Source organism: Accipiter gentilis, chromosome 25, assembly GCF_929443795.1.
Source record: "Accipiter gentilis chromosome 25, bAccGen1.1, whole genome shotgun sequence".
NCBI classification, from domain to species: Eukaryota; Metazoa; Chordata; class Aves; order Accipitriformes; family Accipitridae; genus Astur; species Astur gentilis.
Window position 1 is genome coordinate 11,886,443 of NC_064904.1, and position 142,983 is coordinate 12,029,425.

The following is a 142,983-nucleotide window of genomic DNA, read 5'->3' on the forward strand; positions in this document are numbered from 1 at the left end:
TTCTCCGTGCTGGCCAGCGTGTCAGCTCCGTGCTGCCTTTACAGCTGATTGCACAAACTTCCCTTGGACTTCAGCATCCAGGAGTTTTGCAGTCCCTGTTGAACTCAGCTTTGCAGGCTGCAGTCCCATGGAGAGACACCTTGCCCCCCCAATTCCGCAGCCTCACCACCTCCGGCAGCAAAGCAAAGGGGGTTCCTCTCCCACGCGCAGCTCCGTGCCCCTGGAGCAGGTCCTTTGTGCGGGGGCCTCTGGAAAGGCAGAGTGCAGTCCGGTAATTAAAGCCTGGATCCTAATGTGCGAGTACAGAGAGGCCACATGCCGGCTGATTTACTTTGTAGCTTGAATAACATTTCTTTAATGTAGGTGGGTTGGGTTTTTTTGGTTGGGGGTTTTTTCATGCATGCAAGAAACATAAATAGGACTTCATCTTTTATGCATTTTCTTGTGCCTTCCAGACCCAGAACTCCTTTCCATCATTTGACATTGTTCCCTGTTTTGAAAGACGCAGTTACTAGAAAAAGATATAAGGGTGTTTTCATTGCAGTACATCATATTCACATACATAAAATATTAAAAGCAATACAGCTGAACCCAAAACCAATGCGGTACTTTAGAAAATAGTATTAGTCTTTTCCCTAGGTGTTAGAGAACGTGATAAATCCTACTCTCTTATACATTACAGCCTCCATGGATTCCCAAGGGGAGCATGTGTCACACTTACAGATACCGGGAGGTTCTGTTATGAAGGGAGCAGAAGGTGGTTTCCTGTTATATGTATGCACACACAGGGATATAAATATGTGTATGCGTGTGTATGGATGCTTACATAGCATTTGTCAGCGCTGCTGAGGTGCATTGGCTGTGTCTGCCCCACACCGTTATCTGCTGAGAACAGGGTGCATTTCCCAAGTCCTCTCCCAGTCTGTGCTGAGTCTTCCCAGAGAAGCCCTGAGAGAGATCCTGAAGACCAAGGGCACAATGCCATGGAGGGGGCTGTGGGACGTGGCAGCGGATGGCAAACACAGAGCAAACGTAGCCCTGTGGAAACAACACGTTTTCCTCTAACGGGCAGCCCTGTTAAAGGAGCCCTTTAATGTCCTCCAGACATCCCTGCTTGACTCATTGCAGTCAGACCTCGGTCCCAGGTGAGCCCGGGCTTGGTCTCGGGTGGCTGCAGGTGATGCCTCAGACCTTCAGCAATGTCCCCTGGGGATAAGTGCCCTAGCAGGTCGTCTGCCTCATGTAAGGAGGCAGAATGATTTTCCTCCTCTTAAAGGGTGTCCTAGAGGCTCATCCCCACAATAACCACTGCAATATTCACTGAAGCCAGATAATATTAGGAAACAAGAACTCAAACCATCCAGAATCTCAGTCAGCGTGGGACCTAATGCGGCCTCTCAGTTCACTCGTCCTTATGAGAGGAGTGCATTTAAAAGGAAAATTCTCCTGGGGTTAGTGCCTGCCTGGTTTTCCAGCCGCTAGCTCTTTCCCCATCCCTCAGATCCGTATGCTTTTCCAGTCTGTCAGATCTTCCTTCGTGTCCCACATGTGTGTTCCCTTCCTCCTCTCCCCGCAGAAGCCTCCCACAGCCCACCCAGCCCTGGCCCCTCCGACGCCGTCCTTCCTTTCCCCTCCCAGGGCAAGGCAGCAGGAATGAGCCCTGCTCCCATCTCCCTGCTTACTGGGGTTGAAGTCATTTCATCTGCTAACGTAGATGCACAAAGTGCTTTCAGCAAGTGCTCTTTGAAAAACAGGACCAAGCATTTACTGAATCTTTACAAATCTGCAAAGTCCTCTCCATTCTGCTGGCTTTCAGAGGGAGGAATCTTTCCTTTGTTCAACAAGCCTTAGAAAAGTTTTATATTAAAAATTATTGGTGGCTCTTTTTCATGGGTGTTTTGGTTCTCTCTTCCTTTTTGCCATCTTTCTACTGAAAAAAAGGGTAAATATAAAAGGTTCCTAAAGCATTCAAAGTCATACCCCTACATTTCTTTCCAATATTATCCTCCTTTTCAAAATCAGATTGAAAAATCTGTAATTATTGTGAAAGTTTTAACAACAAATTTACAAGGGCTGACTCTTCAAAGTTCAAGTGGCTAAGCTTCAGTAGCCACAAAAGATAGTAAAAGCAGAACCAACAGAAAATACAAAAAAATCCTTTTATGGGCAGAAAATGTTAATGGGAGAAACATTAAAGGTGTTAATAGTACCAATGCCATATTCAGCATCTCCTATAAATGGGCAAGGGAATGTTACTGTTGGCAACTTCAGGCCATGACGGGAAGTATTTATTAGCTCCACGGGATCCTATATTTGCAAGGGTAAATCCTGCCAGCAACACTTATTGCTCCATTGCCAGACTAGCAAAGAGGCCAGGGAGAAGGTAGGTGGCAAACTGGGCATTCAATGAGGGCAGGGGAGGGTGCAGAGCCCCCCAAAAGCAGCACTCCCCAGGCAAGAGGGTTCCTAGGCCTCCCCGCCTGCCCTGCTCCCAGTAGCTCGTGACTGTAGCCACTCCAACAGTATTTTTAGGAATGGTGAAATGAGACTTTGGTCCAACAAGTCCCAGGAGAAGTACCAGGCTAAAAAAAGGGAAGGGCAAAAGAGAAGAAAAGCGATGAATGTTAATTAATGTAATACAGTTGTAGTTCGATATTTGCCTGTAAATCATGTGATGCTGTATAACATGTGAAAAGAAAATTATTCAAAGGTAAACTCCATGACATACAGAGAAAACTTTTCAGCTGTACACCACAGGCTGAATTTTCTCCACAGAGAATACCTGCAGCATACACGGACTTCACTGCCAAAAGGAACTATTAATTTATTAGGTTTATATAACGCCGGGCACTTCAAGCAAGTCATACAGAGCTATGTGATTCATACAGACCGCAGACCTAATCCCAAAACATTTATTGTCATCAGTGGAAAAAAGGCTAAACTGTGACTGGCACTCTTGGCCAGGAAGAAGCAGAGCCGGTGCCCTGACTATTTTGGGATGAAGATGTCCTGTTCCTCCAAAGCCTGAGCTGGGAGCACGTCTTCCCTGCCGGGGAGCACCGGCCAGGCTCGCTGCAGGGGCAGCCGGGGGGAACCTGGTCTCCACCAGCAACTTCAGATACCTGTTCAGATAAATATAGATGCAGATGAATACAGGACTTGAGTTTATTATTTGCGTGTGTTTGAAATGATGATAGTCCTAATTGCTGTTTTTTATTTTTATAATATTAAAACATTCCTTCTAATTTATTTTGTTCTTCTATGCATCTTGAAAACCGTTCTGTGCTTAGATGATAAAACATTGTCTCTCTCTCCAAGTGTTTTTATGTTGTGTGATGTGAATTCTAATCAGGATTGGGGCAACAGCATTAATGTGGTATTTTTCCAATTCAGTTTGAAGCTGTTGACCTTCTAGCAGATATTTTCAAATCAGCAGCTCGTATTTTCCTATGAAACAAGCCCCAATATGTTATGTATTTGTCATCTCCTTGATGTTCTGAAACAAAACAAAGAAGTGATGATGTTACTACACATCTACAGTAACAGCAGTAAGTATGGGTCTGTTTCTTCATCTCCTGGGTTCCTGTCGTTGTTTGAGGAGAATGGAAGGTAAAGCGTGGTTTAGGACTAGAAGAGCAAAGGTGCGGTGAAACACCATGCTGGGGACCATACACAAAACCCATCTGTGCCATGCATCCCTCTAGCTGGTCTTCTATAAATCCCTTTTTTAAATCATCCATGCATTTTAAAAAGACCCTTTGTAGCCATAGTACTAGGTTGTGACATAGAAACTCAAGATAAACAAGCAAATGAAATATTTCTTCCTATGCTTTTGGAAAGGTTGCTTATGGTCGTTGGAGTTAGTTCATTGTTCAAAACCCCCTTGTTTCAGTAGAATATATAACGTGGCTGGCTTTGTCAGGGGGATTATCAAGGATGTCTTCAACACATAAGCACAGCACTACAGCTGTGTGTGAAGTCCAGTAACTTTCTGCACAGTGGGGAAGCTCCAAAGGAAAGCAGATGTTGGGAAAGTTTTTGGAAAAGGTAGAGAGAAAGATCTAAGTATTTATAGGCCTGCCTCCTGACACGAGTCCCAGCAGTATAATGGAATGACTCATATGGATCTAGATTAACAAAGAATTAAAGGAGGGAAATATAATTAATGCCAATCAACAGGAGTTTATGGGAAGAGACCCTTTCAAACTGACTTGTTATCTTTCACCAAGGAGATTGCAAGATTGAGTGATAAATGTAACGAAGCTGATGTAAAACACCTGGACTTCTTTAAGGCCTTCAACTTGTTGCAGCAGGACACGTTGATTAAGAAACCGGAACAATACAAACCCAACGTGACACATATAAAATGGTTGTCTAACTAATCATCCCTTAAACACCACTGAGGTGTTCCTGGAAAGGTGCTCTGGGCACCTCAGGCACTGCTCCTGGGTGCAACCCTGGGATGTTGTGCTCAGCGTTCCCCTCCAACCATTTATCAAGCCCTCAGCCCTTGCACCCTTCCCTTTGCTTGCTGGCAGACCCTGGTAATCAGCTGTTTTTTCTCCAAGTTGTTTATTTTCCTTTGAGCCCTTTCCCACCCTGGGACGGCTTGTGCATTGAGTGAGTTTTCAAGGTGGCAACTACTTATCAATGATTTTTTTTTAATGGCAGAAGAACACAATATGGTCCTGTAACCCTGCACAATCAGCTCTTCATCTGCACCAATTGATATGTTATGAGGACTGTAAAGAAACAGAAGGATTACTGCTCGGCTTTGCAAATGACACCAAGAGAGAGAAGAGGTAGAAATTAAAGTATGTGTCACTGGTGTGGAGCAAAGCAGTTTGCAAAATTGCGTTCAGGTGAATGATATGCATTTGAGTACAACCACAGTTAAAAACCATACTTGTAGGAACAATAAAGCACGGTTTCAAGACAGGCGTGTGGAGGGGAAGGGTCAGAGATACTGAAAAGGGCATGTGAGTCACAGCTGAACATGAGTTACCAGAGTTCAATTACAGTATCTGAGAGCGCTAAACAGGTTCTTTGGCTGTGGCATCAGCAAAATAAGCTGTATCACATCTTTATTTGGGTTTCATGTTATTACAGCTGGAATACCATGTTCACGTCTGGTATCCGTAGCAGAAACCAACAGATATGGTGGAGACAAATCAGAGAAAGCATGCACACTAGTGCTTATGAATTGGAATAGGATGTCTTTTGGTGACAGACCCCAAGATTTCAATCTCTTCAGTCTCCTAAAGGGAGGCTGTGGGCTGAGCCGAGTCCTGGTTGGCAGTACAAGTTTGATCATCCACGAGACAAAAGCAGGAGAGATCCCACAGCTGGAAGCTGTCATTAGTAGCCATATCCAGAGCACAAACAAAGGTTTTAAACCGTGAGGGGGAACAATCACATGGACAGTTTTTCTGGATTGCTCACGGATTCCTTGCCTCTGGCGATATTTAAATGAAAGCTACAATCTAAATCAAACACAAGCTACTTCAGAGAAATCCACGCAGAGGGACTTCAGGCCTTGGTTCTGCCAAAGCTTTGGAGAGCATATGAGCAAGAACCTGGGCCTTCACCTGAGGTGCCTTCAGAGACTACTGAGGCTCAGCCCAAGCTTGGACCTGAACACACACTCTCATATAAAGAAGGTGGACTTACACATGAGTTTGGGTGTACACTGAGCTGTCTGTGTAGACACGCTTGGAGGTCTCTGGAGAATAAAGGCTTCTTCTCAGAGAAGCGTGGGGAAGGGTATAACCAACAGGCACGGTGGCTGAGAGGCTACGCTGACCACTGAAGGTGCAAATGGTTATTACAGGTGGGAGCTGCAGGTTGGATGCCAGATGCTCCAGGGCTGGAGATGGAGAAGGAAGCTCTGTCTAACAACTCCTTGGCAAATCTCTCCAAGCAAAACCCAGCTCCTGGGGCTTATCATGGGCCCTGGGAATTTCAGCTGAGCTGTGTACTTTCCATTAGCCTGTCGACAATTTTAGATGTTCCTTTTCGAACAAGTGTTTTTTAGACACATTTTTAGACAACCTGTGCCCAAAAACCCTGGAATTTATCTCACCATTACGAAACAATTACTTCCCACTAAAGCTCAGGCACACCAGTTATTAACTTGTGCTTGAAAATATTACGTGTGCTAGAGTCATCTATTCTTTTCCCATCATTGTGAATGGAGTCTTTGCTTCAGCATCAACCACACAGGAAACAGCGCAGGAGGAACAGCAAGTAACATGCCTGACTCAGATGGCAAAGCATCCAAAAGGATTTAAGACACAGCTCTGTTGGGGTCATGCACCAGTAGGAATAGAAGGGGCTTGTTATAAAAGACCTATTTTAGCTTCAAACATACGGAGTCAAATTCAGAGTTAGCATCACCACCAACTGGCTACTTGTCCTTTGCATTTCCTTTGTAACCCAAAAGGCGTCAGGTTTATGGAAAGCTAAGGAGATATTTTCAGTTCTCTCACTTTTCTAAACGCTGACCTTGTCCCAACCCATGAGAGCAATGCTCTCACCTGGCTCTCCAGAGCAGTGTGATTCTGTCCCAGAGCCTATGATCTGTACAGGGATTTGTGTCAAATGGTGGTAGAATTAGTGCAGTTCAGGCACTTCATAATGATCCCATCACAAGGGTTCACATCTCATGCATCATGCCATATGGCTCTGCAGGCAAAGCACAGCGTGCTTGGCCTTACAGGTAAGGAATCAAATAAGGCTTGCAGTCCAGGAACCACCGCTGTTTGCTCTTGTTTTCTGGGTCGCAGCCCAGTGCCTGAACCTCTCTGATACCTGAGGAATGCAGAGCAATTGCACTGCCACGGCCACTCTGATGTCCCCAGGGACTTGCTCTTCTTCTGTACGGAAAGGCAAGTTCAGACGTTAAATGGGCACAGATCAAAGGAAGAAATCAACACACAAAATCTTCTCCCACGTTTCAGATCCCGTTCTCTGCTGGAGAAGAAGTCGAGGAGGAAGATTTTTCTCTTTCCATTGTTTCCTCTGCCATCAAAAACACATTTCGCCCTGGCCTTGCAGTGGGTTGCACTTGGGCCTGATTATAATTGAGCATGGATGGACAATTGATTCAGGTTGCAGTGATCAGTCCACTTCTATCAATAGATTTGTCATCGCCATTTTCAAAATCACACACTTCTTTCTACTATACTGTTAAGATTATGTATTCTGTGGAATTTAAAATTTTAAAAACAAATACAAATAATGATTTCAAACACTAGTAATGACTTTCGTTTTAGAGGCAACACTGATGATGAAAGAGTCCTGGAAATCTCCCACTGCATGGGATTATCCTAGAATTTCTACCAGAAAAAAACCCAAGGCATCGGAATAAGAATGAATAATACTGGTTACATCCCTGTGAATGTAACACATTCTAAAATGGGGTTTGTAAAGGCTTAAAGAAACCCCAGAAAGTCACATCAGGCCTAAAAATTATCAGTCTAAACTAATATTTTTGTATAAACTAAAATAATTTAATATTTGGGCAGATTCCCAGCTGGTGTATACTGTCATAGCTGCAGTGCACAAAGAGGCAGCTATAACAATTACATTAGCTGATTCTCTACTTGCCTCTACCAACCGATGTCTTTCAGTCCCCAGTCTTTAAAGTGAGGTGATGGAAACAGAAATTCCTCAGTCAGTTCTGCATTTGCAATCCTTTTTCCAGAATTAAGACTCAAACCACATGCATTTGATTGCATTAAAATCAATCCTTATGTTTTGTCCAGCAATTGTAATCAATTCCAACATTTTTTGCTCTGATTGCAAATACTGTTAAAGTTAGGGTCTACTCCGTCTGTGCAGTGCAGTGTTAAGAGATCCTTAGTGTGACTTTTAATGTCCAGAAGATAAAAAACCTAAACTCTTCGCCACCATCATGTTGTTTTGTATCATACTGTTTTCTTTTGTTTTCTGTGTGTGGTCGCGGCCAAAAGAGTGACATAAAAATGGCACCTTAACTAGCAGATCTGCTTCCTGTGTGTCTTTGAGTCATATTCTCCAACTCTACTGGCAAAAACAAGTTTTTACAACTGTTAGCACTGTAGCCAGTACAGCTCAAAGCGCAAGTTGCAGCCTACTCTGGATAACATACAAACATTGTCATCTAAGTCCCGCTTACAAAATCACTGTCACTATCGCTAGCGATAGTACAAGAACCAGATAGCACAACTGGATTATCAGGCTGCTTTCTAAGTTTTCAGAGCCTTTAGATAGGAAAAAAAATCACCTGATTTGTGAATGAGCCTTAAGTAGTACCTGATAATATGCAGAATATTTATGGACAACAAAGAAACAGAAAACCCATGCAATCAGTTTTTTTACTATGGCCCAATTTCTAAGAAGAAAATGAATACACTTTGAAATGAACTCATTTGTTTAAATGGGAGAAACAGAATATAGCAACAACAAAATATAAAAGAGAGTAGCTGCTATGCAATTTGTCATTCCCTGTGCAAGTTTTGCTACATGGAAAAAACAGCACTAATTAATGTTGCCGTTCATTGGCAATAAAACAGCAAAATCAGCTGCTGTTAGTTTTGTGGTCTCAAGCATTTCTTCAAAAGTTTATTTCAAAATCACTTCGCCAATCAGAAACACAACTCTGAAAGACAAAAACAGTCCTTCCCCACAACTCCCATTTCCCCTGCACCCTTTCCCCAGCCCTGTTTAATTTGGACTGCGAGTATTAAACGTGGGCTTTATTGAGGGCGATAGCGGAACTCCTATTGTATCAACAGGCCCAGGATTTTCACCTAACTATCCACCATTGTATAGCTCAGATTTTATCTGTGTGACTACTGCTTCCATAGAACGGCAACGCAATACTTAGCTTACTTTAATACCTCTTCAAGCCCGTGCACAGAACTGCCACAGATCTCACTTTTGTCAAGGCTCAGGACAGGCAAACCCGTAGGTGCAAACAGCATTACTGAGCTCAGTGTGCTGCTCACACTCTGCAAATCTCTCCCCTGCTCCAATGCCTGCAGTTCAGCATTCTCATGCTGGCTGGAGTGCCCATGAGCGCAGGGTGAGAACATTAGTCTGGTTAACAACCCAAATAAACCTCTGTCTATTTTTTACCCTTTTTCTGACTCTGTCCTAAGTCAATTACAATTTTTTACAAACACATTGTAAAGAACATATCCTACTGGCTATCAAAAAGAAAAAGATGAAGCAGCAGCCCTGTGGCAAAAGCAGAGAGTCAGGAGACCTGTATACTTTTCTTGGCTTTGCTTCAGACTTTGTGACTGACCTTGGCAAGCCAGAGAGAGGCAAATCCCACTCCCTTCACCATGCAAAGGGTCCTGCCTGCTACCCAGAGAGAGCAGCTCCGCTACAACTGCGTATTGTCTGAGCATTATGCACACAGACGTATATGTTACGCACAGAAATATGGATCATTTGCACAAGAGACGAGTATTCAAATCCCAAATTCCTGTCATTGTCACAGAGCAAGGTGTTAGCTTAACTTGAGAGTGAGGAAGGAAGATAAGACGCCATGCAAGTCTACTGGGTTTCTCCTTCTGCAGGTCAGGTGTTGTAGATCATTTTGTAGTCCTGATGATGAAGTAACAGACAAGAAACTTATTTATTGCATAGTGTTCAAAGGCTATTTTTCCTTGCTGGTGTCTCTAAAAGCGAGGAAAATATTACCTACATCGTAGGAAGGATTTCAAGGCCAAGCTGGTAAATATTTATAAGAGACATAAAGTTTGTCAGATAAAATACGCCTTAGAAAGACAAAATGTTATTGCTAGGCTGCCAGATCCCCAGAGATGCCAAGTTTCTACAAACCCTACCAGATCTAGCGCTTTCTTCTAGAGGTCTGTATTTTCTCTGTAAAAACAGGAATAGATTTGTTTCTAAACAGACAAGTTACTTCTCTTTCTCATTTTTAATTCATAATTAGATCCACTCATGACTATGCTGAGGTCTTCCTTGTGCGCTTAAAAATGACTGAGCAGAGGAAACTACTGGATACACGAAGCATGTGTTGATAGCCCAAGCTTCCACCCTCCTCCACCAGACGAACCAAGCATCAAGCTGCCATGAAAACGCCCGGCTCTAACACCGCCTGGGCGCCTGGCTGCACCGGGCGAGACCCCCTAACACCAGCCCCAGCCCCCCCCCACACGTGTCAGCTCCCTTCTTCAGCACACACCACCTTCTGGGCTGGCCAAGTCCAAGAAAAGGGAGGACGTGCTTTGGCAGAAGACGACCTGAGGACCGAACCCTGAACACCGCCGCACGGCAGACACGTTTCTGGACTGCACACACCGGTGTCCCCGCTGCCGGCTGTGAGCGGGCAGCAGGGTCTGTCCCCGCGTCCCTTCTCCGGCTGAGACGGGCTCCCCGAGGAGGAGACGCTGCCATTTCTCCAGCCACCCTCCGCCGCTTCATCCCCTCTGCCCCACGGTGCCCCCCGACACCTGAGCTCCCTGCCCCGGCTCGCACCGTTGCTCCTCTCACGCCCGGCCCGGCCGCCCCGGGGCTCCCGCAGCCCCCCGAGGGCCCGTTTAGGACACACCCCACCACCCCCCGCTCCTCCAGGCCGCTGCCCCCCCGGGGCAGCTCCGGGGGCCGAAGGGCGGCCGAGCCCTGCCTGCGCGGCGCCAGGCCGGGCCCCGGGGACGGGCAGGGCTCCCGCTGACCGATCCCCGGAGGACGGGGCGGGGAGTCGGGGGAGGGCCGCCACACGAGGAAGGGCCGCTGCCGTCCCGTCCGTCCCCCCCCTCCTGCCGCCGCGGCCGGCGCCCCCGCCCCGCCCCGGCCCGGCCCCTAGCAACAAGCCGCCGGCGCCGGCCTCCCCGGCGCGGCCGGGCGGGGGGGGGGCGGGCCCTTCCGGTTCATGTCGGAGCTGGGCTCGGCGCGGAGGAAGCCGGGCGGCCATCTTGGCTCGTCCGGGAGCGGCGGAGGGGCGGGGGGCAGGCAGGCGAGCAGTCGGGCGGGCACCCAGCTTCCCCAGCCCGGCCGCGGCTCCGCGGGGTTGCCGGCCTTCTCGGAGCCTGGGGCGGGCGGGTAGAGGCGCGCCGGGATGCGAGCGGCGGCCCGGTGAAGGGGGGCCGCGGCGGGGGAAGGAGAGGGGAGCCCCCTCGGCGGCGGGCCTGCGCTAGCCGTCGTGCCCTGGCTGCAGGGGAGAGGGGCCGGCGAGAGGAGCCGGGCTGCGCGGCGCCCCGCTGCCTCCTCCTCCTGCCCGCCCGCCCGCCCGCCCGGCGTTTCCCCCTGCCGGAGCCGCTCCCTCGCCGCCTCCCTCCTCCCCGCTCCATCCCTCCCCGCTTGATGAGGCGGCCCCCTCCCCGCTGCTGACCCCCGCGGACCCCGGCCTGGCTGTAGGATGAGCCCGGAGGACTCGGAGGGGGCGAGGCCGCTCCGCTCCCTGAGGGGGATCTAGCTCGGGCGTGGGGCGCCGCCGGAGGGTGGGGGGCACCGACGCGACGCCGCCCCCCCGCCAGCCACCTCGTCCTTCATGGTGGCTCCCTGCGACCACCATCTCCGAGCAGACGCGCAGCCCGGCCCGGGGGCCCGTGTGTGTGTGTGCGCGCCGCCGTCGCGGGCAGCGCGGCCGCCCGAGTGAAGTAAAATGTCCACTCGGACTCCATTGCCCACGGTGAACGAGCGCGACACCGAGAACGTGAGTACCGCCGGCCGCGGGGGGACCGGCCCGCGCACCCTCCCCCGGCGCCGCTGGCTCTGGGGACGCCGGGCCGCGGCCAGCCGGGGGGGGGCATCGCCCTGCGGAGGGCTGTCATTAACCTCTTGCCGCTTGTACTGCTCCCAAATTACCGATTTACTTCAATTATTTTTTTAACTCCCCCACAGCACGGTTCGCCTGTTTAGTAGCGTTTGCGGGCATCCCTCCCCCAAGCGCGGTGTCCCCTCTCTAACGCTTTATTCGAGTATCTCTCGGTGGCGAGGACCGGGTTTGTTATGTTGGTAACGGGGAAGAGAAGATCCGCGGTGGGGAGGGGGGGTCCTGGTGGCTTGCTGTCTTCTCCTAGTATGCAAACTTACTGGTAAAAGCAGCCGAATAAACCTCTGGTAAACAGATAAGACTAATTCAGCTTTGGTAGTGGTGGGCTAGGTGACCTAGATAATAGGCCTCTTCCCTGCTTAATTTGCAGGGTTCTCGATGATAATGACGCTGTTACACTAGTCACCTGTTCAGATGACATTAAAAGGGTTTCTTTATTGGAATTATCTTCCAGATAAAGGAGCCTGTTCCCTCCTTCCTCCCTCTCCTTTTTTTTTTTTTTTCTCCTCCTTCTTCTTAACAAAGCCAGGGTTTAGGAATTGACATTTTATTTACAGGATTGAGTCAAACGCTGTATTAACAGTTGCACAGGTCGCATGCTAAAGGAAGAAAGAAAGAAAAAAAAATAGTAGTCCTACCACATGAGCAGATAGCCACAAACGAAGCTTAGCAGGAGACTCCCTTTCTGCAGATAGCAACTGTATTTAACTTAAAACTTGATCGCAGTGTATCCTGTCTAACCATTTTTCTGCATAGGCTCTGACATGTCCCCAAATGATAAACAGAAGGGAGTTGTCACTCACTGTAGTCTAAAATGAGTTGATCAGCAAACTTTGTATTCAGCTTTCTGTGAAGGCTATCTGATATTCTTTAGAAGACAGATGCTAAGCTTGACAAAGGAGGCTTTTTTTTTTTTTTTGCGAGGACTGCTTATGTTTTGGACTGGCAAAAAAAGTGGAAACTTTGGTTAAAGATCAGGAAAAACTGTTGGATTGTTCCAGACCATAAATAGTCCAAGAAAAGTGATGGTAGCCCCATTGTTTAAAACAAGACCAGACAAAGCATTAGAAAACATGCTGCATGGAACAATTACTGAATTACTGGGGATTTAGATTTTATTGACATAATAGGCACTTCTAACTTCTGTGATCTTTATTTGTTTTAGCACTAGATGCAACCTGCAGGCTAAGGGCTGTATTGAGCAAAAAGCCAACTAAGCATATTTGGTTGTAAAATCTCAATGAGCTTCCTGCCTTGTGGAAGAAAATAATTAAAATATTATGCGGCTCTTCCTATGCCATGGGGAGAGTTGAAGTTGTAGCATACTCTACAAAATACTATACAAAGTTTATTTGGATAATTGTTTTAGTCTATAAGCAAACCTGTCTGAGGTTTCCAAGCTCCATGTATGTGTGTGCAGGCCACCCAGTAAATAATTTTAGAAAGTGTTCTCTAATGTAATCAGGTGTTCTAATGTAATTAATTCAAACTCTACTATGGATAACTTAACGGTGGAAGAACTTGGTATGTGCTCGAGGAAATACATTATTCACAAGCTGTGTGTTCTAGCACTTGGATTTTTACATGTCTTCCACTTAACGCACCTTATTTTCACTTTAAAATATTGGTCTAAGACTTCTCTTTAGTAATCTTCATAATTAACATAGATGAATTGTCTTGCTTGCACATGAATTGCCTTGGGTTTAGATTAAGGCATATTTTTCAACTGCTGTAATCTGGTCTGGTGACCACAGAAATACCTGTAGGTAGTGATATTGACAGGGAATGATTAACCCGAGTACTTGCCAAATCCATTGAACCAACCTCCCAGTACAATACTGTATCCCTCAAGAAGCTGTCTCTGATATTCTCACTATCAGCTATCTAGAAATTCACCAAAATACATTCTGTTTAGCCTTGCTTAAAACTAAATTTAAATCTGACATTTAGTCTGTCTGACTTAGCCCTACAGCTGTGAATGCCAGGTCTCTTTGTTTTAATACCAAATGTGACGATTTTAATACTTCAACTGACTTTTCTTCCACCGCAAAGCTGGATGTATTGTGTTGGCAGGTAAATTGAGCCCTTGATTCTCCTTCACATAAAAGAAGTCTAATTAGTTAATATTCATAGGACTCTTTGAAGCTCAGGTGGGAAGAGGATTAAGAGGTGCCAAGGTACTCAGCTAGCCTTTGGGCCATGGTTGTGGACCCCCTTAATGACTTCTGTCTGCTTGGAAAGTTACCACTGCTGACAAAGGCTTGGCTGGTGTTGAATCTGGTTGAAGCGTGCTGATCATAGCTTATCCATGCCTATACTTGCAGTTTGAAAATGAAGTTAGCCTCCAGAATGACGGTGAACGTAAATTATTATTGTCTGTGCTTGCAGTTAACCATGTTCGGCGGTTGGCAACTCCTGTTGAATAGACAGGGTCTAATTGTCAGGACTTGATTTTTATTTTTTTTTTAAGGCAGTGTATACCACTTCTTATCAAGACATGTACTGCTGAAGTGGAAATACTGTCACAGTGACTTTCCCCAAAAGCCACTCACAGCTATCAAGCCTTTAGTGCCTTTGAGAGTAAAGAATTTGGCTCCGAGTCACCTGGTTTTGAGAAGAAAGGCATCCCAGATGATCTGTGATCACAGGAACTTCACACTTGGACAGTTGGAAGCTGGCTGTTGGCCTGCGATGAGCTGGCTTATCGCAAAGGTAGAGCAGCTCCTCTCTGGCCATGTCTTGTGCAGCAATGGCTGCCAGCTGCTTAGGGGACAGAATTGAATGAGAAGATCAGATCTTTTCTGTTTTCCTCAGAATTATGTCTTGCATGTGGGAGAAAAAGCAACAGAGTCAGCAGAGAACACTTTCATCCAAAACTGGGAGACAAGGTAGACACAGAAGAAGGACCTTTAGGTGACAGAAGAATGAGTAAACCTGTTTTACTAGTGATGAGGAGGAAGGGAGAGAAGGTGGAGGAGGAAAGAGTGTGGAAATACAATAGGAAAGGTAGATGGTGGAAAACAAAAGATAAGAGGTGGCACAGAGGAATGTGCATATGGCAGGATGGAGGACAACCAGCAACAAAGAAATAGGAGCAGAAGGAACAGGATTGTGTGGAGTAGGACAAATGTTCATTAAAAAAAAATCCCAAAGAGTGGGAAGATGATAGCAAATTGTAGATAGAAACAAGGAAATACAGGTGGTATGGAGGTTGGTAGATTTTTTTTTTATAAGAGCATGAAATAGAAAAGAAAAATCTAGACTAAACAGTTTAATTTGAACCTCTGTTCATTGCACAGCTGTGGGGTTTTGGGGAAAAAAAGGTAACTTTTGAATGTGTTGGGACTGCAGGCCAATCTGAATTAAAAATTTAAGTAATTTGAGGAAAAGCGAGACTAAAATATACTCTTTATCTCCATGACTGTGCCTAATGTGAAAAATTTGCTATTGAAAAATACCAGTGTGATGGCAACTGTGCTTGTACAAGCCTATACAAAAGGATTCTGTGCAGCAAAAGTATCTCATTTAATTTTTTTTTAATTTAAAAAGGTTTAGTAAAGGCAGGGTTACGTTCAAAAATTTACTTCTAAGGTACTGTGAAGGTTAGTGCAGTACATCTTGGTTTATTACCAATTAGCTATGAAATGCATTAGAGCATTTGCAGACAGTATGCAAGCTTGCATTATTCTATATATTATTTATCAGTCTTCTCCTATTACAAATAGATCTGTAATCAGAATGCTTTCTTCCATAGCGTGAAATCCTGTGGTGGTTTCTTTTGGAGGGGAGGGAGCAGTGTTTTTTCTTTTAAAGAAGGGGCTGAGGAGGAAAGTATGCCTGTGGCCAAGAGTTCTGGTATATTTTTTTTTCTACAGGGACCATATATGTTTTTCCATATTTTTCACCAGTTGTCATAAATGTTCTGGTTTGAATTAGGTGAAGGTGGCAAAATAACTAGAAATAAAATATGTTTTAGGAATTCATCTGGGATGTATTTTTTAATTCCAAACTTTCACAGAGCAGGAAAATGCTTTTTGTGTGTTTCTCACTGCCTGGGATGCCTGATAGGTCTGGTACTGTGTTTGTACTCAAAAAATACCTGATTAGGTTGTGCGACATTGCGAGTGACCGACTGCTAGTATTTTCACATTTTGAAGTGAGAAGTTTCATTCTTCAGCTCTGCTAAACCGCCTGTGCCGTATGTTTAATCATTTGGTTTCACTGTCAGCTTGAACTGATAGGAGGCTGCTGGGGGTGTCAGCCTTGACTGCATCTTCCCACCTGTGGTTTATGCTGGCACTAATTACTGCAGGGCTGTATGACAAGTCTGGTCGGCTCTCTGATCTGACTAAAATGAAGCCTTAAGAAAAGTGGGTTTATCCCCGTTCTGTGTGGCTGCAAATACTGACACAGAGGAGAGGATGGGAATGTCCAGTTCAGGTGGGGAAGGCTAGAAATGCTTCTTACTGTTTTAGTTTTGGTTTGATTTAAGCCAGTCATAGCACAGCACCCTAGGGCTGAGATAACGTGAGTTGTGCCACAAGTATGAACAGAGATACACAACTGCAGTGGTGTACCTTTCCAAATCATGTTGTTTTGCTCCTGGAAACGAACTTCCATTTTTTTTTCCCCCCCTTTTTATATTATTTCAGTAACTCGGAAAAACTAAGCTATAGGACCTTACTCTAGAAGTTGTTAAAAAAAATCAGACTTGGTTCATGTATTTTATTAGCACCAGTGCATGTGACTTAAATTGTGGCCTTGGAAGTAGCGGTCTGAAAACCAGAACACAGCTACAGAAATTATTGAAAGAAAATAAACAAGAGGAAATATGGGGTTTAGTACACTAAACTTCGTAGACTTCTTCCTAGGCTTTCTTACCCACTTGCCTAATATCCTTACCTGCTCGGTTCTCCATTTTGATTCTAGTCAAAAGATGCACTCGTGTTGATGTAAGTGGACAATTCCTGTTGACTACATGTCTCAGGTGACTCAAGTCAAAGGAATTCTAAGAGTGGAGGCATTTGTCTCTCCAGATCTCCATTTCATATGATATATAAGTAGCATGTGTCTGCAACTTCTTCCTCTTCACAGTCAAGTAATGCTGCCTCATGGATGTCAGCCAGATCAAAAATGGAGGTCACTTTTTTTTTTTAGGCTCATGGCGTATCAAGGTTGGCTCTGCTTAGTGTGGAGATCATCTGCCACTAAAAATCATTAGAACGTATGACAAATAGATGCTTAGTCCTCTTAAAACATAAACCTGAAAGGTACTCAGTACGCCTGCGATAACGCTCCAGTCAGTCTTCTGGATGAAATCCTTGGGTTAAGAAGAATTCTTGGCCTGTAAAGCAGCAACTTGTTGAACTCCGTGTGTGTATATATATAAACAAAAATTAACTTTCAAATAAAATTTGTTCCTGCAGGGTTAAAGCCTAAACAAAGTTTTCTATCTGCAAGCTCAATGTGGTCTTTGAAAACCAACTGTGAGGGTGGGGTTTTTTTTGGTGTGGGGTTTTTTTGGTTTTTTTTTTTTGTTGTTGTTGTTTAGCATGTAATTACTGGCAGTGATGATTCTGGAAGCAACTTAGTTGGCTGTATTGTTGATGAAGAATAGAATATGGTTGGCTCTTCAGCTATTATTCCCCAGGCTGATGTCAATAAATATCCATTTTAATCAGCAGTAAAGAAACTTTGGCTGGAAAGATATGATGAATGTCAGATCTTGATAATGTGAAGCAACAAAAGAGCTTTTAAAAAGCTTTTCTAACCGGCACCAGACTTATCTTTTTGATTATATAAGCAGGATTTCTTCAGTGTTGTGTTGTTCAGTGCTAATCATGGAATTACAGATTCACTCTCTTTCATATGCTGTATAGAGTATGAACCAAATGAAGTCAAATACATCGTCAGAGGCTGTAGTGGTTATACATGGAAAGGACTCCTGAGCCAGACCCTGTATGTCTATGAAGAGGAGCCTCTTCCCTTTGCTGAAGGCTGTTAGTGCTTTGCTCTTGGCACTCTCCCACTCTGATGTCTGCCTCCATCAGGCTGCCCAGTATAGGGAGTTGCATTGCTCTGCTTGGTTTGAGCTGTAGCTGCCTTGTCCTGACTGTTACTCCTGTTTTTTTCCTTTATTTCGCCCTCCCCGCTGAGGTTAGGGAGAACTAGGAATGTGTGTCAAGAGGTATAGCCTGTGTGTGCTAAAGATGGTATTTACCCTTCAGGTTCTCCCTTTAAACTGGTTGTTTGACAAATATGACCTAATTAAACTAGCCACTCATTTTCATGAAGTGGCATACCAGTTAAGTGAATGAGTACTATGGTAGGCTGAGAATTGCGCAGTGAATTCTTCAGCTTTTGACAATGGCAGCATCCACATTAGTGTGTTCTCTCCTTTACCAGCTATAATGTATTTCTAGAAGGTCTGTTTGTCTCCCTTGCTGAGTTCTGACCCTCACAGTTGTTCCACTTGATTGCAGCATTCATAATGGTAGAGCTGTAGCACACTTCAGTGAGTAAGTCTGCCTTCATGGATTGATAACTTTAATACCACATTGGATAGCATTTTCCTTTGTAGGATGGTGTTTAAAATTTCATGAGGTGGAAGCCGTGACTGTTCACCCTTAAGATTGATTATGTAGCAAGCTAGTCTAAAAACTGCCTTTTAATTATATGTGCTAGAACCAACGAATTGGTTACGCAAACATCGTCACAGGCATACTGGGTCTGACAAAATCTGCCTTGCTCCATGTCCTGATTTATGCCCTGGGCAGTGGTAGGATGGAAGTAAAATCAGGACAAGTACAAGACATCTTCACCTGGTGTTGTCTGTTTTATAGTATAGGAAAATAATGTAATGTTTCTATAATATATGATGACTCGGGGATTCCCAGAGCAGTAACTGGTATATAGACAATTCTGGTTGAGTGTTTGCTGTGACACCTCTTGGTGGTTGCCAGAAATGTAAGTCTGTGTTTTGACTTTCCAGTAGAATTCCTTCGTCAGCAGTTGCAGGATGCCCTGCTGTGCTGTTTCACGGATATATCTGTGCAATAAGATGCTATGTCTGTGAATATCCGTAGGGCTAACCTTTTTTATCTTACCCTGAGTAGTACTCAGCAGTCTGTATGTTCTTAAAGATGTTAACAATAAATGGGAAATAAAATACAACACATTGTTAGGAAGGGCTGCAGTGAAACTTGTCTTCACATGTTTCATTTAAAATATTTTTGTGTTTTAAAACCTATGTTTCCTGTTAAGTTTTTCTATAAATAAGAGCGCTGGTGGGGAGTGTGCAGCCAGAAATTACCATGTATTTATATGTTGTGTGCCCAAGTTTGGGTGATGAAGCAATTTAGTGTCTCAAGTGTTCATGATGTCCTGGAATGTTTACATTATTAACATTGTAAGGGACTTTTTTATTACAATTAAAAATGCTGAATTGAATGAGGCTATCATGACTGTTACTGGTCTGACAGCTTTCCAAGAAATTCTATAGTATCACTTTGTACTATTTCATGCAAAGATGAGGTAACAGCTAAGGTAATAAACATTCCTAGAGACTTTTGTAAGATTACATTTTATTAGTTCATTTGGCTGATGAAAAGGTAGTTTTCACTATTGTATAAAATAAATGCTTTAAAAAAAAATATGTTCATACCGTTTGTCCTCCCTGTTTTAGAAAGAAAGCTTCCTACTTACTGTAAATGAACATGGATTTTTGCAGGTCTTGGGCATTCTAATCTCTTAATGTTTTTCAGCTCTTCGAATGGATATCAGATTCTGTCTCTTCCAGGTTTTTCTCAGCTGTTGGCACCTTCTTAAGCAGTATAAGAACTTTGATACTAGCCATCCTCTGCCCTGTGTATTTCTAATGCTCTGAATGTTAAGATGTCTCTAATCATACAGATACTGGATAAAGCTAACATCTACCAAAAAGATTTCAGTTATTGGCACCTTCATACTTCATTTGCTTTTTACTTTCTTTTCTTTTCTTTTTCTTTCTCTTCATGCTAATCATTATCTGGCTATGAAAGGATGTCGGCTCATCATTGGGGGAAGGCTTTTGCGAAAAGGTGGGTTTTGCATTGTGTTCCAAATATAGTTGGTCTTAGGCTCAGTCCCTCACAGTGAGGTCTCTCACAAATGGAGATGTTTTAGTCCATTCCCTTCTGGGTTGATTAATAGCAGGGTGGGGCTGGGGGGAGGAATGCTTTTTTTTGAGAGAGAGAGAGGTTGTCATGTTGACTTGAAAATGGATATTTTTGGGGGGAAGCCTCCTACTATGTGCAAAAAAAAACCACCTTTTAAACTATTCAAAAGATTTTGAAATTGAACCTGATGCATGCCTAGATATGGAAGAAAGTGCTTTCTTGTCTTGAGTGGATTTCAGGAGACTTTTCTTTTAAAAGATCGTGACTGGCTAGCCTGAAGCTGCACGAAGTAGCCAGTCTCTTTGCTTCACCCCATCTGCAGTATAATGGTCTTTCTTTGCATGAAGACATGTATTTTGGGAATCCCTCAGCTATGGTGAGTGTCATGAACAAGTGTTACCCTTACACACAACATGTGGCCAGGAGATACAACTCACCTACCACAATGTATGGAAACTTACTACAAATAAACACATGCTTATTTTAAATCTGATGTTTCTAAGACAAACCCCTATTCTTGCTGAATCCATATAAATGTGGACCTGGGAAAGAAGCCTGTAATTGAACAGAGTCTTTGGGGGCCAGGAGGTGAGGGAGGCAAAATCTGCAGAGTTGAGGGTCTGCTTGGGAAAGGACAAATGACCTGCATCTCAATTTAGAGAGCAGAGGATGCTATTACTGTTTTTCTGGGTTGAGATTGGAGCTGTTATTCTGTTTGCTGAGGAAGCTACCTTGGGAAGTAGATGAGTACAGCCAAATGCTATACAAGCCAAAGCGTGACTTGAACTTTTCTTGGACCATCTATATTTTTGCTTTTTGCCTACACCATTTAGCTTTCCATCTACCTATCATGGCTTCTTGAAAATTATTTGGGTGGGAGAAACACTTTTACTCAGTTTTGAGTTTATGCTTTTTAGTACTGTATGCTACCAAGCGCTCTTCCTTCATTTCCATGAGCAAAAGAAAATCCATGTTGAAACTGGGAAGCCGTTTTCTGCAGTTTTTAGAAAGCTTGTGTTCTGTTCAATGCAATAATCTTGTATTTGACAGAGGAAGGACCTGCTGATATACTTACGTGAAGTGAAATAAAGTCCAAATGAGATATGGTTGCAAATGGACAGATTGCTACAGAGCAAAACACGGCTGTGAGCAAGTCAGTTGGAGAGAAATGAACTGCTTAGGAACACACAGTTTGATACTCAAAAAACACAGCTGAAAAAGGCCATATTCTTGAAAAGAAGTAATCTGGGTTAGGGTAGAAGTGCAAACCTCCGTACAAGGAGATTGTGTTAAATTTATCAATGCTAGTCCAAATAAATTCACAGCTGTTAATTCCTGCCTTTAAGTGCAAAGCTAGAAAGCATGAAAAAAATTAGAGGACACAAGAAGTCATTCCTCAACAGAGGACAGCAAAGCTTTCAAGGTATTTTAACTGGGGTGATTTACTATGTGGAATAGAATTCGTTAGTGTAACAGAGTCTTTCTTTTACCTAATATTGTTTATCTAAGTAGGATGTGAGTAAGATCAGTTCTGAATAACCTGTACACAGGTTCTTTTGTTTGGGAATACATGGTACCTGATGCCCACATCTCAACTGGCTCATAAGCTAGCTCAGGTCTAACACAGTTTATTAGTTCAAGCACAAGACAGCACTGATGCAGATACTCTGTTTTTTGGGGTCAGCTGTGTGGTTAAAAAGCGACCCACTTGTTGAATCTGTCTGCTGGAGAGCCTAAGCAAATAAGCCCTGCTTGGAGGCAGGCTGGCTCTTGCTGAAGCCAGCTTGTGTGCCTGTGCCACATGCCCAGGTGTGAAAGAGCTATAGCCTAAATAGTCCTGATATGCTTATTTTTCCAAGTTAGGTTATCAACTTGGTGTAGTGCAGCTGTATTCCTGCAGTGCTGTACTTGAACTAAAAGTGAACCTTCCTCTAATGTATCCAAGAAATATCCTCTTGGTCCTGTACAGAACATCCTGGTCTCTGATCACTGGGGGGTAGCAATGTAGGAAGATGTTAGCATCTAGCATCAGCAGTTGCTGCTTTTTTCTAGTTGGTCTGAATAATTTGACACTAGAAGGTACCAAAGGAGCTGACAGAGAAGTTCTCTGCATTGTGTGCTGCAAGGTTTGTTAGAAGTCAAAGTTAAGGGAAGCGTAGAGGTATTGCTGTACCAGTACATACAGGGGTAAATAAGATGGCCTGAACAACAAGCACCAGGCTGGCGTTAAGGGCATGCAAAATAGTGAAGCTGTTGATAGAGGATTTCACTGGCTTTAGTAGTTCTTTCAGCTGGGTTACTGCTCCTGACCTTCCTCTTGAGAATTATTGATTGATAAACATTTATCCAGTTGTTACAGTCTTGAGATATTACTGAGAACAATGAATTGTTATCAAGCATTGACTTTTTACTCGATCTTGTTACGGGTGTGCTTCTTGTTCCTGTGCTGGTTATTAGTGGTTTGGAAGAAGTGTCTACTACTGCTCCTGAAAACTAGGATAAAGATTAAATAGGGCAGGATGGGCCAATCATGGGGAACACGTAACCTGCATGTAAGGAAACTCTGCATTTCACTTCAGCCAAATGTGAGATCATGTGTGTAAGGAACCAGGAATGAAAGTCATTATGTGTGGTAAGGGAATGGGAAGCAATAATTCTTAAAGAGTTAGGGCCAGTGTTGGGTGGTCAGATACAGATGGCCTTCTGCCAAGAAGGCTACTTCTGTCCATGTAAAATCAGTGGAGTGTTGAACAGAAGATGCAGTCTCTGTGTTTAGTCCTACTGCACCTGCTGTGGGTATGGCATGGCCAGTTCTAGCATAAGCCCTACAAAAAGATGTTGGAAAAATAGGAGAGGGTTCTGAAAAGAACTATAAGAAATGTTTCCTTGTCTTTAATCATTCTTACAGCAGCCTGTTTAGGGAGCGCTCTCTCTCTCTCTCTCTCTCTCTCTCTCTCTCTCTCTCTCTCTCTCTCTCTCTCCCCTTATTAAAGGGGTAATGTGATCATAGTAATTAAGTACCTATATGGGAAGTACAAATCTGGTGACAATGCAGTAGCCAGGCAGTAAGGAGAAGCTAAAGCCAGATTGATACTAAAACGTTATATGCACCACAATGTGTGTGTGTGTGTTAGGGCTTAGATAGTAACTGTTGAAATAATTTTCTGAGAGTTGCCATAGACTTCTATCAGTATTATTTCTTAAATGAAATGAATGTGTTTTTAAAAATAATTTCATCACAGCTGTTGCACTTAAATTAACAAACCAAGGAACTTAAGATGCCAGAGTATATGGTCACAAGGTTACATCAGGTTATTAAATAGAGTGTGAAACTTGCCAAGTGTCATGCAAGCATGGATTTGTTCATTTGTGCCTGTACCATGGTTGTTAGCTCTTGAGTTATGATCTCACATCCTTATGCTACAGGGATTTTCAGACTGAGTGTTGCTGTATGCCAGATTTTTGGTTGTCCCTGCTGGGTTTCAGGAAGCGTAGTAGTAGAAGAGCAAGATCAGGGATTTCTGGGATGACCCTGAATTTAGTGTGTCATCTTCTGCGTAGCCAGACATTTGCTCCACATTTGCAGACTACTGAGCTTTTCTAACTAATACTTTAATTAGTGAAGTTGGTGTATAGACCTCAACCATGAGTTGAGAACGTGAAGGGACCTGCTCTTTCATAAACAGGCTGTCAGGAAATGAAAGAATACTTTACTGTTATCTTAACCATGTGATCTAACAAATAAAGACTATTATAGGTATGATATATATACACACACACCCATTCATTTTTACAATTAATAGCTGTTCAGAGAAACTGAGTGAAAGGAACTTAACAGATTGCAGACAGTATCTCAGATCTCTGTAACTGGTGCTCAGCCTATTAATATCTGAGGTTTCTGTACATTAGGTAAGATTTCTTCCCTTGTTCTCCATGCTGTCCTGGGTGTTTTGAGTCATGAGGTTTTGTAGGAATAGGAGTCTAGTGTAAGAGAAAAAACCCCTTTTATTATTTTATCAGTAGTATTAAACTGTCAAATATGGGTGAACATTTTACTGTGTGTACTTTGGAAAAGCTTTGTTCGTGTCTCCTTTCCAAAGTCTTTCCTGGTCTAGTTAGTCACAGTAATGCAAATGGGAAATAATATCAAACACCTCCATGTTTCATAACTGATTTGGCAGTCCATGTAAGTTACTTGAAACTGCTCAACTATTGCTGCAGTTCAGGTTGTGTTTCGCTTGGTCTTTACCAGGTGATTAAATGGATATTGTGTTATGAACTGGGAACGTCTTTATTGCCCCCATCAGAGCAAAGTTCACTGTGAATCTGAAGTTTGAGTTGGATCCTTTGAAGAAACCTTCAAAGGAGTTGCTGATGTTTTTGAATGTTGTGTGCTTATCATTGATGTGTTTTGTCTTTATTTTTTAGACTTACCTGTGTATGTTTTTATTGCAGCACACGTCCCATGGAGAAGGACGGCAGGAAGTTTCCTCTCGAACTGGGCGCTCTGGAGCTCGCTGTAGGAACTCTATAGCTTCCTGCGCAGATGAGCAGCCACATATTGGAAACTACAGACTCCTTAAAACGATTGGAAAGGGGAATTTTGCAAAAGTAAAACTGGCAAGGCACATCCTAACTGGCAGAGAGGTAAAGTGGTATAGGTGTAAACAGTAGTGAATTGCAGTAGGTGTGAAGGTTCTTTTAGAATAACATCATCTAAGTCTGTGAACATCTAGCACATTTTACTCAAGGTACTGCCACTGATGTAGAAAAAAAATATAAATGGAAAAGTATCTTTTTTTTTAGCAATGATTACAAAACAATTTCTCTTGAAAATGGTCTCTTAAATTTGTATTTTTGACAAGTCCCTGTCCAACTACATTGTGTTCAAGTTTGCTACTAGAATTCTCTGCTAAATCCTCCATTCCCAGAAAAGGGCTCAATATATAGCAATTAAATAAGCTTGCTGGGAAGACTGCCTCTTGGTGTCTCTATACTGCACAGTGTAGGGCTGTATTTGAGGGGAAGTTAGGAATGAGAACTAATACATCTTCTTGATTATGGTCTGAATAGCCCAAACTCAGTATTTTCTTGCCAAAGCAATGTATCTCCCAGGAGATCTGCTAGTGTCTGCAGTGCTGGGCAGCCTTGGGAAGACTCTCCAGTTTGTTCAGACCTGGTTTGTGTGTCTTGCTCAGTGTTGTATGGTGTAGACAAGCTTTCTCTTGTATCTGTTCATAGTGTCTTACTTAGTTCCATAATTAGTTTCTGCATGCCATTGCAATGTAATTAATAACTTGCATTTAATGATGGTTCTGCTTTGGTGAGCTATAGTCCTGTTTGCTTGTTACAAGAAGGTGTTACTTGGTACTGTTTTATTAATAGCAGCTCTAGGTACTGAAAGAGGGAGAAACACCTTGTGGACCTTTTCTTGCCAAACCTGTCTAATGAAGTAAATGTTTGCTGATACAAGCAAGAACTTTTAAAGAAAGCTATGTGGCTGACTGCAGTGCTTTAAGGGAATATCTTTTTTCTAAGCTAATAGGGAGTTCAGTAGCATTAGGAGGAACAGAGAGGATGACATTTTGCAAGAGTTGTTGGGAGGGTTTGGGGTTGTTTTTTTAAGCTGACAGTTCCCGTGGTCAGCAGTTGTCTTCTGGTGTTAAAGTAAGTGCGCGTTTGTAGACAAAAGATTTTGGTTAATTGCTTTCCACTCTTAAGTTCCCTCTGCTTACTAATACTTAATATAGGAAATCCAAGTACCTGATTAGTATTTCTTTGCTATTATTACAGGAGTTGGAGATAGGTATCATGTGTCACACATTGCTTTGGAAAAATAAGTATGTTTTCTTTTACTTATAACTGTGTGTTGACCTCTGGTTCATTATCTTTGAAATTTCAACAAATAAACTGACAGTGTAAAATCTTTGGCCAAATTTAGAAAGATTTAAGTACTAAGTTTCTTTAACTCGCATGGAATAGGTGTCATTCAATTGATTCAGAGCATAAATCCTTTCCAGGATGTGGCCACTGGTTCTGCTTACCTAGAATGAGTGGCCTTCCTTTGAAGGGAACAATTAAGCTGGTTTTATAGGAATATCTTGAAGGCATTTTAAACTTTTTTGTTTTCTTTGTAAGAGGGATGGGTAAAAGTTTCTCTTCTTGCTAGGTGAACTGTACAGCACTGATAATAATTACATTTTAGATGTGCATGACCAGAATTGTTCACAATATTCTGGATAATAATTTCCCCAGTGTCATTAATTTACCCTTACAGAAGTATTTATCTGATTGATCTTTAGATTGTGCTAACCTTTTTCATGGCTGTCACATTGACGTTTTTTGGTTTTGATCAGCAACAGCACCTTGTACTTTGTTGAATTTCGCTTTCTTTGCTAACTCATCTTCAAGGTTGTTTATATCAGTTTTCCATTATATTTGATGGTGCCTCTTAACTCCTTCAACAGACTTAATCATTATGGTTTGACTTCCTGTGCCAAGGCCACTGATACAGATATTAAACAAGATTGGTCCCAAGTCTTGTCCTTGAAAAACTCTCACTCATTTATTTCCAACCTGTTATCTCTTTAGCCATTTTTTTAATTAAAAAAAGCTCTGTGCACATTTCAGCTTATCTAGTTCAATAATTTCCATGCATCCTCCTAGCTGAGGCTTTACAATAGTCCAGATAGTCGTATCTTGTGTGTTTCCATAGGACACAATTAACTGTAGGAAAATATGTTGCATTTAACCCTTCTGTCTGTTTCCCTATTTTTTTCCCTGCAAGTTTTGAGCTTAAGAATTTTGTGGTAAATGGCTCTACTAGGAGAAAAAAGTCTGATAATTTCTAAACCTGTGCTGCCATTTTTTTCTTGATGGATGTTAGAAATCTGTGCTACAAGAATGCTTGGGGGTTTTTTCTTTTTTTTTTTTTTCTTTAAACCTGCCACTCTTAAGAATTCTGGGATAATGTTCTCGGTCTGCCCTCAGCCAGATGGCACTCTGTCTTCCTGAATTTCTGATTTCCTGCTTTACACACTCATTCCTGCTGGCTGTCCTGTCTTTGTTCCTATTCTTTTTTCCATCTTACGTATCAAAACCTAAAATAAAATGCTTAGTTTCGGGAGTCATGCTTAAATGAGTTTTCATCTCTACTGTATCCTTGCTGTATTTGAACCCTGCTTACCTTCTCCTTGTTATCTATGTAGCTAGTCTTAATGTTCTTTTAAGTGTCTGGTTCAGCTGCACTTTATCGCAATTCCTTCTTTATATATCTCCACTGATTAACTTCTAAATCATGCAGCAGATCAGCACTTTTATGTCACTTCTTGGGAGGAGGGTGTGTTTGTTCAAGCATTATTCTAGGGTGGTTGCTCATCTGCTTACATCTGGAGTCCTTCCCTATGAATTTTCATGTTACTTGAGATACAGCTTTCGTGCTTCCAACTGGAGTTAAGTTCCAGGACCCTCTTTCATTTCCATCTTTAGTGTATCTGCAGGATGTATGATGAGAGCCCAGCCTCAAATTACAGAAAGGGAGAAATGTTAAGCCCTTGGGGGGGGGGGGGGGGCGGGGTGGCTGTGATCAGAACATCAGCCTAACTTGAGGGGCTTGAATTGTCCTGCCAAGGAGCGTGTGGCCGCCTGCTCACTGCAGAGGTATGGAGGGAGGGTTAGCTTCGCTGCACTAGAGCTGATGTTTGGAAACACACTCCTTTGAGATCCTCTGTCTAGGAGAGTTATTATTTGTAGTCTGCCTGCCCTTTCGAAAGCAAGAGTCTTCATTGTAAATCATGCTTTTGTTAATACTTTGATTTTTCCAACAGAAAATACATAGCTTAATTTCTCAAAGGTTATTTCCTCTGACAAGTTTTCCATACTTGCCAAAACTAAACTAAAAGGTGAAACTACCTTTTGCTGTTACTGAGGTGGTCTGAATCGCATCCAAAAAATATATGGATCCTTCTGTTCATTAAAGGCATGTGTTTAGTTAATAGCCAGGAAGTTGAATTTTCCTAATGAGACAGGATTCTTTCAGGATCCAAGTCTGACTCCAAGGAATCTATTGTCATCTTCTTTCTGTGCTTCCCTTGGAAAAAAATAAATTGAAGAGGAAGGAAACATTCTGAACGGTATCAGTTTGGCCAATTTGCTCAGTGTCTCAACTGCTGATTGCTTTCACTCCCTCATTCAAGTCATGTAGGAGGAGTGTTTTAAGACATGTTATTGTGATTGGTGAAAGCAAAGTTAATTTTAATTCTACTAATGAATTCACATAGAATATCATGGCTGATGCAGTGGTGTAACAGTGTAGGTGGTCTTGCATTCCTCCAACATTGGCCATAGCACACATTACTTGAAAGCGTTCCAGATTCCCTTGTGTAAAAGAGAACAAAGTTTTGCTTTGGAAGGCAATTTGATGCTTTATTAACTATGCTTAGTAAAACGGAGGATTTTCTTTCTCAGGCTCATCAGAACTATTCTTGAGGGCAGGATCCCTTTGCCTGTGATTTGGAGACCTTATCAAGGCACTTGAAGCTGGTCCCTGTTCTGATGATGGGTTCAAGCTCTCAAAGTCAGTGTTAACACATTGTACTCTCAGTGTTCACGTGGATAGGAATTCTCTAAATTCATCCTGCCTTTAAGGCTATAATTAGTGCACTGAATGGGCCTATGAGTCTGCTTTTCAGAAAACTGAGGTGTGTGCCTTCCCTGTATCTCCAGGTCTGAATTTGTTTGCCAGTGTGAGAGACCTCTGTGTTCATCCAGCACCAATGCACAGTGTGAGAGGTGAGCTGTGTTTTGCTGAAACCCAATACCTTAAGACTTTGTGGGTTGAAACAAGTTTACGTCTTTCAAAGATTGACCAGAATGCTACAGCTCAGAACAAAAATGCAACTTTTTCTGAGTGGAATGCACTTACCAAGCAAACAGGGGTCTTTTGTGGCATGGGTAGTCTTGGGACACCAGGTGACTTTGTCAACAGCAGATAATGTTATATGAAAGGCAGTGGTCACTCTACATCCAGCATGGATTTATAAGAGATTGCAGGAAGTGAGTAACTTTGTTACCTTTGTGACAATAGTTCAATAGGTGTAAAGGTAGAGATAAAAATCTTTCTTGGTTTCATACACAGCTGCTAATATAAAAATACCTATTGCTTAATGTCTTTCTCTTGTTAGTATTTTTGAAGTGATTTCTCAAGGTTTTGCAATGGAATTTTGCCTCAGGAAATAGAGATCTTTAATTTCAGTAGCATACTTTAGAAGGAAATACTCCCCAAAGCAAAAATATTCTTAGATGGCTTCTACGTCTCATCGTATCTTGCATCTAGAAGGGCTTAAAATAATCTTGAATCTCAGTTTCAGAAAACACCATACCCATCATACAATTCTATGATGCACACAAGCGTTGAACACTGTGTTCCCCTTTTACCTCTCCATCATGATGATGATCCATCCATGTGTATAAATTTACTTTGATGTAAGATATTCTTTATTCCATATGTTGTCAACCCCAAGTTAATGACATGACAAAGATAGCACAAAGTGATGCAGGGAAGTGGGAGCTGTGGCATGGGAAGGAGCAGTATCTACTGTTTGAGCCAAAAATTCAAGGGGAATTGAAAGCCCTTGCTTTGCACCAGTGAGGTATTATAATCAGCTGAGTTGCAGCATATTGACTCTTTGAGAGGCACCATCTTCTTGGCTTCTGTAGAGTTTCTTCTGGTATGTTTAGTCTCTAATTTAGAAAGGAAAAATACCAATTGGCATGTAATTCTAGAAGGATTCCTGTTTCCTGTTCTAACTCATCCTGTATCTAAATGGCATTGCACTGAAGCTTGTCTCTGTTGCCTATTGATTGCCTCAAATCTTCAGGTTATGGCTAGTTACCATGGTACTGAATTTCTCTTTTGATTAATTTGTGAAATTTTTATTCTTTAATATTTCTGTGCGGTATTTACTAAAAAGTTAACTAGTAAAGGAATGAGCTTGCCCGAATTGTTGTACTATAGCCAATATAGTTGGTACACAAGTTATACTTATTTTCATATCCATCATGGAGCAAGTTGATACAAATATTCAGTGAATTTCCAAAGATTAACTTGGTTCTTGCAAAATCTGTGTGGAATTGCTTTCAGTTTGCTCTGAAATCTCTGTTTTTAGAAGCATCTTCACAAACTGCCAATGCCCAGTCAGTACTGTGTAATCTGTTGTGTTATTATACTGTGTAAATATTATCTGTAGATTTACACTGCTCTCTATTAGGGCACTGTCTGGTGTTGGAGTTCCCGCTGTTATAAGTGTGGTGGTCTTAATGTCAAACAAAAGACTGAGTGAGCTTCTCGTCTTAATACATTTAAAATACTAGGGTTTTTCCCACCCTGCTCTTTAGTTTGTTGCAGCAGAAGTAAATTACACTTTAGCCGTTATTTCCAATTGTTTTTAGTTTAAATACAAGTACATAATTTACTGAAGAAACTTGAATGATTTTTGTGTAATTTTCATGTTTTCCATTTCTGTTACTGGATTTGACCGTCTTGTAATAACGCTGTGTTATTCATACGGAAAATACTGATTATGAACTCTTCCTTTAGGTTGCCATAAAAATAATTGACAAAACACAGCTGAACCCAACTAGTCTACAAAAGGTAGGTTTTTACATTTAATCTTTCAACAGTATTGTAACTTGTTTTATTTCACCACCTTCCATTAACCCCGAATGCCTGTGCTGGAGAATCTGAAGAATTACATACCTTGCACACATCTGACTACTGTATTTAATAACTAGTTTTGTAACAGATACTTTTGACAACCCTGCAGTTGTTCAAGATGAACTCGTACAGAGATGTAAACTGAGAAAATGGTGGTATTAGCCACTTCCTTGTCACCAAAGCATAGCTAACTCTGTAGAGAGGATGTTCATGGTTTGGTGTCGTACACCCATGTCACATTCATGCTGGTCACTTTGTTAAACTTACAAATACAAAGCTTATGTTCTCTTAATCTGGCCTTGAAAATACTGCCTCTTGACTGAAGGCCAAGCAATATCTATGCTTTCCATGTAGTTTGCAGCAGGAAAGGTGATGCAGTTTTGTGGAACAAACTGGGGCATGGCTATTCTGGTTTCTTCCCTCTAGCCTCAAATGTTTAATGTGCTGTTACAGTTGTATTGCCTTATCTATTTTAGTAAGTAGTGATAAATCCTACTCTTTCATCAAGCAAGCCAGTCTGCTCTGGAGTGCCTGCAGGAAGTACATTTAAATGTCACTTTTACCTAGGACTCTTCTAACTCTGTCCTTTTAAGTGCTGCAGTCAAAGGCTTTTTATTTACTTTTGAGTACTTTGATAAAAAAGCCCCTTGCAGTGTTTCTGTTTGAACGAGAGAATACCCAGAACTTACCTGCAAACAAAACGAAATAGCATAACCACAGTAAACTGGAGAATATACACATTTAGATTTTATGCAAATATTGAAAAGATCGTGTTACAAGATGTTTTTATCAAAATTAATAGTGCAAAAGTAAATTGGAAAAAACGCCCAAGTTCTTACATTGCACGGTTTGGTTGAGAGGCGAAGAATAACCTATAGAAGAAAGGCTCCTTCATTGGAGCGGGTAGCAACTTCCTGCTGACTCTGTAGACTGGGTAAAAGTAGATAATGTGGTTCTAGCTTTGAGAATTTTTTTCAGCTTAATCCCTGAGGTTATTGGTAATTTCTGTGCAAGCAGGGAGGAAATGAATTGCAAATTAGGTAATAAGATGGATTAGATAAAGTTGATTTTGTGTGGCAGATCTGTGCAACTTGGAATACCTGAAAAAATTATTAAATGCTTGAAGCACTTGGAAGAGAAACAAAAGCTGTGTGATATGAAAGGGAGGGGTCAGGGCATGGGAAGAATGGTGAGAGAAAAGTAGAGACGCTGTGTTTTCAGACAAAAACGTAAAAAATCTTAATCCTTCGAATGGTGTTATCTTGAGATTGGGCTGTAATGCTAGCTTGAGCTCATATTAAGGTACAAAGCAAACCTTTTATAAGTCAGGGGTGTTCAGTTGGCAAGGCCACAAGGTGGAAGTGCACTTGTTGGCCCTTTGGCTCCTGAGTTTCAGCCTGCTCAGTGTCCACTGGTGTCTCAGTCTCTGTTGTAATTTCATTTTTGTTTACATTTTATAAATTAGATCATAAAGTGTGATTTGTAAATTGGTCTTGTCTACCACTGGGTTTCTTAAATGGCAGTCTGGAAGAATAGTACAAAATAGGGTAGAAAGCAGATCAATTTTGGGGAGTGAGATTGCTAATGTGCTCTCCTCTAAGCTCACTTATTATATGAGCACAGAAAAACTTTAGCAAGATGTGTCAGTGTTCTCAATTCAAAAAAGGAAAGTAACTTTCTTAAAATTAAATGCCTCCTTGTCATAGTAAGCAGAGTAACGCACAGCACGTTAATTACCAATTTTGCTTGATCGAGGCTTTTTTGCAAACCCTTGCCCCTTTTCTCCCAGCGCTGTCAGCAGTACTGTAGCCTTGGTGCATTTGAAGCCACTGTGCACGCAACCTGTAGATGCAGGAGAAGCTAAGATCAAGTGCTTCTGATCTTGTACTTCTGGAGAGAGTGATAAAATATTTGAGGTATGGTGGGGAGGGAAGGGCTGTGCCAAGGAGAGGGTGTGGTATATAGTGTCTCAGCTGCGGTGTAGCTGCATACCCTAGTCATCCTTAGGTGGGGAAACAAATGGTGATTAAGACTGCCGGTTCCTATTTCTTTGTATTACGTCTTCCACACCAATAATACAGATACTGCTGCCAGAAAGAAGTTAACCTTGTTAAGGACTTGCTTTGCTTTTTGGAGCAGTAATTCTTGGTATGCCCTTGCAGTAAGCTACGGGCGGCTGCGGTCTTGACAGCTCAATATTCAGCAGTGCAGCTCTTCAGGAGAGTTGAGTTTCTTGTCTGCTGCTGAGGAAGTCTGTGGTAGCCACATGCAGCTACTCTTAACTGTTGTTTTAGGACCTAATTACTACTCTGCTGCTTTTGCTTAGTGAAGAGGAAACTGTAACTAGTACTTCCCTGGTTTGAAAGAAGAGGGAATTCTTAGAGCTTTTTTTTCCCCATGCTGGTGTTGTTAGTCATAGTCAGTGTTCTCCACAAATGTACTTCTGTACCCAGTTCCAGTGAATATTGGTCTCACTGGAAACAAGTGCTGGTGCTACAGTAGTTCACTTCCTCCTAGCCCCCACCTCCAAATTGTCTGGGGTTTTTTTTCCTTTTGAATTAGCAATGCCATTATATACAAGTTTTTTTACCAAGCCCATGTAATAAATAGCACTAAATCACTTCTCATTTTCCTTTTTTAGAACTTGGCTCCTCAGCCAAGTATTTTTGTTCATTATGTGCAGATGTTTTGCCACTTGTTTGGGCCATTTTTTGTTAAAGCTTTTTAGAGCTCTTAAATATCAATTTTAACAGGGACCATGTCCTTTCCAACCGTGGATCAATAAGTATTTTAAAAAAGGCGAGAAAAGGATGAGAATTTAAAATGCCCAGCCCTTTCAGTTTATAACAAGTATTTTTTCTGTTTTCAAGTTGTGGTTTGTTTGAGGCAAACTTGTGTTGTGTAAAGGTTTCCTGCTTGAGGCTCCTAAATATATGTAGGGCATATTTCCTTGAGCAGTTATGAGGAGGAGCCTAATACAGAGGTCAAGCCTGAGCTGGCTTGGGACACCTCATGAAACACACATACCCCCGTCCCCCACACCCCCCTTTGAGGGGAAGGAGGACAGGATATGTTGGTGCTCTGCATCTGACAAATGTACTGTCTTGCTTTTTAGCAAACTTTTTCTGGTATTTTTGAAATAATTTGTTACTGAAACTCTTGCAATAGCTAATGTAGGAACAATTCTGATCTCTCACTGTGTTCAAAGAGAGTTGGCTTAAAAGACTGGTCTTCTTTCCCCTCACTCCCTGTTGTTTCGGATGTGTCAGCATAACAAAGTTGAAGTAAAATTGATTCAAGTTCATTACTCAGTATGTGTCTCTGCTTCCATTGCTGATTTGTTGGGGTTTTTTTACTCAGTTTGTTGGCTAGCAGCATTAATTAAATGTAATTCTTTCCCTGTATCTAGCATGGGTTACAGTCAAAGGACCAGACCACAACAAAGCTGAAAGCCATTTGTTTGGCAGACTAAGGATGTTTGTCTTTGTCTTTGCCTAGAAGCATTTGTAGAGCTCCTGTTGACGGAAAATGAGCTGTTCGACAACTTGGGAGTAGTTTTTAATCTCAGCATTAGAAATTAAACTGATGAGCACTGTTTTCAGTTGATTATCTGCCTTTATGGTCTCATTATAACAAGTAAGTTCTTAAAACTAAGAAAATCTTCTGTATTGAGACCCTTCACATTACATCTTCTGGTGTTACACTTCTTACGTACCTGTGGCAGAGAACCTCAGATGTGTGGGCTTTTACTGTACCTGGCTGTTTGCAATGAATTTTACTGCATGATGAGAATTGCTACTTCATTTGCTAGAAGTTGATGCATATAATATTTGGGGGGAATGAAATCTGGGAAACCTTTTTTCAGCATGCTGTGTGAAAGTTATATGATGTTTTACATTGTATTATAGTCTATTTTTGATAGAGGAATACAATGTCAAGCATTCGCAGATATCCCTGTGGAAGTTGCTATCTGTGTCAAAATACCACACATAACATTTAAACTGACTAGGGGAGCACAATCTCAAGTGCATTTATCTAACTAAAATTATAATAAAGAATTTGGTGGTGGTTGTATCCTATCCTCAAGTATTTTTACTTTTTATTTCCTCTGAGACAAAAATAGTCTTTTTTTAAAAAGCTTGTTTCTAGTCCGCTTCAACAAATGGCTCATGTGTAGAAGCTACTTTTTGACATGCTTCATTTGGGTTAGTAATGCAGAGTAGTTGTCCTGTGGACCAATGTTATATTTAGAGCAGGCCAAAATGCATTATGAGCCTGACTTTATTACGTTAGACCATCAAAGTGTACAGTGTACAGTGGAGGAAGTAGCTAGCTCCAGCCAAGTCAGCGTACTTCATTAAAAAAAAATTTAAAAATTAGAGTGAATATATTCATTTACATAATGGTATTGTGAATTCTAGCCTCATTTTTACTGTCTCATTCTGTATTGCCCTTGGTTGACTGTTGTTTGGTGGCACCAATTATTATTGCCTATATTCCCATACTTAATCCTATGAAAGGATTTTTTTATTTTTTTTTTTAGGTGGGTGAGGTGATGATAAATAGGCTAATGGCTGAAGAACAGCCAAGGTCTTAATCTGTGCAGCAGTGGAGTTGCCCTTGATAAGAGTCTGACCCAGCAGGCTTTATCTGAGTATTGGGGGTGGAAGATACCAACAATCAGTTGAGAGTGAATTAAGCAAACTGTCTTCAAAGCTTTAAAAGCTGACCAGAGGCATTCAGTTATATAAGCTGTGATTAAAAGTATTAATGGAGTATTCAGAATATTTTATACACCAGTTCAGCTGAACTGAATGAAAAATAAGAAAAAATAGCCATAGATGCTATTGCTTTTAAATTTCTGAACTGAATGAAAAATAAGAAAAAATAGCCATAGATGCTATTGCTTTTAAATTTCTGACGATCAGAGAAAGATGGTGAAGTAGTCTACCTTGTCTAATTATATATGAAAAAGCTCTAGAAATAACACAGTTTTAAAAAAAAGGCAATTTACTTAACTGTCTGGGGGAAAAAGAAAAGATGCATGCATAGTTTTTGACACACTATTTTGCATGGCCAAAAATTTACTTGATCAATCAATCCTGATTGCATTTAAGCAGCTTGTCATCTAGTGAAGTGTCAGGCATAGACCTGGATAATAATAAGATAATTAAAAGCATTTGGAAAACTGTTTGCGTTTACTCTTGTGTTCAGATAGTGTGCTATTCACAGCTGTGGCTGTAGCATGGGGGAGAACATCGGTTGGGCAGTGTGATGAGGATGACTCCCCAAATGTTAGCCTTTACAGAAATGTCAGAAAACAGAGAATGGTTAGAACAACTCATCTCCAAATTGTGATTTCCACTACCCTTCACTAATTTATTTATTTATTTTTTAATCCTACCCCCACATTTTTCTTTTATTAAAAGACACAAAGGCACATGGATTTTGTTTTGCTGACTCTTTGGTGGTTTTCTGTTTGTTTCCTATGTTTCACTTTTTTTTTTTCACTTCTATTAAGTACACCTACAGATTTTTGAGTTGTTAGTAGTACATGTAGACATATTAAATGCCTTCGCTTTATCTGAAATCTGACTTGAGGCAAATGTTGCAGCAGCACTTTTTGCTTCTTTACTGTTAATAACAATGCTGTTATCTCTTATTTACAAAACTTTCTTTTCTCCCATGTCTGCGTTCCTGTGGAGCTGTGGACTTTCATTCTGCTTTAGTCAATGTTAAGTTTAATGTGATTTGTTACATTACTGGTGTGCCTGCAGAAGTTGGTGTTGGGTTATAATAAAACCTCTTAATTACTCCTTCTTTTTGAAGCATCCTGCTAGAAAATAAGCGAGGCTTAAGAACATCAACCCTCTGGAGTCTTGGGCTGGCATGGGAGGAGCTGCAGAGGAAGAACAGCTATGCACTTGACAGCCATATAGCGTACTGCCTAAAAAGAGAATTCATTGGGTTTTCCAAATACAATAGTATTTGTACTTCACGTTTTTTGTAATAGTTTTTTATTTTGGGTCTTTTCTGGGAGAAGTAGGACTATTTTTACTTTATCTGCTATTAACCAACTTCATTAAAAGCAGTGTTTTATATTGCATTAACAACACCCGTGGCATTTTTAGTATTACACTTACAGATTTATGTGCATCTTATAATTGTCTTTTGCAGAAGAGTTTTCAGAGGTGAAGATAATTAACAGCTGATCAGTAATAGACTTTTCTTTAATTTGTGGTTCATTAAATGTCATTCCCATATTACCGTCCAGTTGCAGGAGGACAGAGTTTTCTCTGTGTGACAGGCAAAGTTGAACTCTTTAGAAATAGGTATTCAAGCAAAACCCTCTTCACATGGCTATTAGTGTTGGGGTGGGAGGGGGAACAAGATCCTTACAATCAGTATGTGATCTCTGGATGCAGCACCATTGATGTAATGTCATGCTGCGGCTTGGAATGGGTGGTTGTAGTCCCTCACCCCCTATCTTTCCAAAATAGATGTGCTGGGCTGGGCAAGGGAGATGCAACAGAAAACTTGGAGGTGGAATGTTTTTATTTGGGGGAGTTGTGTGTTTTGTGAGATTTTTCTGTTGAATTCATTCCTGGACCTTGTGTGTCAGTCTGAGTTAACACCAATGCTTGCATAAAGGGAAGAGGTATGATCCTGTTGCATGGGAAGGTGAAGAGGGTGGGAGCAAGCTGATCCCTTTGAGACTGTGCTCCTGAAGTAATGGTGTTTCTTCTGTCTGCTGGGGTTAGGAGAATGCTGTTCGTGTTCTGCCCTATTAATTTTGGCAAGTACGTTCAGCGTGTTGTACTGGCTGAGCAGGCTTGGAGGCTGGATGTCTGGCAGTGAGTCAGTGGAGCTGCAGTGACAAACTCGGGACTAGATGCTGCAGTGCCTCAGTTGCCTTTCAGGAACACTTGTGCTCTACAAGCAGCTGATTTTTCACCCGTGAGTGCCTGCGGTAGCACAGCAATACCATGGTTTTAACAAAGTACTGAAGAGTGATGAATTCATACCAGTAACATACTGCAGTGGTCTTCAAAAGGTGCTCTCGTGGGGGTTCACGAAACTTTGGAAGCAGTATTTTCTGTGAAGGGGGTGAAAAATGGTGTGAGATGTACTAGCCAGCAATGAGCTGTGTGATCTCATAATGGTCTTCTGGCCCCAAAAGTCTGTGAACCACAGAGCTAAGATCACTTCTCCCCTGAGCTATCTGTAGTGCTTTGTGGGTCTTTTCAGGTTTTTGAGGGTTGATTTGTTTGGGGAGGTGTGTTAAAAGAAGCAGGCCCATAACTCTTTCTTCCAGTAAGTGCTTATTTTCGGAACTTCATTGAAATGCTGATAGTAATGTTTGTTGTTTGTGTTTAAGTATATCAAAATGATCAGGCTGTAGGAAGAATGGGTGTTACCTATTTCATTAACTTATTTAATGTTTTATGTTTGTTTCAGCTCTTTAGAGAAGTAAGAATAATGAAGATCTTAAATCATCCAAATATAGGTACATTGTTTCTTTCACATAATTTTCAACTCTGGAGAAATTTTAGCTTTTTCACTGTTAAAATTGCTGTGGTATGATTTTAAAAGATGATTCTGCACTAGGGTGTCAATTTACTGTAAAGTAGCAGTAATAAATACTTTTCAGAGCTGTGTGGTTTTGGTGGCTTTTTTTTTAAAGAAAAAAAAAGCCCAAACCCAACATTTTGGTCCCTTTGCACAAAACACTTATTCATAGCTAACTGATAATTTTGCTCCTTTGGAGTGTAATACTGATTTTGACTGAATTCAGGCTCTCGTTAAAAACAACTATATACCAAAAATAAGCGGTCAAGAAATTAATCAGGATTGTACATTTAGATGATTTAGTCTTGTTATGGGACTGTCAGCAAACTGACTGATAACTCATTTGTCACCATGTATGCCAGTTCAGTGCATAAAAATGACTATTGCTGATGCTCAAATCTGTGGAGGTTCTGCTTGATTTAGTTGCTTTTCTCATGTAACAGAAGCAAAGTATTGTTTCTTGAGAAAATGTTGTTCTGTATGGCTTGACCAAATATGCTACAGTATTTTCCATTTAGGAACGTTAGACAGAAAAAGTTTCTTTAGAGTGATAGTCTGATATTGTCAAGCAGCAAGCAAATCGTTTTGTGTTGGGTTTTTTGTTTTCTCTGACAGCATTCTCTGTGGGGTTAACAATACTTCTGCAACTAGTTAACTGATTAATAAATGGCTTTCTTTTCTAGTGAAGCTATTTGAAGTCATTGAAACTGAAAAAACCCTCTATTTAATAATGGAATATGCAAGTGGGGGTAAGTATCTCTCTGCTGTGATGACATAAGTAAACAAATTGCCAAGTGGGAGAAAGCATTTGTTTTCTTTAAAGTTATGCTTTCTTTTTCAGCAAATATTAATGTCATGGTAATGTGAAATATTAAGCAAAATCCTAAATATTCTCTGGGACTTCTTCGGGCAACATAATTATAACTTGTAAAACCAGCTTCTGAACTTACTGCAACTTAAATCACTTTTGTTTTGTTTTCACAACTCAAATTTAATGGGAATCTTTATTTGGCCATCAATTGTTCCTGTCCATAACAAATGCCAAACTTCTCACTTTATTGTATTCAGCTCCCTATCTCTGGTGCCCGATTTTGTATAAGGTATTCAGTAAAAACATGGTCAGATGAAACATTTCTGTTTCTTTAACTGTTGCTTTCAAAAGCATGAGTACTGCAACCTTTGTGTTTTAGATGTTGACATTTGACATATCTTAATCGCAGACCTTCTACTGTCAAGAATTGTTGGGCTTAGCCTTATGCCATTTTAGGAGGAACTTAAACATTTATTCCTGATTGCAGGGTGGGAAGGGGGAAAAGCGTGCATCACTCAATGTCAGATATTTTCACCAGAGTTAGAATTAAGGTATTCGGGCTTAAGTTACTCCTTGCTGACTAAAACCTAATAGCACTCAGTTTGTTAATGTGACCCTTTAGCATCCACAGCTGGGGATCTCAAATAGTTGAGGCTTTGCTTTAGTTTCGGGAGGGAGATACAGACACTTCTTTTCAGAGAAAAGCAGCATTGAATTCTGACGTTGACATTATGTTATGTGAAGTTTAACGAACTACTATAAATCAAGTAATGATTCTCTACCTGCCTGTGTTTTCTTCTAGCAGCTCCCTAAATGCTCAGCCAAGATATATGTAAACAGAAACAAAGTTGGTAAAATACCATTAAAATAATGGCTACTACAGGTGTTTGTGTAGGCATGCTGTTTGATGGTACTAGACTTAAAAGTGAAGTCCTATTGCCATCTAGTGATTAGCTTCTAGGAGGTGGAAGGGCCAGCAGTTCTCTAAAGCAGTGAGGATCTTTCTTAGGGTAATGGAGAGATACATACTGTACTGGTCTAAAAGGCTGTGAGCAGTACCCTTTGCACATGCCATGTTGTGCAAGACAGGAATGGCTCTTCATCTCAGTGGCAGGCATCAATTTCCTGTATTTCCTCTTTATCAAGATACTGGTCGCACATGATGTATATGAACTCTGTGGCTGCAGGATGAAACTATTGCTACAACTGCAACACTTTGCATAAATTGGGGATAATTCTTTCTCTGGTGTAATTTTCTCTGAATTATGAAGCAGTGTTCAGGTTTGTTTCTTCAAGGTTTTTGAAGAAGCAGCTGTGAAATACAGGCAAGAGAGTCACCTGAGTTGAGTATTAAAATAATACACTACAGAGGGAAATAAGGCTATTTTGTAGACATTCCCTCAGAATGTTAAGTTGTTGCTTTGCCCACTGTATGACTCTCAGGTTTTTTATTCCAGTTTGGTGGAGTTGTTTCTGTTCAAAAATAAATGTGAAGTTACTTAGCTCTTCTGTTGTGAGGTGGCCATCTACAAAAAAATGATTTCTTGCTCAGTAGAGAATAGACATTTGATCCACTTCTAAAGTTTTTATTAATTTTGCATATTGGTGAAGAATTTTTAAAACTGTGTAGTAGTCTGTGTTTGTAGGAGTTCTTATGTACATGACTGGTTTTTAGTAAAGAAAATCTCCCATGCACTTGCAAACATGGTCCAGTTGGCAGCATCTAAAGCTCAAATGTTGTAGTCTGTATTGATGTGCTATAAAATGACTGGATTGGTTAAAAGGAAGAAAAACCCCCAAACACAACAGATCTTTACTACTGCTTTAGTAGTCCACAGCCATACAACGTTGGGCTTGTTCAGGAGTAACCCTTCTCAGTGTATCTTACAGATCTGATGGTTGCATGATGGATTATGTCAATGTGTCCTGCTGTGCTCATTATTGTGACCTTCCTTGTGGGTACCTCTTCCAAGCCTAGGTTAAAGCTAAGATTTCTGATTTTGGTTAGAACAATTTTATACATGTGCACAAAGAAAAATTCTAGTGCTGGTACGACAATATTTACAAATACCATCAGATGTTCTCATATATGAAGCTTTTTTTTTGTGGGGCAAAAGAAACCCCTGTGCGAAAGTCTGTGAAGGGGTACAGGTCATCTTTTTTTACAAAACAGAACTATGCTGCTCAATTGGAAGGAAATGTTGGTTGGTTTTTTTCCTATATCCAGTCATTCATTAAGTCTTACTATTTTCTTGTATAAGAGATGATGTAGTAAATTGCACAGCAGTTATGCCTTGTTCTCTTGAGCTAACCTGTAATCATAAACTTGAAATACAGTCATTCTAGTGAAGCTGTGTGGGCTACTGCTAGAGTGGAATCTCTAGATTGTGAAATTGGCGTTAATGAATCTTGTTATTGAATTGTAGGGGAAGTGTTTGACTATCTGGTTGCACATGGAAGAATGAAGGAAAAGGAGGCTAGAGCTAAATTTAGACAGGTATGTATAACATTCCTATACATGAGCTTTCACCCCTTCCCTGGTTTTAATGCTGAAATGAGTAGAACGGCTGTCCTTTGTGTTTGACTTGTTGCAGTGTTCAGCATGTTGTGGACTTGTAGCCCCAAGTGAGAAAAAGCTTGGGTTATGGTTGTGCTTCAAAGGGGTTAGTAGTCCATTCAGTAGTGCTAGTTTCCTTAGGGCTGTGTTCCAGGGTGTCCAGGAGTGCCAGAACACAGTGACTGCTTGATCCAGAAGTGTATTCCATTCCAAAATGCATTTCCTCTAGGCTGATTTCATACATCCTTAGTTCAGCTGGTCTGTAGCATTTTGGAAGTTGCTCAAATGTAACGGGCTACAAACAGGCCAGTTTCAAAATGCAGGCAGTGCATGTAACAGGGATCTGTTCACCTCTGTCTGCTTACGTGAAAGTACGCAGTTTTAATAGTTGTTCTAAAAAGTCACGGAAAAGTAGTTTCTAGGCTTGTTAGTTAGCTTTCTGTATGATGGATAAACTAGCCTTGCAAAGTTATTGGATTTTCATTGATCTGTAAAAAGCCTTTCCATTCTACAGTAAAGCAGTATTGAACATAACAAAATATTTTTGCGTAACTAATTTAAATCCATATCTCTGCTCTTGTAGCACCTAGAGTTTCATTTGTGGATCTGACTGGTCTGATATACTTTGTTTTCCTCTCTTGTGCTGAAATGCGTAATTGCCCATGTTATTTCCATGCCTTTGGTCACTTGGATAACCTAGGTAATGTTGTGAAAAGTAATAAATATCAAAATTATGCTCCTGCTTAATGACACTTTAAAATAATGAATAGGGAAAAAAGTGTTTTATTGAATGATATGTAGGGGTTTTAAACTGGTAATTTGTGGCAATGACGTGACAGTCGCTTTCACTCTTGGAAGGGGAGGCTCCAATAGCTTCACTTCTTAAGCGTAGCCATACAAAAGTAGAAAAAAATTGATATGATATACAAGAATTCCAGGAAATACATTAATGACTTTCACAAAATGTCTTGTAAAGAAAACTTTCACACTTCTCTAGTGTGGGTAGTGTGACTGAAAGGAACAATTTGGGAACTAGGAAACTGTGCCACAACTGTTTTGCTCCCTCTGTCTCATATAGTAAGAATTGTGTGAAAGCAATATAAGGAATAAGCTCAAAGGTAGCAATGAAAGTAAGAAAAAATAGAAATGTATTTAAGCCAACATAAGGAGGCAACAAAAGCATTTCTGTGAAATCCCTGTTCCTTTGTTTTCTCTCATCTCTTTAAATCTTGTATTTACCCTCTTTAATCTTTTGGGAAAAAAAAACCAAACACCAAAACCCAAACAAAACAACCCAAAAAAAAGCAGCTGCAAACTTCATATCCCCAGAAGTGACTTGTGCTTACTGGAGTTATACAGCTTGATAGTAAGGAAGATTTTTCTTCCTCTTAAACAAAATCTTACATGTCTATTTAAAGCTGCTTCCTTCCCTTTCATATTCCAGCAGGTAGAGAACTTTCCTTTGTGATTGAGAGTTTCTGGTATGTGTTTCTGTGCTGTGTTGGAGTAGATATGATGGGTTGTGGAGCAGTCGTTCCCACTTAAGCCGTCTTCTAAATCCCAGACTGTTGCCTTGCTCTTCATAATGTCACTTGAAGAGCTTCAGAGTAGTTTGAGAGGATTTGCTGTTGTCTTTCAGATGTGAATGTTGAAAACTTCCACTGGTATTGTTTTCTGCTCTTTGTCCTCAGTTTCTTTTATCAGGAGCTGTGTGGAAAAAGATCTTTCAGTAATTCCATTGACATTGCACGTTTGTTCAGCAATTACCTATTTTTTTTCTAGTAATTTGACTCCCCTTTAAGTGAAAACTTGTGGAAACAGGTCAAACATGTTTTACAGGTATGCTTAGTGCTTAATTTTATGGGATAATTTGGGTAGTACAGGATATACATAACTTCATTTTTCAAAAACAAATGTAAAGGGAAAGAATTTAGAAGGTAGTTACCTGCTGAGCTGAGTATTTGACCCATCAAGAGCTGATTTTATGTACTTCAGGTTCTCAGGGTTTTGTTTGTTTTGGTTTTTTTTGTATTTCAGTAGACTAAATGCTGCTTATAAAGATACATAGGTGGCCTCACTTGAATCCACTGAAATACACAGAAGTGTTTTCAGTGTTGTCTTGTAAGGCTTGTCTCATGACACAGGCAGCTGTGGTCTGTCCTCCCTCAACAGCTGACTTCCCAGCTACTGAGGTCAACCAATTTTAGAGGACCTTGATTTTAAAGATGGGAGGTTCTTGAGAGCTTCAAAAGCATGAGCACCTGGAAAAAAAGAGAGAACCTAGTAATAACCCAAGGAGAGAAACTATATGATAAGCTTATTGCGCTTTGCTAGAGTGAAGAGGATGCACACAGGACAGAGGTCAGGCAACTTTGATCAGAGCTTGGCATTTATTAGACACTAAGGCTCTGCCTGTGGGACAGTGTCAAAGGAAACTAGATCTTACTGGGTTTGCAGGTCATAAAACTATTCATTTCACCTTACTGTAGTCCCAGAATAGCTTCATACAGCTTTTAGCCATTGTTGGAGGGAGAATTCTCTCTGTAGAACTTTTATCTGATTCAGTGCAGCTGTTCTTAAGTTAGATAGAGACTTATGACATAATGGGGGGGGGGGGGTGTATTTGCTAACTGGTTTAACAGACGGTGGCTGTCTTTAAACTGAAGAAACAGTTGTGCCGTGGTATTGAGCTTAGTTCTTACAATAGGTTGTATTATATCTTATTTTCGGATCTTGTTTCTTCTTTCAGTAGATGTGATTTCTGGATCAAACACTCATGTTTTATCTGAGGAGGCTCTTCCTCTCTAGCAGGCAAAGAGCAGAATTTGGCAGTTCTCCCCTCTGCTTGTTTAAAAATAAATTTTTTTGGTCCATTTTGTTACGCATACTTAAGGTTTTTAGCAGGAAAACATAACATAAAAGACAGCAATTGTGTTATTCTAGTCACGCTTGACAAGGAACACAGGAGAGGGTACAAACACTAAAAATAAAGCCATGCTCTGCAGTTCTCCATTTCAAACTCCTTTTGTGCAGCCATGTGTAAGAAATTCAAATCCAGAACATTTTGCATTCTTAACATCGCCTCATTTTTCTTGCCCTGTTACAGGTTTCCAAGCAGTTCTGGTTTGATCTTACTATCCTTTTTCCATAGAATAATCTGCCTATCTGGATAAGAATTAATGCAAAAGTGGGAAGCCAAGACTCAGGGCAGAGGGTCTCCTGAAATTGATGTGTATTAATTCCCTCCCTTTACTGTGGCCAGTTAGATCTGGCCTGCTTCAGTTTTCTCACTGTTGCCCTGCAGAAGTATTTTAGAATTTTTAATATGCTGGTAGATGTTAGGACAGATCTTTGAAAATTAAAAAAAAAATCCGCAAAATACATCTTACTTGTTTCTGGTTAAGAAACAAAATATTCGTGGCGATGTGGAAGGGACGTTGAGAGGTCATTTATCTATCCTTCTGTCATTTAATCCTTATGAAGAATGGTTTCTCTGCCCAGAGATAACTTGTTCTAACTTGTTCTTTAAAACCTGTGATTATACAGATTTTTGAAATCACTCCCAAGAAACTTATTTCAATGCTCCAATTGTTATCTCTAGCAAAAAGGTCTGCTGTTTCTTCCCCTCTTCTCCCCACCTGTCAAGCATCAGCAAATTTCTCAAATAGGTTGGGGGTGAGGGGGCTGTCAATGGAAACAGTGATGGAAATTGGAAGACAAGGGAGTCAATGCAGTGCAGCCATGCTTTGTGCTATTTTTCATTGTTATGACTGCTGTTGTTCAATTATTAACGTCATACACATTGCATTATTTCTCTTCCATTTAGATTGGACTCACTTCTGCAGTCTCTGTGCTATCCTGTTGCAATGCAGAGTAGTTCAAAAGCATCTGCAAAGGAAGCTACTCATTGATCATCTGCTAGACCTTCCACTCTTACGTAGTCAGAGTAAAAGCAGTTTAGGAACAAGTGGTGCAGTTTTGTGTCTGCAGTCCTGAATAAAGCTTGAGGTGTTTGTCATGCTGTCAGCCTTGGAAACCCTTGCAGAGTGAGCTTGTGACTGGCAATAAAGTAATGGTAGCAGAGATGAAAGGAAGGAAAACCAAAAGATGGTACACGTGGTGGCGTGGGAGCACTTTGGCAGTTTCAGTAACTGTAAAAAGCTGAACTTGGGGTCTGAAAGAGGGAGCCAGTACGTAAAGGAACAAGCAAAACCAGAATGAAAGTGTAGGGAATGGAAATACTTCAACTTCTCATAGACTGCTTGGCTTCTAAGGTCGCATTTTGCACACACGTGATTAAATAATACAGGAGTACAAAGATCAAAACGCTGGTGCTTAGGTTTCAAATGCAAAATTGACTGGTAGGTCAGTTCTTTGACCTACCAAGAACCTTACTTTCACCTACTGTAAATGCTGGGAGAGAGAACCATTGCTCCTTACCAGTACAGGAGGATCCTTATGCTAAGCTGGGCAGTCTGATGACAAGTTATTTTTTGTAACAGTAATGATACCTTGTCTTCCTGTGTTGAAAATCTTAATCTTGAACAAAGAATGGAAATACATTTATTTAAGCATAGTTATTACAATGAATTATTTTTATGTGCAGTTCCACTTCTTTTAAGCAATCATAACATCTGCCTCAATTCTGACCACGTATCCATGACAATAAAATGTGTTTGACTGCATTTGTGATCATGTAACAAGACTTTATCCAGCTTTTCCATACATGTAGAGTTCTGCAGCAATGCTTATGATTCTAAAGCAATGTACTAGGACATTGTACTGTGTAAATAGCTTATATAGTTCGCTATATAAAGCAGGAAAAACTAAGTGATATTTGGAAACTATGATGGAAGAAATTATTCCATTACACTTGAGAGACACAGTTTTTTTCCATTCAGCTTGCTACTCTTGTACAGTATACAACATACAATAAACCATATGCACTTGGCAGACCTCTGTCAGATGCACAGTTGCTTCTTACTGCGGAAGTTTCGACAAACAAGCTGTTTCCTGGTAGTTTCTCTAGTAGCTAAAGCTTGTTTCTTACCCTTTTCTCTCCATGCTGCAGCGTGAAAACTCCCCTTTGGAGAGGGTCTGAACACTTCAGTCTAGAGGGAAAGCTTTTATTGCTCTATACAGTATTGGAATGGAAATACTTCAGTAACCTTTCTGAAAGTCATTGCTTCTACTGGTCTATAATTAGGCACACAGGAAAAACAAACTCCTCTTTCAAGTATAGTAGAAACCAAATAGATCAAATAACAGACACCTAAGTTATTTAGCAGCTTTTCCTCAAACACGCTGGTCAGTATAGTAGTTGGTTACATTGCTCTTGAGTGGATAAGTACATGTCAACTTCAGTAGTAAGTGTTGAACTTTTTGATTAAAACACCTGTTTCTTTGAGATGTCACTTACATAATTGGGCTTGTTTTCTATCCAGATAGTATCTGCAGTGCAGTATTGCCACCAAAAGCATATTGTTCATAGAGATCTCAAGGTGAGTAGGAAAAAGTGCGTGAAGTGTGTCAGTCTGTGTCAGCTTCTATACTTGTGAGTGTGATTTTTATTGTGCCGATAAAATTTAGTGTGTATTAAGCTTTCTGGTTAGTTTATTTTTTTTCTGTGTGTTATAGCAAATTTTCAGGAATGTTTACAGTATAGAACCATTTCAAATAAAAGGAAGAGGATTTGTAAGGCTTTTAAATACAGAAATGTAATGGCTGCTGAAAGATAGCCTCTCACCCTGTAGTCAAATTCAAATCTGATGCAGATCACTGTTAGCTGAGATTTTTTTTCTTTCTTTTTTTTTTTTTTTTTTTTTTTTTTTTGGAAAGGGTGGTTTGATAGAGGTATGACAAGTTTTGGTCTTGAACAGAATGAATTACCAGTTGTGATCATGCAACTGAAGTATGGTGCTTTGTAGCTTGGCATGAAATGGTATATCCCTTCTTTAAATTGTGCCTATTGTATTAATAGTGTCACCACATAACTTGTTCAACATATCATAGTTTTGTAACTTAAAAAAAAAAACACAACCAAAAACAAATACAAAAAACACCAAAAAAACAATAACAAACAAAACACTATCACCAAAAAAAACCCAACAAACCTCTTGAAAAGAGTTTAAAGTTTATGTATATTATCAAACTTTTGCAAGAATACCACATAAAGTATGGATAGTGAAACTATATCTTGTTTTCATCTTAATAGATCAAAATGTAAATTGCAATAGCTCAGGATGCACTTGTGTGGAGAAAACAGATGGTAATAACACGGTTTTCAGGTAGTATAACAGCTCGCATAGTCTGAAGCCATTGTACAGAGATTTTTAAAACAGGAGATATGCGAATGATAGAGTAAAGCATACCTAAAGACATTTCAAGGAAGTGAATGTTAACAGATATTTCAGCTTTCTGTCTTTTAAGAATGAGTAAAAATGGGCAATAGCATTCTAAATCAAGTGTTTTAAGTTCATCTTACAAACCATTCTTTCTATTCCAGGCTGAAAATCTATTGCTAGATGCAGATATGAACATTAAAATAGCTGACTTTGGTTTTAGCAATGAGTTTACAGTTGGAAATAAACTGGACACCTTTTGTGGCAGCCCACCATACGCTGCTCCAGAGCTTTTTCAAGGGAAAAAATATGATGGACCTGAAGTAGATGTTTGGAGTTTAGGTGTTATTCTTTATACCCTTGTGAGTGGATCTCTTCCTTTCGATGGACAGAACTTAAAGGTGCGTTTTTGTAGAACATGTTGGACATGTTTATCTAATGTTTTAAGTGATTTGCTGCTTACAACTTACTGTCTGTTCTTCTTCTGTTACCAAGGAACTTAGAGAAAGAGTGCTAAGGGGAAAATACAGGATTCCTTTCTACATGTCCACAGACTGTGAAAACCTCCTCAAACGTTTCCTGGTGCTAAACCCCACAAAAAGAGGCACTCTAGAGGTAATGGCACAAATAAGGTGCATCAGAAAGCTAGGCGCTATATTTTTCAAACTGTATTTTTAATTTGTGACTGATTATTGTCATACTGTTCCTGTATAGTATATTTGGAGTGGGGTGGGGGATTGTTGAGTAAAGCATGTGACTTTTTTTTAAGATTTTGTTTACTGGGGTTACAAGAAAGCTGACTCCACAGTTACTTTCAAAATGAATGTGAGACTACACTGCGTATGTCATATAACTTTTCCTTGATGGTTACCTTGTGGATTCCTGCATTAATGGGTGATCCATCAGGAAGTTTTCCACATTTTCAGATATGTACTGGAAGTGTTGACTGCTAGTTTATGATGGGGTTGCCTTTTGCCTGCATTTTGTTCCATCATGGAGGAGAAAGGCTAAAACAATACTGGCTTCCATGGACTTCCATAGTCAAGCCTGGACTTACTAGACTTGTCAGAGTTGTCACGCTGCTGCTGGTCTGTGTTACAGACTTTTGGCTTTCAGCTATGTGCTAGAATACAGCTGATTGGGAAGCAGCCTGGCTTGATGTGCATAGTTGCTCTCCTCACTGGAGCAAAACAAAACCGAGTAGGTGTTGGCACCTGTTCTGGAAAAGAAAAATTAGAAGAGGCCTTGGTGTTTGGTAGATAGGGGAGTTGTTTTTTCAACAGCTCATTTTCTTTTCTGGTAAGTGTATTGTACTAACAAACCCCTTTCTTTTTAGCAAATTATGAAGGACAGGTGGATCAATGCAGGGCATGAGGAGGACGAACTTAAACCTTTTGTTGAACCAGAATTAGACATCTCGGACCAGAAAAGAATAGGTAACTGAGTATTTTTCAGCATACTGTTTGCATGATGTGGGAGTGGTTTTTTTCCTCCACCACTCTGTATTTGTTTGCCATTTGAAAAAATAACTAATTTTTAAATAACGATATTTCATCAGGCTTATGTTCTCACACTTAATCGTTTTGTTTAATTCTTTAAAATGTTCCATTCTTTCTCTTGAACTTAAATACTCAGCCAGGCTAAACATCAGAGTGTTTCTGTTACTTACAGAATGTGTGTTTGTTTTTAGATATTATGGTAGGAATGGGATATTCTCAAGAAGAAATTCAAGAATCCCTTAGTAAAATGAAGTATGATGAAATCACAGCTACATACTTACTGCTAGGAAGGAAGTCATCAGAGGTAAGTACCATTCTTAAAAATGCAAAGAAACAAAGGAATCCGAAAGTGTCCATAGCAAAGTTAGAAGCAAAAATTAAGTCAGTAACTATAGGCATTGCATTCCTGCACAAAAGTCCATTATGCTTAAAAGCACATTATGCTAATCATTAGTGTCAACTGTCCAAATGATGCTGTGTTTGTTCTCACCTTGATCTGAGTCAGTAAACTCTTGCCTTTAGGCTCCCCAAAACTACCCTGCTTGCTCAGCAGTTACTCCTCTGAAGGACTTTGTATGCCAGTTACTGTCCTGTCTAGTCGAGGAGCTCAAGTGTGAATATGCCAGCTGTAGATGTTTTAAAAGAACCAAGGAGCAGGACCGATCAACCTAAAAACATTCCCACGTTGTAGATTACTTTTCCATATGATGCTGAGAGGGCTCAGCAATGGATGTAAGCTGCTCTTGGTTCCTCTGCTGTAGGAGTTGGTGTGGTGGCTTCCACAAAATGTATTCTCTCTTCCTGTTAAAATCTTAAGAGAACCCTGAGGAGACACTATTGAAAGGAGATGGGTTTTCTTTATCTGATTGTCCTTTGAGGAGCTGCAAATTCCACTTGAGTTTTACCTAAGACAGTTGCATAAGAATCTAGGAGAAGGGACCTCTAAGCAACTTCCTTGCTGACTCAAAATTTCCTATGTACCAGAGCCATCTTCCTTCTGTCTCCCTGTTACTGCTCCCCTAATATGGTGGATGTTGAATTTGTTTTGTCTGAACTCCTTGTTCTAATATTCTCATTTGTATTGTAGTTGGATGCAAGTGATTCAAGCTCCAGCAGCAATCTTTCACTTGCCAAAGTTAGGCCAAGTAGTGATCTTAATAATAGCACTGGACAATCTCCTCATCACAAAGTTCAGAGAAGCATATCTTCTAGCCAGAAACAGCGGCGGTACAGTGATCACGGTGAGCAATTCTCATTTTCAGTGTTGCAGAATATAGTGACTTCCAGTTCTGTTTGGTTTCTGAATTTGTCTCCATCCCCTAAAGGTAAGGAGGACAACAGTAGTGTAACTCACAGCATGGTGGTTAAATAATTCACTGAATAACCAATTTTTTCTAAAATGGTTTTGTTATAAAGCCTTCAAAAACAACATTCTAGAGGAATGCTGAATACACCAACTTAATTCTCTTATTCTGCCTTGTCTTTTCCCTTGCATTCCTGACTGTGCTGGGAAAGTCTTGTTACACAAATTGAAGAGAGTGTTGCAACCCCCTTTTTCATAAAACGCACAGCAGTCCTCCCCCATGCTCTTGTATGTCTGTTCAGCTTTTGTTTTCTTTTGGCACTAGTAGGTCAGCTTGTGTCTAAAACGAAGAAATGTCAGTTTGCCAATATTTCTTGTTTCCTGTTTCCTGAGGGTAGTGTCACTTGATTGTCCTGCAGGAATTAAATTTCTAAAGAACAGTGACTCAGACAGACTTAGAACTCTACTGCTTAATGAGTGTGCAAGGTAGTAGCTTAGGGTTTTCTAAATATCTTAACCATCTTCCTGCTCAGACACTAACTCATAAAAGGAGTCTGTGTTTAGGTCTGCTTTTAAATACCTCGGGTGCATTCAGAGGTTGCTTTCCTTGGGGAGTCTCCTGGGATGACAGTTACTGTGTTTTCTGATGCTTTTTAATATATATTCTATATATATTTATAAATATATATATATTATATATATTCATCTATTTTTATATGTTTGTGTGTATACATACACTTTTTGATTGTTATTAAAACACTAACTACAAAATTGATGTATCCTCTTCTGAGAAGGTGTAATTGAGACACCAGAAAACACAATCCTGACATACTTGCATGCTTTTCCCAGTGTGCAGGAACCTATTAAAGCAAGAGGGATCTTGCAACTGTTGAATGGGCTGCCTCATTCTCAGGTGTGCTGGAGCAGTTTTCTGTTCTTGGCACACCCGGGGAGGCTAGTGGCAAACCGCTGCTGCTTCTGAGCTGTTCCAGGAGTGCAGTCCACTGGCTGTTAGTGGTGCTGGTGGTCCAGGGTTCTGTCACCAGGTACCTGTTTCAGAAGCTGGCTTGAACAGCATGTGCCAGCTTTGTGCTAATGAAGGATCATCTGGTTTGCATGAGTCAGTTACTTGTTAAGTGTCTTTAAGGGGACTCTAAAGGGGTTTTTGTAGCAAGCCAAACCAGTGCCAATGCTCAAACACCAGAAGCTTCCGTGAAATTCATAATTTTTTCATGGAAATCAAGTAGTATCTTCACCTGGAAAGGTTTTTGTTTTTCACAATATTTTGCTGTCTTCTGAAATATGTGTACTTTGATAATTTAAATAATTACCTTTTTGCAACTCTGATTCCCAGTGTTAATTATTTTGATTCTCATGTGTGAATACGTTTCCATTGTAGTGAAAAATAGCTACTGAACTTCTGAGAAGAAAAATCCTTTTCCTGTTTCTTTTGTTTCTTTTTTAAGCCGGACCATCCATCCCCTCAGTAGTGGCATATCCCAAAAGAAGCCAGACTAGTACTACAGACAGTGACCTCAAAGAGGAAGGAATTCAGTCAAGAAAATCCAGCAGTAGTGCTGTTGCAGGAAGAGGAATTGCACCAGCTAGTCCAATGCTTGGAAATGCCAGCAATCCCAATAAGGCTGATATTCCTGAACGTAAGAAAAGTTCGGCTGTTCCTAGTGTAAGTAGAAATGCTTATTTATCAAAACCACGAAGTGTTTTTGAGGGGTGAAAAAGTGTTAAGCCTGTGATATATCAGTGGTTCTGATTTTACTTTTCATCACTTTTCAAAGGTGTATTCCAACCTGTATTTAAAAGCAGTGTGCCTGGCTTTTGTCCTTGTGGGCTTCCACCACCTGCCCCTAAACCTCAACAACAAAAAAAAGCCAAATGCACTAAGGTGCATAACTAGTGAGTTCACAGGGTTCAGCAGTAGGCAGTATGCCAAAATAAACTCTTCAGTTCAGTTTGGCTTTAACTTGTATACTCTGTGGTGCCTCCCTCTGAGGCAAACTTGGAGATCTGTTTTCACATAAGTCTTGAGTCTTGTAAGATTTAATTACTGAAACTTTGGGGGTTTGTATTGAAAAACTTCCTTTTCAGAAGAAATAACTTCCCAGTCCTTTATTCTTCTTGGAATGATTTTTTTTTTCTCAACTTATCCCACTAAGCTGTCATATTTGGTCATATGCTCAGCACCATTACTTACAAAAATGAGAACAGAACTTCCTGAGCTCACAGCTCTTTGACAGTCTGAAGCAAAAGAAGTAAAATAAGATTTGTTTCACTTTATTGGCTCTGTATTGTCAGTTCGCTCAGTGGCTGATAGTGACTTAGTTGGAGGATTTCAGCCAAAGAGATGGCCTTGGAAAGACATGTCTTCTACTGTAGCAGCTGTCATTCATAAATCTGAACAAGAGCTCATGATTTTGGGCAACCTTCTGATTTTTGTGGTCCCCTGCTCTTTCCCTTGTTTTTTGATCAGTCCAGAAACCATTCAGATTTTGTTTCTCCTTACATGACAGTTCTTGGCTACTGAGCCTCAAAATGGTAGGATAATCAAATCAGTTTTGTCCTACATTGGACTTCCCTCGGTGTTGTGTAGTGCCTTATTCAAGAGCTTTGCATCACAGTTACAACATATGTTGTATTTAGTATCTTTAGGATTTTGATCTGCTATTCTACACCACTCCCAAATCCTGGGGATTTATTCTAGTAGTCTTATTTCAAATTTCATACTACTGTAGCTGAAGTAAAATCTGAGCTCATAACCATAGGATCTTTCTCTCTCCTGATTCAGTGTGCAACTGATCCAACTGATGTTTTACAAGCAGTGGTACAAGGTGGTGAACATAGAATCAGACTTGTGATGCCACTCAATTAATTAGGGTTTAAAATTGTCTCTGTTTATAGGTTGCAATGTCAAACAGTGCAAACTCTCTCTTTTTTTCTTCTCCTCTGGCTAGAGATTATTCTTTTGCTTTCTGGCTGTTGGGGATAGAGGGAAGCACTGACTTTTTTCACAATTCCTGGAACTGATTAGGGAGTTTTATTTCTTACAGTATTAGCATGCATCTAGAAGGAAAAAAAGAATGTTGGAGTTTGCCATGTTGTCCTGAAGTTGAAAAAAGTTTGAGGTGGAGAGAGTTTGTGTTCTCACTGAGCACTTAAGACCTAAAATTGGTAATACGGTGAGAAAATCACTGAAGAGACAGAAAAATATTGTTTAAAAACAATTATTACTTTGACAGATACAGTGGAAGTAGTAGAACTGGTCCTCGCTGGAGACCCTTAGCCAGTTGTGTGCTGCTCTTATTAAACAACAGAGCTTACAAGCATGCACTTAAGGATAAGAGTTGTGCTTGTAGAGCTGATAGCTAAGTCTGGGGTTGAAGTAAGGGGCTCCAAGCTGTACCTCTGAAGTTGACAGAGCGTTTAAGCTCTTGCAAACAAAATAGTTCTGCAAGCTGAACAAGTCCACATCAAAAATATTCAAGTTCATTGGGCAAATACCAAATCAATAATGAAAACCTGCTACAGGGTGTTGCATAGGTAGCAGCAACTAGTAACAACTTGTTTATTACTCACAGCTTTGGATATTTCCTCAATGCTTGTAATAAGGCTGCCCCAGAGCACTTAGTATAGCTTCAAGAAAATTGGAAGAGGAGGATAGATGGTATGTTTGGAAAATCATTTAGGACCAAAAAACATACTAGCGCTCTTAAGTAAATAGATTGGTTCATTATTGTAAGTCAGAAGCTAATTTTTTGAAAGTTTTTCATCAGTCCTCGCCTTGGTGTCTCAATGTGAAAATAGCCTGCCTAAGCAGCGGACACAAGACTCCCTAGGAAAAGAGGAGGACTCTGTACCACAAATATGTTCTTTGTACTGTGATTGGACCTTGTGTGTACGCTCAGAAGTCTTAACATGCTTTCGCATTGTCAACACCTTCTGCAAAGAAGGCAGACAGCACCACAAGGATGAACTTATGCAGCTAACCCTGACCCTAGGGGTTGTCATTCCGTCAGGGAGTAGTGTGGTGCTGTTGACACCAGTTTCAGGCTTCCTGTGCTGTGCATCTATGCAATTTAGTCATGCAGTAGATTGGCTGAACAAAAAAGTCATAGCTGAAGAACTTCCTTGATGAATTGTGAAAGCTTGTATGCTAAAAAGTGTAAAGGCCCCAATACCAAGACTGTATTCTTGCTAAAACTGACATTTGAAAGCTTGAAATGCTCAAATCTCTTCTCATGACCTCTGAAATCTGAGCCAAACAGAAAAAAATGTATACTGATCCTTCTGTCTTTGCATTCCAGAAAGAGCTGGGAAAGTGCGTCTTCAGAATCTTCTGATTTCAGATATGAATAAAAAAACTTGTCCACTCCCAAACCTGAAAATGCATAGTCCTTAAAGTTTGATCCAGCACAGAGATTGCTGTCTTGTCTTTCTAGATGTGCAACACCACAGTACATTTTAATGTTATGTGGTGTCTTCTCAAGGGAAACAAATATTTAATGTTCTAAGGGAGCAGGTAGAAAGAAGGAAGCCACCCACTTTTGTGTGTATTTCCCACCAGAAAAACAGTCAGATATTCTAGGTGCTTCATTCTCTAGTATGTTCAGGAACACAGACCAAAATGATAAGCAAATATTAATAGGCAATACTTCAATGTACCATTGGTGTGTGAGGGCTCCGCAAAGTGTCTTGCACAGTGTGACCTCTCAAGAACATACAAACAAAACTTCACCTTAGGTGCACAGCCTTCATTGCTGTCAAGTTTAGTAAAGAGAGGGGAGTTTGCCTAATGACAAATGTCAGAGAAAAGTAGAAGAATCAATGTGACTTTTTATTTTAAATAAACAGATTCAAAGACAAAGGATGTGTAAGGAATAAAGTACAAGGAAAGGGCCAGGAGGACTTCTGCTGATGCTTGGCACATGCCTATGCCTAGGGAATATCCAGTGAAAAATTCTTGACAACCCTTGAGACAACTACATCCATGTTACGTTTTAATTAATAGTTCTGCTAATCTAAAATACTGTTGATACTCTTTGTACTTTTTAACACCAGGAGGTTGCGCAGTTCACTTGATTTCAGTTTTGTTTGCACATTCACATAAAGATGTATAACAGGTCAGCAGTCTTTTAAAGAGACAAGATGGCTTCATTAAATCTGCTGCTCAGGGCTTGCATTGCTTGAGACTCCCTGTATAGCAAATATTTTGCCTTAAGGCACTGGAGCTTTTGCTGGTTATTGAGAATATTCCACTTTAACAGTTTTATTTCAGGTTTGGGAACAAAAAAGGTTTGTCTACTCTCCTTTTGTGCTTGAACTAGTTTTTCCTTTCTTTTTTTTTATCCTTCTTCCCATGATTCTCTACTGTGACCATTTATGTAAAACCTTTTCTTAATGCTATTTTAAAAATCCGCTGAATTTCCCTTGTCTGTCATAGCAGTAATTCTTCAAAGAACTCCAAAAGGTTAGTTGAGCATGAAGTCCCCTGCCTGATTCTTAGTGGCCATCCTTACTCAACATGTGCTTATCCAGGTGCTGACCAGTCATTCCCTTAAGCTAGCCTCCTCCAAGACTTTCCCCAGCAGTGATGTTTAAAGTTAATAGCCTATTTTGCTTCCTGCTTTGCCCCGTGATCCTTTTCTTTAAAGAAAAATTTTAAAGGTTTTTTCCACTTTCCAACCATATGCAGTTTCCTGTGTTATGTTCTTGGGGTGGGGAGAAAAAAATATAAGGCTTGCCGGCTTTCACTTCCTCTACAACCTGGGTGTGCATGTTTATCTGGACCACCATGCTTTTCCTACAGTAATTGCATCTAACTTTTTATAATTCTGTTATCTGTGAATTACCTAGCTTCTCAGTCGTTCCTGGAAAATTGACCGCCAACTTGGGCATATCTCCACCCTCTTTCTCTGTAAAGACAGAGGCAAAGTAATTCTATTTCTTTTCTCCCTCTAAAGTAAGGTCTGTAGTTTAAGTTCCCCTGGTTCTCTTGTCCTCAATGTATTACGCTTGTATTTAAATGTATATTTTTTAAAATGTCTTATTAAAATTCTCTGCAATTTGTCTCTTTAATTTGACTTATTCTTTCCTGTTTTAAAAACTTGTCTAGTGTTTTATAGTATTTTAATATTTAAAAGTCCATGTTTACCTTCCCACTGAATTTTACCACATTTGTTTCTTAAGTCTTTGCTTTTCCTGTCTTGTTTAAGGGTATGGTTTTAACTTAAAGGAAAATTCTACAATCTGCAAGTGGTAAAGTATTTCAAAAATAGGTTATAAAGACATAAGGTATCCAGATGTAGATGAATGCTATACATGCTGAGAGTTTGTAATTCAGAACATTGGTAATTAAAAACTTTAAGCGATATTAATTTTGAGCCATCAACATGAAATACAAGAACAACTTGTTAGAATTAATTTTTGTGATTGCATTATTCCTTAAAAATACTGGAAGGTGTTTGTATATTAACTTAATTATTGTAAGTCTTCTAACTGTGTAGAACTAGCATGAAGTAAAACTGCCTTCAATTATATGTAGACTTAACCCCAGAAAAGCCTTTTGTGGGGAATAACAAGCCTGTGTTTTTTAATTGTAGAATAATACTGCCCCTGGAGCAATGACACGGCGCAACACATATGTTTGTAGTGAAAGAACCACTGCTGATAGGCATTCAGTGATACAAAATGGCAAGGAGAACAGGTATATGCAATGTCTTCATATGGTGTATGTCCCTGTCTTCACATTTCTAAAAAATTGTAATGCCTAATTTAAAAATCAGTAATACTCTAGTGTAATTCTTAATGAAAGGTGAGTACAGATCTTTGATTATGGAGCACCTGTAAGTATGTTGGGTTTTTGGTTTTTTGGGTTTTTTTCCTATACTTAATTCATACAATCTTTATACTTAGAATGTAAAAGGAAGTTCCTAATTTCTGGTTAAATACATGTCATATTTGTACAGCCTTCATCTTAAATCAGCTGTTAACTCCTGTGGCCAAACAACATATGCTTGCAGAAGAGGTTTGTTTAGTGTGAAACGACAAAGTCCATCTCTCTTGGGCCGTTCTCTTTTTACATTTCGCTCTAAACTGTACTTTGTTGGGATTATTTGGAATACTGTTTTTCTACAAAGTCTCAGGGAGAAGGTCAGTTTTTTTCTGAGGAAAGATGAAACAGTGGTAGGCCATTGTCTTGGACTAATAATGTTCCTTACTGATATTCTTGTAGTCTAGTTGCTTCCCAGTGTTTACACAACTCATCTTGAGAAGGGATGCACTGATACCTCCATATTCTGAGTGAAAACAGTTAGGGAAATAACATGTTTCCTCCTACTTTACTGAATGAAAGCCTGACTGGAGCATGCAATGGAGTTGGAGTTAACCAGTTCATGTGTTAGCACCATGGCCATGTCTAGTGCCATCCTTACCTGTGTACCAAAGACTGAGAGCCATAGAAAATAAATATAATAGTGAACGTATGCATTAGGTATAGAGCAACACTTGTAAAACATACCACCAAATTTCCTGGCTGGGTGAGGTGTTTTAAGTTCCAACCAACCATTCTTCACAGAATTTTCCTGGTCTTAAAAACTGGTAACAGTTAAGTACTTGACCATTGCCAGAAGAGCACACAGATAGCTAGTACTAAATAAAAATGCTTAAGCTTGGAGGAATATGTACATCTCTCCTACTCTTACCAATTTTCTCCACCCCTTCCTAATTTTATGATATATTGTAAAGGGTGGGAAGAAAATGCTTTTCTTCTAGGTCGGGTTTAAGTTGGTGAAAGATCTGCCAATTTTTGCACAGAATTTTTCCACTTCCTCTCAGCAGTTCATAAGGAAGAGTGGCAAAGTTGTGATGTTGCATCGAAGGTCCTTCTGTCCCTTGTTTGACTCCTGGAGTCTAGGGCTAAAGAACATGATTTTGACCCTGTCTCTTCCTCCTAGCTTTCTGCAAACTGAAAGTGATTAAGAAAAAAGTCAAGTATAAGTTTGAAGAGTGCCAAAAGTCTAGCTGGCCAGCTGGGCCTGCAGTCAACTGTCTTGTTGAAGTACAGCACAGCTATTTGGTACTGTCTCTTAGTGTGTCTGTCTCGGCCTTCATTGGTTAGTCCTTGTTAATGTTACCAAGTTTGTTTAGATTAAAGCTTACCAGCCTTTCTTTGATTTGATACATTAATAGCTTTTTTCTTTCCAAACTATCTTTGAAAAATGGATCTTTCTGCCCAAACTAGTTTTGATCGGATTTGATTACTTGATTTCTTGGTTTAATTACGTTTTCATTCATCTTTAAACTAATATCTTTGTAATATCTTACCTAAAATTTCTTTATTACATTTTTAAAAGTTATTAGATATTGTTGACTAAGAAGGCTTGAGATTCAGATGTCCTCTTAATTTAGGAGTAACTTCATAATCCTAAGGAGCTGTCTTCTGAAATTGTTATTTTTTTCCCCAGATTTGAGTTTCTCAGCAAAGTACTGTCTTTCTGGTTTGTCGCATGTGGGCATTAAGCTCAAAGTTAACATTGAGTAGTACTTGGCAACTACATTTAATTCTATTTTATATCCATAATTGGTTATCCTTACATAATTTAACTTTTATTGTCAATATGGTATCCAAACATCATTTGCTTATCCTGCAAACTTTAGCCCTGTTTGGGTCATTTGAAATGTCTGAGCATTTATATTTTCACTGTCGGGGAAAAAAAAAATCTTTATAGCTTTTATCATGTATTATTGATTACTACTTCTGTTACTTTTTATAGAGAGTTAAAACAAGAAAAGATAATGAGAATGCATTGCTATTTGTAAAACAATTAGACTTCTCATTGTCTGAAACGCTTCAACGCTAAACTGCACATTCGTTTTGGCACAATTTCAGAATTACTGTGATTTGGCACAGAATTCAGAACTTATATCTGAATATATTTTGTTGTTGTAACTGGGCAAAGGCTTGGCTGATCACATGAAATGCAGGGACCTTTAACGCAGGCTAAATCGACATGGCTGTTGATGGGACTGGCTCTTCAGAATGAATTCTGCCTGCCTTCAGGTGTTTCTGTAGTATCTCTAATTATTGTACTTTCAACTTGGCAGAAAGAACTTTAGAAACTTGTAATGGTTCTTCTTCTGTGAAGCAAGATCTGACGTAGAACGTGGGCTTTGTATAAATCCAAGGTTTTGTTAAAAATGCTTTCTGTGCTTTTGAAATGCCTATTGGTGGCAAATGGTAAAGGTAGAAGTAATTGCTATAAGTGATTTGTTACAGATTGGATTTTGGTTTTTCCATAGCCAGTCAGATGCTGAGACGCAGATATTAACTGTGACCCAGTGAAAACTTGGGAGGCTTAAAAGGCAAGATGTGCACATTTGAAGTCTCTTCTTTCTGTAGAGAAAGTTTAAAAAATGTTGCTTGTTCTGCTTTTCTCTTGCACATTGAATTCTGAGAACGCAGTATTTCCGAATGTGTGGAAACTTTGAGGAATTGATAGTCAGCTAGCGGGCTTGGTGTTGGAGAAAGTAGTCTTGAAGACCCTGTGCCAGACTGGTAGAAGCGAAAAAAAAAAAAGGTTTTGAAGTTTCACATCCCTACTTTAACACATTGTGTGGCTGACACAGGCATTCTGCAGAGGACTGCTGGCTTTCCTCCAAAGTCTGAGCATTAATTAACGCACTTGGGGACTTGTGAAACACTCTTCATAATTACAGGCAATTGCTTTAAATCATTTGTAACACAAATGATTTACAACAGCATCAGATTTTTAATAAGCGTTGGCACTAATTAGTGAATGTTAGCTCACTGTTTCTGTGTTCCCAGGCTAGTAAGGAAGCTGATTTCTAGCAAAGATTCAGAGGAAAATGTATATAATATATGCTTTAATATGTGCTCTAGTACCTTACTGATACCTTTAGCTATCACATCTTTGGAAGCAGGCGACTAAATAAAACCTGGGTCTAATGTGTTATAAATCTAGATTCTTTCTCCTTTATCTTTTGCAACAAATTGAAAGGAGCTAGAAGTGCTTGAAAGGCTAGTGACAAATTATTTGGGGATTACTTGACTTCAGACTATTGCTTTTGAGATGAATGGTCATTTCTGTACAATTTCTTAATACCCTGGGATAATGTAAAAGCTGGGCTGTGTTGCAGTCTTCGTTGTAGAGATGCATACACGATGTGGATGAAGTTTTCTAGATTCTGAAAAGTTAAAACCAAGAGAAAAAGTAGTAGATTTTGCTAACTGTTTTAGCCAGCAGTTCTGATGTGTGAGCTGTGGGGTGTTTTCTACTAGTGCTTTGGGAGCTAAGCCTGAGAAGTGGGTCAGCTGATACTTGTAGCTGGACTAGCTTTCTCTGAAGTCTGACATACCAGAATTGAGATAACAGGACTTGAATTTCAGTATGTGCAGTCATGATGTAACTTGGAAGTGAACATGCAGTGTCGTGAAACTGTTGCTGACAATTATGATTTCTTAACCTCAAACAATATTTCTGAACTACAGTTGCCTTACTTTTAAAGCAAACAAGATGAATGTCATACAGTGTTGTAGCCTGAAAGGTCCAATACATCTTGTGGCCTCTCAGTTTTCTCACATCCTTATTGTTACTAGATAATGTGAAGGCTGCAAAGAGTATTTTGGCCCAAAGAAAGAAAAAGATTTCATGTTCCTATTTTAACATATTATACAGCTGGCAGCTTACTGGCCATTCTGCTAAGACAGCACTGCATACCTTCCTTCAAAGCCTGAATGGTAATTTGGAGAATTTAAGATTCATGGCCAAGCAATACGAGATGCTCTTCAACAGTCATACCTCTTTCTTCAGAGAACACCAAGTGTTATTCATTGCTTCCTACATGTGCAGGTTGATATATAGTAGCCTTTTTGTTTGGGCCTCTCTGGACTTGTTAAAGATCATGATATTGTTGTTTTCGATTGCGCCTGTGAAGTCCCTCAGTTATCAGATGTGGATCGAGATTTGAGAGCTTGCCCAACTTACACTGATTTCTTTTAACATGGATACATTCTGAAAACAAAGTATTTTGCTGCAGTAATGGAGCTATCATCAGTCTTTTGGAAAGTGCAGTTGGTGGGGTTTTTGAATGCCTTTTTTAATGTTAAGACCAATATGAGTTACATCAGTGCTTAATAGTAGTGCTTTGGCACAGAACACTGAGTTATTCAGGTTCTGTACGTCAAGGAGGGTATCACTGCAAACTAATGCTAATGGTAAGAGAATGATCACTTCATAGATGTCAAGTGATATAGTAAGGATGCTTTTTAAGGGGAGTGTAGGGTAGTTACTACTATTTACATAGAAGAGGGCTGTTAGAGTTCGTGTTCTTTGATAAATCAGTTAATAGAAGGAAAAGTTTGCTTTTTTTCTATGCAGTAGTTTGTTGTTGGTCCATCATGCTCTTCTTTCTGCCTCTGCCTGAACCCAAACCCCCTCACAGCCTGACAGAAATGTTCGCTTACGCAGCTAGCCCTGCTTCAGTTTGTACTACATCCTTCTCCAGTGTTCGGCTGCGACATCAGAAGTCGATGTCCATGTCAGCCTCTGTGCACACGAAGATGATGTTGCCTCCAATAGACAATGGCGCAGATAACTTCAGGCCTATGTAAGAACCTGAAATCGTTGTGAAACTAACTTATACCCACTGCTTCTTAACTTTGTGCTGTGGAATTTTAGTCCTAGATTGTTCTAGTATATATTGCCCACAAGATGTGTGTTTCCTCATTTTTTTTTAGTCTTGTTTACATTTGTCTTGTGGTGTGTCAGGCTGTCTGTGACATAATCCTGCAATAATGAACCTTAATTTTTTTCTTAGTGTTAGGAGTATTGGACATTCCCTATTGTCAAAGTTTGTGGGAGACTTTAACTCTGTATCCTGAAGGACTTCACTACTTGGAGCAGTTCACTTGTAGAGAATTTTGTGTAGGATACTTTCAAATTAGCAAGATTTTCAAAGATGAATATATAGAATGTGGAGGGAGAGACACTAAAGTTACCTATTGCTTCTCTTTCCTGGGAGGAAACTTTACTTGCCTATTCTTTCATCAGTCTTCAGTGAAACATTGTATGCCTAGTTTATCTGGTCTTTTCCAGGATACTCCTGTTGCATTTTTCTGCCTATGTAGGTTTCTGTTTCGGCAGCCTTTTAATCCTAACTTCTTACAAGTTTTGATTCCATACAGTGCTGTAATAATGTTGATATTTCCAACCCTGGCCTATTTAAAAGTGTCTGCTTATGCTTTACTGTAGAACGTAGTGTTTTGTGTTTCCTGCAGAACTGTAGTGCTTCTGGAAAGAAGTTCTAGCGTTGTTTTTTTTTCTGCTCTAGCACTATTCCCGATCAAAGAACTCCTGTTGCTTCAACTCACAGCATTAGCAGTGCAACCACACCTGATCGTATTCGTTTTCCCAGAGGAACGGCTAGTCGGAGCACTTTCCACGGCCAGCTCAGAGAGCGACGTACTGCTACCTACAACGGACCACCAGCCTCCCCCAGTCTGTCCCATGAAGCAACACCACTCTCACAGACTCGAACCAGGGGTTCCACTAACCTGTTCAGTAAACTAACTTCAAAACTAACAAGAAGGTAAGCCTCTTAAAATGGTAATGCAACATTTCCTTTTTACCGGGTAGTAGAAACACCTAGTAGTTCATCGCTTAGGTGGTTTTGTCCACATTCTCAGATTAATGGCTTAACAATTTCTGCAACTTGAAATGCACTGGCTTATGATTTTTTTCGTAGTTCTTTTTGGTTACAGAAGGCATTTGTTTTTAGCAGTTGAATCAAGTGGGATAAAAAGTGAGACAGTTTGGTCTGTGCTCTTCTATGTTCTTAATCCTCATGTCTCAGGTACAAATGCTGCAGAGCTGAAACATTTCAGCTCAGTTCAAAAGCTTATCGCTCTGACTTCATGGTCAATCAGTAGACAGCATAAACTAGGATCGCAGTCTTGATATTTAATGTAGCATTAGAAGCTCAGGTTGTGTTTCCCAATCACTTAGGCTGTCAGTGTTTCCAGAATAATCTTGCTGGCAACACATGAATAGAATTATCACAGGTGAAAGGGTAGGGGCAGGAGGCACAAGTTTCTTTTGGCAGTAGTGCTAGCATAGGTCATGTTAAAATAATGGCAATACTATGCTTTCAGTCTAGGCAGGAGTCTGGTCAAACCTTGAAAAACTTATTCCTGTTTTGACCTTTAGTTCATGTGCAGATTCTGATTTTGGTGTGAAGGTATGTTGGTCTAGCCAAAACCTAGCTTAAGTAGGTGTTGTTCCTGCACTAACAGTTTTTATTCTAATTGGACTTCTAGTTTCAAATCCATGTATGATTTAAATTAGTTCCTACAAACCCTAAAATTGAAAACCATCATTTTCCTTCTGTATTTAAAACCTGTTGGTTCACTTACTGCATACTTCGTACCGCTCTGATACCAACAACTTGCGTTTGCAGAAGTGAGGGTTTGTTTATCTTTGCCTTAAGATAATCTTCATGCTTTTGTACCATCCTCATCAGGTAAAATTTTTTTGAATATATCATTCTGATCTTGGCCTGCTTGCTTTTGTTTTAGGCTTACATCACATCAGCACCAAGCCATTTCCTTCCTGTCTGTTCTGTGATTATATGTTCCTCTCTCTCAGCATCCTCTTCATAGTCTTCAATTCCTACAAAATAATGCTGAGCCAAACTCGTAGTTTTTCACAACTGGCTGATTTCAATTTAGAGACTGAATTTCTTTAAAAATTTAGAAGTTGTTTCTGTGAAAAACAAAAATGTGACAGCCTAGCCTTTGGTAAATGTTTTACCCTGCTCAGCTCTCTGCCAGCTAACACTTCCGTGGGAAATACTGTGCTGTATGAAATTCTTTTTTTTTTTCTTTTTTTCCCTTTTCTGTTGAGAGGGATAAAAGATTAATTTGAATTTCTTTTTAAGAATTAAGTCATCTGCTTTTTGTCAAGTGAAGTCTTAATCAGACACATTCTTTTGGCACATATTTTTACTGTACTTTTGTTTGTAATATCCTTACTTAATTTTCCATCTGACGTTCCAAATGTGGATGCTCAAACTGTGAACATGCAAGCTTTTCACTCAGTTGTTTAGGCAGTATTCAAACTTCTATCACTACCTCTGAGTTTCAACTTTTTGCAGTGCAGTGTGGTTTTCTTGAAGAAATTTTTCCGCCACTACTTTTGACAATAGTTTAAATTGCATCTGAACTTGATTAAATAACATGCAGTTGTAGTACAATAGCACTGTTAGAGATGGTTAAGTTTGCACTTGGAGGACCTTTTACAGTTGGGGCTCTGTTTAGTATAGGTGCTGTACAGACTACTAAGGACGTGAATAGTGTAATCAAAGAACATCATTATGTTTCTTCTCATTAAATAAATTATAAAGAACCTTGAAACATGTTAATTTATTTTAGCATTCTCTATGGGGAATCAGAATCCTTTTGATTATGAACTATCTATGTTCTGGTGTAGGCAATTGTTACAGCTTCTGTCACTAAATTAACTAAATATTTAAGGCAGTTTTTGGCATAGTGTGGCTGACCTAACGTGCCAAAGGAAGGAAGAAACCTAACTCTGATAATACTCAAGATCTAATTGTGGTAGAGTTACTGATTTTTGCTTTCTATTTGAAATACATGAAGAAAATCCAAACATATTTTTATGTGGCCTTGCAGATTGAGTTTCAAAGTGTTTTGACACCAGTACGTATTTTAATTAATAATAACTACTAGTGGCCTATTTCCCAGAAAAATTAAGTTTGGAAGTAGCAATGTTAAGAGTTTGACTCTTCAGACCCTAAATCCTCTGCCTAATCTCAGAATGTATTGAAGTGTAATTTCATTGCGCGTTTTAAATGAGATCTTTTTGCATGTTTCACTCTAAATGGCTTTTTCAATTTATTTTGTACAAGACTTTTTTGTTAATTATTATTTTGGCTTAATTTCTTTTAGAAACATGTCATTCAGGTTTATCAAAAGGTAGGATTTATTTATATTTAAAAAAAAAGTGGCTCCTGCAATTAACAACCGATTTGGCTTTCTAGCCTTGGTTTTCTGAAAAACTAAACTTTCTGCTGAGAACTAAATACTTTCTTTCTTGAGAGGAAAGCATAGAATAAATCCATTAACTCATGATGATACTTGAGAATCTGTGGCACCTGTATAACAAGATGCTAAGCATGCCTTGTGAATTCTTCTTTCTTTGATAGAGTTGGTAGTACCAAAGTAATTCTGTTCTCTGTACTAATACACTTAGCATGCTTATGTTTGAAGAATGAGGTGTTTGATAACAATGATGAAAGTATAAACAAAACATAAGGTTACAAGCAAATAAAGGTAAGTGATTCTAAATTTACATTCTTTCTCTCTTTGTTCTATGATATTTTATAAAAAAAATCAGTTTGAAGTGTTGTCTGCAGTTGATACAATAGAAGGCAAACTGAACACGGTTGTGAATAACAGTTTTGTATGGAAGATTGAATGAAGATGCAACGGCTATGTACTTATTTTGAAATGGGATGCATTTGCTGAAGTGAATTGCAGCTGCAGTGCAAATAGAGCACTTCAGTTATAAACAAAAAGTATAACATCTATGCAAATTTACTGACAAAAGGGAAAAGCTCAGAAGTCTGATTTGCATTTCAAGCCCAAAGGATTTATTTTAGTTTTACAATTTGGGAATGAATCAAGCTGCTATATATCTTGTTAATCCATTATCATTCATGAAAGTTGGTTATACAATTTTGATCCGCAGGTGAATATTCCAGTAGAATTTTGTAACACTCTGTTCAGTTGTATGATAACCTGGAGCTTCTTAAAGGGTAGTACTTTCAATTTCCAACTACTGATCAAAAATAGGGAGATGGGGCCAAAAACCGGACATCTGTTTTAACTTTCGAAATGCAAGGCTATGCACGTGACTAATTTGAAGTTTGTCAGACCATTTCAAGGAAATACTTTGATTAGGGCGACTTGAGACATGTAAATTGCTGCCTAAATTTGGGATTATTTTGTACAGTACGAGTCTAAATGTACCCTACCCGATTTTAATGGGTAAATTCCATGCAACAGTATTAATAATCAGAGCTCTTCCAAACATGACTATGTTTAGAACTGGTGTTGGTTGGGCTGGCTGGCATTGTCAGAGCTGACTTGAGAAAAAGAACACACACCAACTTTTAAGGAAGGAAACAGTCCAACACAGCATACAGATGAAACTGAGCAGCGGAAGTAGCTTTAACCCATTGTGCGTCATGAGTTGTGGGGTGCATACCACATTGCAAGAGGGAGCTTTTGCCTCTCTAGTCACATTGCTTTTAAAACAAAGGGTTGTGATCTGTGCAACCTCCACAACTGGATACATATAAGTTTTACACTGCTGCTCTGAAGAAATATGGAAAATGCTAATATGAGTACAATTTTAAACTAGAAAGTTACTGTTCAAATTTGAGACTTTAAAAAGTTAATTTTTTAATAATTTTTAAAGATTTTCCTTTGGCTTGAGGCCAAGAATCTTGGAATATTTTGGAAATAGCTGCTACAGCTTCCATGAATATGTCTTTTGAGCAAGAGATTTGCAAAGTCTTACACCACCTATACAGGACCAGACTCTGCTTTTTAAATTCTGTTTTAAGTGTTCATGGTGCCCCTCCATACCAGATCTGTATGTATGTACAAAATAAAATTGAAAATATTGGGGATTTTGGCAATTTCTTCTCACTTTTTATGCTATGAATCTTTGATACTGAAAGAACTACTGTAACTGAATAGCACCTATATATACTACTGCAGCATCATTCTACGGAGCTGAACAAAAGTAGCTAATCAGTCACACCTTTTTAAACTACTGAGTTCTAATACTGTACTTGGTGCACAGAGGTATAAAATACATATGTATCTCTGGTACCATGCACTGTCCTTGCCAGTCTGCATATTGTGGAAGTCTAACTTAACTTTCTGACAGCAAAAATCACCTTCTATGTTCTGGATTTTATTGCAGCATCTTTTCTCCATTTCCATAAATTGATCTTATTTTAGCGTCTTGCACTTTTTGCTGGTTTTCCGTATCTTTTTAGACAGTTTTCTTTGTGTTTATTTGGATTTTTGACACAGAGTGTACAAAGATGTAAAGAACAGGAAACACAGCATAACTCAGGACAGATTGTATGGAAAGATTTTTGAAAACCTTTCACAAATTATAAAGGAGATAGCGTATAGGCATTGCATAACAAATGAGAACACAACTTTCCTTTATATTTGTTCCGTTCTCAAGATCAAGGAGCATCTTGGTCCATAAAATTAATTTATGTAAAAATACAAGCAAAAGCAGAAAATTCAGAGCATAAACTAGCAATTTGTAGTGCCCGCAGAAGTGAAGATTGTATTAGCAGTGAGGCAGCCTCAGGGCTGCTTCTGACTTGCAGACCCACTGAAACAGTACTGGCAGTACAGTAAGTGACTGTTCCTGAAGCACCAGTGCTGGGGTGTAGAACTGGACCATAACCATGTGCTTCATGAAGGAAGGAGCATCTCGAAAGACTGCCACAGCTCGCCAAAGCTTGACATGATGGCTTGTGTTTGAGGATGCGTGTCACCAAATGCAGTTCCTCATGCTAAATGAATGGAGCATTGACGCATGGAAAAACTGAACATAGTAAGGATTTTCTGAGAGGCTTCCATGAAAGAGTGTTTATTATTTCAAAGTGGCAGGTTTTTTGTAAATTATGACCTTCTTAGATTTAGAGTACAGTGGTTTAGAACAGAACAGTTTGGCTTAATTTCAACCATGAAAGGGTCTAAGAACATCATTAGGGATTTTCCCTCCCAGACTTTTCTGGACAGATTCCAGTAACAGTAAGACTATTCATTATCAGGGAGACTAGTTATGTTCCCGTTTTCTACAACCTTTGGCAAGTTTAAAAAAAAAAACAACCAACAAAACACACAAAAACCCAACAAAACCAAACCACAAAAAGCCCCATAAATGCTTGCAGCTCTTAACAGAGCTGTTGTCTTCCACTTCATAAGTCCACAGTAAGCTCTTTAAAGTTCATGTACTCTCAATTTTTCAGTTGAGCAGTGTCTTCAAACTTGTTGCTTGCTTTGCCTGCTAAAAAGAGCCTTTCCCAGATCACCTGAAAGGTGTGGATTTGTTCGGCTGGTACATGTGATGGTTTCTCCCTTCCCACCTACTGCCTTCTCGGTCCTACAGAGTTGTTGTCAAGGATGAGTTCAGGGACTGTATATGCAGACCTGAAAAATCTCTTTCTACCTTCTTCTATAACCACAATAGATAAGTAGCATGAGATCTCATGAAAGTAACTACCATTAAAAACCCACTTTGAAGTGCTAGAATTAGTTGAGGACTTGTCAGTTGTTTTCTTCTCATTAACATCTTTATTCTTTTTGCTTGTGACAGCTGTTCATTAGTCAATGGCAAACGTTTCATAGCAGAGACTCTGTCATACCATGTGCTGTGCACTACCTCAGAGAGCAGGGTTCTGATCAGATGCTGTTGTGACAAGCAGCTCATAGCTGAGTGACTTACCACTTTCTTAATTGGATTTCTATTGCAATAGCAGTGTGAATTTTGAACAAGGAGCAGTCTCCATAGCCTGTACAGCAAGTGCTGCCACCATGCTCCTCGCAGTGCTAACACAGCATCTGTTTCCTCGTGACAGGGACTGCAGAGTCCTCTTACAAGCCTGTTCCCTCACCACAGCCCTCAAAAGGAAGGAGGAAATTAAGCCTCGTAACACCCCCCACACCCTGATCTAAGTACTGCTCTGCATCAAAAAATAAGCTTACCGTCTTACATTCCTATCGCTAGACACCTGTCAGCCAAACTGCTTTAATAATTCACATTATTCAGTGAAGCCATGTACTAGCTTAGAGTAGTCGTGATAAGAGCCTTATAAAAGCAGCTTCCCTGCAAGCAGAATTAATGCTGAGATGTCGAACCATGGTACTGCAATAATGGGAAGGTCGAGGAAGATGATTTTCCCCTTAATTCTGCTTGATAATGTGTTTTTAAAAAATGGTAGTGATCAGCAATGTAGCTTTAAGCAATACAAGAAGACAGAAAGCTTAAGTTTATTCTTAGATGTGGAAGATGCGTCACTGTGGGAATTAATAGGATAAAGTTACCACAGCTTGAGAAAGCTTGGGTTTACCTCTAAACTTTTGTTAAAATACATATGCATCTTGTTCTTTTGCGTTAAGGTATTTGGTATTGTTTTAAACACCTAATACCTCAGATCTGATGTGCATGCAAACACACAGGGTGATGAGACTTGTCTGTCAATAGGGTATTTTTTCGAATATATATTGTACTCCCAGGTAAAACGTCTATATATCATTAGCCTAAAAATAATTGGGAGTTATTTCTCTTTTAGGAGGTACTTACTAAATAATACAATAACTTCAATACACTTTGTAACTTTAGTTTCACATTTTCTGCTTTTAGAAGTTCAACTTTATTCAGTGGGTCCCACAGTATTAATATATATAGGCATTCATTGTAAAAATAAGTTATGGTCTTTTTAAAAACTGTAGTTTATAGACTTCCATTTGGTTTGACACTATATTCTGAATTTGGTCTAACCTATGAAGTTCTTTACATCTTTGTTGCTTTGTATTTTAACACACCTTTGGTATGATTGCAGTATCTTTTAGCAACTACTCAGATATTGTATATTATAGTGTAAGATTTGTCTTCTCTTTCCCACTTCCTTTTGCTTCTGCATTCTTTTCAATGAGGCTCCCGACTGAATATGAGAGGAACGGGAGATTTGAGGGCTCAAGGTGAGGGTAAAATTTTTGTTTAAAATGTTACTTAGGTGAGTTTGAACCTTTCTCCCCTTGATTACGTGGCATAGTGGCTTCAGGCAGCAGCTTTTGTTTTGTGTAAGGCTTTGAAACTAAACAAAGAAGCATTTCTGTCTGCAAAATGGCTATTAAAGTACTGACTGACTTGGTTCTAAACTGTCATCTTTCCTGTTGCCTTTTCCTTTGTGTGTTTATTTGCATTTTAGTCATTATAATTTGCTGTTGTCTTGCAGATGTGTAGGTAAGTGGTCTCTAGTGAGGCTGCAAATGTGTGGGATAACCACTGAAGGGTGATAAGATGTCTCATCTCCAAAATCACAGATAGTTAAACAATATTTTTCATGTTATACTCTTCTTCCAAAATCTGCATATCAAAAAATACTAGAAATGATCAAACTTGTGCTGGTTCTGCCAACTGTTTTTAGGTAGGAAAAGCTTTCAAAAAAATAAAATGAGCATTGACTAGAAGTTGGTGTTCCCCCTGCCCCCTTACAGCCTTATTAAATTAAAACCTTAAAGTTAAAACAAAGTTCTCTTTAATTTGCTTGCTGAATTTTATAACATCTGGCAAATCATGTAGCTGCATTTGACAGCATAATTCTATGACTCCTGCAGTTACTGAAATCTTTCTAATAAGATAAAATTATGAAATAGGTTATCTTTGAGAAATCTTATTTATTTAGTTTTGACCTTGCTATTGCTTTTTATTTAACTTTTTCATAATTGCCTGGTTTTCATGGTGGTAGAAGAAAAGCATTGTGTAACCTGAAATCCATTGCCAACTATTTTAAAGAGCAGCTTGACTTAATACTGTAAGTCAAACTTTGAAGCTCAACATGAGACCTAAACTGCATGGTTTGGGGTCAGTTACGTTAGGTATCTTCAGAAAATACTGAAGCATGACAGTCAATGTACTTAAGTCTCTTGTTCTGAGGGCAAGTAAATTTGAAGAGGCAACTGACAGCGTACAAATATTCATAAAGTAAATATGTAAATTTTTTTTTCCCTGGAGGTCCAAATATAGTTCCTTATTCTTCAGCTGCGTGACCACTGATTTTAATTGAAGTAGAAGAATCATTGCAAACTAGAAATTTCTGGAACGTTTATTTTCTTTGTCCTGTATAACTTTATTTATCCTTACAAAAGGAAAAGCTTTTTTTTAATTAAAAAAAACACAAAACAGTTGCAGACTTGGGAAATGCAGCCTCGATATTTTGTGCTTTATTTCTTAAAACTGTGACAGTAATGGTAACCATCTTATTTGCCATCTTTACTAACAATGTTGAGGCGGTGTCTGATAGTGACTTCCAACTCTCCTTGCTGCATTTCAGCCTCGAAGGCGCTTAGCTGCATAGCTTGTAGCAGCGAAACATTTCACCACTTTACCTCTATCAGTTGTTGGTATTAAACAAATTACTTCATCTCTAAGTTTCCTCCCTGTTGAAGGTAACTCCAATAGCCTACAATGTGGTGGGTCTCTAGTGATCATCTCAAACGTACCAGTGCAGGGAAGGCCAGAGTGAAACTGAACCAGCCCAGAACTGGGTGGCACATGTTGGCCTTGGGACAGTAGGTGGGTGACCCCTGGCAAGGTGCCCTGGTCCTGCTGTCCTTCCTCCTGCTTGCAGCTAACTACTGTGGGATGCCATGGGCCCTCCCAGTGCTTGGTCACCAACCTGCTGCACAGGAGGAGGTGCAGAGGAACCCCCAGGATCTTTCTGCACGGGCTCATCCCCGTTGCGTATGAGTGGGCATCTCCCATGGGCTGGCATTCCTACAACCTGGGCTGAGCACCCTTTTGTTACAAGTCATGCTATTTGAATGTTCCAGAAACTTCTAGCACAGACTTGGTGTTTCAGCTGGCCGCGTGGCCTAAGAATAGGGGTTTGAGCAGAACTCGCCTTAAAATTGAGTTGTAGGTGATGCATGTAGTTCTACCTCTGCAAGGTTGTTTCCCTCATGTTCCTGACTCCAGTGACTTCCAGTTGTCGCCCTTCGTACCATACCTTTGTTTCAGCCCCAACAGCTAATGCTTCACCTTGACTGTGTGTCTGTACAGCAGCTAGGAAAGCGGGGCATTGCTCGCAGCCGGAGCCTCTAGATGCTGCTCTAATACCGGTAGTGTGCGTTGAGTGCTAGTTTGCTTCACTAACATGAAATGTGGAGAAGTTAGCTGGCCCTGCTAACTAATAAATTCCTGTCTTTCAGCCGCAATGTAGCTGTGGATCAGAAGGACGAGAATAAGGAAGCCAAGCCTCGGTCGCTGCGCTTTACCTGGAGCATGAAAACCACCAGCTCCATGGATCCCAATGACATGATGAGGGAAATACGAAAGGTCCTGGATGCCAATAATTGTGACTATGAACAAAGAGAGCGTTTCTTGCTTTTCTGTGTCCATGGAGATGGGCATGCGGAAAACCTTGTACAGTGGGAGATGGAGGTGTGTAAACTGCCAAGACTGTCCCTGAATGGAGTTCGCTTTAAGCGGATATCGGGAACATCCATAGCTTTTAAAAACATTGCTTCCAAAATTGCCAATGAGTTAAAGCTGTAACAAGAAAAATAGTTAAGTTGTAAATTAGTTAGCAATTTCAAGTGTTTTCGAGAATTCCGATGGAAATGTATAGAATAACATTTAGGCAATAACTTCTGCATCCTTCTGAATAGTGATATTAAAAAAAAAAAAAAAAAAAAGCTGCTGAGCTGGGAGGGAGAGTTGGACTTTTTTTATAAGTGCACTACAGCATTAAAGTTGCCTACTATGTAAAATATTACCCCTTCTGCTTTATTTCCATTGCTCCTAAGTCTTTGACAACAAATTGAAACACAGAATATATTCATTTAAATATGCCTCCTGTTTGTGTGGACGTGTGAATGTACAGTATGTGTGTATAATATATAAAGTATTATATGTAAACAATTCATTTACAACATCGAGCTGTACCAGTACCTCTTTTTGGGCTAATTTTGGTGCTAAAAATTGAAATGGCCAAGGAGGAAACACTTGAGTTAATATTTAAAATAACTAAAGCGATAATCAGTAAATGCAGGTTTACAGTTCACTGCTGTGTTAAGAAAAAAAAAAGTGTGTGAAGGGTTTGGATTTACGGTTGTGAACATTATTAGTCCTGTTTTTCTAAGTAGATCTCATGAGATTATTAAAAATTCACTTTTACTGAGTAAGTCTTGCATTATATTTTGCCCACCTATTTATTATTTAAGTCTGAATCAAATTTTAAAAATGTAGTTGACTTGTGGATTAAAATTTGGGTAAACGCTTCCATTCTTCTGCTTCTGCTAAACTACTAAAATTGTATCTTTGTCCTTTTGGCTTATGAGTATTGATTGCAGCTAAGAACACTTTTCTGTTGTTCCACCATTCCTCTACAGAATGAGGCAGTCTAAAAGGATGTGCTAAATGCCGATTAGTGACTTTTTCTTTCAGACCAAGTTCTCTACATTAGACTAGGTCAGACTGATATAAAGCACAAAAGGACTCTCAAATAGTGATGGTATTTTGATGCAAGTCGCCATGTCCGAGTCAGTGCCATTCTGGGGTATTGCTGCACGTGTGGCAGTACTGTCCTTTGCGTTCTGGGGGTGCACAGTATTGAAATCCAAAAGTGGGAATCAAATTGGCTACTGATCTCCTTTGTTGTAACATCCAACTTGCTAAACTACAGCCATAGGCAGTAGCAGTTAAAACTTTTCCTTGCAGCTCTCTTCCAGCGTGCTTCCACTTGGCTCTGGTTGTATTGCTTTTGATGGCTTTCTGCCAGTTGTGTCTCCTAGCTTCTGCTGCAGAGGGAGTCCACTGTCGCTCTTTTAACATGCAGTGTGGAAGCCTGCCCTTGATGAACTCTGACAGCCAACTAGCTTTCTGTAGGACGCAAAGATACTTTGGGATGGTCCCCACTTTTTAACCATCACTGTGGTGAGCCGGATTTGATTTTGCAAACCAGAATGAAGAGATTTCTTCATGCATTGTTTCCTACTGATACTCAGTTTATTTCATCAAGGACTTATGTAGATAATATCCTGCATTATCTACTTGACTTTTTGTATTACTGTTTTATGGTTATATTTCAGTGAAACACTTAAGCATGTACTTAACATGTGCTTTAAACTGGAGCCTAAATTTGCATTTTAAATTTGCAGTGAGCTGATAGTTTCTCATAGTACACAGTTCAGATTTGACCCGAGGTGAAAATGCAAAATCCTTAATATTTTGCAAGTTAGTTCTTGTTATCTGTAGTCTGTGAAGGCAGCAGACTTCCCCTCTCTTTCCCCCTAAGCATTGATATTGATTATGCTAGTTTAAAGGGTAATCATAGTTGTTAAATGTAGTAAATATTCCTGAATTTGCATTTTATTCTCTGTATATTCTGTATCATGCCATGGCTTGAGAACTCCAGGTGCTACTGGAGTTCAGTTGGCTTTCAGTGCTCTGCCCGTGCCTGTGCTGCTCAGTATGGTTTTTTCCATGAAAACTCCATTTTGTAATAGCAATAAGACATTTCAGGGCAGTCATTGTACTTTCTCAGGTGAATGGTCACCTATCCTTTCACTTCCTAAATTTTAAGCACTCCTCCAAATGTATTTTTTTTTCACCTGGCAGTGCACTTTGTTGTCTGAACTGAAAAAGTGTTCTGATAAATGATGTAAATCTGTATTCGATGGAAGTTACAAAAGGTTTCATATTAAATGTTTTCTGAAATACTCTCTTCCTACTTCACCTGTTAAGTATGTAATTGTTTCTAAAAAGTGCACCAGTATCATACTTTGGATATTTAAAGTTTGTACTTAGAGTATTTTTCTTAAAGTGTTCTCAAAAGGTTCTTTCAAAGTAAATCTGTATTTGAGGTATTTAAAAAAAAAAAAATTACTATAATCGGAAACAGATTTTTAACAGCTCACTTCCCAAATGCCATATAAAATTACCAAGTTGCAAGAATATGCCCTTGTTTCTTTAGCATACTGCATGCTTGGTGTTCAAGTCTCTAGGAGGTGCCTGGAAAGGAAAACTGCTTTCTTCCTATCTCCAAAACAATGACGAACTTCTTCCCAAACACAGGCCTTTTACTTGTTCATATTCCTTGGGGATCTGTGTAGGTTTATCAGTGTTGCTGTTGATACAACTCTGCAGAACAACAGCTGTTTTTTCTCTCCATAAGAGACAAGTTTTAAAAATAATTGGAGGTCGGTGTGTGGTGAGGAGGTAGCAGCAGGCCTAGGCATTTTGAGATGCATGTCTAGTAACCAAGAAGGGATTTTATGTAATGGTATGACTGGTGTCCTGGAACGTGTGGTCTGAGTGGTGTGTTGGGGAGTGTTTGTAATGGGCTTGTGACTAAATGTTTGCATCGCCAAAACCCGTGTCATCCAGCTCTGAAGATGTCTTTTGGTTGCTGGGTCTGGCGGAGAAAAATGTCTTAGAGTTTGTGTTGCGGGGGGGGGTATTGACTGCTTTAAATAAAAGTGTTTAGATATGTACATTTTAAAAAAATCTGAACACTGAGCCGGAACAAACAAGTTCAGATAAACTTTTTCTCATGCAAACCTTACCTGTACTTAGGCTTTCTAAACCACTTCAGTCTATTTAACCTCTTCACAAGGTCTAAGGTCCTTGACCACATCGAGAAGAAGTAGAGAGGTACGTTAAAGGAACAGCTAATCTTGCTGGTCTAAGTGTTTTGCATACTACATTTATTCAAGCTACAGTATCTGATCCAAACTGTGGCTTCAAAGATTTTTTTAATACAGATTTGGGCAAGGTTCACCTTTTTCTCCTGTATTACAGTGAAATTTCAAGATGAAATATAGTGAGATACTGCATCCCAATCTTTTTTTTAATTGCAGTACTTTTTGTCAAGATAAATTAGAACATTTTAAAAAAAAATAAATCTGAAGTTGTATCCACATGCTTATGTTAAAGAAATGTAAGTCAGATGTTCAGGAGTCCTTCTAGTCATATGGAAAGATTGTAGCAGATCTGGACTTTAAATAGACATCTCTCCAATTCAGTTAAAAGCTCAGATATACATGGGCCTATTGCGATAATGTGTAGAGCTTTTAATCAGTCGTTTCCCACAGCTGCTGTGTCATAGAGTATGTTGTGGATTGCAATTTAATCAGGACTGCAGCCAACCCAGAGAACCATTTTCTCTGTTAAGCCCTGTTCTGGAGCAGCGGTACATACATGCACACTTCAATTTAAAACTCGCTTGGTCGTGCTGGTTTTGCTTCCTGAAGGGCTCAGATACCACGCTGGGTGTGGGCAGAGGCCACCTATGAACTAGTGGTGTTCTCTGTATTTCAAGGGTGGGCTGATTGGGTGTTTCTTGCTGTGCAGTCTGTGATCAGCTACCCAAGGCCATGTCTTGTCTTAGTAAGCTATGAGTTAAATATTTAGCGAATCTCAGTGGTAAATGGTATTTCTGCTATTGGGAGGCGGGTTGTCATACTAATGTAAAATTTTTGTTTTCTCATTCACATTGTAGATGTTTAGGAAATACTAAATACAGTTTTGGAAAGCTGATCCCACTGTAGATTAACATTTAATTTTAAACATGTAGATTTGCAATTTCTCCTATTTCCAACAATACAATCAAGTCAACTTCTGTAAGTTCTCATAGAAAAGCCCTGCAGCTGTCCTGTAAAGATAGGCTCACATTATTACAAATCACTGGTGCTGCCAGTTAAACCCCTCATCTGACATCCTGATGAAGTGTGGTTGTGAAAATTCCACCTCTGACCGGAATTTTTCCTTCCGGTAGCAGTGACTTGTTCCATTGATTTCACCACTGACCATTAGTCCATTGCTTCAGAGAAACTGTTACCCAGCAAGAAGGGGCATAAGCTTTGGATAAAAGGTCAACCTAGTGCAATTAATAAGATTTTTTTAAAAGTCGCACTTCTTCATACCGAAGGCCCAACAGTGTCCTGCATTACAGCAGCGGTAAATGCATGGAGAAATCTAAGAAACACAAGACAGATACAGTAACTGTTCTCCGTGTGTGTGCTCCTTGCTTCTGACAAACTTAAGAGCAGAAAAAAAGCTAACCTTTAAACTTGTTCAGATAACTTGATGGTTTTCATATTCCCGTTTCTGCTGGTCTCTTCTTAATGTACTACCAGGTACTGCCTCCATGGAAAGGGACTGGATAAAATGAGCAAAACCATGGGGGAGCAGTCCAATGCTTCTGAAGTTGAAACAGTATGGTATTTGAAGCAATAGAATTTGAAAGACCCTTAACTGGTCTTTTTTAGCCTCCTAAGAATGTTTTAACCTTTGGCACAAACAGTGGGCTCTTGTTCCAGCAGTAACTGAAAACTGAAGCTGTGTCAATACCAACGCTATGAATCCTGTAAGTATCTGCACAGAAGCCGTGTTCAGGGCATTAATTGCTAGTTGTTGGGATTTCATCTTCACCTACAAGTGCCATTAACACCTTGTAGTGGTTGTGACTTAGCAGGTAAGAAGATATTTATTGCAGGAGGAAAAAAAAATGCTTTTGATTGGTTTTTGCTTCTGTGTGTTGAGCACTTGAAACTGTGTTCTGAGACTCGGATGTAAAATTCATGCAAAGTGGCCGTGGTTATGGTTGCTGTGGGAACCACGGCATTGAATTTCAAGGCATAGAAATGTTGCAGTCCTCATTCCATTAGTGCCCTTACGTTATCATTTAATAATATCCTTATGAAATTCAGGGCATAAAACCAAAATATTTATGCAGTTCATGTTTCCTTGTAGTTGCTGATCACACTGAATGTATTAGGTGAATAAAATCAGATAATGAAATAACTCACCAGAAGAATAATTCTGTTTAAAACACGTGGGCATGCAAAATCGGAAAGTAAAATGCTCCTGGTGTTGAACAATTGCACCATTTTCAATCATTTGCCTATCTCGAGGTGTACAGCCCTGTTTGCTTGGAGGTGTCTCTTACCAAGACCTCAGCTCAGCGTGAGCACTGTAACCAACTACAAACAGCAAAGTCCTTCCAAGCGCAGAATTACTTCCCCCCCTGCCGTCCCCAGCCAAAAGGCATGAAATGAAGTGCTGTCACACATGTTTCCACAGAGATGGGATAAACACCAGCCTGATAGGACCTTGGAGACACTTGAAAGCATGTGTTCCAGTTGTCCTGCGTCTGCGGTGCCCAAAGGAGCAGGGGCTGGCGGCGTGGGGCACCGGCGGCGTGGGGCACCTGCTGCGGAGCCGGAGGCAGGGTGGGATGGCGGTGGGTGCCTGGGTGGGTGGATGGTCCTTGCTGCAAGGAAAGAAAAGGCGAGCTGCGGGGGGACGTTGCAGTGTCTGCAGTGGCCACAGGATGTCTCTCAAATGCAGAAACGCACTTCTGGTTGGTGTTCATCTGGAATATTTTTAGAAAAGAGCTCCAAGGATCACTTGCTCCATGCAGAGCGACGACTTCACATCGGTTATCGGTGTTACCAGCCGTTCGGACGACTTTGACTTACTGTTAAAAGCATTGGGGGGAAAAATGCACTGCAAGATATTGACGGAAGGTGCATATTTTTCAGGTTGAAAAATACCCTAATGCTATGTTTAACTTTCCATTATGTTTTATTGCTTTCGGAGCTGAGGTGCAGCTAAATGGTCTTTAGCTTTGCCACGGAAAACCTGTAGGGCTGCAAAACCCTTTTCCACTTGTTTGTCAAGCCTTGTTCCGTCTCCTTTCCTAGAAAATGACCATGCTGGGCAGCAGACTCTTCTGCTGAGGAGGGTAAAAGGAATATTGGATATTTAAATTCATTTCCAGCTTTTTAAAGAGTAAAAATCTTTGTTTTCCTGTTTGGAAATTTAATTACTGAAGCTATTTTGCTGTTCATCCTTTAGTAATCAGTCTAATCAAGGCTGTAAATTGCAGCCAGCCTTTTCTAAAATAATCTGGCATCACTTGCCATTTATATTTCACTGTATTAAGTAACTCTAAAGCTTTATGCCTGGCATTTTCCATGTCTGCAGTCTGTTTTAATCTTCAAACAAATCTTGTTGCTTATGCTTTGAGTAGGCAAGAAGTGCAACTTCCTTATTTGCTCAGGATTTTTTTTCAAATCACATATTTTGCTGCAGCTTCCACTTTTACTGTAATCAAAGTTTTGCTGTTGGGGGATTAATAGTGACTGGTACTAATATTTATTGCTGGGATGTTTGGCTTTGGCATCTGGAAATGGAGAAGCTGTTTATTTCGGTCAATCTCGGGCTGCCGCATGTTCTTTCTATGAAAGAACCCTGTGACTGGTCCCCTTCTTCCTGCAGTCCCAGACCCCATTGCCTGCTGCCGAGCCCTCTTCTGTGCTTCCCAAGGCGATGCCCTGAAGCACTGGTTCTGGTGGGAGTTGCGGCATGCGCAGGGCTCATGGCTTCGTGTGTGGCTGTGTGGTGGGAACCGCGAAAGGAGGATTTTGCTGTTGGGAAGTTCTGTTCCTCATCACCAATCTGGGAGCAGCCACCAGAGCAAATTTGTTGGGTCAAATATATGTATTTTAGTGGTTTTATCTAACTGACCCCTTTATGAACTTCTTTATTGCTGGCATCTGAAACTTGTTGCCGCCTTCTTACCTCCAGAGATGAGCCTTGGCTGAACGCATCTGGCTGAACCCTTCTTTGAGCTAAAGTCTCGATTTAAGGGACAGTCTCTTTTTGAGGTCTCCTGTGGTGTCAGAGCTCTGTGAATCTCTCTGGACCGGGTCTGTAAGTGCTCTTCTAGCTGGGGAAAGAGTACAGGTTGCTCCAGGGCCCCCTGAAGTGTCTCAACGCAGGTCTGTGGTACAGAGCATGGCAAATGCGAAAGGATCTCATCAGTGTTCAGTTGCTGAAGTGATTCTTCAGACCTGGGGGACAGTTTAGCTCAAATAAGTGTAAGGCTGTAATGAACAGTTGAATTTAGAGCAGTCCCTAGCATGAGGAGGAAGGAGTCAACTCTTCTGGATGACTGCAGTTCCTCGGTGCTTTCCAGACTTCTCGTTACAGAATCAAAACACCTCACCAGAATGTGTACTTAATTAAGCGTATTCCGTAATGTGTGCAGGGCCTGCACAGTGGTGGGCAATGTGCATGACAGTAAAATGCCCCAGTGAGGAGCTGTGCGGGCTCTGTGTACTAATGAACAGGGGCAGGACTGTCCTGTTGTTGTGGCTCTTGAGGGAGCAACCTGCTCTCACTGTGAGGCCTCCATAAGCAGGAGGAAAAGCTCATCCTGGTCACGTTGCTGTAGGAAAACGCATGCATTTTTCTCCCTAATGCTCCTTTGGCTCTGCTTGGGAAAAGCATTAAAAGGAGTATTGCAAGGTATAAATGCAGAGGGGGTGGGAGCCTACTGGTGGCAGAAACGGAGCTCGGTGAGCACCATCTCAAGTGGCCCCTGGTTCCCGTGGCTTTGTCTCTGGGGCTCAGTGTACCATTTCCCGTATCATCTCACACTGTATTCAATGGTCCAGATGGCTCTTGGGGTGAAGCTGCAGCTTGCAGGGACTTCGTGGAATGGCCTGTTCCTCCTCTGAGCTCTGTTTTCAGGGGACTTGCAGGGAAGTTTATCTCCGATCTGTCTGCCGACCCTGGTTGAAGCTAGCTTGCAGGTTCCACAGCTACAGGGAGGACAGATTGAGTGTACATGAGCACAGGCGCTCACACACAGTGCATGACTACATAAGGCTTGTTTCTCTGGGAAACCAGCCTAAAAACTGTGACAGTTCACAGCAGGGACCAGATCTGCTGGTCAAGAAGCACCTCTCCTTAAAAGGTCACTTTTCAGGTCAGAGTTGCACTTGGGGTGAATCCTGATGGAATAGGGGTTGATTCTGCTGTGCACAAATGGGAGCCAAGCCCTAGTCTGTGCACTCGATGACTTGAGTAACTTAAAATACTAAAGACTCTTCTCCAATTTTCTTTCTATTGCTAAGATTATTAGCTTGGGTCTGCCAGGGTGAGTGTTGCATGATGTAAGACATTATTATTTTTTTTTTCCTGACTATTTTACATCTGGCTAATTCTGCTGAAGCAGCGGGGAAATGTGGAACCACATTTGCAAAGCAGTAGAAGTAAAGGCAGTGACAAAAGCATTCGTCAAGGATAAAAATAAAACAGAGGGATGAGAGCCAAGGCTTATGGGGAGACACGCTGTTTATTTAGCCAGCATCCAGCATCTCTCATTAACTTACTGTTACCTCTACCTTACCCTCCCCTTCTGTCCTACAACAACATGTGAGAATAAAGAATGTTTCATCCTTGCCTTGTTTTGTCACTCAGATGATGCCTTTTCCCAGTTTTCTGTCTTGGCAGCAGTAGCATTCAGCATTTCACTGCAAAGCTGAGTTTCATTGATTTAGCAGCTGAGTTCAGGGAAGGCAGGGGATGAAAACAAGTCCTAAATTTGGATTCAACCAAAGATAGACATGCTGCTAAATGGAAAACCAAAAACCTGGAAGTAAAGCTCTGGATCAGCATGGTATTGCATTGAAATTTGTGGTTATGCTGATTGCATCTGTTATGCTCACTGCTGTAATGTGCCCTTTAATCTTTACTTATGGCATGTGCAAGTGTCCTGGCTGGGGACGTGTGGAGTGTGGTGGCAGTAACCTCTTCTGTGGTATCAGCTGGTTGCAGAGAAATGGGGTTTTGTGCTGCTAAGTTCACTGGTGATAGAGTAACCCTATGGGTAGGGCATTACAGAGGTTGGAGGCCAAACTCTGACCTCTGAAAGGGTCTGATCCCCCCACTCTCCCCCAAGGGCTGTGTGAGTCCCTGCTGGGGTGCTCTCCTGCCGGCAGTGCTCAACCCTTGCAGCTTATTAGAGCAAGGAGTGTATCCCTGGAGAGAGAAAATGGTAATTTCTTGCCCTTACTTAGCAAGTCTAAGCTACACTGGCCTGCTCCAGCCAGAGCTCTGGGGAGATCCACTTCTACATAGCTTTAACCTGCAGAAGCCCCTTGGCCTGAGAGGTGGGAGACCCTGATTCAGTTTGAAAGTGGCTTCCCACAGAATATAGGAAGAGAAGTAAAGAGGGGCGAGGGGATGGAGAAAAGGGTGCTGGTCCATCTCCCATCTCTGAGTTCAGTATTGCTCTTCCCACAGCTTAAACCTTTTTACCAATATGTGCCCAAATTTGTGTGTACTTTTGGTATGACATCCAAATTTTCTGAACCCTTTAGTGGGGCTGGGATACCTGAAGCCATGTCCTCTGCCCAGCCCGGGCACCCTGCAGCCTGCAGGGCAGCAAATCCAGGAGCTTCCGCTTCTCTGTGTCCACAGCAATGTCTTAGAAACAATATTGTCAGTCGGTCTTTTCAAATGAAATTACTCTAGTGCTAGAGACAGCTCTGAACATTACAGCAAAGTGAGCACGCAAGGCCAACGCTCGTTGCTATAAGTTATGCTTTTCTTTAATTACCATGTGGACAGGTATATGGCTGGAGATGTTCCCAAATGTGGGTCATGCTGGCAAGGACCTCGTGTGCAATATTGGCCATGTCAAAGTGACTGTGCTAGAGGAGGATTTTCTGGACACCTCTCAGCCTCTTCTCTGAGCAGTGTCTGACACCCACCCTGGCTGCAGAGCACCCTTCAGCCTGGCTTCTGGTGCACGGGCAAAGGGCTCAGGTATGGGCAGCCTCTGCAGCAGAGATGCTCTTTGTGCAGTTTAGGAGGCCCTCCGCCAGCTCTCTGATGAACGACCTGCGCCCACGTAGAAATCGGTGTACGTGCAAAGAGGATGCGGTCACCAGCAAAGCTGAGCTCCCAAACCACTTTTTCAGTTTGTAGTGCAGCAAGCTGTCTGCACTCGCGTGGTGTTGTACAATCTGCTGTTGAGCCTAAAGGGCGTGTAGCCTCCTTTCCCCATGTTTCTGGGGCAGACAGCAAAGGCATCGAGGTGTTAAACCCAGTAGGAGCTAGAACACAGCCCTGCTCAGCCTTGATGCCATCGGAGACAAAAAGGCCTGCCAGCAATCCCACTCACCAGCTGCCGTGTGGAAAATCCCGGAGAGGGCTGAGATTCAGGAAAAGGTACTAAAATCTGTCTTTGCAGGTGATGGGGTCCCTATCTAGGCCATCTCCTGAAGCAGGAGACTGAGCAGAAGTGGAGCTGAGTCCAGCAGAGGAAAGGCTGGAGTGATCTGATCTCTGCTTCTGTTCTGCTTTCAAGTAGGTAGACTAGATCAATGGATTTTAAAATGGAGTAGCAGGAGTTCCATCCCTAAGCACCCTCCTCCCAGGCATGGCTGGAGGATTGGGTCAGTTTTTAGGACAGTCACTTGTTCCTCCTCCCCGTCCAGTGCTTATAACAGGGGTCCCCTCATGCTGCACCCCTCTGGGGCAATCTCCATACAACGAATGCACGGTCACCAGTGCTCACCACCACTGCCTGCCTGCAGCAAGGGTCCACCCTAGCATGAATGGGGGAGTACCCACAAGAAATAAGATCACCCACTGATGCATCCTTCTGTGGAGTTACAGTTTTCCACAAAAGAGCACCCCAGTCTGCTCCCATCTTACCCTACAGCACAGCAGAGGGCTGCTGCCCCAGGATGGAGGTGAGCTCGGGGGTGAAGGACAAACTGCTGCCTAATCATAGCAAAAAGTCTCTTCCTATCTCAGCTGGTTTCACTTCTCTTTTCTGGCCTGAATCCAGGCTGGGTTGGGGCCAGGACACTTCCTAGCCCTGCTTTCTCATTTAGTTGCTAGACCAACTTCTCCTTTGGCTGCTGGATGCTCTCTGCTGGCCACTCCTCAGAAGGACCTTCTGCATGGGCCAGGCTAGCCCCTGTGTGAAAGAGGAAGGGAAGGTCCTGGCCTCGCACACAGGGAGTGGTGCAGCTTGTGCAAGTGTCTGTCACAAGGCAGGAAGAGTAGGAGTCAGACTTTCCCAAGTCTCAAGTTAGATCTCTTTCTGGCCGCTGCAATGAGTGTGGGTAGGCTGACGTGTAGGACAACAAAAGCTCTCTGTTGGTAGATATAAGCAGAGTAGTTTGAGAAGGTCCCAAATTTTCTTCTTGGCGAAGGAAAGCAATAATTTTTCTCAGTGTCATGAGAACTTTGCTGAAATTTTCTCACCTGGAGAAACGAAGAGAAAGGGCACCTGAGGATACTGTCAGGAAGACCTTCAGGCTTGTATTATAGTCATATGGCTCAGCAAAGAACTAGGAGGAGGCACAATACATCAACCCCATGGTTATTTGTCCTGTGTACAAGCTGCTGCTGTCCTTTCTGGGGGTCATAAATATTCTCAGTCAACTCAGGCAGATGGTTGGCCAATTATGTCTCTGGGGAGCCAGAAAGTCTCGAATCCTCACTGTAAAGAGCTGGTATCTGTTTGAAATGGCGCTGAAAAGGGCTGTCTATCTCATTGACAGCCCTGGCTATGGCCAAAGCGTGGCCGCTTGCGTCAGCTGGACCAGAGGTCTCCTGTGCACATCGCGGGGAGGGAGCTGGGGGAGCACGCTGAAGTCTCCCTGGGTGGGTAACTGTGACCATCTCACCACCACCGCTGAAGGAAGCAGCAAGCTGTTTTGTGAATCCCTTAGCCTGCAGCAACCCAGAAAAACCTTGAGTGTTGGCTCTTGCTTAAACTGTCATATGCTTGAATTCAAGCAAAGTTTTCTCCCTTGGCAAAGAAGGAGCGAAGCCAGCCTCTGGTTTGGTGCTAGCCGGGAGCATCGCTGCTCTCCCTCCTGCCCCAACCTGAGCGGTTCCTGGACTGGCTGGTGGTGGGCCGTGCCTCCTGCTGTGGCCACGGCCATGGTCCTGCTCTCTTGGGCAGCTCCTCCCCACATGTGACGTGCTGCAGAAAATGTCCCCAGAGGATCCAAGGGAAGGAGCGATTGTTACCAGGAAGGACAGGTCTCTCCGATGCCCTTTGAAGCCTCTGAGGCCTGGGAGTGGGCAGGGCTGAAGTATTGTGTTCCCAGAGCAGGAACACGCCAGAAGTCTGGAGGAGGTTATGGAAATAATAACAACAGTGACAATCAGAATAGGTGGGATTGAGCTTAACGCAAAGACAGCGGGTCAGCGGAAGCAGGCATCTGTTTCTGTGGAAAAAGGCATCTGCTTTTGTGATGAGCCTGTGCCCCTCCTTGCCTTTGGGGAGCTCGGGGGAGGAGAAGACAGGAGGGATGGAGATGGCTCAGTGTGCTGGTGGCCAGTCCTGGCTGTGTCTGAGCTAATGGCAAAGCTCGATGCCTTGGTGTGCATGTAGGAATAAGCAAGGGAGCCCTTTTCCCCACTTTCTGCTCCCGGACAACATCAGCTATGGCTTTTGAGAATCTCTGAGCCAAGCTGAACCTCAGTAGGGTGAACATGTCAGTAGAAACCCTACTGGTCTGCAGGAAACATCATGTCAGATTTGGCCCCGTTCAGCTTGGTGGACTCTGAGGTGACAGCAGGGACAATGTGTGGTTTAAAACAGGTCAGCCCCAAACTGCAGCAACTCGTGGTGGCCCTGGGTATGTGGCCTGCAGATGGATGGTCTGGAAATACAGCTCCAAAGGTGAACGGAGATCCATCCGCAGCCTGCTGCTGTGGTTAGGAGAGAGATGCAGTTGGAAGTAACAAAATCCTGGACAGCAAAGGGCTGTGCCGTGCCTTCTGGCACTGTTTGGTCATGGCTGGTGGTGGTGGCAGCCTAAGTGTCCCTGAGCCTGGCCCAAATCCAGCTGGATGCTGGGTTCCTGGTGGCAGGTGCACTCATGTGCTGCGATCCCACTCACCACGAGCAGTCCAGTCCCCTGCTGCCAGCTCCTCGAATCTGGTGGGTGCTCACCTGACCTGTCTACCCCCCCCCCCCCCGTGGTGGAGGTCATCCTGCAGGACCTCAAGGGGCTGGTGCCATGTCCCCCTCTCCTGGGCTGCATTCTTGTCACCTGCAGAGGGATGTTCCGTCTCACAAAGCATCAGTCAGACCTGGAGGTCTTGCAAGCCCCCACTGGTGGAGGGCTGCCCCATGGAAGCACCACCCAAGCAGTGTGAAGGCAGCTCAGTTCCCAGGACGTATCAGCTCTGCTGCAAGCACCCTTGGCTATACTGGCAACACCCTGCTGTGTTTTGGAGCTGCACCCTTCACAAAAATATGAGCATCCCCAAACAGATGTGGGGTCCTAATGTGACTTGCCAAGGATTTCTGCTGGGCTGCAGTTTCCAGCCTGTGCAAATATCAGCCCAGCCGGAGATTAAACAATATCCTTTAATAGGAACAGACAGGCACCGATTTCTAGCGCAGGGAGAAAAGCGCATTCCCCATTCAGAGCTCGCATGCAGGCAGCACGAGGGCCACAGGGGGGACTGGGATGCCCTGATTTGGAAGTCTCTTGCTTGACCCAACTACTCAAAAGGCGGCTGTTTTCCTGCGCTTGGGCCAAGGGAGATTTTTTTGTTGTTAGAAGATTCCTCATCTGCTCAGTGTCGAGGGGAAGTTGAAAGACGCCAGCTTGCGCTCCCGGCCTCTGCTGAATGTGACTTTGACCTATAGCAGATACGGGAGTTACCACTGGCTTGTCAGAGCCTCCTCGGTGTGCAGGGCTGGGGCTCGCTCGCGCTGCCGTTTATGGGGCTCCAGCTGTCGCCCTGATTAGATAGTGCTCTCCCAGCACAGGGGCAGCTCTCCCTCCTGTGCCTCGCGGCGTTGCCTTGCTCCTCAAAGGCCACCCCGGGGTCCTGCTGGGGGGAGCCCCCGGGAAAGGGGGCTGCTGAAATGCTCTCCAGCATAAACAGGAGCCACCTTTAAAAATAAGCTGAGAAAACAGCCAAGCTGAAGGGCATCGCTTCTGTTTCCATGAGAACGAGAGACTGAAGCCTGCCAGGGCAGCACTGCTCTGGCCTCGGCTTTCCGACCCCACTTTCACCCTGCAAGATTTCTCCCCAGCTTTTCCCTGCTTTTAACCCCTTTCCTTATTGGGGCTCTCTTGGGTGGACCCTTGCTGTGGTCCCTGCTCTCTGCAACTACTCCTACTGCCCGTCCTGGTTCACAGGCCCCCAGCTCCTTGTTTCAGGTGCTGGGCTTTGTCCTCCAAGTTTTGGCCATTTTGGGGTGTGGGACAAAACTTGGACGACAAAGCCCAGCTCCTGAAACAAGGGAGCTGGGGGGCTGCGGACCAGGAGTCGGCCTCATCTATTGCAGGGTTTTATTCCTTCTAGCGCTTGGGTTGGTGCAAGGGTCTGCCCTGAGCTGGGTTGGAGGGTGATGTCCCCTTTGGTGCCATCTCCACGCTGGTGGGAGGTGAGCTGTGGGGGGAACCAGGGTCTCCAGCTGTGAGTGGACCACAAGGCTCTTCATCTCTGGTAACATGCTCTTTATAGTCTTTTCCTTTCCCAAGAGAAATTCTGCAGGAATTTTCTATTTCTGCAGGAGAGGCAGCAGGGAAAGGTTGAGCTCTCTTGAGACCTTTGTACTTTATTTTTACTTTTGTTGTTGGGCTTTTTTTAATCTTGAGGAAGGAACAGAATAAAAGGGGCATAAATAAAATCCAACTAGTTGGGACAAAAATACTCGGGCAAAATCCTCGCCCAGGACTGTGAGTGAATTTGTACGTGAGAGAGACACTCAGCTAAGGGCAGATTCTGCATCTTAAACCAGGATTGGGTTGTGGGGGTTTTTTGCCATTTGGAGAAGACAAAGAGTGACCAGGTCAACCCTTGTCTCTGAAAAGGGTGAGCAGGAAAGCAGAGGACCATGTCCAAGAGCTGCTGTCCCCAGCCTCAGCAAAGCTGCTTCCTCCACACTGTGAAATGGGGCTAACGATTAAAAGCCTGCATAGTGATTTGCTAAATGGAACATCATAAAAATGCAAAGTACCATTAGTACTAAGCCTGGCATAAGCTGAAGGAGTGATCTTGTTTTCTTTCCCAAACCAGAGTATGCAGTTTCACTGTTGTTGATGTCCCCAAAGCCTAGCCCCAGAGATGTCCTCCTCCTCAGTTAGCATTGCATCCCCCCCTTTCCTACCTTGGAAAGGAAAGAAAATACTGACAAGCTTTCAGCTGCTTCTAAAATATGCTTTAGCTGCATGCTTCATGTAGAGTGTAAGTGTTGTTGCTTAAAATAAATATATATGTATTTAATTTTTTGTCTTATTTTCCAAAGATCGCACAGTCTCAGTGTGGCTTGATAACAGTCCCTCACCACAGGTTGCCTTTTCTGAGAGGCTCATTTCCAAGTTCCAAAATATCTCCCACAACAGCTCGTTTGGAAACTGCAGCCACTAGGCCACGGCCACCATGTCCCGGGTGCCAGTGTGGGCACAGGCTCGCTGCTGTGGACAGCTTGCCGCTGCTGTCCGCAATTACCTCTGCCCGCACTCCAGGGTTTTTCTCAGTGAGGTGGAAGGACAAGAAAGAACATGTTGAGAAATAGCAAATGGAGAATTATGTGCCAAGTTCAAAGATTAGTGGTTGGCTTATTAGGTTTTCCCCTAAGCTCAGTATTAAGTAATGCTAAATGACCCACACAAAAATCAGAAGGGAGAATTAACAAAGGTTTAATGATGGATGTTTGTGTTTGAAAGCATCATGGGACTAAGTGCCGGCAAACAACAAAGTGTTCCCCCCCCTCACTGGTACCCACTGGAAGATATTTCATAGCATCTTAAAAATTGTTTTACCTTACTTCTGAGTTTTATAAGTCCTTGTAATAACTGTTCCCATGCCCATTTAGCCTCGAATAGCTCTTAGGTTTATAAATACATTTCACTGTTTCTCTATATCTTCTTGATGTGTTTATTCCAAATTCCTTTTAGGTAATCTAATCTGTGTTTTCAGTGGTCCCTGCTTAGGGCTGGCTTTAACTGGAAGTGAATAAACTGAGCTGAAAGGCACATCAGCTGGGCACTTAAACAACTCCTGTACAAGATGATGGATCTCCGGAGGAGTTGTTCTTGGTGGAGGCTTCACTTCAGAACTAAGTTGTATGAAAAAATCTCTATGTGGCCATGTCAATGGCAAGCAAAATGGAAAGGATGTCAAAAGAGGAGGACAGTGTACAGGTATCCCAGGAAAGTAAAGGCTGAAAGGGCACATAGTCTAACTGCAAAGCCAAGTCATTGCTGGCTTCGACACTGGTTATATAAAAGTATTTGGTAGAGATACACTGGCCATCTGCTGACTTATGCCTCTTCAGGGGCTCCAGTTGACCCACTGCTTGGTGTCATTTCTCATAAATACTGCTCGAGGGCTGATCCTTTATTCCGTGTGAGGAAAAACAAAATACAATTTTTATCTTCCTTTAAAACTGTGTTTTATACTACATCGAAGGGTTTTCCCAGCCAGGTGTTCAAGGGTGTCATGCCGAGGCACCAGGACTACCTGAATCAATTCAAAAACATTTCAAGAGGAGGGGGAAAGGGCTGTGGGGAGGGGTGCTCAGCCCCTGGAGACGTCCTGGTCCCCCCAGGAGAGGAGAGGGATGCGGCGCCTTTCCAACAGTGGGTAGCAGCCAAGGGCTGCATCCTGAAACATGCAATCCTGTTGCCTGTGTGAGGACACAAGTGACCACGGGCACGAACCGCTGCTAAGCATCTGCGACGGCCAGCGGGAGAGGAGGCTCGATGCTCTAGGGGTGGCTGCTGGGGCCAGACTGGTGATTCCCCACTGGGGCTGGGGCCTGGTTTTGTCCAAAGTTTAGGTTACTGCCAGGAAGTGAGCCACATGAACCAAGGCAGAGCCCCGTGCTGCCACAGGGCCCCTTTCCCTCTGACACACTCCGAAACCAGCCCCCTGTGCTGGGGGTGTTGCCCCACAGCAGCAAGCGGCAGGTCTGGCAGAGATGGACCTTCTCTGTCCCCTGCTGAGGTTGTCCTCATCACCTTAGTCTGGCTCAGCGGTGACATAGGCTGCTGCCTGCAATCTGAGGCAGGCAGCTCCCCCCGTGCTAAGCTGCAAGGTCTCCATCCTGCTGACAAGTCTCGTCACAAACCACAGTGTTCATTGCAAATAAAAACCACCAAAAAAAAAAACCAAAAAAAAAAACCCCAAAAGGCCAAACCACCAAGTAACAGAAAACATGTAGCTTATGGCTCTGGTTTGGTCAGTCCCCTGCAGAAAGCTGTGAGGTTAGCTCGCCTAGATGAGCCCTCAGCCCTGCCCCACTTCATAGCACCCCACAGCATAAGTAAGTCAAAGCAAGCACTTTGGTGAGATAACCGATGGACAGTTTAGCTATTGCACAAAGGTAAAGTGATGCTCAGATGCAAGGTGTGATATGCAGCAGCTGGGCATTAGTGTGCTTCTCACACAGCCCTGCAGAGAGCTGGCTGGTGCAATCCCTACTGCCTCTCAACCTGACTCTTTTCCATGTTAATGCAGTCAGGAGGTGCTTTGCGGTGAGAAATGGTCTGTATGGTCACCGGTGGCCAGGGATGCTGGCCAGGACCCAGCCCTTTGGGACATCACTGCGGTGGGGAGGTGCACCCTTCCCTGGCACTTACCTCCTGCTGCTGGGATGGGGCTTCACAAGAGTTTGGTGGGGGGAGGGCAGGGAAGGATAGACCTTCTGGGATGCCGTGAGAGCCAGCACGGGCTGGGGATCAGCGTCTGGAGAGGCACAGGCAGAGTGGGAAGATGCCCAGAGCACCTGGTGGGCACTGAGACTGAGTGCTGGGGGTGGCTGGGTATACTGCAGCACTTGCACAGGCATCCATGTGTGCCCAGCCTTGTGGTCCCTCCTCTGCTCTCCTCTAGCCTCCAGAACAGCTGTAAGAAATCCTCAAGCCTCTCCTGAGGCTGTCAGCAGTGGGAAATAGCTGAGTTGTTGATTACTCATGGCCCTTTCCACCCTCTAGGTAGGTGCAAGGTTTGGGGCACTGCTGGGGCCCCACCAGGCACCCCTCCGTGGGAGCAGAGAGCACCCTGTGCCACCCACCAGACAGAGGAGGGGAAGTGGGACTGGCAGCAGCATGTCCCCTTGGCCTGGCAGGGGCAGGGATGACGTCCCCAAGGCAGAAAGAAGGAAGTAAGGCACTTATTCCAGCTCCAGGGAAAAGAGCATCCTCAAGATGCTCAACGATGTTTTGCCTTAAAACAATGGCTTATAAAAAAAAAAGCCAGCCATCAGTCTCCCATGGTGAGAAGCTGACGCTCTGGGCCCATAAGCGCTCCCATCCATTGCAATCCTCTTCTCATGCACGTTCCCGTGAGTATCTCTGGAGCCGTCTCTCCCCAGACAAGTCCCAACTCGGAGGCTGTTACAGCAGCGATCCGATACGATGGTATCCCGATACCCCTTGCTGAAGGCAGCTCACTTGTGGAGCAGCATGGTCCCATGGCTTTCCTGGCGTCCACCCCACTGGAGACCTCTCCTTTTGTGCCCATCTGGACACACGTTCAGTCGCTCACTTCCAGCATGTCCCTCCAGATCGGCACCGCCAGCACAGGACAGCCCTGCTGGCTTCCCAGTGATCACAGGCACACTCTGCCCAGGAGCCTGGGAACGTCATTAGCCAGAGCAGTGATTAGTGATGATTCAGGGGATTTCACCACAGCTGTGGAGGGAGACCAGCCAGTTTCTGCGGGCAGACGAAGCCTGGCCCACACTTACTGAAACACCAGTTTTCCTGTCCTAGATGACTTCACCATCCAGTACCCTAAAACCATCTCGTCTGCCTCTCGCTGCTGTGGTCACCTCTAGCTTTGTCCCAGGCCAGCGAAGCAGGAGAAATCCCCTCTGTTCCAAAGCCGGTGCACAGCCTCTGTCAGCTCCCGTGGGCAGGGCTGGCGCCAGTGCTGAACCTGCCGTTGGTTTTCCCTCCGTTTTCACTGCACTCTGAACAGATGGCAGCGTTTGAACTGTGAACAGCCACTATTTAAATCCCAACAAAACTGTCCTCCGTGTACCTGCTAACGGCTCTGCCGGACCAGGTTGAAGAACATGGGATTTCAGTTGAGTTAATTCACTTATTTTTCAGTGTCTTGCTCATTCGCAAGTAATCCAGGAAAGCTTTGCTGTGCTTGAGTACTACCATCAAACACCATCACAAGAAGTCACTGCAAAAATATAAGCTGACACTTCCAAGGTCTCTTCAGCACAGGTTATTCTCAGTTTTACTCTCTGGTCATCAATGGATGTGGAAAGAGCAATCAGACTGCAGCTGTTGGCCGAACCTCGCACCCACCTGCACTAAACACAGTGAGAAGCTGAGGTCTTTACAAAGATCTGGGGCTTGCATGTGTATCTGGCAACTTAATCTTCAGTTCTGATTTTATTCTGAGATTGCATCATAAAAAGCTCAGGGTTGCCCATTCTATATTTGTAGCTGAAGCTTTTGACAGTCAAAAAAACCCTCAGTGCTCACATTTTTCTGAGTGTTACCTTTTCTTTCCCTTTTCCCAGGTGTTAAATATGAGACATTTTGCTCTTTGAAAGTTTATATTAGTACATATACACACACATATATAATAAAATATACATATGTGTACATATATATATTTTTATATATGATTTCTCATAGTCTTACTCACTGGCTGGAGGAGGAAAACAAAAATCTTTGGTAGGTTTGGATGCATCTCTGTTTATTTTTACCCTGTCTGGTAATGCAGATTTTCCCCATTAATTGTCGATCCCAGTCTGAGCCCACGCTGACAACTTAATTACTAGACCCACACTGTGGGTGTTGTAGATACGGCTTCTCTCCTGATGTGCACGACCTGGCTCTATGCAGAGTTTGAATAAAAAAAAAAAAAGATGGTCTTTCAAAAAGCAGGGGAACCCCCCTATCTCCACATACAAAGATCTCTGCAGCCCAAGGGCAGCCTTCGCCGCTGGGTTCTCCTGCGCAGTGGCCAGTGAGGCAGAGGTGCTGTGGGGCCGGGAACCCAAGGCAAGCGGGCCAGGCCTCAAAATGGAGCTGGGCAGGAGCTTGCATAATTTCTGTGTAAGAAAGTAAACCCTGATGTGTCAAAGACGGGGGAAGAGGGTCAAGCGATGCAAGAGACCTGGTTGTGATTAGCCTCGCATCTCAACATCTTAGGCTATGGGGTGTCCTGCTCTATCGCTGGGCTTGGTTCCCCCTTCAATGGGGACAAATAAACCTGACGAAGCCCCAGGATGGTGAAGAAGTGCCCTGTCCCGCTGGTGGAGGGCTGGAGAAAATGGTCATCCGGGCTATTTATTTCCAGCTTTGTAACTGTGGTTTTTTAGAAGAGGTGGGAAGGCAGACTAGCCAGAGGAATGCGGAGCAGCCAAAGGAGCCTGCTGGCCTGCTGCTTCCCCAGGGGAAAAAGAAAAGCAAACAGGAGATGAAAAGGCTGTGATTCTGTCTCCATTCCCAGAACAGTGCCCTTCCCACCACGCTACCACATTTTTTGTGGGTGGGTGGGTGGGTGGAGCAAAGGGGGGGGGGGGGGGGGGGGATAAAAAAAATCACTAAAACTCTCCTGCTCAAGCTATTCCATGTTGCGTAAAAATATGGTAACACTCATCTGAGGACAGGCTGGAGCCTAAACCTCCTCCCTCCCTGATGGGTGTTGGAGGCATTAGGCAATAGCACCTTCCTTTTTCTTCTTAGCCTAGTGATGGATTAATTACGCTGGGCAAAATGGAAAGCTGGAGGAAAGCATTCCCCTGGCCTCAGCTGTGGTTGGGCCTGAGCTGAGCTGAGCCAAGCAAGGATCCCGGGCGGAGGGCAGGACTGGAGCAGCAGCCTCCTGCACCCCAGGCAGGACTCTCGCCAGGCGTCCGGCAGACAAAACCACCTTGCTCCGTACTTCATTTTCGTGAGAGAGGAGTCACACAGTTGGGCCACCTTGTCCCAGGAAGCAGGAGCCTCCCTGGAGCACCTGGACCTCCTCGTGAAGCAGCCCTCCTGTCCCCTCGCTTGGCCGGGGGCACAAGGGAGCGTGTGGGGAGCTCGACCGCTTCACTCGGGCCTGGGAGCTTCCCACGGCATGGCAGGGTGCCCAGGGTCGATGCCGTAATGCTGAGCTTCCTCCGTGTGGCTTAGTCCACAAGTGGGTGAAAGACCACGAATAATTTTCCAGTAGATAGCACGAAAGTGAAATAAGGAGCATTTATGGGCAGTCTACTGCCAGTAAGAGTAATGTGAGATATAAACGGTTTCCCCAGCAGCTTGATTTCTTGAATACGGACCCTGGGGTCCCAGCGGAAAACGCGCTGGGAATGGGGGAATGGGCTGGCTGACTGCTGCCGGCGCAGGCATTGCCCCGCACGGGCATCGCACGCAGGCCGGGGCTAGGAAGCTGGCTCCCCTGAGGAGAGAGAAACGTTTAGAAGAGAAAGACAGTGACAAAAAGAAATTCCCCTTGAAAACATTACAAAAATGGCACGTGTTCCGAGTGGTGAGCTGGCAGCCGAGGGGCAACATGCCAGGCTGTGGGAGCAGGGCCTGTGAGGGCAGCGAAAGAAGGCCGGCCTGACAGCCAGCAGAGCGCAGCCGCTCTCCCCGGCAGCGGGACGGCAGCGACGATCGCCTCTCCCAAATCTGTAAGCGAGAGCAGTTCAGCTGAAACTTCACGAGAAAGCCCCGAGACACAACACACGCCTGCGTGGCCCGAAGGGCTTCCCGGCCCCTCTCCTCCCCCAGCCCGCGCCCACGCATCGTCAGCACTTTTTTGGCCAACTGAGGAGTCTGTGCACCGCTCCGGGCCGGGTGAGGGATGACGCCGTCACCGCTGGGTGTGATGCAGAGCGTGAGCTCACCCATCCGGAGGGCTCTGCCGGCCACGCCAGCTCCCGCATCCTTCCCAAAAGCTACGTGACACGGGTGGCTCCGCCAGCAAGGCTAATTGCAGTTCCCCTCTATAAAGCGCACCTGCGAGTGATGACCCCCCTCTCCTCCCCTCAGTTTAAGGCCAAGGCACCCCTGACCCACGGCAGCTTGCCGATGCCCAGCACGACTGCAGGTGCCTGAGGCACGAGCGAGCAGCCGCTCCGTACGACCTACTTCGTACGGCCGCAGTATCCGAGTGACCCACGGTAGGCACCCAGGGCATGACGGTGAGTAATGCTGAGAATCAAACCAAAGCTTTCAAGGTGAGGGGGTGGGAAGTTTAATTTCTCTCTTGATCACAGGTTTTTTAGCAAGTTCCAGCTGGGGTAAGTCGCCGTGTCCAGCCTTTTTGCCGTGACACGTTCATGCTCTGGAATATTTTCAATTGCTTTGTACAAGCTGAAACAAAAGCACGGTCATGTTATTCCTTGTGGCGGCAACAGGAGGGAACACAGCAAAGGTGGTGGGTGGGAAAGAAAACCAGTTAAAAAGAAATATTTTCTCGTTAGATGCAAGCATTGAAGACTAGCTTGCTGCTTTGACCATAGTTTTTTAGCCAGCTACAGGTCCTACCTCAGACTGTGGGGACCCAGGACCTAAAATGAGACAGAGCAGCTCTGATGGGCTAAGGACATAGGAGAAACAAGAGGCATAGGGAGAGAGAGGTTTTTATTAGTCCAGCTGATATAGCTAGAAAAAAATAGACAAGTTTTCAGGCACCCTCCTTCCACTAGATAATTGCTGTGAGTGCAGTAATGACACTGTGTTGAGGAGAGGTGCCACTAAATGAACACTCTCTGATTACAAGATACAGCACCAGCAATTTGCCAAGCGTCTGTGAACAGCGACGTGAAGCACAGCAAGGGGGATCTGAAGAATATACAGAACCAACCGGTTGCCTCTTGCACAATTTTCCCTTTCCCGCTCTCACAAGCCTCATACGGAAAAATCCCTGTGCTGATTAACTCAAATGCAGGAACATCACCCAGCACAGAACAAAACTCTCACATGTGATCTTCTCTCCCCACCCAGTTAAATTTGAATCACATAGAAAGCTACATTAAAAAAAAAAAAAAAAAACTCATCTGAGATACTCACTCAGCCTTTCCCTCACCAAAATTTAATTAGCTTACCCAAACTGGAATCATCACTTTAGCTAAGTGACAGCCTGCAATCACAGACTTAGAAATATCACAGCCTCTACAAAAGAAAGCTTCAGTTATCTATGCAAACCTATATAAAGCTGCACACTGTGAAGCTATGTATCAACCTTTCATCATACTCCCCCTATAAAAGCCAGGTTTTAGCAGTGGGTAGAGCTGTTGAGCAGGTGCTATCTGCTTCCCAGGTAGCACAAGCTGCAAAAATTATTGTTACTAAGGGTCTGATGCTTCTAGCTGTCACTACTTCTGGAAAACATTGTTCTTATGGGTTAATAATGTGATGCTTCCACACAGCAAGCACACACATACACTGACTACAGCCATTCTGGATAACAGACTTACTTGATGTAACACTGTAAACTCACACCCAGAGAACAGCCTGAGCTTGCAAGCCAGACCCAGTTTGGAAAAAAACCCCAACTATTTAGCATGTTCTAACTATACTGCTTGCTTTTAGGTTCATGGGATAACTGCTACAGCTGAAGAAAGCTAGTTATCTGTATTTTTGCTGTAACTGGTAGCTTACAGCCCTCATCACTTCCCTGGCTGAGCTGAAACCACTTAGAGAGAAGCACGAGTTTAAGTTTCACCTCACTCCTTACCCCCAAAAGAACAATTAGTTGTTTACACCAACTCTCTGCACATCTCTAAAGATGTGATCTTCTCCCCACAAACAGGCTTAGTGTGGATATTATTATGGGCTGAAGTCTGACCTCAGAGTATTGCCTGCAGCCCCAGGAGGACCTGTCTGAAAACAGTAGCCTTTTGTACCCAGATCTGTCTCCCCTCCCTTACAGGAGTCAGCCTGGCTTGCTGTAGTCAGGATAATGACAGTTTACAGTTGCCACAAGCAGATACACAAGTCAAAGCCTCAGAGGTAGGACATGTTCGCAGTGACTCATGTTTAACACTAGTTCTCAACTTTACAGCAACTACAATCAAGTTAAAGGTTCACTTTGACACTACTTTAACCACACTTCAACTTGGAATAGACTGCAGCAGCAGAGCCAGGAAGATATGCTAGCACACAAAACCAGCCCATCTAGCGTAACTACAAAAACCAAGTCACTTAAATCTCAAAAGACAGTTAACACATGTAAGACATCTCAGGCCAAAACAATAATTTATTTTGTTTTCAGCAACATCTCAACCATCAAAAAAATAAACTCTAACACAGATGGATGAAAGACTTCTCTACAGTGTAACTAAGTGGGCTTTGACCCCAGGGGTTTGAACTGGAGTGACATTTTATTATTCATCCAATAAGTTAGGAAGCATGAGAATAAAATGCTTTATTTCTGAGCTGGTATGAGGTCATCAATGGACTGGCCTTTTTCAAGGCGTTTTTCCATTTTAATGAGCAGCTTCACACCATCCACCACCATCTGCACCAGCTCCACTTCAGAGAAGCCCAGACGATCAGCATTGGAGACATCAAACACTCCTCCAACAGCAGCTGTGTCCACACCACCTGGAGCAAGAAATTTAGTTAGTACACTGACCACTGCTAGAGCAGGTGAGTCTATCTTTCTTCCCTCACTAGCTTGAGGTGGGAACACAGCAAGACAGTTCCCTACAAGCTGCCACTGCTGCCTCCTCCTACATGAAGGGAGATAAAGCTGTATGTGACTGCCAACATGAGCCACTGAGCATGCCATTAGGCCAGCTCTTTATTCTTTTAACCGATAAGCAATCTAACCTGTGGTGAGAATTACCACTGTAGCTATTTCCTAGCCAGAAGTTAAATCACAATTCCCATCCCCACTTACAACAGGAACAGCTGCCACCAGGTTTAGCTTAACTGGTGCTCAGAATACCACATAGGACATACCTAGGTAGCTAGATACAGTAAGGTATAAGCAGAGCACTGTCATCCCCAACTGCTCCAAGACACAATTTTACGGCTTTGCTCTCTCCACGTGCTTTACAAGGATACCTTTTGGATGGTGTCACAGGCACTGCCAGCGTGAACCAAGACATGGCTCTGGCTGTAGGCAGGCTTTTGCTGGTGTCTTGGGGCAGCCTGACTAGGACATCACTGTATCATCTCTCACCTGTGCCTCGTTTCTGCAGCCGAAGCCTCTTGAGGACTTCTCCAAAACTCTCATGTTTCCCAAGGTTTGGTAGCTTGATGTGCACACCAGCACGGAGCCCCGTTCCAAGGTTGGATGGGCAGGTCAGGATGTAGCCCAAGTGTGGATTCCACATGAACTCGTAGTTTTTGGCCTTGAAGAGAGTTTCTATCTATAAATAGAGAGAATGAATGTTTAGAGATTGTTCTCTGCCTGAAGGATGTAGGTCATCCATTAGTGCTCATTTACAGCTTCAGTTACATAGCAACAGCCACAACAGTTTGAACACCTATTTAAGTCAGTCACTAAGCCCCCTCCATTTCGAAAAAGGGCCACCAAGGGGTTTTTTAAGGCCTTAATCTTGCTCCTAGCAGTGAGACAGGCTAAGTTTAAGCTACACTGAAATCACTATCTGTTGGGAAGGCTGATTTAGTACATGTCAAGCTGGCACATCTGTTAGGATTAGGTAAGGGCTGGTAAGGCTCAAGTTTGTATCAAGACTAGAAGCTGAGAAAAGCATTCAGCCTAGAAACTTCAGTCCAGCTTTGCCCATCCACATTCAACAAGCACTTTCTCCTCCCTCCCAGGGTCTCTCAATGCTTGATTTATAGAACCATGTGGAAATCCTTTAAGTACAGTTTAGACACTTGGATAAGGGTGCCACATCAGAGGACACGTTCTAGATTTCATAGCCACAATGCTTTGACAATATAGGTGTTTCAGCCCTCACAGCTCTGGACCTCATCAGGGTGTTCCCAAGACCCAGGCTATGAAGCACAACCATGCAGGACTCTGGAGGGGGCTTGAAAGAGTTTGCAGTCTCAGCTCTAACCCAACAAACATGTACCATTTGGACCTAGAGTTCAGGCAATATTGATTTACCTGTGTTAGCCCAGTACAGAAGCGGGTAAATACTTCCTTCATGTTGCCACCTTTCTGCATGGAAATAACTCTAAGGTGATCCTCCTCATTGATCCAGACAAGGAAGGTCTTGTTATCATTGTGCCTAGGAGACAAGGCAAACAACTTGTTGTCTATCTCACCTGACATTTCCAAGTAATTGTAATAGCACCAGATTACTCATCATTGTAGCTTTTGAGAGGCCCACTTAGTTGCTTCTTCAAAGAAATTAATTTTACTTCTTTTGTCCATGCAGGACCTAACAGAATTAAACTGGGGTTTTTTACCCTGCTCTTTTTCAAGAGGTATCTAGAATTAGCCTGTATCTAAACAAGTCAGAATGAGTAATAACATGACATTAGCCACCCTAACAGTATCAAACCCTAAAATCCAGTCATCCCCCTAGCTTGCTCATGGTCCAAGTTTACAAATTAAGATATTTCACCTGTTCAGCAGAGTTTGCAGAAGGGTGATCAGTACAGACTTTGAGGCAGCCCTGTACAGTGATGTTCGTAATGATACCGTGTTGACAATGTATAACAAAGCCTTTTATCAGAATTTTGTTGTATTCTGTTAAACTGCACTTTATACCTTATCAGAGAACTAAGTTGACAGAGAACTAAGTTGAGTTTTCACTACTAATTTTAGATCGGGGCTCTTCAGAGATGCTATAAAAACCTCTGAACACCAATGGGCCCCTCTTGTCCTAGCTGGCAGCAAGTACTATTATCGATATTTATCATGCTGATAATTTCTCAGCTTGATTAGGATCAAAAATTAACTAGTACCTGAGGAAAGTTATTTATGCAGACAACACTGAGAATTTACACTTCAAGCCTGTGGATTAGTCATGCTCAGATGACAGCACTATCTAGTGCTGGCGATCTGCAGGTAGATGATGCAATCTTAAAGGTGACCTACAGAAACAAAGCATGCTTCCTCTGGGTTGTACTGAAACAGCTACAGTAATAAGATTGGAGTATTCCAGCTGATAAAAACCTAGCCCTTGGCTTACAAGGGAGCAAGTTAATTATGCTGCAGAAGCTCCTGAGATGCAGAGTTTTATGTAGGTGACCTACATCTGACAAGCAGAATCCTTCCATTCCACACCTCTGCCATCAGTCAACTCATGTCACTGAGTCTCCGGGGGTAGGGAGGATATCTTATCACTAGTACAGGTAAAGCCATACTACTCCAGTAGAAGTGAGTTTCTGCAAGCAGAAGCAATGAGACTACAAGGGAGCAACTATGCATCCAGTCTGAGCTAAGCCAACACTACGGTTTTGTTACCACAAGTTACTCTTGCTCCTGGGACAAGAGCTGAATGTAGTAGAACATCTACTCCTTTAGAAGTTACCTACTTTCACAAACTGCTTCAATTATTGCCTGATGTTTCACTAACCTGTGCTGGATGGGTGGGCTCTGGTTACAGGCTAGCCAACTGGCTTGCTCCTACCAGCCCAATGTGGTGCATGGTTAACACTTGTCCAAATTCTGCTGGTTTAGATTCAACTTTCCCAGAGGATACCACACAAGTTTCTCATTAGATTTCATAATATGAGTTCAGAAGCTGCCATTTTGCCCAACAGAACAAGCCACAGCCAAACTGCAAGATGTTTTTGCAGGGACTTTGTACGACTCCTCCCTTCCAGGCATACTCACCAGATACCCCTGGCATCAGGCCAATCTCGTGCCATCCCAGATGCCAACAGAAGAGGAGAAACTGGCTTGTCAAACAAGAAGTGATCATCAATCAGCTGCTGCTGCTCTGCATCAGTCATGTTCCTCAGAGCATAGTACTTCCCCTTGAGATCACCTTCCAGACTACCCAGAGCTGAAAGAGAGTTACTTTTAGGATGGGACCAAAGATGCTAGACATTCCCAGCACTTTAGAGACCACACACAAACTATGGCAGTGCCTGATCTGCTGGGTTCAGTTCCCCCCTTGCTTTCATCTGCAATGGCAATGCCTTTGTGGCATTACAGAACTTAAGGCAGTATCAGATGATTTGTCTGCACCTTCCAGGCTTATACAAGTAGCCTTTGTTCCCTTACATGCAGTATAGAATCATTAGTGCTGCTTAACTGTAGAAATGGAGTGCTTTCTTCCAAGGAGAATCAAGGTCATTAATATAACAAACAGTATTATTCTAGTCAAGGACTGTTACCCTGCCCTTGAGAGGTTTTGGAACAACTACACTCTCAGTCTCCAGAACTGCACCTTGAGTGTATCCTTTCCTCTCACATATTGGAGTTGGAAGGCAATAGAAAAGAACTGCAGCTGATGAGTTCCACTGAAAACTAGGGCTTACTCCAGTCAATTGCACATTTGGAGCAAGACTACACCTCTAAGCAAGCTGAGCATTAATGAAAGTCAATTAAAAGCAGCCACAAAATACTGCAACCATGACTCAAGCCCTGAAGTTGCTACATACCTATTACACTTCAGGTTTGAGCCATGATGAACCAACCTCTTTCCCCCACACACAGAGAAAGCAGCTTTCAAGATCAGCAAAGGTCAACTTAATGCAGTCTAACTTCCCTCTGTCAAGTGCTCTTGCTTGCTCTCAGCTACAAACTGCAATGCTGAGGCAGCTGTAATGTAATGAGCTTTTTCAGGGAAGGCTCCGTATTCAGACTAAGTCTTGAGGGAGGTGGCTTTCGCCAACTGCCTCTATTTTCAAACTGCGAAGAACACCTCTTGTGCAAAGGACATAAGTAGTTTCCCCCATGCACCCAGTTCTCACTTTACCTTCAACAGAGAGCTTTTCAATAGCCCGCCTCTCTCCTCGACTACAATGTGGGGGAAGACAGAATCCACGGATGCTTCTACCAGTTCTGACACGGGAACTTAGCACGTAATTGGGATCCAGGTCATCACCTCCCTACAAGACAAAAAAAGCCAGAGACTACAACCCTGTTGCCAAGATACCTACCCTACATACATGTAGCTCCCATTTTATACTTGAGATATTGACTACTTGGCCTGTAAGCCAGTGTCTGTCTTCAGGACTATTTTCTTCAACATTAGCTCATGTATCTGTGTAACACAAGCCTTATTTTGAGGCTAAGTCTACAGCTACTAGTAGCGCTAGAAGACAGGGATACCACCAGACCATCAGTTTTATGTCCATTTCAGACATTTCTGGGCTTCTGTTAGCCCTTCAGATCTGCAATCTAGAGATATCAACATGAGGCAAACCCTTGTTGTTTAGGTAGGTGTTTATTCTTGCAAATAAGAATTATTCACTACTGTTATCCAAAGCCTCTTATTTTCAAGATGACCTATGGCTAGCCAATCAACATGGCATTAGGAATTCCTAGAATCTACAGTAACATTTGAAACCCATAAAACGGGCAGAAATCCTTACTCCTAGCCATAACAACTACTCTATATTATGAGACCAGCAGGTGGTATTTAAGAGCCAAGATCAGATAGTAAAAAATATTAAGCTTCATGACAGTCCTCGAGTCCTAGGACAGTGTTGTTTTAACTTGACTGCTACAGCCCACAGTTCATGGAAATACATGTTGAACATGTTTGGCATGACCTACGTTGCAGCAGCACATGAAGCAAGCTCCTGCTGCATGCCAGCTGCCTGGTTCTACCCAGCTACTGACATCCTACAGAAGCAAGCTCTTAAGTCTGATTGCACTGGACACACAGCCTGTGGGTCTGTGCTGGGTGAAAGTGAGGGGACAGAGCCCAAGCCATCAGTTTAGGCAGCTGCCAACAACTATACCCAGTCCTCAGACCACTAGGCATCAGTAATTGATCAAAAGTTTATACCTGCAGGTTATCAGCGTTCAGGTCAGTCTTGTGCTCATCAGTTGGTTTGTAGCCACCATGCCTGTCTTCAATGACTGGATCAAAGAGTTCCTTAAACACATCATAGGATTCTTCATCACCAGCTACGCATCCTACTGTCATTATGAAGGGATGCCCTGGAGTGGTAATAAAGCCAGAAGAACTAAGTTTGGGTGATGTTTGGCTGTACTCCAACACAGCACTAACCAGGCAAGTTCTTTAGTGGTAGGTCTAGTCACTTAGAAATGCATTCTTACATAAAAACATTTGGAGAGACCCTACATTTCACACTTTATCCAGTTAGTAAAATGCAGTGCTATGGAAACCCATAGCTGTTGCCATTAAGCCACACTCATTTGTCAGGCTTGGTTTAGGACAAATCTGCAGAGCACATCCAATTTCACTAGCTAGTTTAGACCACCAGATAGAACTTTATGCCTAAACAATCATGCTTTGCTCTAAGCAAGCATGCTTTGCTTTTTGTTCTTTCTGCTACAGACAGAGCTGCATTTCTGTAGTCTGCTCATAAATACCACCTCCACAAGATTAGTTTTAAGTCACCATATTCAAAAGCACCAGTTACTTCAGCTGGCTCACACAAAATATTCTCAACGCATTTTACCAGGATTATCAACCCCAGTCTGAATGACATCATCCAGGGTGAAGCCACTGGGCGTGACTCTGTCTCTCAGTTTCTTGTATAAATCCAGGGTTAGAACTTTGGCCATGTGGTTGTTGTGGGTGCTCAGGTCCGGGTACTCCTCATCAGGAGGCAGTCTCTGATTATTTAGTTGGGCCATTTTGATATTGCTAGAGTAAAAATAAATACTGTAATGTTAACATGTAAACACATCTGCTCCCCCTTTTTTCATAGAAGTGCTAGAGAACATCAGGTAACCAGTTTGGAGTAGAAATAGACCAGAACAGCCAGGTAAGCCGACATTTTTTTTCTCCCCCCACAGTTGTGTTATAATTAGAATGCATTTGGTTTGGGTTTTTTTTTTTTTTTCCCCCCTCCAGATTGAAAGTATTTAGCAGAGCAGTTACATAATTGAAGTGTCTGGGAATTGATATGTCAGATCACAGCAAGGAACGCGGCTTGATAGAACAAGGCCTCTTTTAACACAGCCACGCGTTTAAAGCCATCTCTCAATGCTTTATGAGATTTGCCTCTCAGCAGCTCAAGAGCTTTGGGTGCTGTTGTCAAGAAGCACTTCCAGTAAGGAGGGAGAACAGATCATTATGCAGATCTAACGGTCCCCAGCCGTTACCTGGGTTGTCAACCCCAGTCTGGATGACATCATCCAGCGTAAATCCACTGGAAGTCTGTTTATCCCTCAATTTCTTGTACAGGTCCAGGGTCAGCACCTTGGCCATGTGATTGTTGTGAACGCTCAGGTCAGGGAACTCGTCATCAGCAGAGTACTTCATCTTCAGGAGGTTGTGGCTGTTTGAGAAGGGCATGTCTGACCCTACCGCAGTCACTGGGGGAGAAAGAGGGGAAGCCTATCACTGGGGGCTTGGCAGGCCTCCGAACCGCCCGAGGCGGGCGGCCAGGCACCCAGGCAAGGTCACCTTGGCCGTTGCTCCACCCGTGCCTTTTACACCTTTGCTGCCGCACCACCTTCCACGAGAGCCAGGCAGGAGGAAAGAAAAACTTCTTCACCTCCACCGGCCTTGCCCCGTCCTTAAACGTCCCAGCCGCAGGGGCAGGGCTCTCCCCGCTCCGCCGGGGCACCGCCCAGGTGAAGGGATCCACCCAAGGTCGCGCAGCGCGGCCGTGGCAGCGCCGGGCGGTCCCCGACGGCGGCTCTGGGGCGGGGGGAGGGGGGGGCGGCCTGGCCACCGCGGGGGGCAGGGGGGGGGGCTCTGCCCCGCCGGGACCCCGGGCCGGGCGGCAGGTGAGCGGGGCGGCAGCGCGATGCCCTCGGCGGGCAATCGCGCCTCCTCCCGACGCCGCCGGGCTGGCGGGGGGGGAGGACACGGGACCCGCCGCGCCCCGGCCCGACGGAGGGATGGCGCCCGGCGCCCTCCGGGCCCGCGGAGCCCCGGCTGCTCCCCCCCCCCCCCCGCCCCCGACTTGGGAGCGGAGGAGCGGGAAGCATCCAACAAGCCATTATACAACAGACGGCTCCCTCGGGGGACCTGGCTGGGGCGAGCATATGTAACTACCCTGCTAAATACCGGGTTAATCTGGTTTTAGAGCGGGGCCCGCTCCAGCCGGGGGCAAGCCCCGTAAGCACCTGCACCGCGCCCCGCTGGAGCTCCGCGCCACGTCCCCCGCCCCGGCTGCGCGCCGGGCGCCCCTCTCCTGCGCTGCCCCCCGCCGCGCCCGCAGCCCCGCTCCCCCTCCTCAGCCGGACCGGCTCCATCCCACACACAGCGCAAAAAAAAAAAATAAAATAAACCAATCTTATTTTAAAGCTGCAGGACGGCTCGGCTGCCCCGGGACTTACCGAGGGCTCCGCAGCCAAAGCAAGGACCTGCCCGCCCGCTCAGCGCCCCGCTGCTGCCCCAGTCAGAGTGGAGCCCCACCAGCCGCGCCGCGCCTCTTTTATATAGAGCGCGACCCGCCGTCCCATTGGCCGCTATTTATAGCCCATTCATTCCATTGGGCCAGGAGCGGGAGGGTGGGGCGAGCGCCCTGTCGCTGGCCGGGCCCAGGCTTGCCGCCATTTCGCTTGGCCTCGGGGAGGCAGGGCGGTGGGGGGTGGGCGGCGGGACTCCGCCGGGGCTGCCCCCCGCAGCGGAGAGGCGACGGCGGCCTTGGTAACTTCATTAAACACGTAGACCAGTGCGGAATCCGTCTCCGCGTTCCATCAGCCAAGGGTTGTCCGTAGGCGGCGGTGCGGTTGCACGCCAACACGAGCACATGGCCTGTCGCCGTTGAGGCTTCACACCTTGGTTGAGGATTCAGTAACGCGTGTAATAATCCATCATCCTAAAAATAAGGGCTTTGTAGTGTCAGGACTGGCACGCCCTGAGTTGCATGAGTGACTTAACTCCCCCTGAGTGGGCTTGGCAGAAGCCACCAACATGGCTGCAGCTCTGGTGTTCAGCCCCCCACGCCCGAGAGAGGCGGCCTGGTTCTGCAGGGGAAGGACCTGCCGCCCGCCCTGCGCCTCGCCTCCAGCACCTGCGAAGCTGTGGGCTCATTTTACAGTTTAATCTGAAAGGAAGTAGGGTGGTTGTGTGAAGCACAGCAAGTCTCCTGCTCTTGTCACATGCCAAAAAAAAAAAAGTCTTAAGCTTTATTGGAGAGTGGCTGAGATCCCGCTGAAGACAGATGCAGGAAGGCTGGGATTTGACCCATGTAAAGCTCACCTGAAATTCATGAAAATAGTGACTTCTACTGATCTCTTTGTCGGAATGAACGGGATTTGTCCCAAAGCTAAGATACAGCTGAGAATCCCGTTGTTTGCAGAAATAAATATACTAACAACGTGAATGACTATCTTGATCTTAATTTCACCTTTACATAATAGTTTCTTTATCTTTCTCTGACGTGTATTTTTCACAACAGAACCCACGTTTATCCTCCTGTCCAAACAGAGTGTACTTATCCATGCGAGCATGGATCTGAGTCGCAGAGTTCCTTTCTTTGACACGAATTGTGAATGTCAGGAGACATCAGCTGAAGCTCTTTCCCCACCACAGTTCTTTCAGAACCACAACCAGTACCCTCACCCTGACAACGAGAAGCGTGTGCACTTTACAGAACTGCTTAGGATTTAAAAAAATATATATACACATATAGTGGAAATCAGTACAAAATATAAAGGATAGACTGCTTCAAATAAAAATGCGTTGTGTTTGGCTACCATCCAGATTTCGGAGTTACTCCAGGTCTGATAGACTGAGATGCTGAGTATACAGATCTCCAGCAGAAGCCAAAGGGCTCGGCATCTGTGCAAGTCTGGTCTCTTATCTCCCGGATCAAAGAACAAATCCTCTCTCCAGGTCTCCTCTGCCTTTTTAACCTCACAGAATCTTCCCCAACGTTTTACTAGTTTCACACAATGTTCATGCTTCAGAATAGTGTAAATTGCAAATAATGCCATCGCTAAGCAAGTCTAAATGAATCTAAGTGTAAAATCATACCCAGAGTCTTCAAAATAAATGTAGTACTGCTGCGTGACCTCAGTTGCAAACATAGTTGTGATTGTGGATTTTGTTGATGTAAAACACTCTTTTTTTTTTTAAATTTAGAACAACAGAAGTAAAACTAAGCATTTTCTTACTTTACACCATATTTTTGTGGCATTTTTCTTCACAAAAAGCATATCAGGGTAGGTAGTGAAGGCTACTTTTGTTTTATTCCATCATCTGTTGCCGCACAGAGAAGCAATCAACTGTTCTGTACTATAATTGTTCCATAGATTCATGGAGTCAAGGTCACCTCAAGAACCAAAATCCAAGGATCCACTTCTGTTCATTGGATATGCTCTTTCCCTCCCAGTCTTGCAGAACAGGGAATACCAGTCATTATTATAAGCTGGTAGTAGTCTCAATGTGCCATTCATTACAGCACTTCCGACACAAACAGACACCTCTTCTTCACGAAACTTCTCTCTGAGAAGACATGGAAAGAGTGTCATGGGTACAAAACAACCAAAATATATCCAATTTATGTGTTTAATAAATAGTGCACCTCTACCCCCTTTTACTCACCACTATTTGACAAATTTCTAGCGTGCAGTAAGTCAAAAGTGGCTATTACCTCACTGAGTTTTATTCAGACAGCATTTTAAGATTTGCTGAAAGCTGTGTATAAGTTGGATCCTACCTTTGTTACAGCATCCCATCCCAGCTTCCCTAGTGACTTAATTATAATTGCTGTGCCTTGTGTCAACAGCCTCTGATCAACCGTTTTATCTAGCTCATCTGCTGAGAGAATACTTTCTTTGGATAAGCCTGTATGGCCTGTTAGACTGTGATAAAGGCACCAATACTTACCTTCCGTGCTGGGATGACATCTTGGTGCATACTGACTTACATGCTACGTTGCCGTTCTGCAGCTCAGGATGGAAAGGTGGGTGATTACTCCAGAGATCTCTGCACTGAGCTTTAACAATGAAGAATTAAGGGAAGTTAATCATGGGCCATGCAGCTAACTTCCTAAGAGGCTTAATTATAAATGCTGTGCAATGTACAACTGCAAGAGGAGATGGGTGTTAGCTAGTGAATGTGTCTTCTGAAATTACTCACGTGAACATAAGATGAACCTGAAGAATTAGGGGATAAACATCTTGAAAATCTAGAAGAATATTCCAAATTAGGAAATAGCAAGAGAAAGTGGTTTGCTACGAACAATTGAATTGTTTCCAATTCCTAATTGACAACCAAACAGCACTTGAAAATTAAACATAACACACATGTATCAGCAGATTAAAGAAATTGGTTATAGCTGCATCTGCTGAACTTCTCAAATGAAAATTCTCTTCCCATTTACATTTATTGCTTAAAATATATTTTCCTGGTTATTATCTTTGGTGTATTTTTTTCAAACTGCTTAGGCAGTCTGTTGAAAATTACTGATCATTTCCAGTGAGCTGAGTGCCTGTGGAAACTAGGAGTTGCTGAGTGTCTCGATCTTGCATACAGTTGGGCCCACAGTGATCAGAACAGCAGTTCGTCATGGGAAAGAAAGGGCATAAGAACATAAACAATGACAAATATCACCAATGACACTAAAAATGACAGAAAAAACCCCAAGGTAGATGCAAATATAAAGGCACAGTAGAGCCATGATTGCCAGTCAGAAAAACAGCTGAGTAGGAGTTCACAGTTTAAGAAACCTCTGAAACTGCATACATTATGTTTAGATTAGATGGAGAAGAGTTTCATAACTAAATAACAAAGAGTACTGCAATTATGATATGGGCAGGTCAATAGCACAACAAAAAATATGTTCTCACTTAAGGTAATGGGCAAAAGATTCCCTAATACTTGATGGAATCACATTCATTTAAAAAAAAATAATCTCAAACTGTCATCTAAACAGCATTCCATTATTGTGTTATTGATTGTGGAAGGATGACTTTTTCTCCACTATTGTGCATTACAGGTTACTGGTGAACGCAGCACTGTACAGAGCGTTATCTGATTTAGCCGGAACGTTACCTGCACGTCCAGGGTGATTCACATGCTCTCTGCTATGCCCATACCCCTCCCATGCCAGGTGGCCTGGGCTTGTTGCAAACAGAAGATGAGGCGATACTCTCCTCCTTTGCTCCTCCTTGCCTCCTGACTACATCCCCCGTACCACTGGGGCACGCAGGGCTCTCCACATCACTGCAATCCTAAACACGAGACAGAAGTAGGAGTTAGTACCGTGCTATTTGGGGTTTAGATAACGATTCCTCTGCTTCTGAGCCCACATTGTGGTTTCTCCTACAGCCTTACGAAACCCATATGAAGAGCTTGGTTGGCCTTGAGCTGCCTTTCCCCTGAGGAGGCTGCCCTGGGGGGAGGGCAGGCAGAGACTTCTGGAAACCACCTGCCTGGGTGCCGGAGACGAGGCCTGGGTTCACTGATGGCAAAGGCAGAGACATTCCCTGGGGAAGGGGCTTCACCCTTGCTGCCGGTGACCCTCAAGTCTCCCCAAACACACATTCGATGGGAGACACACGAGTTCCCCTTGGGTTCACTGGCAACCCTCACGGCCCGTCACAGCAACCCGCTGTCCCTGGCGACCCCTCAAGTTTCACCGAGAGGCACGGTGAACGGCAGCTGCCCCTCTGCGCCCTCACGGCCCCACAGCCGGCTGGGACCGCCACCCCTCGCCCAGGCGGGACCACCCCGGCCGGCTCGGCGAGGGCTTCCCGGGGGGCTGCCGTCGGTGACCGTCCCCCTCCTCAGGAACCCAGCAGGGAGCGCTGAGAGGACCGGAGCCTGGCTCGCGGCAGCGGCGGGCTGCGGGACGGAAGGCTGAGTGGCCGGGCGCCTTGATCGAGCTGCGGGCGGTGGGGGCCGAGGGGCCGGGCGGCGGGAGCTGGGGCTGCCCGCGCCGGGCACGGGCGGCGGCGACTCCCCGGCTACCGGCAGGGCTGGCGGGGGCGGAGGCGGCGGGGAGGCGGGAGCGTCAGCAGCCTGCGACCGGGGCGGAAGGAGGCGCTGGGCGGGCACCGCGTGTGAGGAGAGCCGGGCCGGGCCTGCTGGCGGGGCTCAGCCCCGGAAGGTAACGGCTCTGGGGACGGGGCGAGCTGGTGGCTGCTGGGGGGACGCGAGGCCCTGAGGAGCGGCGGGGGCCCTGGGGCGAGGGCGCTGCCGCTCCGTGCGGAGCCGCCGCCCGGGCCCGTCACGGGTTAATGCTGCTCTCTCGCAGGCTGATCCCTCCTCTGACCTCGCCGGCAGGCTCTCTCCCCTTCCCTGCCTGGTCTGTGCTTTTAACCCCCACCCCAGCAAATACCGAATTAAATCAATCAACCCCGGACACGGCCCCGGAGCAGCCGTCAGGTTCCCGGGTCCGCTGCGACGGGCTCACGCGCTCCCAGGGCGCGGAACGGCGTTACCGCCCTCACGGGACGGGAGCCGGGCTGCCGCTGAGGGGGCGCGGGGAGAAACGGCCCCCGGGCGGGCGGGAGGCCCTGCGACCGGGGACAGCCTTTCTGCAACGGGTGGCCAGGCAGCGGATTCACCGGCCTTCCTGTTACCGGGATGGGGGGCTGCGCTGCCCGGGAGGTTGAGAGGGTTACGCCTGCCTCCGCCACCTCCTCCTCCTCCGGAGGTTCCCCCTGCTGCCGTGTCAAACAGCCAGGCACCTCGGAGAGGGAAGAGGCAGCCTGGAGGTCTGTGTGGAGGCCAGTCAGGAGAGGGAGAGGTGGATCTGGGTTTGGTTGAAGGGAACACAGAATCGCTTCAGGGGTTTAACTTGTGAGGCTGCAAGGGATCGCCTGGGTCATTGAGTTTGGGTCGCTGCAGTCGAGGGAAATGTAAAGTTGAGGCAAGCCCATTGAAAAGTCCTAACCCCTTGCCACAAGCCACTGCCTCACCTTCCCTTCTACTGCCACTCCACAGCACCATGTGGCAAAAGTAATACTGTACCAAGACATCTGTGTGCTACACAGAGAGTAAAGGAGACAGAGGTAACACCAATGCAGGAGGCCCCGCGTTGGTAGGGAATGAAAAATTGTTGAAAATGAATGAAAACGAGTGCTTGTGGATCGCCGTGCTCCTTGTCATAGCAGGAGACAAAGAAACTACCAAAACTACTCACAGACCCCAAATTTAGTGGCAGGTGAGAGCTGAGCCCGAGAGATCTGTCACTTGGGATGTCAGCATACACTGTTGTGACAATTAGCTGTGCAAAGTGGAGCGGCTCAAAGGAAGGCAAAGAAACTGGAAGCCAGTTTGTGTAATCAAAGGGAGAATAATTGTCTCCATGTCCCTTCAGACATGCTGCAGGAATGTTGCTTTTGCACATGGGTGTAACTACAGTCTAAATAACGTGAAAGAAATGGATTACAGTCGAGCTCCTTTCAAATGGTACTGTTCTAAGAGCTGAAAACTACATCACATTAATAGTATCTAGAGTGAGAACTACAAGTGTCATTTATGAAAGATTAAGACATTAATATAATCAGAAGGTGCAAGCTATAAAACACGGTTAAGCATTTGTACTATCTCACAAAGTCCAGTATGTATATGTTTCTGAACTCATGGGATGCCCTTCTTACTATTTCACCATATGTCCAGACAGGCCTATTCTGCTTTGGCATCTGAATACCTTATGCAATAAGCATGTCATAAGTTATGGAAGTTTTGGCCACAAGCACATCTGTCTATCAGTCTCAGTGACTGCAGCGGAAAAATTCTAAATCTAGCTGCTTAACAGCAAATTGAACTATAAACAATTCTGGTCAACAAAAAAAAGACTAGAATTTGAGAACTAAAAGTTTTTAATGAAAACGATGAAGTAGGACCAAGCTATTACACACTCAGTACAAAAGCACTGGAATCAAGTCATTGGTTTGAAACTAAAAGTAATGCTGCTTTTAATTCTGTAGTGGAAGAAGTACCAGAAATCTGACTTTCAAAGCCTTCTGTCATAGGCTTTAATTTCTAGTTTTGGGATTACCATTACTTCCTTCCATGAACTGATCAACCTGCAGCTTAGACAGTTAGCTGCCGTATCTGAAACGCAATGCCAGGTTTCATTGTAAGCTGCCTTCTCATTTCTAGGTTGTCTTCTCAAAGGCAACAAAATTTAATTGTAGTTCTCCAAACAGCTCTGAGATCATGGGGCTAAAGTGATACAAATGTTTGCATTAGTTTGCAAATGGTTGTTTACATTTAGTTGCAGCACAGATCACTTTCCGGACAATTACTCTGCACCCCCAGTGGCATATTAAAGGCCACAATATTGTTCTTTTCCTTTTAGTTAGTCATATTTATGCATAAATTAATGCAGGTACTACCTTTATCCTATCTCTACACCTTCATTTGGAAGACTTTCAAGTAAACTTTTGTTAGTGGTCCTAATAACTAGTGATTGATATCCAGGCAAGTAACAGTTGTCTTATGTTGTAAGTCACCAAGGGATAAGCCAGCAGATGGAAATAAAAGTTACTACTTAATAACAATACTCTGAGAGCTTCTGAACTGAAATTGATCAGAGTGCTGAAATTGATACTACCTTGCAAGTTTCTCAGTAGTATTCTGGAGCAGGCTGAGTAAATTATAATTTATTTCCTAAATTTTCTTTAAAATGTACCATAAAATGGGAAAAATACAGGTTATATTAAAATCTGTGGGATCTTTCAATTGATTTTAACTGGATCAGTAGTGCAGTGCCAGGGAGGTCCCTGAACTTCATGGGGTTCTCTTGCTATCATCTTATTTGCACAGTATGGTTTTGTTCTGTATTGGAGAAAATAGAATTACTTGGGTTTATGTCTGTAGTTTCAGCTCCATTGTGATCCTGCAAAACTCTCTTGGCATATTTGTTCTCTTCTAGGTGACAACCACCAGCCAACTACAAGACTGTCACAATGAGTTTTGTTGAATATGGAGATACGATAAAGGATGGTGACACAGCTATTGTGTTCTTGGGCCACGAATCCATGTTTCCTGTGAAAGTCCAGCATGGCACTGTAACTCAGACTAAGTATGGGGTCATCAGGCATTCCACGGACCTCATAGGCAAGAAGTATGGCTCCAAAGTGACGTGCAGTAAAGGAGGGTGGGTGTTCATTCTTCATCCAACTCCAGAACTGTGGACTATGAATCTTCCGCACAGAACACAGATTCTGTATTCCACTGACATCTCTATAATCACCATGATGTTAGAACTGAAGCCAGGCTCCATAGTATGTGAATCAGGTAATAATTAATATGTTGAAATCCTTTATTAAGAACTAACACTTTAATGAAAAAATACATTTTGCAAAAGGTCTCTTTTTTTCCCATTGTGATATAATTTTCCCAGTCTACACATTGAGTAATTCTATTTCATGTGCACATGTTATTGGCTGCTGTTTCTTCAACAAGTGATGTTACCTCAGTATGCTGGACTTATGTACGGGTATACCTTTCAGTATGTGTTTGATTAATTTTCTTAAAATAAATATATAAGCATTTTTCTTTCCCTTTTTATAAAACTGTTGTTAAGTACTTAAAAAATATTTTTAAATACATGGTTTGAATCAAAATTCAGGCTTTGAATTTGCAGTTTCAGAGAACAGAGTTGAGATCACCCAGTGAAAGAGACTGTGATGATAGGATGTTGAGCTAATAAGGGAAATAAATTGGTAGTATTTATATAATGTGATACCATATAAGTACATGTATTGCATCTTTCTCTTCCAAAGTCTGATCCACTTGTAGCACTGCAACTGCATGCAAAATCACTGTAGACATATAATACAATGGATGATGTGTTCATCACAGGGCTGTGTTTTGTTTCTAAACTATGGCTTCCATGATTTTGCTTAATTTGCAAGTGAGGAAATTTTATATTAATAGATATTTTCCTGGTTAAATACAGTTTATAGTAATGCCTTCATGACTTTATTACTACAGGCAGTATGAGGCTTGCTTGATTTGAGTGCATCTCTGTAGTTTGGAAAAATATGAACTGAGGTAGCTTGTCCTTGTTTTTTTCTGGTTGTTTCCTCTGAGTCTTTTTATGAAGCAGTTTCATACACTTCCCTCTCAAGCATAGATACAGCAAAGGATCAGCATGACAGGATTGTGCTGCACTGCCTTTTCTTGCATTAAACATTTCCTGTTCCCACCCAAGCGTAATTTTGGACAGCTTTTCAAGCCTAATGACCACTTTCCAACACAACTGAAACACTTATCTCTGCATCCAGTTGCACGCATTAAGAAGGAGGTGGTATATGGAGCTGGTTGCTGTATAGCAGCACTTGAAATAGGCAAAGCCATATGCAGAAACCTCTGGTACTGTTAAAATGGTTGGGTCCTATGAGTTTATAATTTAGTTTGTAGGACAATCAGGCATTTTTAGGGTTGTCATGGGAAGTAGCAGTATTGATCATTGGGCAGCTCTTCACATCTTCCCCTCCCTGCTATGTTTAGACATAATGGGAAAAATAAACACAGCTAATTATTCAGGGTGAGGGAGGTTTGAATTGCTCCATGTTCTGTCTCACTTGGAATAGTTGAATGTTAAAGTACAGAGCTGCACATATGTTTTCAGTACCATCAAAGGTACCTAGAGAAGGTGAAAATGTTTGAAAGTTTATTTATCTAAACAGCTAAGAAATGGAAACACTTGATGAGATAACCTATTTGGATTCCCAAAAATGTTGTGAGTCAAAAGTCATAGCCACAAACAATCCTTTTTGCTAATGGGAAACTGTCCCCAGGTTTATTATAATGCCTATGCTGTCAAAGTATTATAACTTCAGCTTTCTGGGAAGAGTGAACAGTTTTACTACTACAGTTTTGCTTGTATTGCTTGAAAGATTCACTGTTCATGAAGAAAGAAAGAAAGAAAGGGTATTGCATCAAATTCATCTGGTTAACCTTGAAGCAAGAGATACTGCAAATGTGCTTGCAACTGACCAGAAGTAGTGATTTGAATTAAAAATTTTACAGCTATTGACAACTGGAGCCTCTAGTGTGATGTAACCTACTTTGGTGCCATTCTAAATTAGACAGTATTCAGTGATCCAAAATCATTAGTTCTAGATTAACCTTGTGTGGCCCAGACAGAACCAGCCCAATGGCGATTAATAGAAACAAGACAGGAAATCTGGTCTAGTAATGACATTTGAGTCTGCTTCCTGCTGGTGCTGGTTTTAGATGTATTTTGAGCATTAATTAGCGTGGAGGTCTGTCCTTTTTTATTATTTGAAATCAAACTGATATACATAGTTGCTGTACGGACTGGCAAAGTAGGCACTGTAAACAGACCAGGCTCTCTTCCTCTTGTCTTACTAATTAGACTGTGGAAGAGTACCCTGCATTTACCCAGTGTAAGCAAGCAGAATGTATGAAGAAAGGATCGATAAAGTGAGATGAAATACCCTCTGTGTCATGTTGTAATGCTATGAATATGAGTGTAAATGATCTTTTGTGTGTGATTAGAAAAATTCAGTAGAATAACCAGAAGGCTTAATTTTATATCACTTGAATTATGCAGTTTAAATTGATTAGTCATGATTTGTCATAAATGATACAAACATATTAATGCAGTTTTTACTATTTTTAATCATCTTTAATAAATACATAAAGAGCAAGCTTGTCAGCAGTGCATGCATAATTAAAATGATCCAAGCATACTCTATTGAGGCTATAAGGGAACTCAGCATCTGCCTGATGTTTCATGATGGAGGTGTAGGAATATGATCCTTTTTCTTCTGCTAAGTTCTAATTTATAAAGGTATGTTGAGATTTAAAAACTGTTAGCACTGTTGCTGGAGCTAAAATCTCTTGAAAGCATTGGTCCCTGGTCTAAGGAATTCCCCACTCTGATAGTCTTTAACAGCTGAGTCTTTCCAGAATTAAAGGATACTTGAGATAGCTGCTAAAATACCTTCTGTGGGTGGCCTGGTAGTGTGAAACTTGAATTCGTCAGGTAACTCTGATCCCATTTGCGTTCACTGCATGTGCAGCCACTGTCTAGATGAAGGCATGAGCTGAATCTTTTTTTGTGTGTGGCTACACTCTCCGACACTAATCTTGATGTCAGCTTCCCAGGCAAGGCTATTTTCAGTCCAGTGAATACAGCTGCCTGTAGTAAAACAACTCCATTTGACAACAAATATTGAGTTTTTTACATTTATTTTTATACTACATCTGAACCAATATGAAACCTTCCAAATATTTTTTCCAATCAAAAGTGTGTGGAACCCTTTGTTTTTAATTCCCAGTCCCCACATATCAAGGCTGTTTTACTGTCCTCTCTCCCTGGTGAGACCTGAACAAGTGTCTGTCCTAACCCTCTAAATTGCTCAGGGAATGCAGTACAGCACTGTGAAACCTCGTTTAATCTGATAAATCTCAGAAATATTTTGGCTTCGATGGAGCATTGTATTTAGACAAAATGTAATTTAGTCAAAAGTATTCTAACCACCATCCCAGTGATCCTTCAGCATCCAACAAAATCAGACTCACACGAGCAAAAATGTTAATTGGATTTTTCATTTCCCTTCAGCTAAATCCCAAATTAAAAATTGCTAAACCCTGTTCATTGCCACACAGCAATGGATTTCTGGGCCCACAGACTGGATTTCTGAAGACTGAGAACAGTAGTCTGGGTTCTCATGGTTTCTCTGTGGAGGAGTAATGAGAGCTGCTGGCTGGCCTTACACTAGAGCTTCTCAAAAATAATTATGACATTTTCAAACTCACAGCCTGGCTATAGATTTTGTTAAGAGTACACTCATAAAAAAATAACGAGGACTTAATGATTAATGGATACTCAATAAATGATTAATACTTTATTGTGGAGCCCCAGCAAGTCAGCTGTATACTTACAACTCTTCTGAAGCGCTTATAGATTTTTTGACAAATACTGCTCATGTCTTTACAGTTTTTGTGGTGTAACTATATGTAAACTGTTTGCAGCTCTATCTTTAGTGTAAAATACAGACCAAAGTTTCTAAGTATTAATTTGATTTTGGAATGTGCTCATACTAATTAAGTCAATGTTTTATAATGTCTCCCTTATCTACCTCTTAGCAGCTGTTCAGGTTAGAGTGTGGGAAGAATTCGAAAACCTGATCCTTGTATAGCACCTTTTGAAGTATAAGAAGGGCCTCATCAGTACAAACATCAGAGAGCATAGTATTCTCTTGACATACCAAACAACTGAACCAAAACTGTGGCCACATGAGGCATCCCTCTAATGTATTCAGACTTGTGGCTGACCTGCAGCTGATGAGGAATGCTGTTCATACCCTAAAGCATTTGTTTCCAGACCTTCTGGACTCACTTTCATCTTATCATTTCACTTGACCACCACGCGCATTTCTCATGCAGCTCTGAACTTAACAACATTATGTCCGTTTGCAGAAGAACCCTCCCTAAAGAACTCTGACTCTTGAATCTCTAAGGAAAATTTCTTTTCAGTTTTCACGTTCCCATTCCTTTTGTAGGCAGTGCCAGCCTTGAAAACTTCCCTGCTATCCTTCCCCCAACTCCTCAGTCTGCTCAGTGTGCAGTGGCCCTCTCTGACTTGGAGGCTGCTGCCTAAAATGTCTATTTCAGCACGGTGTCCACAACAGATAGGCAGGAGAAAGAGCTAATCTTCTGTAAAGGGAGCTTCTTGATTTGCTGTTTCCTCTTTCAGCTGCCAGCACATCTTGAAACGCTTTCCCTCCCTGTCCTCCTCCCTCTCTTTGTCCCTGCTCTTGCTGTGTCTCACCTCTGCCACCATGATTTGTGCCCTTGACTATCTTCACAGTAAGGTCTTAGGGTTAGTTTCCATCAGATGCTTAGTATCTCTTAATATATTTGCTAAGAATTATTAATGATTTTCCTGTTACATAAGCTTGTCATGTACAGTGAGCAGTCTTTCTCTGTTCAGAGTTTCTTGACAGATAGTAGCTGTGGAGTTATTAGCTCTGTCTAAAGATTAATTTTCCTTTGGTTTTGAGGCTCCTTCCGTTCTCATGGCTGACTCATGACCTGTCTTACGATTTGCTAGGTCTAAGTGGCGTAGCTAGGAGACAAATACAGCAACACTGTCATTGTTTTGTTGTATTTGCTCATTTTAGAACATCTTAGGTAGCCAAAGTTTGCAGCAGAAACTTCAGTTCTATTAAAATGTTATTAGATACTGTATTGACCCAGTATTAAGTAATGTTCCTTATACTTTTTCACTTTTTTCAAGCAATATGAACCTATGTATGCACTTAAGAGCTTCTTCAGTTTTATTCCAAAATGCATTTGCTTATGCACTGCTGTAAATATCTATAGGTCCTAAATCACAATTTGTAGTTCCTTTTTCAAAAAGAAGCAGCCATGATGAGAAATTTTTAGGGAAGACAAGCCAAGCGATAGCCTGCAATGAGGAAATGTAGTGGAATGCAGAATCAGGTCACTTATGTTTATAGCATGGGTGGGATTCCAAGAGGTTAGACAGATATGCTTTGCAAGAAGAAAACCAGACTAAACAGAAAACTGTAAAAATGCACTCTCTTACTTGGTTATCAGTCAAGTGCTATGCTAGATACTGTGGTAACACTCATGTTTCTGTTGACAGTGTTCTGATGTATCTATACTGTGTTGAAATAGCACGCGTTATTTTTGAACAGCTCAGATGTTGTCCACTGCAGCTTTGAAAAGGTGAGAAATTATCTTAATGTGGACATTGTCTCAAGATGGCTGAAGTGTGTGGAGGCTTCTCTGTGGAAAACCTGTCACTTGAATAAGCAGAGAGTGAGAAGAACAGATCTGTTTGAGGTCAGGAGAATGATCAGGGAGTTCATCTGATCAATACTTACTTGTCTACAAATCAGAAGGAGGTATCAGTAAGTGCTGAGCTAGAGTGTTTCATCTAGGTGTTGACTTCTTAGGATCAAGATCCCTCTAAAACTGCAGTGTTTTCCTTGTCTTGGGAGAAGGCAGAAACACTCCTCTGAGCTTAAATGTATCAGAGAAGAACTGAGTGTGCTTGAGCTCGTGAAGGAGGGAAGGATACTACATTCATCTGCAGGGCCATTAGCCAACTAACTCATGGTTTTAACACAGGATTCCAATTCATGCCTTTGGACTGAGATGGACCACTTTCTTAGTCTACATGCTGATCCCCTACACAGTGCCTCCTCCTCAGATTTTGAGCTTTGAGTATGGCATATTGGGGACCCTGTGGTGCCTTCAGTGCAGATGTCTGCTTTTTGACTAAGATGCTTAAGATCACAGAGTAGTCAATGTAAAAGAGCATCATATTTTCCAAAGGCATTAGCAGTGACCTAAGTGCTCACCTAAGTGAGCTCTAAAAACAGCAGCTGTGGTGTTAAGAATGTCTTCAGTACAGTTTGAATTATCGTTGTTTTACCTCTCTTCTATAGGCGCCATGATAATATGCTGTAGTTAAATGGGCATTGTCTTGTGGTAAAGAGCAAATAGTTTCTAAGGCTATTTATAGTGCAAGCTGTCAGAAAGGCAAGCATCCTGGTATAAAAATTATAAACTGCATTTGTTCTAGAAGTTGTCTTACCTTCTGCTTTCTTGGTCAAACCAGGAACACAGGCATTTCACCACACCTGTATGAGAATGAAAATCTATTGAAGTCCATCCAAAATAGTAATTTTTGAGCATTCCGTTTTTGGTTCATTGCTATACAGGTAATTCCGCTATGATATTTCTATGATATTTCAGGTTTGGTAGCATTCTAGTTCATGTCTTCAGTAGTACTCCTTGCGTTTTGCTGCTTTCCTGATTGATTCTGGATTGATTCCCAAAGCAACCTGAATCTGACTAGAACTTATTCCAAACTGGTGCCTAAGACTCTTTGAGTCATATTTTGCCAAATACTGCTTTTCCAGTAGTGATACTGAAATAAGAACAAAGAGAAATTGAGAAGGTGGTAGGAGGGCTCAGAGGAACATAAGGTTGAACCCCTGCCTTCTGTAGGCAGTGCTGATGGGGCTTTAGGGGTTGTGTTGAGTATGGACTCATGCTGAACTGCCAGACCCTCATATTCTTAATGAATTACATCAAGTGTGCTGAACTATCAGGCACATGAGAGTTGAGGGTCATCATTTCACAGGACTGAGTTCAGAATATGTCATCTCTTCAAGGATAGATTTTACAATGGTGCACAATTCATAACCGTCTTTGTTTCTTGCAGTTTTGAGAGTGTTGTCACGGAGAAGGCAGGCAGCATCTTCAGAAACACTCTCATTAATGATGTTAGTGTGATAGAATTTGATATGTTAAAATGTGATACATATGTATTATTCTCATGTTTGTGGTAGCCAGTCAACAATAAATAATTCCTGGCAGCCTTGTTTAACAAAAGCTCAGTCTGTAATACGCCTGCAAGTGGTGACTTCCAACATCCTGGTTTTAGTTCAGGATTTGGCTTGGAGTGTTTGCGAATAAAAAAAAAGAGTACAAGAAACTAAGCCAAAAATACTTAATGGGTTTTCCTAGGAAGGAAACAAACAGTATCTTCTGTGGTGTTTTTAAGAGCAGATTTAAAAGGAAAGTGATTAAAAATGTAAAAGAATATGAATAAGGAAACTGGATACATGCACAAGCTGCCTCTCCTGCTTACAGCCCAGCTGTGCTGACAGGCCTTCTGTTCACTCCTTTAGATTAGCAGAGAAAGATGCAGAAAGTGTGCAGCATGACCCATTTGAGAGGTAAAATAATTAAATTCTGTCAGTTTGCAAAAGTTGTCAGTTGTGCAATAGTGCCTTCTGGCATGAAATGTAAAGGCAAAATTTCAGTCATTTTAGCATCCTGTGAACAATAGTTCCCTGCTCTTGTCATTAAAAAAAAAACAGCCATGAAGTGCTTTCTTTGCTATGCACATATATCATTGAGTTTTTACAACCACATGGTTGTTGTGCTACCATTACTCCTTTTGACCAGGGAAAAGTTTACGTTGACATTTAGAGCCTACAGATGCCATGACCAGATAGTTTTCCATGTGTGCACATGCAAGTGTCTTTTGTTTGCTTTATTTTAATACTGGCATGAATGCACGGATTTTCCCTTTAAATAAATGTGTGTGCCACAGTTTCTCTTTTCCCTTGGACCTCTCTGAGGCCAGTGCTAAAATCTGTAGGTCCTCTCTCCCTGTCTAATCTGCCCCATTAAAGTTGGGGGGAAAGTGCTAGTCTGCCTGTTGGGGTCAGAGCCCTCTCAGAGGGAAGCAGAGGAGCAGTGCTGATTCCGCAGTGCAGGCGGTTGTTCCGGGGGCAAACATGGGCCCTGAGCTCTGTTTACAGTCTGAATGGCTCCCCTTTCAGAGCTGTCGGATTAAATGCAGTGCCACAAGAATGTTTCTCCCGTTACGTGACTAGAGGGCAAGAACCTTGGATCCGTCAGTAAACTCTGACTTCCTGAACAGTTACGGGAAGTATTGCTCCAATTAAGCAGCTGTACCAGCCCCTGTGTCCCCTAATTAATTTCCTTTCTACTAGTTTCTGAGCTTTCTCCACCACTGCTGTACTTCAGGTTCTGTCCTTTATAAGTTTTTTAAGATTTATGTTAGTTGAAAGAACTTGCTTCAGGCTGAAATTTAGCCTGTACAGTCATTGAAGATAGCTAGAAATAGATTTTCTTTCTACAGGAGAAATGTGTTCCAAGTACAGAATTATAAATCAGTAAACACAGATAATTTGGGGTTACTGTGGGGTTTTGAATTTGGGGGGTTATTCAGTTAAATGCCACTTGAGTGAGTAATTTGCAATTTGAATTGGTATATGGGAGTTTTCTTCAGTGAAAACACTGGTTATTAGTCATTCATCTATTTAATACTCCAATGGATCATTTAAAAAAAGTTTCCTAAATTATCAAACTAAAAGAAGGAAAAAAATCTGTGTCTTAATAGTTAGTTTGTGGTTGTACATCATAATTGTACTTACATACAATTTCAGGTATGTGATGGATCTCATTAGACTTCGGTAAGATTGTGTAGGTATGTATGTATGTAAGTCACATGTGAAATAAGGTTGTTTGGTCAGTGCGACTGCAAGGAGCCCGGAGGCCTTAGTTTTGGATAATGTCAGTGGGAGCTGAGGATGGCCAGTGTCTCTTAAGAGGCCTGGGCTAAACAGACTCCATATGCTGAAGCCATTTGTTTGCATGGATATCAATAGGACTTTCAAACATGGACCCCTGCCAATATCTCTTCTTTGTTTTAATGAAGTATAAGGTTTTGAAAATATGTTAAAATTTGCCTTCATCTCTTTTCACCCTTGAAGAGTCTGGCACTTTGAAAAAACTCTCTGGATAATTTCCCTGAATTTTTCCTGTTGCATTTACTTCCTCCTGTTGTCTTGTGGCACTTGTTAGAGCTAGAGCTGACCCTTGACGTTACTGTTCTACTCCAGGGAGAGAGGACAGGTCCTGAGTTTGTGAGATTTTTAATTAATGCTTTGAGGATCCTAAAGACTGTTTCCTATGTCTTTTAGTCCCCCTCTCCTTGTGAAGGAAGGACTGTTCTCTTTCAGTAGTTTAACCAATGGTTTATGTTCATTTGGGTTTTGGGTAAGTGGACTTTGCGTTTTGGCAGGACTAATGGAGAAGACCTTTGTTCTAATGCTTAGCACTGTCAAAAGGCATTTCATGAATTGTTTGTCTTTTGTAGGTACGGGCAGCGGATCCCTCTCCCACGCTCTCATCAGGACAGTGGCTCCAACAGGGCACCTGTACACGGTGGAGTTCCACCAACAGAGGGCCGAGAAGGCCAGGGAGGAGTTTCGAGAGCATGGGGTGGAGCATCTGGTCACCGTGACCAACCAGGATGTCTGCAAAAATGGGTTTGGTGTCTCAAACATTGCAGATGCCGTGTTCCTAGATATTCCATCTCCATGGGAAGCCATAGGACATGCAAAGTCAGCACTAAAACCTGAAGGTAACTGCACTTACCTCTTTCTGTTCAGGAAGTACTGTGCATGCACACATCTCTGCCTTTGAGCCATACACTAGATCTGCTCGCTTCCGTTGTGTGATCACTGTTCTCAAATGTCAAAGTCTCTAGGCATTTCTAAGGCTGAAAAACCTTCAAAAGAGGTCTTCAATTTACAGTGGAAGATTTGAAAGGACAAGAACAACTTTTTCCTACAGGCCTGTGCTAGCTACAATTAACATGGGCAGTTTATAAAAAGCCCTTTGAACCTCTGTCAGGTGCATTTTGCTAGATCTGAGGTGTGTGCGAAGGAGCAGTAATGATAAATGCTGAAAGCAAATTTTTTCGGCAATTCAGTGGAAAGGTGTTTGTAATAAAAGGTGTTCAGATGCACTTCACATCAATCATTGCAGATTTGGACCTATTTAACAGAGCACCCCATCAGTAATGTTAAAGAAAATGTGGTTATACTTAAATATGCTTGCCAATTTCTGCCTTAAATCTTTGCTGTTGGAGCTAATGAGAAGTTTGCTGTTGGTTGCAGTGGGAAAGGAACATAAAGGCTGTTATAGCTTATGCCAGTTATTCTGGGATTGTGACAGCAAGTGAGAACTGCTGTTGAAATTTTTGATGGATTTCATCATTTTATTATAAATCTTTTCCCTATTGAAAAATCAGCTTCAGTGAATAAATCATTCTTTCATCCTGGAATGAGTTTTCCCCTAAGTAGTGTTACACTAATGTAACCATACTATTGTGGATCTGAACTAACTTGCACCAGATCACTTCCATCTACAAAAGTGACTTTTCTAATCAAGAGAGCATGGAGTGCTGAACAGTGCATGTGCTGGGACATGAGTTTAATAAAACTTGATTATGTGCCAAGGCCCAGTTCTTTGTTAAAATATGTAATCACAGGCCTGACTAAGTGAATTACTAGGTCTTCTTGAAATCACAGGATTTAAACTTGTCTTTAAATGTCACTGAATGTGCATTACCTTGCTGAGTCAGGACTGACCCAGCTGTTAGGCTACCTCAGCTACTACTGAAAATTTTCTAGAAGCTTTCTGATACCAATGTAACACACACTTTCTTTAAAGAGTGAATAGGTAGAGACTTGCTAACACTCTGTACCTGCAAGAGTTACAGCTTAATTTGTAGCTGCTTTCCAGTGTGTCCTGGGAAAAAAATAATTTTCACTGCACTGTACAATGCCCTTCCCATGCTCAAATTATCTAATCTAGTGAGCACAACACTCAGCTGACTTCCCAGCTTAGAAGGCGCTGCATTGCGCAGTCCAATTTGAATTATTTAAGTAGTGTATGTTTAGAATACTAAGCAGAGCTGCTTAAAGAGTTCCAAGTTGTGAATTTTTGTCTCACTCCAGCATTTGAAATCCTAGAAAAGGTATTATAGTCCCAAACTGGCCATACCATCTGGCTATACTTTTCTGTGCTATGCTACAAGGTTACATCTGTTTAGGCAATATAAATAATACTTTGAAATCCCACATTTTTGTGCTTGTGAAGTGGCATCATGTACTTTACGTACCAGTCAAAAGGTGAAGTTGCTGTTCCTTGCTGCATTTTTTGCTGCAAACAGTCACCAGTGTCTGAGATCTGGTATTAGTCTAAGGCTCATCTTTTGGGTTTCATAGTACCTGTCTGAGCCAGGGGGCATTTTTTTTAATTTTGCATATAAACAAAATCTGGTTTTCGTATAAAATATAATTGATTGCAGTAGTAATAGGTACAGACTTAACACACGTTTCTGTTTTATTCCAAATCATGCAGCTAGTTTTGTTGTGGGTTTTTTGTACTGCTGTAAAATCTAAAATACGATAGAAGGGTATCTGTAACTGCTTCCCTTTCCCTACCGGAGGCAGATAATTTTATAGTGCTCCTTTGTTTTGTTTTCGAATAGTTAAAGCTCTTCTGCAGTAAGAACAGTCTGTGCACATACTGCTGTTGTTCACCGCCATTCCAAGGGTTAGTATAGTGATAAAGCATCACTTGAGAAAAGGAGTTGTTCCACACTTTTCGCTCCACCCTCTCTCTCTCACATCTGGACAGGGTCACATTTGAACCATTCTTACTGTGGGTTTTATTGTGATGTGCCATGCAAATATTGCAGCTGTACTGCCAGATAGTGATAATTTATTCCCTAAAGTCTTAAGGTACTTTGAACGAAATCAGAGCTAAGGAAGTTCAATGTATAGCATCAGCTAGCCTCCTCTTTAAAACTGCAATATTCATTATAGAGTGTTCAGCTGAGACAGTGGGTATGAGAGAGTTCTTAACCTTAACAAAACCTTATCATATCAGTGTTTTCTCTCCTACTTACGCTCAAGATCCTGAATAGTTGCAGCTTCTAGTCAGCTGAGTGTTAATGATGCTCTTTACAGAGTACATTTATTGCTTGTGTTACGCCTTGCAGTATGCTGTAAATACACTACTTACAGTAGCTTGGCCTCCCATTTAAAGCACTGCCAACCTCTGAAAAGCTAAAAGAATAAAATGGCACAGTAGGTTTGTGACGTGAAGGTTCTTGTTCTCTGGTGATGTGCTCTGCCGATGTTCAGGGTTGCATCTTAACTGCATCTTTCTGTGCTGATTTCACCAGTCACACTTTCAGCACAAGTGCTGCTTGTAATATCCCTCAGGCAGTGCTGCACTGCAGAACTTGCTTTCATTTCCAGACCTGCACTGTTTTTTCTTTGGCAGCATCTGCTGATTAATGCTTTTCTATAGTCATAGCTGCTGTTCCCAGTATCTGACCTTGGTGGTTTTTGCAAAGTTGCTGTTAATCCCTTCAGGTTAAACTTTAAAAATTGTGAATGTAACAAAATGAAAAAAATGTGAGGTAACAAAAATATCCTCGATATTCTACAGTTCTTAAATGCTCTGAAACTTTTGACTCACAGTCATCTCACAGCTGAATACTGTAGTGCTTTGAATATAATTCTGCGCCCACCTACTCTTATAAATATTGTCTATTTCTTCCAAGGCTGTGGAAGATGAGGCAGAAACCCATTTGTACAATAGTTTTCATACAGATTTTAAATTTTCAGGTAGGGAGATGGAAAAATACAGCCTTATATTAGGTTGGATTGGCCCCTTTCATTACAAATCAGTCCTTGGTGGTGTTTAAATTAACAGTCTGAGTCACAAAATTATTAAACCCCCTCCTCTTTTATTTCCTTTCTTTCTTTTAAAGACTTTACTCTTAAATGCAGACTTGCCACTCCCTCTTGAGCATCATAAAGCCCCTAAATTATGAGTTTGTCAAATTGTGATCTTTGAGATATCACCTGAATCAGGTAACATGGTGCTCTCGTGTCTCCCTCCAAAACTCTGCAGGGACAGTTCCCTCTGCACATCTCTCTGTTTGGACCTCTGTGTTTCCTGCCATCACAGAAGCCCTTCAGCAATACTGTGCTCTTTGTAGTAGTAGCAGGTTTTCATTTCCAAAGTCTTATATTTGTTTCATTTGTACACAACGGACTTAAAACAAGTCTTGTTTGCATTTTTTTCCCCTTAGCATAGCCATTGATTGTTGTCCTAACCTGCCAGGTTTGGTTATTATAGATGCTGTATAAGAGAATAAATAATATCTCATCCTCCCAGTAGCCTGTGGTGCAGGTAAGGCATTGTCTGGTTTAGCTAGTTTCAGTTTTCATTTGGGCTTGCCTTCCTCCTCCCCTGAGTTTTCAGGGCATACCATGTCCATGTAGAAGGTCTCACTGGCTATTTTTCTTGAGTCCCATAGGTTATTCATGATCTGGTTTTAAACCACCCAGATATGGCTTTGAGGAGCAGCTGAAATCCCTGGCCACAAGTCTCACCCCTGTGGTATCAGGGTAGGGAGTACCCCAGGCTGAATCACACTGAGAAGAGGGCAGTGACATCAAGGCTGATGTTGTTTGGGCTCAGACTACCTCAAGAACGCACAGGGAATGTGTTAGGGCAGGAAGTGGAGCCTGACAGTCTAGCATGCTGTTGTCCTCCACCTGTGCAGGTGGTACTCAAGTCAGTATTAACATTTCTCATGTCCCCAGGAGATTGTTTTGAAATAAATGAATGAAGCACTAAGTGCTTGCTGAAATGTTGGCACCAGCCTTTGCTAGTGTGGTACTTGCTTTGATTCAAAGGAAAATTAACTCAAGGTGAGGTTAAAGATCCACAAACTAACTTTAAATTGAAGCATATCCTGTAAACATTGAGGGGCCATCTGGTCTAGTGCAAAGCTGCCCCACTAGGATCTAGGACTGGGGGTGCTGACCCACAAAGCTTCGTCTGGTTCTCAAGCACTGGCTGCTTGCTGGGTCAGCCCCAGCTGTTGTATCTCATTGGAGGGCATTAACCTAGCTCTGGTCTGTCAGGGATTGGTAGGTTAGGTGCACGTGATGGGCCTGGCCTGAAGTAAAAGTGATTCTCTCACGTGTCAAAAGTCAAGCAGAGGGATTCCTGCATTGTAATCCATGCTGTGGAAGGCCAGCCACAGCTATTGGCCTTTACATGGTTTATAGGAAGTAGTTTGGGATGAAAGGATCCTCAAAGGAAGTTGTTAAGTTTTCTTCCCCAATTCGGAGCCAACTGATTTTTTATTTTCCTTGTTGCGTGCTTTTGCCAGCCCATAATAGTGAGCAGGAATAAATTTCTTTTGAACGATGCACCTACAAATGTAGAGGTTAAGGTCACATTTGCAGAAAATCACATCAAGCTCTTACTAATGAGCTGGCAAGTGATTTGGAGAAAATTTTCTTTTCTGAATCAAGAAACATCCTTTAATTTCTTCCAACAGCCGAATCCTCTAATTTCACTTGTCAGGGAAGCTACATCAAATCGCCCACGAGCACACTCACTTAAAGGACGTTCTGTCCCCTTTACGGAGGCAATATTTTTAGTGTCCTACTAGCGCAGAGTAAATGCCATGGTGATGCTGCTCAGTGACTCTCCTGCCTCACCCCTACATAATGATAATGTTTGTGTGATTTTTTTTCTTCCATGAGATCTTTGTAACGTAATCTTCCAATTATGACAATGCACTGAAGTCCCAAAACCCAGAGCTGTATTCTTTTACCAGAGATAAAAATGCTGTGTTATATTCTTTACATCACAGAATCATTTCTAAAATTACAGGCCCTTTTCCTTGGAACTTAATGGTGCCGCACTACATATGTTCTTTTTGCATCTTCTGAATAATATTGGGATGATGAAAAAACCTGTCAGAGCACTTGTGACACATACTATAACTACAGAAGTGAGAGCACATAACTTGGACATGTTTTGTGTATTGTAAGCGTGCACTGGAGTTCTGTCAATTGGGTAGCACTGCCATATTTTCCATACTTGAAATCTAATGCAATTATTCGCTAAATAGAACTGGTAGAGGTGTTAGTCCTTGCTCGGACAAACCAGAAACAAAATTGCTGGAGTTGCACGGGAACGCAGCAGTAACTGCTCTTGAAGGAGGAGCAATTTCCAAGGCACTGACCTCCTGGAAAGATGCAAGGGTGTGTCCCTTGATTACTAATTAGATACTGTCTGTTAAAATGTACAGTGCTATGTGGATGCAAATCTTCTCTTTTATTTCCCCCTTCCCTTAAGCTCTCTTCTCTAATCATTCCAGTCTGAATTGTACTTCAATTTTCATATCCTCTCCACCCTATTGCTGGTTACAATGACTGCCAGGACTGTGTGGGCTTGTTCCAGCCTACAGATTCGGGAGATTTAACCTCTCCATTAAATATTTCAAACTAACTCAGTCCCTGTAAAATTGAAGGTAGAAAAAAAATTAAGTCTTTCATACAGTCTCATTATTCTCTTCTCAACTGTAGCACTTGTCAGATGCATTATACATGAATAAACACATTTCTAGACAGCACTTCAGATCAAAAAGCTCACACAGCTTCCCAATGTGAACAGGATTAATCTCAGATAATTACTATATCAATTTATGGTGACACACAGATCTCATTAACCAAATTTAGGAACTGTAGCTTTCCTAAAAGGAGAGCTCTGAAAGAACACAAACTCCGTTTGTACTAAAAAGTTTCCGTTCAGTTGTTTTCACTGCTCTCTAGTCCACCCCTTTTTGAGCCACAGACAGAGCAGTGTGGCCCAGGGAGCGGAGAGGGAGTACATGTCTTTTCTTCATTCATTAAGGAATCCTTGGCATGGCAAGACAAAGCAATGCATATTCAAGTCCTTTAAGCCCTAAATGCCTCTTGATGTCTAAAGGACAAGAGGGCTCTTAGAGAATCTGAGAATTGTGAATGCTGAAATCTAGATTTATATCTGTTTGGTGATTGTGACAGAAAGGGTGTTGCCTAGCTGGTAATCCGGTGGGGGTATAGGGGGCAGCCCACAATGTAGAGAATTCCGAAGCATCTGGTCTGTTGATGATCTGCTCCTAGAACAGATGAGTATGTCCTTTTGCGTGCTGGTTTTCTGCTGTTCAGAGTCCAGTTTTTTTGCTGTCTAAACACACCATGGCAATTGAAGCTTTCCCAAATCTTTCTATTTTAGACAGCGTCTCACAGGCTGGAGCTGCAATTTCATTTTTGCCTTCCAACCTTCTGCGAACTGTTTGTTTCCAATTGTCTCTTAATATCTGCTTAATCAAACAAGTCCAGCCTGCAAGTCTCATGTCCAGCCTGCCCTAAGGTGTGTCCAGGAAAAAGCAGAGGAGGCCCCTCTCCCACTTGTTAGGATCCATAAAGACAGATGCTAGGTGTTTTTGCTTCTAAGCTGTTTGTAGGTATATTTATTTGGGAGTGATGTATGATAATAATGAGAACAATAGGTGCAAAAGGGAAAAAATTAAATTGGCAGAACTACTGAAACCCACTGGATGCTCTCAGTTATATGGAATACCAGCCGTTACGCTGTTTTCTCACTCTTCATACCTGAGAAGCTTCCAGCAATGCAGTAAGTAAAGTAACAATATTTTTTGCGCTTGCCCTCTGGATATTAGCTATTGCAAGCAACAGCTTTCTTCCCTACCAAGTGGCTTGAAAGCCTATTTTCTGTAACCCTATGTCCCCAAGCAGTCCGCTTTGCAAGGAGGCAGTCTGATAAATCATCACCAAGTTTGGTGTTGACATGCTGTGCTCAGCTGACCATCCCGAGGCAAAATGAAGGGTGCTCTGCCTTTAATTGAAGGCTTGACAAGAACCGTAGGCGGCTCTGCAGCTTGTATGGCAACAGCTGTGTGCAGACTTCTTAGTTTTCGACTGTAAATCTAGAGCATGTGAACTTGAAAGCCTAAACATATCTTGAAACCCTTGTAGTCAGAATAAATAAGAACAGACTTACTGTAAATGTAAATATATTTCCCTTTTTTATTGCAATATAAAACACCAAAACCAAAAAGCCTGAATGAACTAGTAGTAAGTCTCTGGTCTCTCTGCACATTCTTGCTTTGCAGACAAAGAGTTATTGTGAATTGACATTTAGCTAAGTTAGACATTTGTTCAGTTCCCTACACAATAAGAATATAACATCTTTCTTTATAACATATGTGCATCATAGTAGCTTTCTAATTATGTAACAGAAATTTCTTCCTCAGCTTTTCTCTTTTACATCTACAAACATGGTAGAAGTGTGTACTGCTTTGGCCAGAAAAGATTAGCTGTCTGATTCAGAATCATTTTGGTAGCCCTGGCCATCCTGATGAATATAAAAATCTAATTTCATGGGAGCTAGCGGACTGGGTGTGCAATTAAATCAGCATCAACAGAATTGGTTAATAATGACACATACCAGCATTAATTTTGCAGGTGATTATTAGATTTGGTTTTTAATTGTCACTTGAGGGAATTACTTGTCCAGGGTACTTTGTTGTGAAGATGCATGATAAGAACCCCTGGCTGTGGAGACTTTATTTCAGGACTAAAATTAAATCCTACTTAGTGTATGGTGGATTAATGGTCATGGAAGGTGTTCTTCCCCAGTCAGTACCCAGCACATCATTGCTGCACAGTAACTAGAGTGCTACAGTGACGTGACACTTTCAGACCTGATGCTTTCTTTTTTTAGACTTTAGAAACAAAAAAGGAAAAAAAAGGGGAGTTTGAGATAAAGCAGGCTTCATGTAGTCCCAGCATAGCCTCTATTTTTAGCAGGATGCTTTGCTCTCGCTTGCATGGGTTCTTTAACTACTTAGACAACTGGTGTTGGAAGGCTTGACTGGATGAGCCTGGGAGAGGGCTGGGAAGGAATGTAAATCAGGTCAGCAACCATTTTCATCTAATTGTAATAAGTAAAACAATAGCTGAAGCCACATTGCCCAGCGTTCCTTCCCCTAGCACAAAAGCCTTTCAGGAAGGGCAGTTGCCTTGTGGGACACTGTGTCCTGGGTGAAAGCACATGCCCTGGCTTTATGGCAGACAGTGTCCTTATAATTCTTTGATCTGATTTGGCTGTGGCTTTCCAGAGTAAATCTGAATCATTCTATTCTCAGCTGTTAAGGTGACATTGTAGCACACAAAGTTGTAGGGGGCCTATTAATACTCTGTATTTAGAATCAAAAATCTGATCTGTGCAGAGACAAGGAGACAGTGTTAGTTTATCACTTAAAAGTCCTATCCTACAGTTCTGAAGCATTTGCTGTAAACCTGCCCAATGTGATATCCAGTAAACTTTAATGCTCAGGAGACATGCTAGTCAGCTTGACTAAAAGGGTAAAGCCTTAACAGCACTCCATCTATGGCCTGGAGAGATTTCTTTATTCTGTACACACATACCATCATTCTCAAATAAACACGGCCACTTTTATCAGAGTGTGTGTGCACGCACGCTTATATTCTAATGAAGCCAACTCTGTACAGTGTGTGGAGAATGACTTCTGGCTTTGTGTAGGTGCCAACTCCAGTTCGGTGCCTCAGCCCAGAATAGTGGATAGTGATTCCAAAAGAGTCGCTGCTCTAAAGAGATCAACTTTAACGGTTTTGTTGTGAACAAATGTGGACAACACTGGATTTGGAAGATGAATGAATTTGCTGTTGCAATTTTTAAAGGGTCTGAAGCATCTTGCGGAGTCATCTGTGTTTGATTTTGTGCTGACGCTTTACACCTGCATAGTGGCCTCATGGAGATTTTCTTGAAAAATGTTTTCACTTTGTCTGTATAATAGTAACTCTGTGCATCTGTGGGAATTTGAAAAAGATAAAAAGTGCTTCATTTTGTCTTTTGCTCTCTTTTCCACTACCTGTCTCGTTTTGCAGGTGGCCGCATCTGCTCTTTCTCCCCTTGCATTGAACAAGTCCAAAGAACCTGCCTAGCGATGGAAGAATTTGGTTTTACAGAGATTAACACCTTGGAAATTCTGCTCCGAGTGTACAATGTAAGGACAATTAGCTTGCAAATCCCTGACCTTGGAGAAGCAGCTGAGGATAATTCTAGCACTGGCTTTGACAGCAGCAACCCATCAAACCAAGGTAGCCCGTGCACTAATCTGCAGCAAGGAACTGTTCAGTTCAAAAGCGGCGTGCCACTCAGGGAGATGGTTGGTCACACTGGATACCTGACCTTTGCCACCAAGAGCCTGTTTTAGTACATGTTGAGTTTGTGCAGTTTGGAGTGTTTTGTGTGTCTGTGTATGTATTCTGTTTTCATGGTTCTTTTTTGTAGGGCATCCAAATTTTTACTTGTCAGGGAATTCCATATATAGTCACATTTTGTTGGAATCTGCCTTGTTTAAATAGCAGACAAGCATTAACCAGAGCAGCATCAAGGGAATGTTGAAACTCTGGAGTGGTGCTCCACTTGCTGTCAGAAAGAAGATGAAGTAATAACGAATGGCCATTCACTGGAATGTGCAGAATAAAGATCCCCCCTGATAAGAAAGCAAAACATACAGTGCACTCATTGCAAATAAGTTGGATTTTTCCTCCTCTTTTCTGAATTACTTTCCCAGGTTTAGGGTTTTTTTTCCTAGCACCACTAGACACTTCTTTTTTTAACTTCTCTAGTGTCTGTGTTGCTCTTAGGAATGTGAAAGTGCCTACTTGCTTCCTTTTAGATAGGAAAGTTGCGAGGTCATAGTTTGCCAGCACAACCGATCATAGAATTAGTGTTTCCTTGGAATAGTGTTCGGCTGCACAGAGGATTATTGGCAGTGCTCAGGAGCACAACCTCTCACTCCGTTCCAGGCTGGCATCTGCAAATCATTTAGATTACACAGAGGTCAAAGAAGTGTGCTAATTGTTGGATTTGGTTTAAAATAGTATATTGTTCTCATCAATTTATAGTAGAAATTTGGACCTGGATTCATACTGTAGTCTTCTAATAGATCATCCGCTTTCATAGTTGATGAATCCACTGTGAAAATTCATTGAACGAGTGGTTAATATTATCTGAACACCTCTCTGTAAGTGGTGTGGCTGAGGTTCTGTTTGTTTGGTGGTTTATGTGCATTATGGTGTACTGCCTTCCTGCAGTTGAATGACAGATTGCTTTTGGCAGGATTTCTGTCTCCAAATTGCAACAACAATGCAAACAGTAAAATCCTCAACCAGCTTTATCAATTAAGTTTTCGGACCATTTACTCTTTGGTCTTCCATACAGAGCTGGTGTTTGTGATGAACTATGTGAATGCCGGATTAAATTTTGTATTTACAGATTAAAATAATTATGCAAATTTATAAAGTTCCTGTTTTGTTGGGTTTTTTTCATGAATTCAAAAATATTTTTATTCCAGCCACTAGTACTGTCTCTGGAAGCATTTACCTGTGCCTTGCATTTGGTACCTGAATATATTGATTGCCATGTAAGAAAAATAACCATTCATAAACCACTGCCTGAACGTTTGAACCTGATATCCCTCCCCCATTCTTGACAAAAATAAACAAAGCTAAGCTTTTAACGTGTTATAGCAGAACGCTAATCCATAACGGTTTAAAGAAAGCTCAACCGATCACGACAGCAAAGATAAACTGTTGAGCAGATTAAAGGCAGAAAGCAATTCTGTTGAACTAAATCAGTTATGTAAGTTGGCCTACAACTGTAGCACTTCTCCAGAAATTACGTGAAAGTTCTCTTTCTGCTGCTGTTAATGTCCTCCAGAAAGGCATGCAGTAAACTGTTAATACTCTTTGCATGGTTTGGTAGCTGTATTATAGTGACACACTTGCATGTGTATGCATATGCACGTTTGTGTGCTTAAACCACCAACCATAAAAGTAAGGCTAAGGTACTAACATAAACCAGAAGAAAGGATGGGGAAATATGACATTAAAGCTAAAGGTTGTTCTTAACTTACTTCAGGGTGATTCTCATTCACTAACAAGTGGGATCCCCAGTCTTCACCAGGGATAATTCCAGCCCTAGACTTGATTCTTTTTTCCTGACAGACTTTATTTTAAAATAGTGTAACATTTAAACAGGATGAAACAGGAGCAAAGTCATGTTTCTGTCCTACAAATAGCCGTGGAATGGAAATACCAATGTGCCTTCATGGAGCTTGAAACAACGCTGATGCCTTTCTGCCTACAAAGCCCAATTCAAAACCCCTTGAAATAAACCATTGACTTTGCATGGTCCCATATTGATTTGATCCCCGCTGAGGAAGGACAAGCATTGCGTAAGAAGAGAAGGATTTAATTTCTGTCTTTGCAATATTAGAAAGGCTTCTGTGTTTTTGTTGCCAGTCACAGCCATGGCCAGCAGCACCACACTGCTTCCTGCTGTTGCTTCGTTGTCAGGGTCACAGGGAGGATCCCACACTGTCCAGCATGGATGGTAATGTGCTGCCAGAACCCCCCACTGTTTAATTCTGCTTATGATCACCCGCATTTTACATTCTGGCTACATTCCCTGCCAAAAGAGGTAAATCAGAAACATGGGTCTTTACTGCCACACGGGGAGAATGTGCCTGGGCCATGCTTTCAAAGACTCATTTCTCTTTTTAATATGTTTTAGTCTTCTGTCTGGAATGAAACATCTCTTCTTCTTGCCCTGACACAGTTCAGTCTCACGCTGGCAGGCTGCACGTTTTCATTGCTGCTGTGCGCTTGGATCCCTCAGTTGTTGTGGTCAAGCACCAGCACACAGCTCCGCCTGACAGCCAGGTTCTGCTTGTCCCTTTGCACTCCATGCGCTACAAGCTAGCGTGGAGAGGAGTCTTGGACACCTTGCAACCTACGAGGCAAACAGTAATGACTAAGATGAGGCTTGTGAAACACTTGAGAAGTCTGCTGCTGTTCACTGTTTACCTGTGCTTTAATTAAAGCATTACAGATCTGTATCTCACTGTGGTTGTTCCTGCTTACCTGTTAGCACAACACTGTTTTCTTCTGAAGAAGACGTGATCATAAATCCTGCTTGAGAACCTTAAAGGGATAAAGTAGCAAAAATGCTAGGAACTCACTCCTCTGCTTAATTTCCTGCTCTGTCTTCTCCTTAGGTACTTTGGGATATGTGATGGTGAGGAGATGGTTCTTCCTGGGAAGTGTTCCAGAGATGAGGGTTCTGGTTCATGCTCACTCCCTCGAGAGTACATCTGTGCTCCATTAGTCTGGGCGAACAGGATGATTGCAGACGTCATGGTGACCTAGAAAGGATGGGGGCCCGGAGATGCAGCAAGCCTAGATCTACTTGTAAATACTGGCGCTCATCCCAGCAGAATCTGCATCATTTAGGTGGATGAATGCACTGGGCAGCCCACGTGTTCGTGCCTTACCAGGTTCCTTCTGAACAGAAACTGGAGAAAACTGTGCCCTCCTGGGCTGCAATTCAGTGGTGTTTGGTGCTCCCAGCTCACCTCTGATGCCAGTGGGAGCGGTGCAGGCTCAGAAAAGGAGGGTTGAGAAATGGCTGGGCTCTCAGAGGCCATTGCTGGGCTCCTTCTCGGCTTCTGCTTGCGCAAATATGGGAGGCACAATAAGAGCAAAGTGTGAGAGTCAGCATTGCATAACCATGATGTTACACCAAAGGTACGTGCAGCTGTGACTAGTCAAAGGGAGGAAGAGGGTTGCTCTAGTACCAGAAAGTTCTGTCTGTGTCACCATGAGGGAAAGCATTTACATGCTGCTGGCCTCTCTAGTGCTTCTGAGGAACTATGTTGTTCAGATGCCAAAAGAGAGGAGCCAGATTGTGTTATTTCCTTTCTCCCTACGTGACGGCTTCTGAACTGGAATGAGTCTGCATCAGTATCAACATAGGGAACAAATAAACCTTGAATTAAATAGTCAAATAAAAATAATCCTCCTCAGTGGTATCCAGCCCTTTACCTGCATATCTCACCCAGGAGCTGCGTGTCCTTTTGTCGGCTGTACAGGACACGCTGTTCTCCTCTGCCGCAGGGCAACAGCTTTGAACTCGGAGGTTAGCTGGCTGATATGCTGATAGAAATAAATGCAGAAGCCAGCTAGGAACACTGGACTGTGGGGCATCTCACCGTACCTCTGTGTTTCTACCTGGCTCCCTAGGTAGGTGGTCCACAACTGGGCTTCCCTTGCTGTGGAGCAGTCTCCCCCCATCTGCCCTCAAACCAAAAGCTAACAGAGGTACTGCTAGCATGCAACAGCTCTTCCTGGCGCTCCGAGGCGGCTCAGATTGCACAGCCAGGTTTTTGGCAGAGGCAGGCCTTTTCCTCTTCTCTTTACTGGACTGCAAGGCAGGGAGAAGGGCTGGGTTTTGCCACCCCATCAGGACATGCAGCTGCAGAGGCTCTGCAGGTACAGCTGCTGTGAGATACTGTGGTGAGAAGCTGCCTGACTGCTCCTGAGCCCGGGGACCCTGCAGATTGGAGAGCGGTGTGCTGCCATGGCAGCAGCCCAGCATCATTCAAGCCACTGAAGACCTCAGCCTTCCGTGGGGGCTGAGTGGGTCGATGCTAAATATCGTATTCCTTTATAGTTCTTAAGAGGGCAATTTGCATGAATGGTTCCAGTGGAGCTGTGGAGGAGCTCTCCTCAGGGGTCCAGATAGCTGCAGGAAATGTCAAGAGACCAGGACTGAGTGAATTCAGAGCTTCTGCTCCCAGAGGTGCTGGCTGAGCAGTCAAAGCTACGTTAAGTAGAGGAAGGAGCTTTTTCCATCTTTTTTTGATAGTGCTGATACTGATTCAGCACGAAGCCCATGTGCATGACTAGGTCTAGTAGTCAGCTAGGAGAAACTGTTGCTTTAGCAACCTCCCTTTGTATGAGGCAGTGTGCAGGAAGGGGAAGTCTGCAGTGGGATTTTCCTCTCTTATGTTGCATTGCGGGGGGCTGTAGTCCTCCCTCCTTCCTTGAGTCAAAAGTACGTTAGCAGTAGTTACCCCTAACACAGGTGTCTGGGACTCAGCCTGGCTGGTCCCCGGGCATGTGGAATGTAAGTTTGTGATGCCAAAATACTATGAGCCAGAAGTTATTCCTCGGGGGGGGGGGGCGGGTAGGAAGATGATGAGACTGTAGGGTTTCTGGTACTTTTTTACATTGCTTCCCCCATGCCCTTAGAAATTGTCTATAAAGCACAATTTCAGAATAATTAAAAAAAAAATAAAAATCAAGAGCCTCCTATTCCTAGCAATCAGCTGGATTTGAGGACAAATCTGTTTGGAGGAAGAAGTGGAAGAAGCAGTAGCAAGGTAGAGAACAATTTCTGGGAGAAGGCTCCTCCTCACCTGACCTTCTGCAATGAAGAGGCAATTCTCCAGAAGGTTCCAGCTGCTCCCCTTAAAAGCTGTGGGATCAGAAATGCTCATTAGTGAGGATATCAGTTCAATCAGGCTGTTTTAACAAGGCATGTAGGCTGGGATCTACAACTGATGGACTGGAAAGGAGGGAGGGATAGGAGAAGGTTTTTAAAGCATCTGCATTCAGTTCAACCTGTTGGATTACATGTATGTCATGTCATGCCGTTGTTGCAAAAGTCACAGTATGGTCTAAATTACCTTAGCAAAATATACAATATACTTGATATATAATACAGAAAAGAATCACCCACTTCAATACATTACTAGGCAAGAGCATGGGACAAGAAAGATTTGATTAACTGTGTTGAGAAATCAGGTTTAACTAAGACACCAGTTGCAGCTTGTGCGTCTTCTCTTTCTGTGTGTTTGTGTTCTCTGTCAGATAAGCTGGAGACATTTAAGAAAATGGATAATACTTGAGTGGAATATATGCCCCACAAGCACACAAAGCCTCACAGATAGGAAGTCGACTTCCAGTTTTTACCACCCAATGCTCCCTGGAGGATCCTTCATTGTCAACGTTTCCTCATTGATCTTAGCAGCACTTTAAAGAGAGAAAATCACCCTTTTTCAGTGGAGAAAGCAGTTATTCACATGGTTACGGCTGGTTACCAGCCTGTGGGCACATGTCAGCAAGGACGGCAGCACTGGACTCCTTAAGGTTTCTTATATAGACTATAAATGGGACTGTATCCCCCCTCAACGGGTTGCTAGTATTACATCCAGCCCCTATGCATTACTAGCATTATTGCAACACCATGAGGCCCAGGTGGGCTAAACACTTCCCAAAGAGCTCACCAACTGAGCAAGCCACAGGCAAACCAGGCGTGGCGTGACTGGTGCACGACTGTGCAGTGCATGAGCTAGCCAAGGCTTTCTGCTGACCCCAGGAACAGCGCTGGGTCTTCTCCGTTCTCCTCTGGAGCATTTTCTGCCTCCAAAGGAGTACGCAGGGCTTGGTGTTTCCTTTAGACTGAGCAAGCACCTTTGCACCTGCCAGGTCCTTCTGTACCACTTCTGACAGAGGTGTATTGTAAGAGTCAAGGTGCAACTGCCTCCCTAGGAGAAGAAAATGTGATTCTTCTGCATGATAAATCTCCGTGTGAGACATGATTTCTGCTTCATAAGGAAACACTTCCTCGTTTCTCATGCAGTTTGATTTTGATCCTGCAAACATTTACTCAGGAAGGGGAAGGGATTTGATAAAATGGCTATGGCAAGGAGATGGAAGTACCTGCTGCTGTTGTGAGAGCATGGTGGTACCTCCATGTAAGGGAGCTGCTGGCTGCCTGAAGAAGGAGCAGATTTCTCAAAGAAGGTAAAGGGATTTCATGCCCCAGTTCCTACTGACTTTCCTTACTCATTTATTTTAGTGGGATTTCAGCACAGCTCTCTTGATGACCTGGGCCCCGGATGCATAGGCTTCTTTGGGAATCATACAGCACCATGCTTATTTTAAAGGCTGATGCATAATGGGATTGTGCAAGTCAGTGGCAGGATGGAAAACAGGACCTGACGCCCCAGATCTTCCCTCTGCTAGAAGGGTCACAGCTCCTTCCTAAATAACAGTGCTCTCATGCTAAGCAAGAATCTCCTCCAGAGCGAAGCTCTCACCTGGCACCATCTCACTGCCCACAGTTCTTACAATACCTGGATGCAAATATAGTTAATGTTCACCGTGTCACGACTCATTACCAAATCAGAGCATGCAGCCATATCAATGCTTAATGATTTTCTGAAACTTTAATTCATTTTACTCAGTAGCCTTTTTCATTAATTAGCTGGATTAATTTTATAGAGATTAAAAATGTAAGTCAATCTCTGAAGCAGAAAAGTGGCATTTTAAAATCTATATTCTATCCCAAGCCTATAAATACATCTGCCTCATAAAAATCAGCTGTTCATGGTTGTTCTTATAGCAGAGGGGATGACTCAAAGAGGCTTATATGCTGCATTGTTTTTATCAGAGCTGAAAAAAACCCAACCAAATTCCCTGTGAATTAGAAGGATCAGTGACTATAGATAGATCCTGTGGTTTTCCCCCACCAGGTAAAACATGGCACTGGTTTTGGATAGTCTGGATCCAATGTGGTCACGCTAGCAGCAAACAGTCACATTTTGTTGCACTTTTACAGAATACCAGCCAGCATTTGATTTCCTCAAGTAAAAATCAACAAAGCAGAAATACCACATAGGCTGCCAATTGCTCAAAACACCACGTAGCCAGTGGTTTCCTCTCTCCCTGCCCCACTTCATTATAGAGCACCTAAGAGTGGTTGAATTCAATTATACACCCCAAAATACTATTAAAAGACCATGAGTAAGACTGCAGAGCCACCCATGCAAAAAGCTAGGGAATCTAATAGAATTAAGGCACTTTCTGAAGCCATTAGTTGCAGGATAAATAAGGCTAAGTAACGAGTTCAGGGATAAGGGACAGCGGGTAGAGGTCCTAGCTGGGTCTTGCAGGAGCATGGAGGTCACAAGTGGCATCCCAGCGTCCGTGCTGGTACTTGTGCAGCTCAACATCGTTATAAATGACCTGGAAAAAGGGCTGAGCACTTAGCCGAGGAAGTCTGCTGATGGCACAAAGTTATTTATGGCAGTAAGGATGGGGACAGGTTGTAAAGGACTATAGACTTTACAGGTGAGTCCTTCTTATGAATGACTGACTGGGCAATAAAGTACAGGTGCAACTCAGTGTAGATAAATGCAAAGGGCTACCAAGGTGAGGGGAAGGAGGGCAACTCTGTCAAGAAGCGTGAGCCGATGGGTGTCGGGTATCAGGTGTTGGGGCTGCAGCACAGAGAGAGAAGCTCAGCACTCATCCTCTCTGAGGAAAGGACAAGCTTGTTCCTTTTCACAGGAGCTGTTTTAAACCTCCTAGCAGAGTGGGACTAAATGGAGCTAATCTAGGAGCTCATGCCCATTTACTCCAAGGTCCCTCTGTACCTTTCTGGCAATGATGGTCTAAAGCTGCGTGACCCTTCCCAAAACGTGTAATGGCTGCTTGGTACAAGTCAGAGTCAAGTTCCAGTTGTGTTTTCAACCACAGTAATAAGATTTATATTGCAAAACTCTAGCGGTTCTTAACAGCACATTTGCCCACTTGTAAGATGGGAGGTTTTCGTTATGACTTGTTTCCTAAACATTTGAAAGCCTTTGAAAAGCAAAGCCCTTGCTCAGCTGTGTCCGTAAACATTCAAATTATACTTGACTTGATAAATACCCTGTATTTATCCTCTGAGTATGCGTGTTGCTGTTTAGCGAGTGCAGCAGTCCTGTGAGACCAACGATGGAAGAAGCCTCCTACCTGCAGCGCAGCCTGGGGAGCTAAACCTCCTAGCTCCTATGCCTGAATTTGTGATGAACCAAAGAGCGAGACTTCTAAATTCCTTGTTTAAACTCCATTCCACCCCAAAACCAAGGACAGCAACCACCACAGCGCCAGGGAGGGCACTGCCAAGTAGCACCTTTAGTTGCACTAACTGATGGAGAACTGGGCAACCCTCCTTGTCCTGTGACTGCACCTCTCAGCCCACTTACCTGCACCAGGGTTTGGGCTGCAAGCAGGTGGCTGCAGTGGGGAGCAGCCCTGCTCCCCTGCCAGGCAGCTCGAGTGACCTTGGGAGATGGCACGGTTCAACAGGGGCAGTTTGATTTATAGGCATTAGGATTTTACCAGGAGTTTTAAGAGACAGCGCTCTGCCTCAGGAACAGGCAACACGGCAAACACTGGTGATGGTGCTCTCCCCTGCAAGGCACCGCACAGCTGCAGGGAGTATCCGTTCCACTGCTCCTGACAGGGCTGCCCATGGCGTTTCAACTTTTTTCTGCCTACTACTAAGTCCAACTCTTCCACTTCGTTTGGGAAAAAGATGCAGTAAACACACACTACAATTTGCATGAAATTTTTCAACAGCCCAGGCTAAAATCAGTCTTTAGGTGCTTGGAATTTATTTGAAATAATTGCTATTTATGCCTTTTTTTTTTTTTTTTTTGGCTTTTTACCAATCTAATCAGCATAATTTGATTGTGCTGGAACAAATCTACAAGACTCCAGAACTGCTCTTGCAGATCATGCAGATTAAACATGAACTAATTAGTAGATTTCTGCATCTCTAAGTCCACAGCTTTGGAAAAAGCTGACAATGCCCATCAGTCTTCCCACAAGAAGAGAGAGAAAAAACCCAGATGCACTAGAAAAATGGCTACAGATGGAGACGTGTGAGAAGTCTTTGCAAAAGAGAAAAAAACCAAACCAACGACATTGGGATATTAAGCAACAGCAATTAATTAATTTTTTTCTTCTAAACATTTCAAGAATAAAGACCTTTTTCTGACTTTAGGTTACTCTTTTGTGGAAATTGAACATGGTTCTGTAAGAACTAGTGGCCATAAGCCACCACGAAGTAGAAAAGAAAATGTAGCAGAAGCTATGAAGATGAATATTGAATTCACCCACGAGTTAGTCCAAGCACATCCAAAAGCCATGACGTCAGTGAAACGGAAAAACTCTAACTATCACCCTGGGAATAAAACCAAAAAATTGCTTTGCCAATATGCGAAGGCTTCTTCATTCTGAAAGTCTTCTAAAAGTTTCCTTGGGAGACAACAATAACTCGATCAGAAATGTTCCAGCACATGAAGAACAATAACAGCTGCTCCAAGGCTTGTGGCAAACAATGGAAAGTCCCCAGTTGATTTGCTCAGTCTTGAACGGGGTCCAAAATTAAACAGAATTTTGGAGAAGAGGTAAAAGCAGCTGTCTGCCTGTGAGAGTGCCATTCACTCAAGGAGGGAACTGGAATGGCCCCGTTATTCAAGCCTTGTCCAACAACTGCCAGAGACAGGCAAAAGCCTAAAAAAAATGCACTGGAAAAGTGTGTTCAGCAGCGGTCCTGAAGAAGGACGCTGCCTTCCCAGGCTTGGTGTTTGATGGGATAACGTGGACAAACTTGGAAAGGTCTCTCTGAAATTAGACCCGTCATGCATAAGGTGACATTATTAAATCCC

General features: G+C 42.5%; 3 protein-coding genes and 1 long non-coding RNA gene across 19 annotated transcripts; 2 read left to right on the forward strand and 2 right to left on the reverse strand.

Moving 5' to 3' along the window:
- Positions 1 to 10,906: 10,906 nt before the first annotated feature.
- Positions 10,907 to 73,797, forward strand: MARK3 (microtubule affinity regulating kinase 3). 15 transcript variants are annotated; one of them, XM_049828652.1, is made up of 21 exons: positions 10,907 to 11,671; positions 19,831 to 19,869; positions 24,403 to 24,594; positions 30,545 to 30,598; positions 38,120 to 38,168; positions 38,914 to 38,979; positions 41,468 to 41,538; positions 47,043 to 47,099; positions 48,104 to 48,340; positions 48,435 to 48,554; positions 49,276 to 49,375; positions 49,630 to 49,742; positions 50,526 to 50,679; positions 52,208 to 52,425; positions 56,610 to 56,687; positions 57,356 to 57,459; positions 62,217 to 62,381; positions 63,105 to 63,362; positions 65,740 to 65,766; positions 70,546 to 70,590; positions 72,823 to 73,797. In XM_049828652.1, the coding sequence occupies exons 1-21, from the start codon at positions 11,621 to 11,623 to the stop codon at positions 73,166 to 73,168; spliced, it is 2,544 nt and encodes an 847-aa protein (XP_049684609.1). In that variant the 5' UTR covers positions 10,907 to 11,620; the 3' UTR covers positions 73,169 to 73,797. The 15 variants fall into 15 exon arrangements, with proteins under 15 accessions (XP_049684609.1, XP_049684612.1, XP_049684610.1 ...); XM_049828655.1 differs by lacking the exon at positions 70,546 to 70,590; XM_049828653.1 differs by lacking the exon at positions 65,740 to 65,766.
- A 23,815-nt stretch (positions 73,798 to 97,612) lies between these two features.
- CKB (creatine kinase B) lies at positions 97,613 to 105,844 on the reverse strand. 2 transcript variants are annotated; one of them, XM_049828673.1, is made up of 8 exons: positions 105,743 to 105,844; positions 103,909 to 104,096; positions 103,269 to 103,423; positions 102,231 to 102,363; positions 101,141 to 101,312; positions 99,461 to 99,584; positions 98,561 to 98,750; positions 97,613 to 97,977 (listed from the first exon to the last, which is right to left on the reverse strand). In XM_049828673.1, exons 2-8 carry the CDS (start codon positions 104,084 to 104,086, stop codon positions 97,799 to 97,801), a joined length of 1,131 nt encoding a protein of 376 aa, XP_049684630.1. In that variant the 5' UTR covers positions 104,087 to 104,096; positions 105,743 to 105,844; the 3' UTR covers positions 97,613 to 97,798. The 2 variants fall into 2 exon arrangements, with proteins under 2 accessions (XP_049684630.1, XP_049684629.1); XM_049828672.1 differs by lacking the exon at positions 103,909 to 104,096 and adding an exon at positions 104,558 to 104,770 and having other exon boundaries at positions 105,743 to 105,823.
- A 1,732-nt stretch (positions 105,845 to 107,576) lies between these two features.
- On the reverse strand, positions 107,577 to 109,894 carry LOC126050606 (uncharacterized). Its single transcript, XR_007509602.1, has 2 exons — positions 108,243 to 109,894; positions 107,577 to 107,858 (listed from the first exon to the last, which is right to left on the reverse strand). It is a non-coding gene; the product is annotated as an uncharacterized LOC126050606 (long non-coding RNA).
- Positions 109,895 to 110,355: 461 nt separating this feature from the next.
- Positions 110,356 to 135,534, forward strand: TRMT61A (tRNA methyltransferase 61A). The gene is made up of 4 exons (XM_049828674.1): positions 110,356 to 110,466; positions 113,245 to 113,609; positions 123,025 to 123,291; positions 132,515 to 135,534. The coding sequence occupies exons 2-4, from the start codon at positions 113,279 to 113,281 to the stop codon at positions 132,841 to 132,843; spliced, it is 927 nt and encodes a 308-aa protein (XP_049684631.1). The 5' UTR covers positions 110,356 to 110,466; positions 113,245 to 113,278; the 3' UTR covers positions 132,844 to 135,534.
- Positions 135,535 to 142,983: the final 7,449 nt, after the last annotated feature.

Bases quoted from the DNA above. Each gene is read 5' to 3' on its own strand.
- MARK3 (XM_049828652.1), top strand. From the start codon at position 11,621: ATGTCCACTCGGACTCCATTGCCCACGGTGAACGAGCGCGACACCGAG. The intron at 49,743-50,525 runs GTAAGTACCATT...TTTGTATTGTAG, and splicing joins TAGGAAGGAAGTCATCAGAG to TTGGATGCAAGTGATTCAAG. The intron at 63,363-65,739 runs GTAAGCCTCTTA...AATTTCTTTTAG, and splicing joins ACTTCAAAACTAACAAGAAG to AAACATGTCATTCAGGTTTA.
- CKB (XM_049828672.1), bottom strand. From the start codon at position 104,750: ATGCCCTTCTCAAACAGCCACAACCTCCTGAAGATGAAGTACTCTGCT. The intron at 103,424-104,557 runs GTAACGGCTGGG...TTACCACTCCAG, and splicing joins GACTGGGGTTGACAACCCAG to GGCATCCCTTCATAATGACA. The intron at 102,364-103,268 runs GTATAAACTTTT...TTTGTCTTGTAG, and splicing joins TGAACGCTGATAACCTGCAG to GGAGGTGATGACCTGGATCC.
- TRMT61A (XM_049828674.1), top strand. From the start codon at position 113,279: ATGAGTTTTGTTGAATATGGAGATACGATAAAGGATGGTGACACAGCT. The intron at 113,610-123,024 runs GTAATAATTAAT...TGTCTTTTGTAG, and splicing joins CTCCATAGTATGTGAATCAG to GTACGGGCAGCGGATCCCTC. The intron at 123,292-132,514 runs GTAACTGCACTT...CTCGTTTTGCAG, and splicing joins GTCAGCACTAAAACCTGAAG to GTGGCCGCATCTGCTCTTTC.